The sequence below is a fragment of the Salmo salar genome, chromosome ssa02 (assembly GCF_905237065.1).
Source record: "Salmo salar chromosome ssa02, Ssal_v3.1, whole genome shotgun sequence".
In the NCBI taxonomy this organism is placed as follows: domain Eukaryota; kingdom Metazoa; phylum Chordata; class Actinopteri; order Salmoniformes; family Salmonidae; genus Salmo; species Salmo salar.
Genome location: NC_059443.1, coordinates 5,089,225 through 5,233,403, shown reverse-complemented (window position 1 = coordinate 5,233,403; position 144,179 = coordinate 5,089,225). Strand labels below are relative to the sequence as shown.

The following is a 144,179-nucleotide window of genomic DNA, read 5'->3' as shown; positions in this document are numbered from 1 at the left end:
TGTCCTGTGTGTATTTAAATATGCTCTCTCTAATTCTCTCTTTCTCTCTTTCTGTCTTTCTCTCGGAGGACCTGTGCCCTAGGACCATGCCTCAGGACTACCTGGTATGATGACTCCTTGCTGTCCCCAGTCCACCAGGCCGTGCTGCTGCTCCAGTTTCAACTGTTCTGCCTGCGGCTATGGAACCCTGACCTGTTCACCGGACGTGCTTGTTGCGCCCTCGACAACTACTATGATTACTATTATTTGACCATGCTGGTCATTTATGAACATTTTAACATTTTAACATTTTGACCATGTTCTGTTATAATATCCACCCTGCACAGCCAGAAGAGGACTGGCCACCCCTCATAGCCTGGTTCCTCTCTAGGTTTCTTCCTAGGTTTTTGGCCTTTCTAGGGAGTTTTTCCTAGGAAGTTTTTCCTAGCCACCGTGCTTCTTTCACATGCTTTGCTTGCTGTTTGGGGTTTTAGGCTGGGTTTCTGTACAGCACTTTGAGAATATCAGCTGATGTACAAAGGGCTATATAAAAATAAATTTGATTTGATTTGATTTTGATACAGATTATACAGAATGGAACCAGACTGATACAGCACGGGACCAGACTGATACAGCATGGGACCAGACTGATACAGCATGAGACCAGACTGATACAGCCCATACAGCATGGACCAGACTGATACAGCCCATACAGCATGGAACCAGACTGATACAGCATGGAACCAGACTGATACAGGATGGGACCAGACTGCATGGGACCATTCCGTATGGTCTGTATCAGTCTGGTTCCATGCTGTATCAGTCTGGTTCCATGCTGTATCAGTCTGGTCCCATGCTGTATCAGTCTGGTCCCATACTGTATCAGTCTGGTTCCATCCCACCAAACTGATACAGGATGGGACCAGACTGATACAGCATGGGACCAGACTGATACAGGAGGGGACCAGACTGATACAGGAGGGGACCAGACTGATACAGCCCATAAAGCATGGAACCAGACTGATACAGCCCATACAGCATGGAACCAGACTGATACAGCATGGAACCAGACTGATACAGGATGGGACCAGACTGCATGGGACCATTCCGTATGGTCTGTATCAGTCTGGTTCCATGCTGTATCAGTCTGGTCCCATGCTCTATGGGCTGTATCAGTCTGGTTCCATGCTGTATCAGTCTGGTTCCATGTTGTATCAGTCTGGTCCCATGCTGTATGGGCTGTATCAGTCTGGTTCCATGCTTTATGGGCTGTATCAGTCTGGTCCCCTCTGTATCAGTCTGGTCCTCCTGTATCAGTCTGGTCCCATGCTGTATCAGTCTGGTCCCATCCTGTATCAGTTTGGTGGGATGGAACCAGACTGATACAGTAAATGGGACCAGACTGATACAGCATGGGACCAGACTGATACAGCATGGGACCAGACTGATACAGCCCATACAGCATGGGACCAGACTGATACAGACCATACAGCATGGGACTAGACTGATACAGCATGGGACCAGACTGATACAGCCCATACAGAATGGGACCAGACTGATACAGCCCATACAGCATGGGACCAGACTGATACAGCCCATACAGCATGGGACCAGACTGATACAGCCCATACAGCATGGGACCAGACTGATACAGCATGGGACCAGACTGATACAGCATGGGACCAGACTGATACAGCCCATACAGCATGGGACCAGACTGATACAGACCATACAGCATGGGACCAGACTGATACAGCATGGGACCAGACTGATACAGCCCATACAGCATGGGACCAGACTGATACAGCATGGGACCAGACTGATACAGCATGGGACCAGACTGATACAGCCCATACAGCATGGGACCAGACTGATACAGACCATACAGCATGGAACCAGACTGATACAGCCCATACAGCATGGACCAGACTGATACAGCCCATACAGCATGGAACCAGACTGATACAGCATGGGACCAGACTGATACAGCCCATACAGAATGGGACCAGACTGATACAGCCCATACAGCATGGGACCAGACTGATACAGCCCATACAGCATGGGACCAGACTGATACAGCCCATACAGCATGGGACCAGACTGATACAGCCCATACAGCATGGGACCAGACTGATACAGCATGGGACCAGACTGATACAGCCCATACAGCATGGGACCAGACTGATACAGCATGGGACCAGACTGATACAGCATGGGACCAGACTGATACAGCCCATACAGCATGGGACCAGACTGATACAGACCATACAGCATGGGACCAGACTGATACAGCCCATACAGCATGGGACCAGACTGATACAGCATGGGACCAGACTGATACAGCATGGGACCAGACTGATACAGCCCATACAGCATGGGACCAGACTGATACAGCATGGGACCAGACTGATACAGCCCATACAGCACGGGACCAGACTGATACAGACCATACAGCATGGGACCAGACTGATACAGCATGGGACCAGACTGATACAGCCCATACAGCATGGGACCAGACTGATACAGACCATACAGCATGGGACCAGACTGATACAGCCCATACAGCATGGGACCAGACTGATACAGCCCATACAGCATGGACCAGACTGATACAGACCATACAGCATGGGACCAGACTGATACAGCATGGGACCAGACTGATACAGCCCATACAGCATGGACCAGACTGATACAGCCCATACAGCATGGGACCAGACTGATACAGCATGGGACCAGACTGATACAGAATGGGACCAGACTGATACAGCCCATACAGCACGGGACCAGACTGATTGAGCTTCGACTATTCTGGACTATATACCATAGAATGTGTACATCAACTAAAGGCATAGACAGATTATTAGATATCTTACCCGGCTCACTGTGGTATAAAACTCTATAGCCGTCGACATTCCCTTTCGGCTCTTTCCAAGATACATGTAATTTGCTCGTACCCAGCACTTTAAAACGTAATCTTCTGGGAGCTGGAACTGAAACAGAACAACAATAGACTATCATTAACACTGACTCATTCAGTTACAGTTTGTGTATTGATGATTAATATGTTGAATACAGAATACAGACCAGGGCCTATAGGGTAGTGCACTACTTTTTACCAGGGCCCATAGGACTCTGATTGAAAGTAGTGCACCACAGACGGAATAGGGTGTGATTTGGGAGGCAGATACAATCCCCAGCAGGTGTTAGTGCCACTACAGAACTACACATCAGCCAGGTTAATCACACACAGATACAATCCCCAGCAGGTGTTAGTGCCACTACAGAACTACACATCAGCCAGGTTCATCACACACAGATACAATCCCCAGCAGGTGTTAGTGCCACTACAGAACTACACATCAGCCAGGTTCATCACACACAGATACAATCCCCAGCAGGTGTTAGTGCCACTACAGAACTACACATCAGCCAGGTTAATCACACCCAGACATTGAACAGACATCTACAAAGACAACCCATTCTGGTATAACACAATAACATATTGGAAAACATATTGGATAACATATTGTTGTCCAATAACATATTGTTGTAAAATAACATATTGTTGTAGAATAACATATTGTTGTAAAATAACATATTGTTGTAGAATAACATATTGTTGTAAAATAACATATTGTTGTCCAATAACATATTGTTGTAAAATAACGTATTGTTGTAAAATAACATATTGTTGTAAAATGACATATTGTTGTAAAATAACATATTGTTATAGAATAACATATTGTTGTAAAATAACATATTGTTGTAAAATAACATATTGTTGTCCAATAACATATTGTTGTAAAATAACATATTGTTGTAAAATAACATATTGTTGTAAAATAACATATTGTTGTAAAATAACATATTGTTGTAGAATAACATATTGTTGTAAAATAACATATTGTTGTAAAATAACATATTGTTGTAAAATAACATATTGTTGTAGAATAATATATTGTTGTAAAATAACATATTGTTGTCCAATAACATATTGTTGTAAAAGAACATATTGTTGTAAAATAACATATTGTTATAGAATAACATATTGTTGTAAAATAACATATTGTTGTAGAATAACATATTGTTGTAAAATAACATATTGTTGTAGAATAACATATTGTTGTCCAATAACATATTGCACAACAAACAGTTATAGACAAAGAGGGTTCTTAAATGTCAGTCATATTCTTTTACTTTTTGAGACACAATTTGTTACCTAGTAAGAAGGGAGGGGCATTTTTAGAGCCTGAAATCCCAACTGATAAACTTTGTTTCATGTAAAATAATTGTGAAACAGAGCAAATCAGATGGGATTCCAGGCTAGCATTTCTAAGCCGATGACAGCATCGACATTTCCTTTCAAAAAGACAGGTGCTGCAGACTGTTAAGAGTCAGTAAATGTTTGATCTCTCAGTTGATGGAGAATCAATCAGCTTCACCTGCTGTCCCGATGGAAAGAACAGTCAGTGGAAGACATTCTCTAGGCTATAGCTAGATATTGATGCTATCTGGCGTTTCTATACGCAGGCTGCTATGAGGAAGAGAATGAGACTTTTTTTACATGAAGTTGCTCTTACTTCTTAGTACCATGTAACAGCATGGTGTTTCTTGTAGCCATTAAGAACAACCAAATGTAAAGTGGTAGTCCTTTTTTCCCAACTATGGACAGACATTATTCCAGTAGTACGGTGAAATAATACTACCTGAGACTGACACAGAACTATTCATAAGGTTGGTGCATAGCACTTTCACCATTCACTTGGTCTACATTCTGTTAGTTGAACTACAAACTAGTCACCAGAACCACACTACTACATTCCCACCTTTTGAGTTGAGAAGACAATGAGAAGTTGAGAAAACAATGAGAAGTTGAGAAGACAATGAGAAGTTGGGAAGACAATGAGAAGTTGAGAAAACAATGAGAAGTTGAGAAGACAATGAGAAGTTGAGAAGACAATGAGAAGTTGAGAAAACAATGAGAAGTTGAGAAGACAATGAGAAGTTGGGAAGACAATGAGAAGTTGAGAAAACAATGAGAAGTTGAGAAGACAATGAGAAGTTGAGAAGACAATGAGAAGTTGAGAAGACAATGAGAAGTTGAGAAGACAATGGAAAGTTGAGAAGATGAGAAGACAATGAGAAGTTGAAAGTTGAGAAGACAATGAGAAGTTGAGAAGACAATGAGAAGTTGAGAAGACAATGAGAAGTTGAGAAGACAAGGAGAGGTTGAGAAGACAATGAGAAGTTGAAAAGACAATGGAAAGTTGAGAAGACAATGAGAAGTTGAGAAGACAAGGAGAGGTTGAGAAGACAATGATACGTTGAGAAGACAATGAGAAGATGAGAAGATAAGGAGAAGTTGAGAAGACAATGAGAAGTTGAGAAGACAAGGAGAGGTTGAGAAGACAAGGAGAAGTTGAGTAAACAATGAGATGTTGAGAAGACAATGAGAAGTTGAGAAGACAATGAGAAGTTGAGAAAACAATGAGAAGTTGAGAAGACAATGAGAAGTTGAGAAGACAATGAGAAGTTGAGAAGACACTGAGAAGTTGAAAAGACAAGGCTCTATGCCCAGGCCAACAAACACAGTGGTGTTTGTTTCTCCTTGCAAGGAGTAGAATGGGTACCAATGTAATCTTTACATGCCTATAAATCTATGAATCTACTACAGTATCTAACATATAGGGACTTGAAGCTGTTTATTATGAAGAATATAGGCATGTAAGGTTATATACAATCTGGCACAAGCTATAAATAAACGCTGAAGGATAGAGGGAAACCTTTAGGTCAGAGAAATAGATATGATCACTAACCTGATAGGAATTCATCTGGGGGTTGTTTCTGTGTTCAGTAAATATCTCCTATAAACCTGATAGGAATTCATCTGGGGGTTGTTTCTGTGTTCAGTAAATATCTCCTATAAACCTGATAGGAATTCATCTGGGGGTTGTTTCTGTGTTCAGTAAATATCTCCTATAAACCTGATAGGAATTCATCTGGGGGTTGTTTCTGTGTTCAGTAAATATCTCCTATAAACCTGATAGGAATTCATCTGGGGGTTGTTTCTGTGTTCAGTAAATATCTCCTATAAACCTGATAGGAATTCATCTGGGGGTTGTTTCTGTGTTCAGTAAATATCTCCTATAAACCTGATAGGAATTCATCTGGGGGTTGTTTCTGTGTTCAGTAAATATCTCCTATAAACCTGATAGGAATTCATCTGGGGGTTGTTTCTGTGTTCAGTAAATATCTCCTATAAACCTGATAGGAATTCATCTGGGGGTTGTTTCTGTGTTCAGTAAATATCTCCTATAAACCTGATAGGAATTCATCTGGGGGTTGTTTCTGTGTTCAGTAAATATCTCCTATAAACCTGATAGGAATTCATCTGGGGGTTGTTTCTGTGTTCAGTAAATATCTCCTATAAACCTGATAGGAATTCATCTGGGGGTTGTTTCTGTGTTCAGTAAATATCTCCTATAAACCTGATAGGAATTCATCTGGGGGTTGTTTCTGTGTTCAGTAAATATCTCCTATAAACCTGATAGGAATTCATCTGGGGGTTGTTTCTGTGTTCAGTAAATATCTCCTATAAACCTGATAGGAATTCATCTGGGGGTTGTTTCTGTGTTCAGTAAATATCTCCTATAAACCTGATAGGAATTCATCTGGGGGTTGTTTCTGTGTTCAGTAAATATCTCCTATAAACCTGATAGGAATTCATCTGGGGGTTGTTTCTGTGTTCAGTAAATATCTCCTATAAACCTGATAGGAATTCATCTGGGGGTTGTTTCTGTGTTCAGTAAATATCTCCTATAAACCTGATAGGAATTCATCTGGGGGTTGTTTCTGTGTTCAGTAAATACAGTGCATTCGGAAAGTTTTCAGACCCCTTGACTTTTTTCCACATTTTGTTATGTTACAGCTTTACTCTAAAATGTATTACATATTATTTGTTCCTCATCAATCTACACACAATACCCCATAATCACAAAGCGAAAACAGGTTTTTAGATATTTTTTTCAAATGTATACATAAAAAAAGTATAATAATAACTTAAGTACATAAGTATTCAGACCCTTTGCTATGAGACTTGAAATTGAGCTCAGGTGCATCCTGTTTCCAATGATGATCCTTGAGATGTTTCTACAACTTGATTGGAGTCCACCTGTGGTAAATTCAATTGATTGGACATGATTTGGAAAGGCACACACCTGTCTAAATAAAGGTCCTACAGTTGACAGTGCATGTCAGAGCAAAAACCAAGCCATGAGGTCGAAGGAATTGTCCGTAGAGCTCCGAGACAGGATTGTATCAAGGCACAGATCTGGGGAAGGATACCAAAACATGTCTGCAGCATTGAAGATCCCCAAGAACACAGTGGCCTCCATCATTCTTAAATGGAAGAGATTTGGAACCACCAAGAATCTTCCTAGAGCTGGCCGCCCCTGGCCAAACTGAGCAATCGGGGGAGAAGGTCCTTGGTCAGGGAGGTGACCAAGAACCAGATGGTCACTCTGACAGAGCTCCAGATTTCCTCTGTGGAGATGCGAGAACCTTCCAGAAGGACAAACATCTCTGCAGCACTCCACCAATCAGGCCTTTATGGTAGAGTGGCCAGACGGAAGCCACTCCTCAGTAAAAGGCACATAACAGCCCGCTTGGAGTTTGCCGAAAGGCACCTAAAGGACTCTCAGACCATGAGAAACAAGATTCTCTGGTCTGATGAAACCAAGATTGAACTCTTTGGCCTGAATGCCAAGCATCACGTCTAGAGGAAACCTGGCACCATCCCTACAGGGAAGCATGGTGGTGGCAGCATCATGCTATGGGATGTTTTTCAGCGACAGGGACTGGGAGACTAGACAGGATCGAGGGAAAGATGAACGGAGCAAAGTACAGAGAGATCCTTGGTGAAAACCTGCTCCAAAGCGCTCAGGACCTCAGACTGGGGCAAAGGTTCACCTTCCAACAGGACAACAACCCTAAGCACACAGCCAAGACAATGCAGAAGAGGCTTTGGGACAAGTCTCTGAATCAAATCAAATGTATTTATAAAGCCCTTCTTACATCAGCTGATATCTCAAAGTGCTGTACAGAAACCCAGCCTAAAACCCCAAACAGCAAGCAATGCAGGTGTAGAAGCACGGATGTCCTTGAGTGGCCAAGCCAGAGCCCAGACTTGAACCCGATCGAACATCTCTGGAGAGACCTGAAAATAGCTGTGCAGCGACGCTCCCCATCCAACCTGACAGAGCTTGAGAGGATCTGCAGAGAAGAATTGGAGAAACTCCCCAAATACAGGTGTGCCAAGCTTGTAGCGTCACACTCAAGAAGAGTCGAGGCTGTAGTTGCTGCCAAAGGTGCTTTAGCAAAGTACTGAATAAAGGGTCTGAATACTTATTATGAAAATGTCATATTTCAGTTTTACATTTTTATAAATGTGTGCTGAGTAAATATATCCTGAAATTCCTGTTCAGTCCATAACCTGAACATATGCTGTGATCTCTAGTGTTTTATCTAACCGTGTGTATCAACATAGGTTTGTAATGAATAGAGACATTTGGTGACACCTTAAACAGTTATACAGGTCTAGAACACCCCCTGGGAAACAGAAAAGACAATTAAATCATGACTGGATACTAGATGTGAATATAATGTGAGGTATTTAAAACCTCCTGGGAAACAGAAATGACAATTAAATAATGGCTGGATACTAGATGTGAATATAATGTGAGGTATTTAACACCACCTGGGAAACAGAAATGACAATTAAATAATGACTGGATACTAGATGTGAATTTAATGTGAGGTATTTAACACCACCTGGGAAACAGAAATGACAATTAAATAATGACTGGATACTAGATGTGAATTTAATGTGAGGTATTTAACACCACCTGCCTGGCCAGAAGTAGCTACAAATTCATAAATTCCCATCTTTAAGTACTTTCCATTTGTACTGTCTGAGTCACTGCACATGAATTGAGTTGACGGAGGATAGGATGTTTATTAGTCCAGATAGACATTAGTCTTCTGCTTTTGTCAACGCGCTAATATACACACATAAGGTGGGAGAGGCTGCAGCAGGGGTTACATTCCTGTCAAGGGAACATCGGCAGTATGTGGCACCTGAGATATTGATGGCAGCAACCCTCCGCTCATTCCCTGATAGATCACCCCGGGGTTGGAATGAGATTGAATAATGTATTGGAACATATAGTCCATTTGCTCTGTGTGAGGATGAGGGTGTGGAGGATTCCTAGAGGAACAGTGGAACACTATTGTGAGTCGAGGCTTCCACAGATGAATACAGTAGCTGTGAGAGGGATTCCTTCATGATGTGATGCATTTCATTATTCCACCCTTGTCTATCAGCATGTCATTGTTCCACCCTTGGCTATCAGCATGTCATTATTCCACCCTTGGCTATCAGCATGTCATTGTTCCACCCTTGGCTATCAGCATGTCATTATTCCACCCTTGGCTATCGGCATGTCATTATTCCACCCTTGGCTATCAGCATGTCATTGTTCCACCCTTGGCTATCAGCATGTCATTGTTCCACCCTTGGCTATCAGCATGTCATTGTTCCACCCTTGGCTATCAGCATGTCATTGTTCCACCCTTGTCTATCAGCATGTCATTGTTCCACCCTTGGCTATCAGCATGTCATTGTTCCACCCTTGGCTATCAGCATGTCATTGTTCCACCCTTGGCTATCAGCATGTCATTGTTCCACCCTTGTCTATCAGCATGTCATTATTCCACCCTTGGCTATCAGCATGTCATTATTCCACCCTTGGCTATCAGCATGTCATTGTTCCACCCTTGTCTATCAGCATGTCATTATTCCACCCTTGTCTATCAGCATGTCATTATTCCACCCTTGGCTATCAGCATGTCATTGTTCCACCCTTGGCTATCAGCATGTCATTGTTCCACCCTTGTCTATCAGCATGTCATTGTTCCACCCTTGTCTATCAGCATGTCATTGTTCCACCCTTGTCTATCAGCATGTCATTATTCCACCCCTTGTCTATCAGCATGTCATTGTTCCACCCTTGTCTATCAGCATGTCATTATTCCACCCTTGGCTATCAGCATGTCATTGTTCCACCCTTGTCTATCAGCATGTCATTATTCCACCCTTGTCTATCAGCATGTCATTGTTCCACCCTTGTCTATCAGCATGTCATTATTCCACCCTTGGCTATCAGCATGTCATTGTTCCACCCTTGTCTATCAGCATGTCATTGTTCCACCCTTGTCTATCAGCATGTCATTATTCCACCCTTGTCTATCAGCATGTCATTGTTCCACCCTTGTCTATCAGCATGTCATTATTCCACCCTTGTCTATCAGCATGTCATTTTTCCACCCTTGTCTACCAGCATGTCATTGTTCCACCCTTGTCTATCAGCATGTCATTGTCACTCATCTCATCCCTCATCTCTCTCTCCTCTCATCTCATCCCTCTCCTCTCATCCCTCGCTCATCTCATCCCTCGCTCCTCTCATCCCTCTCATCTCATCCCTCTCATCCCTCTCTCCTCTCATCCCTCTCTCCTCTCATCTCATCCCTCTCATCCCTCTCTCCTCTCATCCCTCTCTCCTCTCATCCCTCTCCTCTCATCTCTCTCCTCTCATCCCTCTCCCTCTCATCCCTCTCTCCTCTCATCCCTCTCCTCTCATCCCTCTCTCCTCTCATCCCTCTCTCCTCTCATCCCTCTCATCCCTCTCTCCCCTCATCCCTCTCTCCTCTCATCCCTCTCTCCTGTCATCCCTCTCCTCTCATCCCTCTCTCCTCTCCTCTCCTCCATGTGAGGAGTCTTCTGTTGTGGCAGATAGCACTTATCCCTGAATCCTCTGAGCCCTTTACCTGTCTGTCTGTCTGTCTGTCTGTCTGTCTGTCTGTCTGTCTGTCTGTCTGTCTGTCTGTCTGTCTGTCTGTCTGTCTGTCTGTCTGTCTGTCTGTCTGTCTGTCTGTCTGTCTGTCTGTCTGTCTGTCTGTCTGTCTGTCTGTCTGTCTGTCTGTCTGTCTGTCTGTCTGTCTTCCCTCTCTCGGCACGCTGCTCACCTACCTGACTAAGGCCTCGCTTCATCTGTTTTGAACATGTATCTGTTACCAGCATGGTGCGTAAATCCCTGCTGAGGGTATTTAAATATTAAGACTGTTCTGCTAGTCCTCGATCACACCACGTGGAGAATGAGGCTGCAGTATACATTCGGTGCCGTTCAGTCAAAGTTGGTTAAGAGTACTGTCATGTTAAATACTACAAATGTGGGGATTAGAGAAGAGATATTGACCAAGAGTTCTTTGGATAATGTGAATTAGGTTTACATAGAATGTCAATATGTTCTTCATTCTACTCATCCAGGCCTAAATGAAACCCCAGACATGGATTTAAAATGAACATTAACACAGTAGCATTAACAACACAGGCCATTATGACCCCTCTACACTCTACACTCTTAGAAAATAAGATGCTATCTAGAACCTTAAAAGGGTTCTTCAGCTGTCCCCATAGGAAAACCCTTTGAGAACTGTCCCCATAGGAAAACCTTTTGAGAACTGTCCCCATAGGAAAACCTTTTGAGAACTGTCCCCATAGGAAAACCCTTTGAGAACTGTCCCCATAGGAAAACCCTTTGAGAACTGTCCCCATAGGAAAACCCTTTGAGAACTGTCCCCATAGGAAAACCCTTTGAGAACTGTCCCCATAGGAAAACCCTTTGAGAACTGTCCCCATAGGAAAACCCTTTGAGAACTGTCCCCATAGGAAAACCCTTTGAGAACTGTCCCCATAGGAAAACCATTTGAGAACTGTCCCCATAGGAAAACCCTTTGAGAACTGTCCCCATAGGAAAACCCTTTGAGAACTGTCCCCATAGGAAAACCCTTTGAGAACTGTCCCCATAGGAAAACCCTTTGAGAACTGTCCCCATAGGAAAACCCTTCGAGAACTGTCCCCATAGGAAAACCCTTTGAGAACTGTCCCCATAGGAAAACCCTTTGAGAACTGTCCCCATAGGAAAACCCTTTAGAGAACCCTTTTGGTTCCAGGTAAACCTTTTGAGAACTGTTCCATGTAGAATCCTTTCCACAGAGGGTTCTACATGGAACCCAAAAGGGTTCTACCTGGAACCAAAAGGGTTCTACCTGGAACCAAAAAGGGTGCTCCTATGGGGACAGCAGAAGAACCCTTTTGGAGCCTCTTATTGTAAGAGGGTACTCTACTGTGTAGGTCATTGAAAACACAACAATCTGTTTGGTTTTATTGAACTGTTTTTCTGACACTCTCATCAGCATCTCTCCCTACACATACAAATTCACCAATCTAGATTTTAACACGTTGAAATGAAACACCTTGTTTTTCTAATTAGGTAACTAAAAGCTAATCTGATGCCATTTGGAGAACAGCACGAAGCTGACCCATACAGTCAGACATGGAATCAATAGAGAATCATTAGTGAAGGACTCTGTCATATGAAACAGCATGCCACTGACCCCAGAGCCTGACCAGACAACACACTGGGGGCCCAAAGACAGGTAGAGGTTGGCTGTTACAGGTTGTAGCAGCTAGTTGTGTCCAGTGTCCACTACAATAGGAGATGAAAGACAGTGGTGACGGGGGGTTCAAATAACCTAAAATCTCTTCTTTTTGCAACAAATGGACCTCCCAGTGTATTATATATACAGGAAATGGTAAGTGGCCTAGCTTGACCCGAGCAGAGAGGTGTGGGGGAGAGACGTGCAGACCAGTTACACATTATATATACACCCTCCACAGACAGGAGTCAGTAGCCGTGGGGGAGAGACGTACAGACCAGATACACATTATATATACACCCTCCACAGACAGGAGTCAGTAGCCGTGGGGGAGAGACGTGCAGACCAGTTACACATTATATATACACCCTCCACAGACAGGAGTCAGTAGCCGTGGGGGAGAGACGTGCAGACCAGTTACACATTATATATACACCCTCCACAGACAGGAGTCAGTAGCCGTGGGGAGAGACGTGCAGACCAGATATACATTATATATACACCCTCCACAGACAGGAGTCAGTAGCCGTGGGGGAGAGACGTGCAGACCAGTTACACATTATATATACACCCTCCACAGACAGGAGTCAGTAGCCGTGGGGGAGAGACGTGCAGACCAGTTACACATTATATATACACCCTCCACAGACAGGAGTCAGTAGCCGTGGGGGAGAGACGTGCAGACCAGTTACACATTATATATACACCCTCCACAGACAGGAGTCAGTAGCCGTGGGGGAGAGACGGCAGACCAGTTACACATTATTACACCCTCCACAGACAGGAGTCAGTAGCCGTGGGGGAGACGTACAGACCAGATATACATTATATATACACCCTCCACAGACAGGAGTCGTAGCCGTGGGGGAGAGACGTGCAGACCAGTTACACATTATATATACACCCTCCACAGACAGGAGTCAGTAGCCGTGGGGGAGAGACGTGCAGACCAGTTACACATTATATATACACCCTCCACAGACAGGAGCCAGTAGCCGTGGGGGAGAGACGTACAGACCAGATATACATTATATATACACCCTCCACAGACAGGAGTCAGTAGCCGTGGGGGAGAGACGTGCAGACCAGATATACATTATATATACACCCTCCACAGACAGGAGTCAGTAGCCGTGGGGGAGAGACGTGCAGACCAGTTACACATTATATATACACCCTCCACAGACAGGAGTCAGTAGCCGTGGGGGAGAGACGTGCAGACCAGTTACACATTATATATACACCCTCCACAGACAGGAGTCAGTAGCCGTGGGGGAGAGACGTGCAGACCAGTTACACATTATATATACACCCTCCACAGACAGGAGTCAGTAGCCGTGGGGGAGAGACGTACAGACCAGATATACATTATATATACACCCTCCACAGACAGGAGTCAGTAGCCGTGTGGGAGAGACGTGCAGACCAGTTACACATTATATATACACCCTCCACAGACAGGAGTCAGTAGCCGTGGGGGAGAGACGTGCAGACCAGATATACATTATGTATACACCCTCCACAGACAGGAGTCAGTAGCCGTGGGGGAGAGACGTGCAGACCAGATATACATTATGTATACACCCTCCACAGACAGGAGTCAGTAGCCGTGGGGGAGAGACGTGCAGACCAGATATACATTATGTATACACCCTCCACAGACAGGAGTCAGTAGCCGTGGGGGAGAGACGTGCAGACCAGATATGCATTATATATACACCCTCCACAGACAGGAGTCAGTAGCCGTGGGGGAGAGACATGCAGACCAGATATACATTATATATACACCCTCCACAGACAGGAGCCAGAAATCCCCCTCTTCACACCAGACCTGGGTTCAAATAGTATTTGTTAATGGTTTGATTGAGCCTGCCTGGACTACCAGATGGACAGGGATGACACTCTTGGGAGTTGGGGCTATCCCATTGGTTCCACTGCGCCAGACAAGCTTAACTGAACTTTCCAAGTATTTGAAAGAAAACAAATACTAATCGAACCCAGGTCAGCTCCACACCAGTCCACAGAGCCTCGACTCCCACACCAGATGAACCCAGGTCTGCTCCACACCAGTCCACAGAGCCTCCACTCCCACACCAGATGAACCCAGGTCTGCTCCACACCAGTCCACAGAGCCTCCACTCCCACACCAGATGAACCCAGGTCTGCTCCACACCAGTCCACAGAGCCTCCACTCCCACACCAGATGAACCCAGGTCTGCTCCACACCAGTCCACAGAGCCTCCACTCCCACACCAGATGAACCCAGGTCTGCTCCACACCAGTCCACAGAGCCTCCACTCCCACACCAGATGAACCCAGGTCTGCTCCACACCAGTCCACAGAGCCTCCACTCCGGCACCAGATGCTTTACTTTGCCTGCATCCCGAATGGCACCTTATTCCCTATATAGTGCACTACTTTTGACCAGAGCCCTATGAGCCCTATGGGCCCTGGTTAAAAGTAGTGTACTACATAGGGAATAGGGTGTCATTTGGGACGCAGACTTTACTTCTGGCCATCGGGATCATTTCACTCCAAGGCCTGGATGGAATGTTTAGCTGAGCTACATCCAAGCAGCACACAGCCAAGACAATTAAATGTTGATGTGTCCCTGGAGGACGTTATCATATGTACCCCCCCTCAGATAGGATCCTGAATATTCTCCCTTTCCGATCCGCTCACAGCAGACCTGGGTTCACATACTATTCAAAATCTTTCAACTATTTGGGGGGTTGACTGAGTCTGCCTAGAGTGCCAGATGGGTTTGAGGGTTTGCCATTTTGAGATTATTCTATTGCCCAATTAAAGCAGGCAGGCTCAATCAAGCACAGATAAAAAAAAAGTATTTGAAATAATTGCGAATAGTATTTAAACCCAGTTTGTCTCCAAGACCAGACCAAACGAGACCAGCTCCACAGGGTTCTTCCATTGACCACAGGTGAAGGTTGTTGCATGATAGATGACTAAAGAATCATCTTGAGGATATCAAGTCGGCAGCCCAGCTAAGCATGATAGCAATCAGATGTGCTTCTGTGACTGGACCTTATATCTCATTATAAGGCTCGGTTTATGCTCCATGTAAAAATGTATATGATTACACCCAAATAATATTCTTTACAACAACAAAAAACATGAAAAAGCATGACAAACACAAAACTAGAATCAAATGGTATTATTTGAATGTAAAACAAAGACATGGTGTGGGGTGAAATGGCATGTCCACATACAGTAAGAGATGGAATGAAATGGGACCAAATCTGCACATCAAAAGAGGAACTGACAGAGGAGACCACCAACGGAAGCATTTGGGTAATCATCCAGTCACAGTGTAGTCCTTACCTTGACCCTGGGCAGGGGCTGGGAAATGTACAGCCAACACCAGGAAGAGCAGAGGACACCATGTCCTTATTGGGAGTCCTACAATCAGCATCCTTACAACTGTGATGCTCCTTCTGCACCTAGCGGGGAGAGGAGGAAAAATACAGACTATTTAACACTGCCTGACTGCCACAGCTGTGGGCTTTGGAGAGCGCTAGAAAGAGGTTTTAGGAATAATGATGAGAGAGAGAGAGGGAGAGAGAGAGAGAGAGAGGGGGGGAGAGAGAGAGGGGGAGAGAGAGAAGGACAGAGAGACAGAGAATGAGAGAGAATGAGAGAGAAAGAAAGAGAATGAGAGAGAGAGAGAGAGAGAGAGCGAGAGGGAGAGAGAGAGAGGGGGGAGAGAGAGAGAATGACAGATAGACAGAGAATGAGAGAGAGAGTGAATGAGAGAGAGAGAGAGAGAGAGAGAGAGCGAGAGAGAGAGAGAGAGAGAGAGAGAGAGAGTGTATGAGAGTGAGAGTGTTTACTTCCCTTGGCAATGTAAACATATGTTTCCCATGCCAATAAAGCCCCTTAAATTGAAAATTGAAATTGAGAGAGAGAGAGAGACCAGCATTGAGTAGTAACAGACGTCCATAGCTATAGGGCTTTTTCAGTGTCGAGGCCCAGCCTGTCTCAAGTGGGGGCAGGCAGAAGGGAGTGAGGGGAAAAAGGGGAAGATCAGAGTCACTTTGAGAATGGGAAGTTGGAAACAGAACAGTAGAGGACTTTGTTACATTTTGACGGACAGGCCCAAGAGAACATTTCTTGAGTGCCATTGTTGACATTGAGAACAAGCAGAGCTCAACTTGTCTGTCACTCATCATTAAGGCTTTGACGAGACAGGCAGATTGTAACAGCAGCACAGGAATGGAGGAAGCTAGTACAATACTGCCACATAGGACTGCTGTAGGGCAGTAGGCTGAAAATGACATATAAGTGAATAATGTGTCAAAATGTATCTTTATATAGAGAGATACTGTACAGCATAATCCTGGCATCTGTGTCCATCAAACTAAGCCTGGACATTGACTTCACGACAGAGATATAATTTAGACATTTAACTATTTTATACAAGCAAAAGCATAAAATGTTTTCTTCAAAACTATTATTTGCTATACTTATGCAATACAATTGAACCAAAACAAGAAAATATGTTGTCATTGGATTTAGGTTAAAAGTTGGGTGAAAAAGGGATATGTTTTTTTTTTTTTACAGTTTGATGACAGTTTCCCACGTTGTTTCAATGTTATCACATTTATTTATCGTTGTTTAAATGACGTGGAAACACCGTTGATTCAACCAGTTTGTTTCCAATGGGAAGTAACTATTTGCTGACAAACACTGGATGTTTTTTCCCCTACTTGTAAACCCTTATGGCCAATTATTCTTCAAATGAAGAAGTATACATGAATCAGCACATTCAGTTTGAAAGCTGAAACTGCTGATGAAACTCGTGAAGTAGTAATCCCTAAACGCTGTCCAATCAAAATACACCTCATCAAGCTGAACTATGTAGCCTACACGTCAATAGAAGATGAGATAGGGACAAAACGCACCTTGTCGCCCTGGAAACAACCGGAAAATAAACATATTTCTTTTTTTTGTATTTACAATGAAATTCCACGAAGACCATAATAATGATAGTTAGTAATACATCAAAATAATTTCTGACTTGATTTATAGACACACAAAAACATTTGAATGGCTTAGATTACCCCAGTTGTGCAACTATCACAGTGCCTAGTTCAGAAGTTCATCGTTAACTTGTGCAACCCGACAGGAAACCGATGAGAAGATTCCCACAAGTTTAGTTCAATTCTACAACTTTCAATTCGTTTACAATTCATTTGGTCATTTATCAGTATACTTGATCAAGTCAACCTATCCACTTGATTGCCTTTGAGAGCGTGGAGTAAAGGACCATAATAAATAAAGGCTAAGCACTCCAAACAAAACAAATTCCATACTGAATTAATGAAATAGCAATCCATAACTCACAAATCATCAAATCCTAAACGCTCCTATTTCCCACGGATCCTCTCAATCCCCAGAGTGTGTGTCTGTCTCCCTGGTTTGTTTCAGCCTCTCTCAGTCAACTATTCCGTCAGTCAGTCCACACTAAAACTGGGGGTGGCTGTTTCTTGCGTCGTTATTCACCCATCCCTTCGGCTATTCATCCCCCTCTACTTCTCTCTCTCCTTCCTTCACCTCATTTCATCCTGTGGACTGACGGGGGAAAAAGAAAAGAAATCGACCAATTGCTGCGGAACAGAAGGACGGAGCAAAACGGGAGGGTGGAATTCGACAAAACCCTCAGGCACTTTCCCTCGACAGGACTTGTCAAGTAAACGACTTGTAACCGAATGTAGGTTTTAACACTCATGAAATGGTAATTCAGCTCTATCGTTAGTTGTCACAGCATTGTTATGTCTGACACCGACTGGATTGGAATGGTGGAAGCTGAGCAGGTGCTTCGACACATTCTGTTGCGCGCTCTCTGGTGCTCTGAGGCTGTGACCGCACCAAGTGACTATACATTTAAACATACATCTACGCTAAGTTGTGCCTTGAATGGCTGTTGCGTAATATCTAATGAACATTTGAAAATTCCCTAGGAATAGGGCCTTATTTTAGTTGACTTGTCTTTTGGGACAGCGTAATTTGAAACGTGGGTAATAGTAAATTGTGCAGCATTGCGGCTCTGGAATAAACTCCACTCCACACCAGCTGTACTGTAGCATCAATGCCCCTCATCCTCTTTCCCTACAAACCTCCCATCCATTGTCCATAGACCATCCCAAATGGCACCCTATTTCCTATATAGTGCACTTCGCTTTGATCAGAACCAAAAGAGCACCCTTTTCCCTATGTAGTGCACTATTCTGGTCTGTCTGTCCTCCTAACACCTCTCCCCTCCCAGCCAGCCCCTCCCAGAGAGAGGGAGACCTACACCCTCCCAGCTGCTCCCAGAGAGAGGGAGACCTACACCCTCCCAGCTGCTCCCAGAGAGAGGGAGACCTACACCCTCCCAGCTGCTCCCAGAGAGAGGGAGACCTACACCCTCCCAGCCAGCCCCTCCCAGAGAGAGGGAGACCTACACCCTCCCAGCTGCTCCCAGAGAGAGAGGGAGACCTACACCCACCCAGCTGCTCCCAGAGAGAGAGGGAGACCCAGACCCTCCCAGCTGCTCCCAGAGAGAGAGGGAGACCTACACCCTCCCAGCTGCTCCTAGAGAGAGAGGGAGACCTACACCCTCCCAGCTGCTCCCAGAGAGAGAGGGAAACCCAGACCCTTGCTCCCAGAGAGACAGGGAGACCCAGACCTCCCAGCTGCTCCCAGAGAGAGAGGGAGACCCAGACCTCCCAGCTGCTCCCAGAGAGAGAGGGAAACCCAGACCCTTGCTCCCAGAGAAAGAGGGAAACCCAGACCCTTGCTCCCAGAGAGAGAGGGAAACCCAGACCCTTGCTCCCAGAGAGAGAGGGAAACCCAGACCCTTGCTCCCAGAGAGAGAGGGTAAACCAGATGGTATGACAGTCCCAATGATGTCATTTCACCTGTCTTTGACTAGGCTGGGAGCATCCAATGGCTGCTGGGTAGGAATCAGTTCCTTTCAACACTATCACACTGCAATGAGATGCTGCTGAATATATGGATTGTCTGTGTGGGGGGTGCTGGGAGAGAGAGAGACAATTAGACCCAAACAAATCATGAGAAAACAAAAAGATAGTTACTTGACACATTGGAAAGAATTTACAAAAAACAGAGCAAACGAGAATGATATTTGGCCCTAAACAGAGAGAACACAGTGGCAGAATACCTGACCACTATGACTGATCCAAACTTAAGGAAAGCTTTGACTATGTACAGACTCGGTGATCATAGCCTTGCTATTGAGAGAGGCTGATGTAGGCAGACCTGGCTCTCAAGAGAAGACAGGCTATGTACACACTGCCCACAAAATGAGGTGGAAACTGAGCTGCACTTCCTAACTTCCTGCCAAATGTATGACCATATTAGAGACACATATTTCCCTCAGATCACACAGACCCACAAAGACTGTACATAGACATAATATGACATTTGAAATGTCTCTATTCCTTTGGAACTGTTGTGAGTGTAATGTCTATTGTTCATTTTTTGTATTGTTTATTTCACTTTTGTTTATAATCTATGTCACATGCTTTGGCAATGTTAACATATGTTTCCCATGCCAATAAAGCCCTTGGAATTGAATTGAGAGAGAGAGAGAGATAAAGAGAGAGAGAGATAAAGAGAGAGAGAGAGAGAGAGAGAGAAAGAGAGAGAGAGATAAAGAGAGAGAGAGAGAGAGAGATAAAGAGAGAGAGCGAGAGAAAGAGAGAGAGCGAGAGAGAGAGAGAGTGAGAGAGAGAGAGAGAGAGAGAGAGAGAGAGAGAGAGAGAGAGAGAGAGAGAGAGAGAGAGAGAGAGAGAGAGAGAGAGAGAGAGAGGGGGCTAACATATCAAGTACGTTTTAGTGGACAGTAACAGATATTTCCCCTAAATCCAGTCAGCCCCCCAAGAACGTTCCCATTTTGTATGTGTGTATTGGATACCAGTTGTGTTGTAACAGCCTTATTTCCTTCAGATAAAAATGACATGTACAATTGCAGGGTCTCATCCAACTTCTACTAAATTGGAAACACAAGCAGTCGACCACCACAGTAGAAAACAGAGCAGTAATCACAGCTAGGTAGCTTCAAACAGAACTGGAGCGTTTGAGCTTTGAAAGAATCTGTGTGAAGTTTGTCCTGGCCTGTTCTACAACAGGTTTCTGTCTGCCGTATCCAAGCCCTGCACTGTCTGACACAGGTCTCAGCCCTGCGAACAACAGGTCTCTGTCTGCCGTATCCAAGCCTGCCACAACCTGCACTGTCTGAACAACAGGTCTCTGTCTGCCAGTATCCAAGCCCTGCACTGTCTGAACAACAGGTCTCTGTCTGCCGTATCCAAGCCCTGCACTGTCTGAACAACAGGTCTCTGTCTGCCGTATCCAAGCCCTGCACTGTCTGAACAACAGGTCTCTCTCTGTCTGCTATATCCAAGCCCTGCACTGTCTGAACAACAGGTCTCTGTCTGCCATATCCAAGCCCTGTACTGTCTGAACAACAGGTCTCTGTCTGCCGTATCCAAGCCCTGCACTGTCTGAACAACAGGTCTCTGTCTGCCGTATCCAAGCCCTGTACTGCCGGATACTAGGCTCTCAATCTCTCCTGGGCCCTCTACACATAATACATTATTCCCTGTTCTGGACTACTGTACATGCAGCACAACATTAGACTCCAACGAGAAAAAGCCTACCAATTGTTAACTTTCTGAATAAATTCTATACGAAAGTGAGATATCTTTCTGCCTTTCTAAGTAATGTTGCATTGAAAAACTTTAACTTTAACCTTTGGCTCAAAGTACCCAACTACATTTCAACAAGCTAAGCATCTCTCTCTCTCTCTCTCTCCTCTCTCCTCTCTATTTCTCTCTCTTCTTTCTCTCTCTCTTTCAGAGCTCAGTGCCTCCTTTCGTTCAGTTCCCAGCGGACCCTGAGTGACAGCTCCTCTCAGAACCCCAGGAATCGAGTCGGACAACAGATCTGCACTCCGCATGAACCCGCCTCCCTGAACAGAATCGAATATAGAATGAATAAATGCATTAGTTCTGAGTCCCAAATGGCACCATATTCCCCTACACATAGTGCACTAGGTTTGACCAGAGCCCTAAAAGTAGTACACTGTGTAGGGAACAAGATGCCATTTGGATTGCAACCTTAGAGTTGATACGGAGTTCATTGAGCCTCGACCATATGGCTCTCTCTCTGCCGTCTGTCTCCGTCATAAACAATTTAAAGGTCATTGGGATTCAACAGTCTGTCTCGATACCGTAGGCTATTCTGATTTCTTATTCAAACTGCTGTTCTGAAGCATCGGAGAGAAACTATACAACTGAATGTGAAGTGTAAGATTGTTTTTGTGGGAAATGTGTGACAAACAATCATTTCAATATTTCACATGAATGCACACACACACAAACACTCACATGCACACACGCACACACACATACACTCTTACATACACAAGCACTCGGAACACACACATGCACACACACACTCGCATGCACACACACACACTCGCACACTCCCTTCTTGTCCTCATTCCCAGATACCTTTCCATTTTACAGTCAGATTATTATGTCACATCCTTGTCACATCGTTGTCATGCTGCTTCCCACTGGGTTACATACAGTATGAGTCCTGGTCAATAGTAATGCCCAATGTCCATCTCCTGTCCTCTTCTTGTCTTCCCCAGGGAAGGACGTAGGACCAGTAACAGTATGTCCCGGGGCCTGTACAGGGAAACACACAATTTAGTTTTTTACAATCTCTGGTATGCACATTTTACCTTTATTTAAAGGGGGGGTCTCTTTTACAAGGGTTAGAATGTACAGGACATATTTTCCGTTGTCTTTTCCACCTAGAGTATTGACCTGACTGTTGTTCATATGCTGTATTGATTATGTAAACAGCTGAGCAGATCCCTGAGTCAGTACATTTCCACAGTATGGATGACAGTCACATCAGTTCAATCAAAGTGACAACTGTTTCCATTGTCAGAGTGTCTACAGTATGTCTGGAATTGCGTACCAAATCGCACCCTATTCTGTAGGGTACTGTAGTTCACTGCTTTTGACCAGAGCCCTATGGGTCCTGGTTAAACATAACGCAGCATAAAGAGAATAGAATACCAGTAGGGACTCAGCCCTGGGGCTCTGGAACGGCCAGCTCTCTACATAAAGGGACTCAGCCCTGGGGCTCTGGAACGGCCAGCTCTCTACATAAAGGGACTCAGCCCCGGGGCTCTGGAACGGCCAGCTCTCTACATAAAGGGACTCAGCCCTGGGGCTCTGGAACGGCCAGCTCTCTACATAAAGGGACTCAGCCCTGGGGCTCTGGAACGGCCAGCTCTCTACATAAAGGGACTCAGCCCTGGGGCTCTGGAACGGCCAGCTCTCTACATAAAGGGACTCAGCCCTGGGGCTCTGGAACGGCCAGCTCTCTACATAAAGGGACTCAGCCCCTGGGGCTCTGGAACGGCCAGCTCTCTACATAAAGGGGACTCAGCCCTGGGGCTCTGGAACGGCCAGCTCTCTACATAAAGGGACTCAGCCCTGGGGCTCTGGAACGGCCAGCTCTCTACATAAAGGGACTCAGCCCTGGGGCTCTGGAACGGCCAGCTCTCTACATAAAGGGACTCAGCCCTGGGGCTCTGGAACGGCCAGCTCTCACATAAAGGGGACTCAGCCCTGGGGCTCTGGAACGGCCAGCTCTCTACATAAAGGGACTCAGCCCTGGGGCTCTGGAACGGCCAGCTCTCTACATAAAGGGACTCAGCCCTGGGGCTCTGGAACGGCCAGCTCTCTACATAAAGGGACTCCAGCCCTGGGGCTCTGGAACAGCCAGCTCTCTACATAAAGGGACTCAGCCCTGGGGCTCTGGAACGGCCAGCTCTCTACATAAAGGGACTCAGCCCTGGGGCTCTGGAACAGCCAGCTCTCTACATAAAGGGACTCAGCCCTGGGGCTCTGGAACGGCCAGCTCTCTACATAAAGGGACTCAGCCCTGGGGCTCTGGAACGGCCAGCTCTCTCACATTCTCAACGTCTTACTTTTAAATAACAAGCCTGGTGAAGACGGGTAATAACGATTAACTGTGGCCTTATCATTAGGTCTGGACACTATAGTCACTTAGCTCCACGACACAACCCTGATATTTGTCCTCCATCTTGTAATTAGCTGGCCGGACCTGGGTTCAAGGGTCGGGGCCTCTGTGTAGCCCTCGGTGTGTGAGTTTGCTGCATGCATGCTGTAACAAAGCAAACAACCATTAAAGTGGGGTTTAGTTTCATGAATACACCTCTTAGATGAAGTGGAGGGTTTGAAGAAACAGAGCTGTCTGTCAGTGTGCTCAGGTTAGTGTAACTAGTTAGTATGTCAGGTGTCAGGTCAGTGTAAGTTCAGTGTGTTCAGGTCAGTGTAACTAGTTAGTCTGTCAGTGTGTTCAGGTTAGTGTAACTAGTTAGTCTGTCAGTGTGTTCAGGTTAGTGTAACTAGTTAGTATGTCAGTGTGTTCAGGTTAGTGTAACTAGTTAGTCTGTCAGTGTGTTCAGGTTAGTGTAAGTAGTTAGTATGTCAGTGTGTTCAGGTCAGTGTAACTAGTGAGTCGGGTCAGTATGTTCAGGTCAGTGTAACTAGTTAGTCTGTCAGTGTGTTCAGGTTAGTGTAACTAGTTAGTCTGTCAGTGTGTTCAGGTTAGTGTAACTAGTTAGTCTGTCAGTGTGTTCAGGTTAGTGTAACTAGTGAGTCGGGTCAGTGTGTTCAGGTTAGTGTAACTAGTGAGTCGGGTCAGTGTGTTCAGGTTAGTGTAACTAGTGAGTCGGGTCAGTGTGTTCAGGTTAGTGTAACTAGTTAGTCTGTCAGTGTGTTCAGGTTAGTGTAACTAGTGAGTCGGGTCAGTGTGTTCAGGTTAGTGTAACTAGTTAGTCTGTCAGTGTGTTCAGGTTAGTGTAACTAGTGAGTCGGGTCAGTGTGTTCAGGTTAGTGTAACTAGTGAGGTATATATACAGGGGGAGGCAGCCAGAACCCACAAAGGAAGCTCTCTGAAGTTTACACTTTACTGACTTCTATTGAAGAGGAGGAGGATGTGTTTCAACAGGAAGACTTGGTGCTGGGGAATGCAGCTGTGTAGACACAGCTCCTGTCCACAAACAACAACAACAAAATGATATACATACTTTTGGTCATGTAATATATATATATATATATATATACATATATTGTAATTTTTGTTTTGTTTTGGGGCAAAAAATATCGTATAATCACCAGGAATTCATTACATTTGTTTAATTAGTTTAATTTCGGAAATCTGTTCCCAAGTATTCCCACAAATAAAAAATAAGCCGTGATGGTGTCTCTATGTCATCAAGGTAGGAAATAATTGTTCTTCTCAAATATAATCTCTTTTTGGTCTTAGTTGTTGTCAATTTACAGTGTATAAATTATTATAATTATAGGGAGGGGGGTGCTGTGGGATTGTTTAAAATACTCTTTGAAGAGGGTGGGTTCAGATGTTTTCAGAAGATGGGCAGGGAGTCTGCTGTCCTAGCTTCAGGAAGAAGCTGGTTCCACCATTGGGGTGCCAGGACAGAGAAGAGCTTGGACTGGGTTGAGAGGGAGCTGCCCTCCCGTATGGCTGGGAGGGCCAAGAGACCCGAGGTGGTTGGAGTGTAGGGACTTCATATAGATATAGAAAGGATAGGAGAGTTATTCGGAATATTGAAGAGACCAAACTGCTGGGTGTGTCACCCTAAATAGCAACTAGCAAGCCACGGTTGTCTAGTGGTTATATGATAGGAGGAGTTGTCTAGTGGCTATATGATAGGAGGAGTTGTGTAGTGGTTATATGATAGGAGGAGTTGTCTAGTGGCTATATGATAGGAGGAGTTGTCTAGTGGCTATATGATAGGAGGAGTTGTCTAGTGGCTATATGATAGGAGGAGTCGTCTAGTGACTATATGATAGGAGTTGTCTAGTGGTTATATGATAGGAGTTGTCTAGTGGTTATATGATAGGAGTTGTCTAGTGGTTATATGATGAGGAGTTGTCTAGTGGTTATATGATAGGAGTTGTCTAGTGGTTATATGATAGGAGGAGTTGTCTAGTGGCTATATGATAGATAGGAGTTGTCTAGTGGTTATATGATAGGAGTTGTCTAGTGGTTATATGATAGGAGGAGTTGTCTAGTGGTTATATGATAGGAGTTGTCTAGTGGTTATATGATAGGAGGAGTTGTCTAGTGGCTATATGATAGGAGTTGTCTAGTGGTTATATGATAGGAGGAGTTGTCTAGTGGTTATATGATAGGAGTTGTCTAGTGGTTATATGATAGGAGTTGTCTAGTGGTTATATGATAGGAGTTGTCTAGTGGTTATATGATAGGAGGAGTTGTCTAGTGGCTATATGATAGGAGTTGTCTAGTGGTTATATGATAGGAGTTGTCTAGTGGTTATATGATAGGAGTTGTCTAGTGGTTATATGATAAGAGTTGTGTAGTGGTTATATGATAGGAGGAGTTGTCTAGTGGCTATATGATAGGAGGAGTTGTCTAGTGGCTATATGATAGGAGTTGTCTAGTGGCTATATGATAGGAGTTGTCTAGTGGCTATATGATAGGAGTTGTCTAGTGGCTATATGATAGGAGTTAGGAGTTGTCTAGTGGCTATATGATAGGAGGAGTTGTCTAGTGGCTATATGATAGGAGGAGTTGTCTAGTGGCTATATGATAGGAGGAGTTGTCTAAATCAAATCAAATCAAATTTATTTACATAGCCCTTCGTACATCAGCTGATATCTCAAAGTGCTGTACAGAAACCCAGCCTAAAACCCCAAACAGCAAGCAATGCATGTGAAAGAAGCACGGTGGCTAGGAAAAACTCCCTAGGAAAAACTCCCTAGAAAGGCCAAAAACCTAGGAAGAAACCTAGAGAGGAACCAGGCTATGAGGGGTGGCCAGTCCTCTTCTGGCTGTGCAGGGTGGATATTATAACAGAACATGGTCAAGATGTTAAAATGTTCATAAATGACCAGCATGGTCAAATAATAATAATCATAGTAGTTGTCGAGGGTGCAACAAGCACGTCCGGTGAACAGGTCAGGGTTCCATAGCCGCAGGCAGAACAGTTGAAACTGGAGCAGCAGCACGGCCAGGTGGACTGGGGACAGCAAGGAGTCATCATACCAGGTAGTCCTGAGGCATGGTCCTAGGGCTCAGGTCCTCCGAGAGAAAGACAGAAAGAGAGAAAGAGAGAATTAGAGAGAGCATATTTAAATTCACACAGGACACCGGATAAGACAAGAGAAATACTCCAGATGTAACAGACTGACCCTAGCCCCCGACACATAAACTACTGCAGCATAAATACTGGAGGCTATATGATAGGAGTTGTCTAGTGGCTATATGATAGGAGGAGTTGTCTAGTGGCTATATGATAGGAGGAGTTGTCTAGTGGTTATATGATAGGAGGAGTTGTCTAGTGGTTATATGATAGGAGTTGTCTAGTGGTTATATGATAGGAGTTGTCTAGTGGTTATATGATAGGAGGAGTTCTCTAGTGGCTATATGATAGGAGGAGTTGTCTAGTGGCTATATGATAGGAGTTGTCTAGTGGCTATATGATAGGAGGAGTTGTCTAGTGGCTATATGATAGGAGTTGTCTAGTGGCAATATGATAGGAGGAGTTGTCTAGTGGCTATATGATAGGAGTTGTCTAGTGGCTCTATGATAGGAGGAGTTGTCTTGTGGCTATATGATAGGAGTTGTCTAGTGGTTATATGATAGGAGTTGTCTAGTGGTTATATGATAGGAGGAGTTGTCTAGTGGTTATATGATAGGAGGAGTTGTCTAGTGGCTATATGATAGGAGTTGTCTAGTGGTTATATGATAGGAGGAGTTGTCTAGTGGTTATATGATAGGAGTTGTCTAGTGGTTATATGATAGGAGGAGTTGTCTAGTGGCTATATGATAGGAATTGTCTAGTGGTTATATGATAGGAGGAGTTGTCTAGTGGTTATATGATAGGAGTTGTCTAGTGGTTATATGATAGGAGGAGTTGTCTAGTGGCTATATGATAGGAGGAGTTGTCTAGTGACTATATGATAGGAGTTGTCTAGTGGTTATATGATAGGAGGAGTTGTCTAGTGGCTATATGATAGGAGGAGTTGTCTAGTGGCTATATGATGGAGGAGTTGTCTAGTGGTTATATGATAGGAGGAGTTGTCTAGTGGTTATATGATAGGAGTTGTCTAGTGGTTATATGATAGGAGGAGTTGTCTAGTGGTTATATGATAGGAGTTGTCTAGTGGTTATATGATAGGAGGAGTTGTCTAGTGGTTATATGATAGGAGTTGTCTAGTGGCTATATGATAGGAGGAGTTGTCTAGTGGTTATATGATAGGAGTTGTCTAGTGGTTATATGATAGGAGTTGTCTAGTGGCTATATGATAGGAGGAGTTGTCTAGTGGCTATATGATAGGAGTTGTCTAGTGGTTATATGATAGGAGGAGTTGTCTAGTGGTTATATGATAGGAGTTGTCTAGTGGTTATATGATAGGAGGAGTTGTCTAGTGGCTATATGATAGGAATTGTCTAGTGGTTATATGATAGGAGTTGTCTAGTGGTTATATGATAGGAGGAGTTGTCTAGTGGTTATATGATAGGAGTTGTCTAGTGGCTATATGATAGGAGGAGTTGTCTAGTGGCTATATGATAGGAGTTGTCTAGTGGTTATATGATAGGAGTTGTCTAGTGGTTATATGATAGGAGTTGTCTAGTGGTTATATGATAGGAGTTGTCTAGTGGTTATATGATAGGAGGAGTTGTCTAGTTGCTATATGATAGGAGTTGTCTAGTGGTTATATGATAGGAGCTGTCTAGGGGCTATATGATAGGAGTTGTTGTAACGGTTATTGTCGGATAAAGCGGACCAAGACGCAGCAGGGAAATGTGCACTCATCTTCTTTATTAATAGGACAAAGAAGGAAAAACCAAAATAAACACGTACACCAAAAAGACACAACGACGAATAACAGTCTGGTAAGGCACAAGGCTATACACAGAACAATCTCCCCCAAAACACAAACAAAACACATAGCTATATATAGGACTCTCAATCAAAGGCAACTACAAACACCTGCCTTCAATTGAGAGTCCAACATCAATTACCTAACATAGAAATACTAAACTAGAGAGAACATAGAAATACAAAAAAACATAGAACATAACCCAAAACCCGGAAATAATAAATCAAACACCCTCCTAAGCAAACCACCACCCCGAACCACATAAAACAAATACCCTCTGCCACGTCCTGACCAAACTACAATCACATATAACCCCTATTACTGGTCAGGACGTGACAGTTGTCTAGGGGCTATATGATAGGAGGAGTTGTCTAGTGGTTATATGATAGGAGTGGTCTAGTGGTTATATGATAGGAGTTGTCTAGTGGTTATATGATAGTCGGAGTTGTCTAGTGGTTATATGATAGGAGGAGTTGTCTAGTGGCTATATGATAGGAGTTGTCTAGTGGTTATATGATAGGAGGAGTTGTCTAGTGGTTATATGATAGGAGGAGTTGTCTAGTGGCTATATGATAGGAGGAGTTGTCTAGTGGCTATATGATAGGAGTTGTCTAGTGGTTATATGAAAGGAGGAGTTGTCTAGTGGCTATATGATAGGAGATAAGAGTTGTCTAGTGGCTATATGATAGGAGTTGTCTAGTGGTTATATGATAGGAGGAGTTGTCTAGTGGCTATATGATAGGAGGAGTTGTCTAGTGACTATATGATAGGAGTTGTCTAGTGGTTATATGATAGGAGGAGTTGTCTAGTGGTTATATGATAGGAGGAGTTGTCTAGTGGTTATATGATAGGAGTTGTCTAGTGGTTATATGATAGGAGGAGTTGTCTAGTGGCTATATGATAGGAGTTGTCTAGTGGTTATATGATAGGAGGAGTTAGGAGTTGTCTAGTGGCTATATGATAGGAGTTGTCTAGTGGTTATATGATAGGAGGAGTTGTCTAGTGGTTATATGATAGGGGTCTAGGAGTTGTCTAGTGGTTATATGATAGGAGGAGTTGTCTAGTGGTTATATGATAGGAGTGGTTAGGAGTTGTCTAGTGGCTATATGATAGGAGTTGTCTAGTGGCTATATGATAGGAGGAGTTGTCTAGTGGCTATATGATTGGAGGAGTTGTCTAGTAGTTATATGATTGGAGGAGTTGTCTAGTGGTTATATGATAGGAGGAGTTGTCTAGTGGTTATATGATTGAGGACTTGTCTAGTGGTTATATGATAGGAGGAGTTGTCTAGTGGTTATATGATAGGAGGAGTTGTCTAGTGGCTATATGATAGGAGTTGTCTAGTGGTTATATGATAGAAAGAGTTGTCTAGTGGCTATATGATAGGAGTTAGGAGTTGTCTAGTGGCTATATGATAGGAGTTGTCTAGTGGTTATATGATAGGAGGAGTTGTCTAGTGGTTATATGATAGGAGGAGTTGTCTAGTGGTTATATGATAGGAGGAGTTGTCTAGTGGTTATATGATAGGAGGAGTTGTCTAGTGGCTATATGATAGGAGTTGTCTAGTGGCTATATGATAGGAGGAGTTGTCTAGTGGCTATATGATAGGAGTTGTCTAGTGGCTATATGATAGGAGTTGTCTAGTTGCTATATGATAGCAGGAGTTGTCTAGTGGCTATATGATTGGAGGAGTTGTCTAGTGGCTATATGATTGGAGTTAGGAGTTGTCTAGGAATTGTTCAGAAGTAGTCCAGGGTCCAAGGATGTTTCTGGATAGGGTCATGTTCGGGATGGTGGTAGCCAGGTCTGACTATGGTCATGGTTATGAGAGGAAATGATTGGGTCATTTCCCCCACAGGCCTAACACACTCACCTCTTACCAATGGTTGCGTGCCACGTCATTGACTATTTCCTCGACTGACAGATTGCTGTAACATATCATTGGGTTAGCTTTATGTGATAAATACCTATCCAGACGTTGTAAAATTATTTTTTTAATTTTATTTTTATTTATTTTACCTTTATTTAACCAGGTAGGCAAGTTGAGAACAAGTTCTCATTTACAATTGCGACCTGGCCAAGTTAAAGCAAAGCAGTTCGACATATACAACAACACAGAGTTACACATGGAGTAAAACAAACATACAGTCAATAATACAGTAGAAAAATAAGTCTATATACAATGTGAGCAAATGAGGTGAGATAAGGGAGGTAAAGGTAAAAAAGGCCATGGTGGCAAAGTAAATACAATATAGCAAGTAAAACACTGGAATGGTAGATTTGTAGTTGAAGAAAGTGCAAAGTAGAAATAGAAATAATGGGGTGCAAAGGAGCAAAATAAATAAATAAATACAGTAGGGGAAGGGGTAGTTGTTTGGGCTAAATTATAGATGGGCTATGTACAGGTGCAGTGATCTGTGAGCTGCTCTGACAGCTGGTACTTAAAGCTAGCGAGGGAGATAAGTGTTTCCAGTTTCAGAGGAATTGGCTTTGGGGGTGACCAGAGAGATATACCTGCTGGAGCGCGTGTTACAGGTTGGTGCTGCTATGGTGACCAGTGAGCTGAGATAAGGGGGGACTTTACCTAGCAGGGTCTTGTAGAAGACCTGGAGCCAGTGGGTTAGGCGACGAGTATGAAGCGAGAGCCAGCCGACGAGAGTGTTCAGGTCGCAATGGTGGGTAGTATATGGGGCTTTGGTGACAAAACGGATGGCACTGTGATAGTGTCACGTTCGTCGTAAGGATGGGACCAAAACGCAGTTGGAATGTGAATACTCATCTTCTTTATTTAGAGGAAAACCAAACTAAACACTTAATCAAAAAACAACAACGAAAAACAGTCCTGTGAGGCACACAGCTACACACGGAACAACTACCCACAAATCCCAATGAAAAAACACCCCTATTAAATAGGACCTTCAATTAGAGGCAACGAGGAACAGCTGCCTCCAATTGAAGGTCAACCCAGTAAACTAAGCATAGAAATAGAATAACTAGACACAGACATAGAAATAGACTAACATAGAACATACCCCCCCAAAAAACGAAACACACTAAACAAACACCCCCTGCCACGCCCTGACCAAACTACAATAACAAACAACCCCTTTTACTGGTCAGGACGTGACAGATAGACTGCATCCAGTTTATTGAGTAGGGTATTGGAGGCTATTTTGTAAATGACATCGCCGAAGTCGAGGATCGGTAAGATAGTCAGTTTTACGAGGGTATGTTTGGCAGCATGCGTGAAGGATGCTTTGTTGCGAAATAGGAAGCCAATTCTAGATTTAACTTTGGATTGGACATGTTTGATGTGAGTCTGGAAGGAGAGCTTACAGTCTAACCAGACACCTAGCTGTCCACATATTCTAAGTAAGGACCGTCCGGAGTAGTGATGCTGGACGGGCGGGCAGGTGCAGGCAGCGATCGGTTGAAGAGCATGCATTTAGTTTTACTTGTATTTAGGAGCAGTTGGAGGCCACGGAAGGAGAGTTGTATGGCATTGAAGCTCGTCTGGAGGGTTAACACAGTGTCCAAAGAAGGGCCAGAAGTATACAGAATGGTGTCGTCTGCGTGGAGGTGGATCAGAGACTCACCAGCAGCAAGAGCGACATCATTGATGTATACAGAGAAAAGAGTTGGCCCAAGAATTGAACCCTGTGGCACCCCCATAGAGACTGCCAGAGGCCCAGACAACAGGCCATCCGATTTGACACATTGAACTCTATCAGAGAAGTAGTTGGTAAACCAGGCGAGGCAATCATTTGAGAAACCATGGCTATTGAGTCTGCCGATGAGGATGTGGTGATTGACAGAGTCGAAAGCCTTGGCCAGGTCGATGAATATGGCAGCACAGTATTGTTTCTTATCTATGGTGGTTACGATATCGTTTTGGACCTTGAGCGTGGCTGAGGTGCACCCATGACCAGCTCGGAAACCAGATTGCATAGCGGAGAAGGTGCGGTGGGATTCGAAATGGTCGGTAATCTGTTTGTTGACTTGGCTTTCGAAGACCTTAGAAAGGCAGGGTAGGATAGATATAGGTATAGATATAGGTATAGATATAGGTCAAATATGGTGTGGAACGCGCCCAATACCTCCAAAAACTGCTTTAAATCACTCTTCAATCAATAATTTCATAATTCAGATCTCTCTTTGTGAATGTATTTGAAAGTAGAATGGTTATTCAGGAGGTGATTGGGGTCATTTCCCCTACAGGCCTAAAAACACACACTCATTCTGACCCTAAAAGATTACAATAAATCACCACTTTGTATCATATTGGATTTGTCTTTGCGACAGACCATAAATATATTATTTTGCTTAATAACTATTTACAAACTTATTTTATTTGTTTTCAAAGTGTTTAAAATGATTTTCATCTACATATAAGGAATAATTGCTTCTTGTACTGAGCCGCTTGCATTTTGTTTTTCAAACAGTCTGTGAATTAGAATGTTATTACTGGTCGTTGTTGGCCAGAGTGGCCAGACTGTATTACACTTGTAAAACAGCCAAACCCCCCAAAAACATCAACAACAATGTTCGCCAAGACCCTCTGTTAATAGATCTGCATGGCAACGATAGAATTTAAGATTTTATAGCACATAACCTCCTGAATAATCAAAGGGGATTTGTTTTCTGAGGTATTTTGACTTTAAGAGCTTGTTTGAGATCCATGATGTATATTTATCAACTGTTACCTTCATATTTTAGGCTGTTAACATGATTATTTCTGTATGTGCTGTAGCCAACTGCTGCCATGACAACGAAGAAACACATGGGAGTCTATCTATCAGTATCTATAGCCTCTTATTACCAGGCTGATTACTGCTGCACTATCTATCAGTATCTATAGCCTCTTATTACCAGGCTGATTACTGCTGCACTATCTATCAGTATCTATAGCCTCTTATTACCAGGCTGATTACTGCTGCACTATCTATCAGTATCTATAGCCTCTTATTACCAGGCTGATTACTGCTGCACTATCTATCAGTATCTATAGCCTCTTATTACCAGGCTGATTACTGCTGCACTACCTATCAGTATCTGTAGCCTCTTATTACCAGGCTGATTACTGCTGCACTATCTATCAGTATCTATAGCCTCTTATTACCAGGCTGATTACTGCTGCACTATCTATCAGTATCTATAGCCTCTTATTACCAGGCTGATTACTGCTGCACTATCTATCAGTATCTGTAGCCTCTTATTACCAGGCTGATTACTGCTGCACTATCTATCAGTATCTGTAGCCTCTTATTACCAGGCTGATTACTGCTGCACAATCTATCAGTATCTGTAGCCTCTTATTACCAGGCTGATTACTGCTGCACTATCTATCAGTATCTGTAGCCTCTTATTACCAGGCTGATTACTGCTGCACTATCTATCAGTATCTGTAGCCTCTTATTACCAGGCTGATTACTGCTGCACTATCTATCAGTATCTATAGCCTCTTATTACCAGGCTGATTACTGCTGCACAATCTATCAGTATCTATAGCCTCTTATTACCAGGCTGATTACTGCTGCACAATCTATCAGTATCTATAGCCTCTTATTACCAGGCTGATTACTGCTGCACTATCTATCAGTATCTATAGCCTCTTATTACCAGGCTGATTACTGCTGCACTATCAGTTTCAGTGTAGAGAGCCATGCATGTCACCTGGTGAGATCAGGCTGGCTGGCAAGGCTACAAGCAGACTGGACCACCAGACTGTTATTTTTGCTATGGGTAGTGGTATTATTTTATCGTTGTCATGGTATTCTACCCACCACACATACCGTCTTGAACAAACCTGCTCTAATTTCCTGGTTTATACAGTAGATCAGCCATCTGGGGGAACAGCACAGTCTGTGGGAGGGTTTACAATCTGATGCTTCTTCCATCTGATAAAGCTCATCCATAGAAATACCAGTATCTCTATGATCTCATCAGTCACCTGTCAGTCCCTCCTCCTCAGCCTGCTGATGTAACAGGGATCACCTGTCAGTCCCTCCTCCTCAGCCTGCTGATGTAACAGGGATCACCTGTCAGTCCCTCCTCCTCAGCCTGCTGATGTAACAGGGATCACCTGTCAGTCCCTCCTCCTCAGCCTGCTGATGTAACAGGGATCACCTGTCAGTCCCTCCTCCTCAGCCTGCTGATGTAACAGGGATCACCTGTCAGTCCCTCCTCCTCAGCCTGCTGATGTAACAGGGATCACCTGTCAGTCCCTCCTCCTCAGCCTGCTGATGTAACAGGGATCACCTGTCAGTCCCTCCTCCTCAGCCTGCTGATGTAACAGGGGTCACCTGTCAGTCCCTCCTCCTCAGCCTGCTGATGTAACAGGGATCACCTGTCAGTCCCTCCTCCTCAGCCTGCTGATGTAACAGGGATCACCTGTCAGTCCCTCCTCCTCAGCCTGCTGATGTAACAGGGATCACCTGTCAGTCCCTCCTCCTCAGCCTGCTGATGTAACAGGGATCACCTGTCAGTCCCTCCTCCTCAGCCTGCTGATGTAACAGGGATCACCTGTCAGTCCCTCCTCCTGTCTGCTGATGTAACAGGGATCACCTGTCAGTCCCTCTTCCTCAGCCTGCTGATGTAACAGGGATCACCTGTCAGTCCCTCCTCCTCAGCCTGCTGATGTAACAGGGATCACCTGTCAGTCCCTCCTCCTCAGCCTGCTGATGTAACAGGGATCACCTGTCAGTCCCTCCTCCTGTCTGCTGATGTAACAGGGATCACCTGTCAGTCCCTCCTCCTGTCTGCTGATGTAACAGGGATCACCTGTCAGTCCCTCCTCCTCAGCCTGCTGATGTAACAGGGATCACCTGTCAGTCCCTCCTCCTCAGCCTGCTGATGTAACAGGGATCACCTGTCAGTCCCTCCTCCTAGTCTGCTGATGTAACAGGGATCACCTGTCAGTCCCTCCTCCTCAGCCTGCTGATGTAACAGGGATCACCTGTCAGTCCCTCCTCCTCAGCCTGCTGATGTAACAGGGATCACCTGTCAGTCCCTCCTCCTCAGCCTGCTGATGTAACAGGGATCACCTGTCAGTCCCTCCTCCTCAGCCTGCTGATGTAACAGGGGTCACCTGTCAGTCCCTCCTCCATGGGGTTGTTGCTTCAGTCTGCTGATGTGGCACGGATGATATGATGGCCTTTGGCTTTGCTCCAGTTCCTCCTCGACTTCAAAATCGTCTGTATAGGTGTTTAACATATCAGTTGAGCTAACCACATCACATGAGATATGGGGCGGCAGGTAGCCTAGTGGTTAGAGCGTTGGATTAGTAACCGGAAGGTTGCAAGATTGAATCCCTGAGCTGACAAGGTAGAAATCTGTTGTTCTGCCCCTGAACAAGGCAGTTAACCCACTGTTACTAGGCCGTCAATGAAAATAAGAATTTGTTCTTAACTGACTTGCCTAGCTAAATAAAATAAAAATATATATACAGTGGCCATTTTAGCATGTAAATCTTGGTGGGGCAAACTCCCCCCAATTTTTTGTTGTTGATGAATGCCAGCAAAGCCACTTCACAACACTAAACAATACATGAATTGCACTATAATGGTGACAAACTGTTAGGGCCTACATAAAGCTGTCCCAACAGCAGAGCTTTCTTTCCAGCACAATGGAGTGAATCCTTACCACTGCTACACCTGGCTATCAGCGGAGCCTTGTCTGGCAGCGAAATAATTCATTCAGCCTCGTTTACAGCCTTTTAAAAAACCTAACTGATATGGCTGACCATATCTCCCTGGCATATTACATCGTTTATGCAGCAGGATATAAGACATTTTTGGACCTCCCTTGTTGTGCGCGGCAGTCCTACATTGGCAAATTTTGTCATCAAAGAAAGAGAAAGATTTACAATTCCGAGTTGGGCTCACATTCTTGAAGTCTACCCTTACTAAAGGCGGGTGACGTAGCGTCCCCATGAGTGACAGAACACTGAGCCAATCACGGTGCAATGCTCCTATTTTCTGCTGGCCTGCCCCACCACCACAGAAAGCACTGAGCAAGGCTGAAACACCTGCATTTTAGAGCTGCCTGTTTGTATGCAGCTTTATTAACTCAATGATACATTTTTTTTTACATTGTTTGCAAACTGATATGTGACACATATTAATGCCAAAATAACATGCAAAACAGGCAAGCCCCCCCCAAATACTGTATACTTAAAAAAAAAAAAAAATAATAAGTTGTCAAACATCTCCAATCCAAAGTTAAATCTAGAATTGGCTTCCTATTTCGCAACAAAGCATCTTTCACTCATGCTGCTAAACACACCCTGGTAAAACTGACCATCCTACCGATCCTCGACGTCGGCGATGTCATTTACAAAATAGCCTCCAATACCCTACTCAATAAACTGGATGGAGTCCATCACAGTGCCATCCGTTTTGTCACCAAAGCCCCATATTCTACCCACCACTGCGACCTGTACGCTCTCGTTGGCTGGCCTTCGCTGCATACTCGTCGCCAAACCCACTGGCTCCAGGTCATCTACAAGACCCTGCTAGGTAAAGTCCCCCCTTATCTCAGCTCACTGGTCACCATAGCAGCACCCACCTGTAGCACGCGCTCCAGCAGGTATATCTCTCTGGTCACCCCAAAAGCCAATTCCTCCTTTGGCCGTCTCTCCTTCCAGTTCTCTGCTGCCAATGACTGGAATGAACTACAAAAATCTCTGAAACTGGAAACACTTATCTCCCTCACTAGCTTTAAGTACCAGCTGTCAGAGCAGCTCACAGATTACTGCACCTGTACATAGCCCATCTATAATTTAGCCCATACAACTACCACTTCCCCTACTGTATTTATTTATTTATTTATTTATTTTGCTCCTTTGCACCCCATTATTTCTATTTCTACTTTGCACTTTCTTCCACTGCAAATCTACCATTCCAGTGTTTTACTTTGCCACCATGGCCTTTTTTGCCTTTACCTCCCTTATCTCACCTCATTTGCTCACATTGTATATAGACTTATTTTTCTACTGTATTATTGACTGTATGTTTGTTTTACTCCATGTGTAACTCTGTGTTGTTGTATGTTGTCGAACTGCTTTGCTTTATCTTGGCCAGGTCGCAGTTGTAAATGAGAACTTGTTCTCAACTTGCCTACCTGGTTAAATAAAGGTGAAATTTAAAATGTAAAATAAAAATGGGGCTCTGTTGCTAGGTGACAATGTTGTCAGGTCTATGGATCTAACAGTGGAGTAAAACAGTGAGAGACAGACGGTATCGTTGAATGAATTCCAAAGTGACCCTTAGCCCCTCCTGTAGATCTGAAGGGGGCTGGACATGTGAAAGCAATATGGCAGCGATACATCCAGTTTATCAGAAGACAAGAACCATGTTGTTTACACCTATCCACTCCCTTCATATCTACACAACTGCCTAGTGGAGAGTAAAGGGGCTCAGGGATGTTAAATCCATCTCTCTCAGGCTTACCTACGGATCTGTGACAGAGGTGGGACAGGGACAGGTCTGGAATTTTAGCCCAACGGTAGGTCCCAAATTATACCCTATTCCCTATAGTGGACTACTGTTGACCAGAGGAACAAGTCTAGAGGGCTAAATAAAGTCTTCTGTTAACCTGTCACCTGTCATCCTGAAGTAATGGAGTTGGTAGGGAGAGGATTCTACAGCTTTAAGGCCTGTAGCCAGGTCTGACTCTGATTGAGAATCAGCGTGTAGAGGAAGGAGGGTACCAATATTAACCAAATATAGTGTAACACTGCCCCCCGTTGATGATACAGTACATTACACATTAAAACCCAGGGGGCATTGCAGGAACATTGAAGATGAGTACAGCAAATATGATTTGACAAAGATGACCGCTAGACCCTACGCACTTGTGGAGATCTGAGAGGATTTGATAAGTGCAACCAATCTGGTAGTAGCTCAACCCTGCCCTCTGATAGGCTAGGTGGAAGTTTCACCATATTGCTTATATTAGGCAAATCCTTTCCGATCTCTAGTGCATAGGGCCCTCAAACTCAACTCTGGACCTCGAAGCCAGTTCCACTGCATTTCTTCATTGTTTCCCAGTCCCAGACCCCAGTCATTGTTCCCCTCTAATCAGAGACTGATTTAGACCTGGGACACCAGTCATTGTTACCCTCTGATCAGGGACTGATTTAGACCTGAGGCACCAGTATTTGTATTTATTATGGATCCCCATTAGCTGCTGCCAAGGCAGCAAAATTAAGGCAGTTTAGACAATTTTAAAAACATTACAATACATTCACAGACTGTGTGCCCTCAGGCCCCTACTCCACCACTACCACATATATACAGTACAAAATCCATGTGTACGTGTGTGTATAGTGAGCATGTTATCATGTGTGTGTATGTATGTATCTGTGCCTATGTTTGTGTTGCTTCACAGTCCCCGCTGTTCCATAAGGTGTTTTTTTAATCTGTTTATAAAATCAAATTTTACTGCTTGCATGAGCTACTTGATGTGGAATAGAGTTCCATGTAGTCATGGCTCTATTTAGTACTGCGCGCCTTCCATAGTCTGTTCTGGACTTGGGGACTGTGAAGAGACCTCTTGTGGCACGTCTTGTGGGGTATGCATGGGTGACCGAGCTGTGTGCCAGTAGTTCAAACAGACAGCTCGGTGCATTCAACATGTCAATACCTCTCATAAATACAAGCAGTGATGAAGTCAATCTCTCCTCCACTGTGAGGCAGGAGAGATTGACATGCATATTATTAATATTAGCTCTCTGTGTACATCCAAGGGCCAGCCGTGCTGCCCTGTTCTGAACCAATTGCAATTTTCCTAAATATTTTTTTGTGGGACCTGACCACACGACTGAACAGTAGTCCAGGTGTGACAAAACTAGAGCCTGTAGGGCCTGTCTTGTTGACAGTGCTGGTAGAGCAGCACCTTATCATGGACATACTTCTCCTCATCTTAGCTACTGTTGTATCAATATGTTTTCACCATGACAGTTTACACTCCAGGGTAACTCCAAGCAGTTCAGTCGCCTCAACTTGCTCAATTTCCACATTATTTATTACAATATTTAGTTGAGGTTTAGGGTTTAGTGAATGATTTGTCCCAAATACAATGCTATTAGTTTTAGAAATATTTAGGACTAACTTATTCCTTGCCACTCATTCTGAAACTAATTGCAACTCTTTGTTAAGTGTTGCAGTCACTTCAGTCACTATAGTAGCTGACATGTATAGTGTTGAGTCATCCGCATACATAGACACTCTGGCTTTCCTCAAAGCCAGTGGCAATTCATTAGTAAAGATTGAAAAAAGTAATGGGCCTAGAAAGCTGCCTTGGGGAATTCCTGATTCTACCTGGATTATGTTGGAGAACACCCTTTGTGTTTTGTTAGACAGCTAACTCTTTATCCACAATATAGCAGGGCTTGTAAACACATAGGTTTCGCCAGCAGCAGACTATGATCGATAATGTCAAAGGCCACACTGAAGTCTAACAAAACAGCCCCCACAATCTTTTTATCATCAATTTCTCTCTGCCAATCATCAGTCATTTGTGTAAGTGCTGTGCTTGTTGAATGTCCTTCTCTATAAGCGTGCTGAAAGTTTGTTGTCAATTTGTTTACTTTAAAATAGCATTGTATCTGGTCAAACACAATTTTTTCCAAAAGTTTACTAAGGGTTGATAACAGGCTGATTGGTCGGCTACTTGAGCCAGTAAAGGGGGCTTTACTATTCTTAGGTAGCGGAATGACTTTTGCTTCCCTCCAAGCCTGAGGGCACACGCTCTCTAGTAGGCTTAAATTAAAGATGTGGTAAATAGGAGTGGCAATATCGTCTGTTATTCCCCTCAGTAATTTTCCATCCAAGTTGTCAGACCCCGGTGGCTTGTCATTGCTGATAGACAACAATAATTGTTTCACCTCTTCCACACTAACTTTATGGAATTTAAAATTACAATGCTTTCATAATTTTGTCAGACATACTTGGATGTACATCCGATGGATCAGGATACTGCTTTCAAGCTAATTTCTGCAGCTTTAGTAAAGATGTGATCAATACATGTTGATGATTTCATTCCTGTGCTGTTTGTAACTTCCCTGGTAGGTTGACTGATAACCTGAACCAGGTTGCAGGCACTGGTTACAGTTTGAAGTTTTTTCTTGAGTGGGCAGCTTGATGAAAGCCAGTCACTATTTAAATCACCCAGAAAATATACTTCTCTGTTGAAATCACAAACACTATCAAGCATTTCACACATGTTATCCAGATACTGACTGTTATCACTTGGTGGTCTATAGCAGCTTCCCACCAGAATGGGCTTTGGGTGAGGCTGATGAACCTGTAGACATATTACTTTAACAGTATTTGACATGAGATCCTCTATAATCTTTACAGTGATTGATTGAATGTATTTGACAATTTGTAAAATCCATACATAAGGGCGCTCCAGCTGGTGACGCCTCCACATACAATTTAAGAAAATCATCAAGGATAACACAATAAAGCTTAACAGGTTATTTCCATTGCGGTCCTTTTGCGGGAAAGGGGGAATACAACAAGGTTAGGCAGCAATTGTAATGACAACAGACAATGACAGACACAATTGTTGTTTGTTTCACAACATCTGATAATGAATACAATTTCCGTTCCTAATAAACAACTATGGACAGATACATCTTTCTTGTCTCACATACCCTTAATATATAAACAATCAATCCCTAATATATATATATTAGTTGAAGTTGGAAGTTTACATACACCTTAGCCAAATACATTTAAACTCAGTTTTTCACAATCCTTGACATTTAATCCTAGTAAAAAATGTCCTGTTTTAGGTCAGTTAGGATCACCACTTTATTTTAAGAATGTGAAATGTCAGAATAATAGTAGAGAGAATGATTTATTTCAGTTTTTATTTCTTTCATCACATTCTCAGTAGGTCAGAAGTTTACATACACTCAATTAGTATTTGGTAGCATTGTCCTCAAATTGTTTAACTTGGGTCAAACGTTTCGGGTAGCCTTCCACAAGCTTCCCACAATAAGTTGGGTGAATTTTGGCCCATTCCTTCTGACAGAGCTGGTGTAACTGAGTCAAGTTTGTAGGCCTCCTTGCTCGCACACGCCTTTTCAGTTCTGCCCACATAAACTTTCTATAGGATTGAGGTCAGAGCTTTGTGATGGCCACTCCAATACCTTGACTTTGTTGTCCTTAAGCCATTTTGCTATAACTTTGGAAATATGCTTGGGGTCATTGTCCATTTGGAAGACACATTTGTGACCAAGCTTTAACTTCCTGACTGATGTCTTGAGATGTATATCCACATAATTTTCCTGCTTCATGATGCCATCTATTTTGTGAAGTGCACCAGTCCCTCCTGCAGCAATGCACCCCCACAACATGATGCTGCCACCCCCGTGCTTCAAGGTTGGGATGGTGTTCTTCGGCTTGCAAGCCTCCCCATTTTCCTCCAAATATAAGTCAAACAGTTCTATTTTTGTTTCATCAGACCAGAGGACATTTCTCCAAAAAGTATGATCTTTGTCCCTATGTGCAGTTGCAAACAGTAGTCTGTTTTTTTTTATGGCGGATTTGGAGCAGTGGCTTCTTCCTTGATGAGCAGCCTTTCAAGTTCTGTTGATATAGGACTTGTTTTACTGTAGATATAGATACTTTTGTACCTGTTTCCTCCAGCATCTTCACAAGGTCCTTTGCTGTTGTTCTGGGATTGATTTGAACTTTTCGCACCAAAGTGCGTTCATCTCTAGAAGACAGAAGACGTCTTCTTCCTGAGCGGTATGACAACTGTGTGGTCCCATGGTGTTTATACTTGTGTACTATAGTTTGTACAGATGAACGTGGTACCTTCAGGCATTTGGAAATTGCTCCCAAGGATGAACCAGACTTGTGGAGGTCTACAATTTTTTTCTGAGGTCTTGACTGATTTATTTTGATTTTCCCATGATGTCAAGCAAAGTGGCACTGAATTTGAAGGTAGGCCTTGAAATACATCCACATGTACACCTCCAATTGACTCAAATGATGTCAATTAGCTTATCAGAAGCTTCTAAAGCCATAACATCATTTTCTGGAATTTTCCAAGCTGTTTAAAGGCACAGCCAACTTAGTGTATGTAAACTTCTGACCCACTGGAATTGTGATACAGTGAATTATAAGTGAAATAATCTGTCCGTAAACAATTGTTGGAAAAATTACTTGTGTCCTGAACAAAGTAGATGTCCTAACCGACTTGCCAAAACTATAGTTTGTTAACAAGAAATTTGTGGAGTGGTTGAAAAACGGGTTTTAATGACTCCAACCTAAGTGTATGTAAACTTCCGACTTCAACTGGTTGTATGTATGTATGTATGTATGTATGTATGTATGTATATATATATATATATATATATACACATATATACACACTGCTCAAAAAAATAAAGGGAACACTTAAACAACACAATGTAACTCCAAGTCAATCACACTTCTGTGAAATCAAACTGTCCACTTAGGAAGCAACACTGATTGACAATACATTTCACATGCTGTTGTGCAAATGGAATAGACAACAGGTGGAAATTATAGGCAATTAGCAAGACACCCCAAATAAAGGAGTGGTTCAGCAGGTGGTGACCACAGACCCCTTCTCAGTTCTTATGCTTCCTGGCTGATGTTTTGGTCACTTTTGAATGCTGGCGGTGCTTTCACTCTAGTGGTAGCATGAGACGGAGTCTACAACCCACACAAGTGGCTCAGGTAGTGCAGCTCATCCAGGATGGCACATCAATGCGAGCTGTGGCAAGAAGGTTTGCTGTGTCTGTCAGCGTATTGTCCAGAGCATGGAGGTGCTACCAGGAGACAGGCCAGTACATCAGGAGATGTGGAGGAGGCCGTAGGAGGGCAACAACCCAGCAGCAGGACCGCTACCTCCGCCTTTGTGCAAGGAGGAGCAGGAGGAGCACTGCCAGAGCCCTGCAAAATGACCTCCAGCAGGCCACAAATGTGCATGTGTCTGCTCAAACGGTCAGAAACAGACTCCATGAGGGTGGTAAGAGGGCCCGACGTCCACAGGTGGGGGTTGTGCTTACAGCCCAACACCGTGCAGGACGTTTGGCATTTGCCAGAGAACACCAAGATTGGCAAATTCTCCACTGGCGCCCTGTGCTCTTCACAGATGAAAGCAGGTTCACACTGAGCACGTGACAGACGTGACAGAGTCTGGAGACGCCGTGCAGAACGTTCTGCTGCATGCAACATCCTCCAGCATGACCGGTTTGGCGGTGGGTCAGTCATGGTGTGGGGTGGCATTTCTTTGGGGGGCCGCACAGCCCTCCATGTGCTCGGCAGAGGTAGCCTGACTGCCATTAGGTACCGAGATGAGATCCTCAGACCCCTTGTGAGACCATATGCTGGTGCGGTTGGCCCTGGGTTCCTCCTAATGCAAGACAATGCTAGACCTCATGTGGCTGGAGTGTGTCAGCAGTTCCTGCAAGAGGAAGGCATTGATGCTATGGACCGTTCCCCAGACCTGAATCCAATTGAGCACATCTGGGACATCATGTCTCGCTCCATCCACCAACGCCACGTTGCACCACAGACTGTCCAGGAGTTGGCGGATGCTTTAGTCCAGGTCTGGGAGGAGATCCCTCAGGAGACCATCCGCCACCTCATCAGGAGCATGCCCAGGTGTTGTAGGGAGGTCATACAGGCACGTGGAGGCCACACACACTACTGAGCCTCATTTTGACTTGTTTTAAGGACATTACATCAAAGTTGGATCAGCCTGTAGTGTGGTTTTCCCCTTTAATTTTGAGTGTGACTCCAAATCCAGACCTCCATGGGTTGATAAATTGGATTTCCATTGATTATTTTTGTGTGATTTTGTTGTCAGCACATTCAATTATGTAAAGAAAAAAGTATTTAATAAGATTATTTCTTTCATTGAGATCTAGGATGTGTTGTGTAAGTGTTCCCTTTATTTTTTTGAGCAGTTATATATATATATATATATATATATATATATATATAAAACACGAGACAATCACAATATTATAAACAACAAGCACCAAAAAGGCAGACCATATGCTATCCCGGGCATTTCCCTCCCCGTCACCTACTTTAATCTCAACACTCACTTTTGAGACATGCTACTATTTAGCCATTTTTTCAGTGAGATCTTGAAACTACATATAGAGGTTATAAGTTTCAAATACTTTGGAAAATTATTCCAAAGAATGGCAGCCGAGTATTAAAGTGTTTCTTTCTCCATACCACTTTTAAATCTAAAAGGAACAGCGTTAGTTTCACTCCTTCTGGTTGAATAGTTGTGGTTATCCCTTACTAAGTTAAAGTAGTTATATAGGTACCTGGGGACCTTACTGTGGACAATCTGATGTACAAGACACAATTTTATCCGAGCAACTCTCTCCTCCACTTTAAGTCGTCTAATGCTTTCAAAGTGGGAATAGTCAAGATGCATAATGCTGGAAGTTCAAGGATAATCCTGACTAATTTGTTCTGAGATGTCTGCAATCGATTTTTTTATATCTCGGGGGCACTATTGTACCAGGAAGAGCATGCATAGTCGAAGTGCCACTGACCAAGAGCCCCTGCCAATGTCCCCATTGTATTCTTATCCAGATATTTGGTGGTTCTAGCCAGGAACCTAATTTGATGGTTCACTTTGGCGATAACGTTTTGTGCCATGCTCTCCCCTGTCAGATGGTTATCTAGCACACATCTAACATACTTAACAGAGTATTTTGCTGCGACTATTATGTCACCGACTACCACCTTAAAATCTGGGGATTTCCTCAGTTTCACTTTGGACCCGAACAAGATGGACTCTGTTTTTCCAAGGTGAAGTAACATCTTGCTGTCATATAGCCATTTACTGACATTCAGAAGTTCAGCACTGAGGGCTTTCTCAACCACATTGTTGTCTTTGTGGGAAACCAACAGTGCATCTGCATATAGGAAAATGTCACATGTAGAGGCAGATTTCAGATAATTTATATACAATACAAATAAAAGTGGACCCAGCACAATCCCTTAGTACCGCGCAGTTCAAGATTTGGGGTTTAGACAGGGTCCCATCCACATCCACCATCTGTTTTCTTCCTTGCAGGTAAGAGCTGACCCATTTTACTGCTGAGTTGTTAAAGCCCGTGACTCTTAGTTTGATTAACAGAATCTCATGATCCACTGTATCCAACGTCTTTTGGAGATCTAACATAACCATTCCACACAATTTCCCTCCGTCTACTTCCTTCCTTATGTGGTCAGTCAGATATAGTAGGCAGATGTCAGTGGAATGGGATTTCCTGAAGCCAGATTGGAACTCATATAATAGGTTATGTAAGGAAATATAACTGTCAATCTGCTTGAACAATCTTTTCCATGACCCTGAATCAGGATTGAGACAGGCCAATAGTTTCCATGATCCAACTTATTCCCTTTTTTTATATAAAGGAATGACCCTTGCAAGTTTTAGTTCACTGGGAAAACACCCAAGTTCAATAGATTCTCAATGTGAGTTACACAGGGGGTGATCATTACCGCAGCATCCTTTAGAAATCTGGCAGGAATGTTGTCAAGGCCAGTCCCTTTGGAATGGTCAAGTTCTTTCAGCCTGTCTAGCACACTCTAGCACCCTCAGCAACACCTCCCCCATTGGCATTTCTATCTTTTCTATAAATGTTCTAACCTTGTATTGCTACCACTGTATCGTCAAATGAGTTTCAGAGGTAGTCAGAATATGAATGTCATCTGTTACTAGCAAATGATTGATTTCATGAACCTTGTTTCTTAAGCTACATATATTACCGTGGGTTATTTTGAGCACTTTTCTTCTGGGAAGCTTACTTGGTTTCATTGCTTTACTGGGAAGCTTAGCAGCAGTAGATGTGTTCATGTTATTTATGCTGGTGAAGGGTGAGCTGCTCACAGTGGACTTCCTCCTAGGGGACATCGGCTCAGTGCTAACAGTATAAATCTGGTTCATAGGCACATGATTACTGCATACAATAGCTGTAGGATCAGTAGAGGCATTCAGGGCAGTTAAAGGGACATAAATTAGGTTACTTATATTGTGTCTACTGACGCCCCTGGTGTAATGTACAATTACTGAAGCATTATGACAACTCTGCGTCACAATGGTAGGGATTAACCAGTCATTGTTTCCCTTTAATAAGGGACTGATTTAGACCGGAGATGAGACGCCAGTAATTGTTCCACTCTAATCAGAGACTGATTTAGATCTGGGACACCAGTCATTGTTCCACTCTAATAAGGGACTGATTTAGATCTGAGACACCAGTCATTGTTCCACTCTAATAAGGGACTGATTTAGATCTGAGACACCAGTCATTGTTCCCCTCTAATCAGAGACTGATTTAGATCTGGGACACCAGGTGGGTGCAGTTAATGTTTAGGTAGAACAGAAAAGCAGCAGGTTCCAGACCTCGTCGGGTCAGAGTTGAATACACCTGATATAAAGACCAAGTGGTCCATCTGAGAGTGGGCCTTAGTTTGGGAATATTTACTAATCATTAATTAATACATGATTAGTTAGGTCATTTCACCAAACTTTAACAGGAAGTATGCTGCCATAAATAAGTAAAGACATATTTTGAACCAAACCAGTATGTTTATTTAAACACATGAACTTTACATTTGAACTTTACATATGAACTGTATGCCTTTAGCTGCATTGCACAACAGACGTGATACCATATGTGAGCTTATTTATTCTCATTGTCCTGACATTCATTTATCCACACAATGTATTTTATCAAATGTATGTACACAACCTGCTATTAAAGCCTTTACACTCTGGGCTCACGCAGTGACTATATCATCTAGATCATTAAATCTACATAGATTATTAATGAACATAAGGATCTGTAGATTAATGAATCCCTTTAAATGAGCTGCTGACTGGTAAAAATAAACTGATTTTTATTTTTATCAAAAAGTCATTGATTCATTACCATGAGTAAAACCTGCTAGGAAGCAGAGAGTACGTGGCAGGTTGTAGCTCTATCCGTTCTGTCGTCAGTCTATGTGCTGTTCAGATCTCGGTTGCGTCTCAAATGGCATTCTATTCCCTATATAGTGATATAACCCCCCACTGGGCCCTGGTCAAAAGTAGTGCACTACCATTTGGAACGCAGACCTTGTGTATCAAGAGAACACTGATTGTCAAGAAATAAAAGATGATCAGTCTGTAAAATAAGCAGCAGAAGGTTAGTATAGTAAGACAGATCAGGAAGAGGATTGCATAGTGAACCCTTTATGGATAACAGAAGATATTCAAATATTAGATGACTAGCAGCAAAATCAAAAGTTATTAAGGCAAATGTTTCAAGATTATAACTTGGCACATTAAAAGTCCAATAATGACTGGATTTCCAGCTCTTTCTGGTCATTGTGTCCGTTTAAAGCACACAGGTGTTAATACATGATGAGCATTTTTATAAGTCTGATAAGACATTATAAAAGGCTCATGCTAATAACAAGTTATCATGCATTTTAACCTGGATGCTTTCAGTAAAGTGTAACCCAAAACAGCTTTAGTATAAAATGACTCATCGTAATGTGCATTTCTCTAAGTTCTTGCTTAACAAACAACACAAGCCTTTCCTTGTATGACAGAACCAATAATTAATTACAGAACAACAGTGAAACTACGTGGAGGAGTAGAAATGGGTAAAAATATATACCAGAAAACCTCATGCAATGCAGCCATTCACCCAATCACTGATGTCTAATGTTCTTAGTGAGAGCAGCCATTCACCCAATCACTGATGTCTAATGTTCTTAGTGAGAGCTAACCAATGATATTGTATCAGTCCTGAAAAACGAACCCTGGATTGTAAGCAAGCATTTCATACACTTACATAGTTTCTTGAATTATGCATTTCGTTGCTTTACACATTTAACCACATTATTAAAAAAGGGACAGAATCCTAGCTTGTCAAAGTGACTGTTGTTTTCCAAATAAAAAAAACCAAACCTATGATTTGAGGCTTGACATTATGGTAAATAACAACACCGCATATTGAAGAAAGGTGAACATGAAGAACATAGAGCTTGTACTGCTATTTTTTTATTATTAAATCTTACAATGAATCTAGGCTACTTTATCTGACCAGGAAGTGATGTCATAAGACAACAGTTGACCTGGTACACTGAACTACAGATGATTCTGTTATCATACAGTTATTAAATACTGCCATAGATTGTTTTTCTCATGCCATCAATAGTTCTTCTACTTTAAATTCACAGCTAGCTACCGAAATAAAACCCTTTTTCCTTCTTAAATACAAGTAGATCGGGTCTGATGGCAAATAAAATGGGTTGCTAATTCTTAATACGTTTATGTTTCAGGATGGTACAGTATTGTGACGTCTTAACACATTAACAATTTGACATTTTAACTAGAAAACAAACTGATGCAAACAGTTATTTTCATATTTAAAGTGCCTTAGTCAGCCTAAATCCATACATAGATCTACATTAAATATATATGTTAACATATCCATATATTATAGAATTTACGGTAGTGCAGAACATGCCACTTTTGAAAGACTAGGGACTATAGTGGATATACGACATTAACATTCGGCTAACGGTAACAGGTGGGTGTCGTCATAGGCCTCAATGCCGGTGCTAGAAAAACGGACTCATCACGGTCATTACACATTATAAATCTTAGAAAACTATGCAAACCACCCCATTTATATCACTACGAGCAGTTTCCCTGGACTAAAAAGCTCTTTCAACAGAGACTCTCCATTCAGCTTGCTTTCTAGTCTAAGACTAGGCAAAAAGCATGTCTGGGAAAGGGGCCTGATGGGTAATGGTTTGTTGTGTCATGACAGAGTGAAGGTAGTTGTTAGTAGCACAAGCTTTTTGTCTACATACTGAGTCATATCCTTTATGTGGTAATTATAACCATGATATTCAGCCCTACAGACAGTAGAACGGAACCATCCAGTCAAGTGTTACCTCATTAACTAGCTAGTAGCTACCTACTTTGTCTTCAAGGGACGGTTTCCCGAACAAAGAATAATCTTGGACTTAAAAAAAAAAAAAACACTTTCAAATGGAGATTATCCATTGATTTAGACTTTTTAGTCCAGGATTTGTTGTCCGGGAAACTCGCCCTAAGTGTACTGGGAAAAGACACATCATTGACAACAATTAGTCCTGCATAAACATGAACATTATTCAACCCTGTTTGCTTGGTTAAACGAAGGCCAACTTCACACAACTACCACAATGTATAGTGAGTGATCTATACACAACTACACAGTGTAACCAGGTTGGTATCTGTGTTACACACCCAAATAGCTGTGGATTAGTTGGACGTGGTTTGCATTATCATGTGGCGCAGCGGATTGAACAGTCACTTGCTAATGCTTCACACTCCTGTCCCGAATGATATGCTGTCTGTCTCCTTCCGGTCTGTCCCGAATGATATGCTGTCTGTCTCCTTCAGGTCTGTCCCGGATGATATGCTGTCTGTCTCCTTCAGGTCTGTCCTGGATGATATGCTGTCTGTCTCCTTCAGGTCTGTCCTGGATGATATGCTGTCTGTCTCCTTCAGGTCTGTCTTGAACTTCACATCTCGTCCTGGGATGGAGAAAGACAGATCTAGACAGGTCCAGAAGTGTCTCTCCCCACACAGCTTCATACATGGGTAGGTAGTACCATCAATACATAAAGAAACCCAGCCCAGCCCACAGGAGACCGTGAGAACCCAGAAGGGGACAGCAGAGCACAGCTCCCTAATCATGGAGCAGGGGGCTGTTATGTTATCAGGGTCCATCTGCCGTCTCAACATCAACTAGACAGATGAGACAGGAGGACAATAACAAGATGTGTGTATCTAACAGAGTAGCTAATGTCCCCTCTCTTCTCCAAGCAGTTCTATTGGAGGCCTACAGAGGGAAGCAGTGTCCAATAGGAAAGAGACAGTGGGTGGTGGCTGGCAGAGCTTGACTGAGTCTTTCCTAGAGTTAGAAGCCCAGAGAGAGAGTTTCCCATAGAGTTAGAAGCCCAGAGAGAGTTTCCCCATAGAGTTAGAAGCCCAGAGAGAGAGTTTCCCATAGAGTTAGAAGCCCAGAGAGAGTTTCCCCATAGAGTTAGAAGCCCAGAGAGAGTTTCCCATAGAGTTAGAAGCCCAGAGAGAGTTTCCCATAGAGTTAGAAGCCCAGAGAGAGTTTCCCCATAGAGTTAGAAGCCCAGAGAGAGTTTCCCCATAGAGTTAGAAGCCCAGAGAGAGTTTCCCCATAGAGTTAGAAGCCCAGAGAGAGTTTCCCCATAGAGTTAGAAGCCCAGAGAGAGTTTCCCCATAGAGTTAGAAGCCCAGAGAGAGTTTCCCATAGAGTTAGAAGCCCAGAGAGAGTTTCCCATAGAGTTAGAAGCCCAGAGAGAGTTTCCCATAGAGTTAGAAGCCCAGAGAGAGTTTCCCATAGAGTTAGAAGCCCAGAGAGAGTTTCCCATAGAGTTAGAAGCCCAGAGAGAGTTTCCCCATAGAGTTAGAAGCCCAGAGAGAGTTTCCCCATAGAGTTAGAAGCCCAGAGAGAGTTTCCCCATAGAGTTAGAAGCCCAGAGAGAGTTTCCCCATAGAGTTAGAAGCCCAGAGAGAGTTTCCCCATAGAGTTAGAAGCCCAGAGAGAGTTTCCCATAGAGTTAGAAGCCCAGAGAGAGTTTCCCATAGAGTTAGAAGCCCAGAGAGAGTTTCCCATAGAGTTAGAAGCCCAGAGAGAGTTTCCCATAGAGTTAGAAGCCCAGAGAGAGAGTTTCCCCATAGAGTTAGAAGCCCAGAGAGAGTTTCCCCATAGAGTTAGAAGCCCAGAGAGAGTTTCCCATAGAGTTAGAAGCCCAGAGAGAGTTTCCCCATAGAGTTAGAAGCCCAGAGAGAGTTTCCCCATAGAGTTAGAAGCTCAGAGAGTTTCCCATAGAGTTCCATAAAGGCACTTCTATCTCTATGGTGCCTTTAGGGTCTGCCTTGGGTCTACTCTGCTCAGCCACGCCCCCTGCCACGTGATAGCCTGCCTCTTCAGTAATCTGCTTCCTCCATGACTTCCATGACAACGGTCCTGGGCCCGGTCAGGATGAGGTTACTGACTGTCCTGTAGTCCAGAGACAGCACGTTTAGCCCGTTGACCGAGATCACAAACTGACACACCTAGAGGGAGAGGAACAGAGGAGTTAGCCATGTCTACACATGCATTTCTCTATGGGAGAAACACAGAGAAAGGGAGAGGAGAGTTAGCTCTCGATGGGAGAAACACAGAGAAAGGGAGAGGAGAGTTAGCTCTCGATGGGAGAAACACAGAGAAAGGGAGAGGAGAGTTAGCTCTCGATGGGAGAAACACAGAGAAAGGGAGAGGAGAGTTAGCTCTCGATGGGAGAAACACAGAGAAAGGGAGAGGAGAGTTAGCTCTCGATGGGAGAAACACAGAGAAAGGGAGAGGAGAGTTAGCTCTCGATGGGAGAAACACAGAGAAAGGGAGAGGAGAGTTAGCTCTCGATGGGAGAAACACAGAGAAAGGGAGAGGAGAGTTAGCTCTCGATGGGAGAAACACAGAGAAAGGGAGAGGAGAGTTAGCTCTCGATGGGAGAAACACAGAGAAAGGGAGAGGAGAGTTAGCTCTCGATGGGAGAAACACAGAGAAAGGGAGAGGAGAGTTAGCTCTCGATGGGAGAAACACAGAGAAAGGGAGAGGAGAGTTAGCTCTCGATGGGAGAAACACAGAGAAAGGGAGAGGAGAGTTAGCTCTCGATGGGAGAAACACAGAGAAAGGGAGAGGAGAGTTAGCTCTCGATGGGAGAAACACAGAGAAAGGGAGAGGAGAGTTAGCTCAGTTATGGACTAAACAGAAACACACCTTTCTAATTTTGATTGCTGACTCACTATTGCAACAGTCAGTGTGTTGGCAAAAACAAACATGTTTTAGGACTGTTTGGCAACATGGTTCTATGGCTGCCACATGACAGGTCATTGAGTCAACTTCGCCCTTATTTCATGTAGTGAAGGAATTCTAGAGCATCCCCTCGCTGCAATTTACATCAAAACACAATCCCTTATTTTTCTTGGCAACGGGTCAACCATTACCCAGAGGGCCCCAGTCACTCAGGAGTTAATACTCCTAGAAAAGGGCACTTGAGGATTTCTAAGAAAAAGCTTTTGTTAACTGTTTCATGGCCAGGCTGTGGCTGAAATGAATGAGATACTGGATCTTAGGCTGCAGAGAATTTGTAGAGAAGGAGCCATGTTAAACTGCAGGGTATAAGTCATTGTTCTGCGTTACCACTGCTGCAGGGTATAAGTCATTGTTCTGCGTTACCACTGCTGCAGGGTATAAGTCATTGTTCTGCGTTACCACTGCTGCAGGGTATAAGTCATTGTTCTGCGTTACCACTGCTGCAGGGTATAAGTCATTGTTCTGCGTTACCACTGCTGCAGGGTATAAGTCATTGTTCTGCGTTACCACTGCTGCAGGGTATAAGTCATTGTTCTGTGTTACCACTGCTGCAGGGTATAAGTCATTGTTCTGTGTTACCACTGCTGCAGGGTATAAGTCATTGTTCTGTGTTACCACTGCTGCAGGGTATAAGTCATTGTTCTGCGTTACCACTGCTGCAGGGTATAAGTCATTGTTCTGTGTTACCACTGCTGCAGGGTATAAGTCATTGTTCTGTGTTACCACTGCTGCAGGGTATAAGTCATTGTTCTGCGTTACCACTGCTGCAGGGTATAAGTCATTGTTCTGCGTTACCACTGCTGCAGGGTATAAGTCATTGTTCTGCGTTACCACTGCTGCAGGGTATAAGTCATTGTTCTGCGTTACCACTGCTACAGGGTATAAGTCATTGTTCTGTGTTACCACTGCTGCAGGGTATAAGTCATTGTTCTGTGTTACCACTGCTGCAGGGTATAAGTCATTGTTCTGCGTTACCACTGCTGCAGGGTATAAGTCATTGTTCTGTGTTATATTTTTCTTTACCAATCACTCCAGATGATTGGAGACGGATAGAAGAACATTTGACAGGTGACTCAAGCAGATTAATTCAGCCGTACTCTAAATGTTACTATACTGGGACTAGGATTAAGATATCCTACATTTGAGATGTTTATCCAGGTGGTTTACAGCATGAAACTTCTGCTTTTAAATGCATGTTCATCTTGTACCTGCTGAATCTGTTTAGCTAAATGTCTCCGAGTCTCAGCAGACCTCTACCGTTGTGGCCCGAGTCTCAGCAGACCTCTACCGTTGTGGCCCGAGTCTCAGCAGACCTCTACCGTTGTGGCCCGAGTCTCAGCAGACCTCTACCGTTGTGGCCCGAGTCTCAGCAGACCTCTACCGTTGTGGCCCGAGTCTCAGCAGACCTCTACCGTTGTGGGCCCGAGTCTCAGCAGACCTCTACGTCTCCTGTTGGGGCCCGAGTCTCAGCAGACCTCTACCGTTGGGGCCCGAGTCTCAGCAGACCTCTACCGTTGGGGCCCGAGTCTCAGCAGACCTCTACCGTTGGGGCCCGAGTCTCAGCAGACCTCTACCGTTGGGGCCCGAGTCTCAGCAGACCTCTACCGCGTTGTGGCCCGAGTCTCAGCAGACCTCTACGCGTTGTGGCCCGAGTCTCAGCAGACCTCTACCGTTGTGGCCCGAGTCTCAGCAGACCTCTACCGTTGTGGCCCGAGTCTCAGCAGACCTCTACCGTTGTGGCCCGAGTCTCAGCAGACCTCTACCGTTGTGGCCCGAGTCTCAGCAGACCTCTACTGTCTCCTGTTGTGGTCCGAGTCTCAGCAGACCTCTACTGTCTCCTGTTGTGGTCCGAGTCTCAGCAGACCTCTACTGTCTCCTGTTGTGGTCCGAGTCTCAGCAGACCTCTACTGTCTCCTGTTGTGGTCCGAGTCTCAGCAGACCTCTACTGTCTCCTGTTGTGGTCTGTGTCTCAGCAGACCTCTACTGTCTCCTGTTGTGGTTCGAGTCTCAGCAGACCTCTACTGTCTCCTGTTGTGGTCCGAGTCTCAGCAGACCTCTACTGTCTCCTGTTGTGGTCCGAGTCTCAGCAGACCTCTACTGTCTCCTGTTGTGGTCCGAGTCTCAGCAGACCTCTACTGTCTCCTGTTGTGGTCCGAGTCTCAGCAGACCTCTACTGTCTCCTGTTGTGGTGTCTGATTATATGCATTACATGGCTGTGGTTGCCATGACGGAGATGTTCTGCCTCAACTCTGGCAACGTTAGACCAACATTATAAAACTGCCGCACTAGCAACGGTAGACGTAACATTTGGAAGCAGTGAGTCAACTGTCATTATCTCCTTCCAAAGGTCCCCATAGAATGAGTGTTTATGGGCCACTTCAAGAGCTGTGACTCGCTTTTAGTGCCATACCGAGTGGATAGCCACTGTTTAAGAGGCAGCAGCATGTGATCAACGTGAGAGTCAGAGCCTGTTTTACCACAGAGGAAAGGCAGGCAGAAAATGCAAGGCTTCAGTCAGAGCCTGTTTTACCACAGAGGAAAGGCAGGCAGTAAACGCAAGGCTTCAGTCAGAGCCTGTTTTACCACAGAGGAAAGGCAGACAGTAAACACAAGGCTTCAGTCAGAGCCTGTTTTACCACAGAGGAAAGGCAGGCAGTAAACGCAAGGCTTCAGTCAGAGCCTGTTTTACCACAGAGGAAAGGCAGGCAGTAAACGCAAGGCTTCAGTCAGAGCCTGTTTTACCACAGAGGAAAGGCAGGCAGTAAACGCAAGGCTTCAGTCAGAGCCTGTTTTACCACAGAGGAAAGGCAGGCAGTAAACGCAAGTCTTCAGACTGTCTGACCAACATGGCTTATATAAGAAGCATCAACAACCATGCAGAGAGAACAGCATTTAGTGTTGCGTAACTGACTTGCCTGTGTCCAGAATATCACAGTATTCCCTATGTAGTGCACTACGTTTGAACAGGGCCCATAGGTCTATGGTCTAAAGTAGTGCACTACATAGGGCGCCATTTGGGACACAACCCTTGGCTGCACAGATCCGTTATTACTGCATCAGCTTGATTTCTATGGGATGGAGCCAGCTCTGCTCTCGACTTAGAGGAGATGAGGGGAAGGGGGAGAGAGGAGAGGAGATGAGGAGAAAGGGAGGGGAAGGGGGCGAGAGGAGAGGAGATGAGGAGAAAGGGGAGCGGAGGGAGAAACATAGCACATGTTTTTTAAGGTGATAAAATGTGACATAAGTGATACTATATCTTCCATATTGATAACAGCTTTTTTTTTTACTAAAGTTATTTTAGCTACGGCTCCTTTGTCTTAGTTCACTTCTCTCCTCCCCCTTCCTTCTGCTCTGCTCTCCTCCCCCTTTCTCCCCCTCTCCCTGTTCCCCTTCTCCCTGTTCCCCTCCCTCACTCACTCCTTCCCCTGGTCTCTCTCCTCACCCTGCCCCTCTCTTCCACATCTCTCCTCTCCTGAACCCTCTCTCACTTCTTCTCCTGCCCCCTCTCCTCACCCTGCCCCCTCTCTCCTCCCTCACTAATTCCCTTGGCCGCTCTCCCTTCCTCCCCCACATCCCGCCTCCCCTCCCCATTGTTTAGGTCAGTGCTCTCTACTCCCAGCTGGCAGTGGAGTATGTGTGTGTGTGCCATGGTGCGTGTGATGGTATGTGTATGAGTGTGTGTGTTACATACCTTCATTCCAGCTGCAGCTGCGGGACCACTGGGGTCGACAGCCTGGATGTGGCAGGGCTTACTGCCCCGCACCACGAAGCCCCAGCCCACTGCATCCCCCACGATCTGAGGAGGCAGTCAAGTTCAAGTCAAAATGTATTTAAAAGAGCATAAAAGCAAAGTAGAGAGCTAGAAACAACAGGGGCTGGCACCGTGCTACAGGGGCTGGCACCGTGCTACAGGGGCTGGCACCGTGCTACAGGGGCTGGCACCGTGCTACAGGGGCATGACATGAGATGCAACAACAGTGTTGTAGGATGATTTTGATGTTTCATCATTCTCTAAAATGTATCTGTCAGGAACTGTAATGTTTGTTATGCAGAAGTAACATGAAGTGTTGTTTTTAACTGTGTTGTGTGTGTGTGTGTTCGGCGCGTGTCTGTTCTGTGTGTGTGTGTGTTCATGTATATTACTATCCTCGTGGATACTGGAATTCCCCAAAAGTAGGGGACATTTCCTGCACCCCCACGAGGACAGAGGCTATTTTAGGGTTAGGGGTTAGGCTTACAGTAAGGATTATGGAAATACATGTTTTTGTTCCCCACAAGGATAGTAAACCACTGTATGCTGTGTGTGTGTGTGTGTGTGTGTGTTTGCGCGTGCTGTAACATAGCCCTTATCAGAGCTCTCTCATGAGGCTTCCAAGAATCTACACAGACAAGCATTCCATTTCAGAACACAAGAGGGTCATCTAAGGCAGAGCCCAGAGCCAATCCAGTCAGTCTGTTAGGAGTGATTATGTCCCACCCAGTCTAATATGAACTGGTATCAGTAGTGTATTCAGCCTGGTTCCCTGGTGAATATCAGACCCAGTAAGGGGGAGAATCCTCTGGATCAGACCATGCAGACCAGAGACTTTTCCACAGTGTGTGTGGGATGTGGCCATGCCATCTTCCGGTGACAGTAGAATGTTTGTGCGTGTGTGTGGTTTTGGGTGGCAAAGGGAGGGTTTAATTACTGGAAACTTTACCAGTAAACTACCATTATGTTGTAACGTAAGGATTTATAAAAAATATCACAGGAGAAAGTAAAAACCTACAGTGCCTTCAGAAAGTATTCACACCTCTTGATTTATTACACATTTTGTTGTGTTACAGCCTGGATTAAAACGGAATTCAATTGAGATTTGGTGTCACTGGCCTACAAACAATACCCCATAACGTCAAAGTGGAATTATGTTTTTAAACATTTTTACAAATTAATAAAAAAATGAAAAGCTGAATGTCTTGCATCAATAAGTATTCAACACCTTTGTTATGGGAAGCTTAAATAAGTTCAGGAGTAAAAATGTGCTTAACAAGTTGCATGGACTCACTCTGTGCAATAAGTGTTTAACATGCGTTTTGAATGACTACCTCATCTCTGTACCCCACACATACAGATAATTGTAAGGTCCCTCAGTTGAGCAGTGAATTTCAAAAACAGATTCAACCACAGGCCAGGGAAAAGCGGAGAAAAAAAATGTCCAGAATACAAAGCGTTATGTTTGGGCCAAATCCAACACCACACGTCACTGAGTACCACTCTTCATATTTTCAAGCATGGTGGTGACTGCATCATGTTATGGGTATGCTGGTTATCGGCAAGGACGAGGGAGTATTGTTTTTTTAGGGTAAAAATAAATGGTATAAAGCTAAGCACAGGCAAAATCTTAGAGGAAAACCTGGTTCAGTCTGCTTTCCAACAGACACTGGGAGATGAATTCACCTTTCAGCAGGACAATAACCTAAAATATAAGGCCAAATATACACTGGAGTTGGTTACCAAGACGACATTGAATGTTCCTGAGTGGCCTAGTTAGTTTTGACTTAAATTGGCATGAAAATCTATGGCAAGACTTGAAAATATCTGTCTAGCAATGATCAACAACCAACCTGACAGAGCTGAAATGGGAAAATATTGTACAATCCAGGTGTGGAAAGCTCTTAGAGACTTACCCAGAAAGACTCACAGCTGTAAATCGCTGTCAAAGGTGAACTCTTATGTAAATTAGATATTGCTGTATTTCATTTTCACTAAATTTGCAAAAATGTCTAAAAACATATTTTCGCTTTGTCATGATGGGGTATTGTGTGTAGATGGGCGAGAAAAACACTACTTAATCTATTTTGAATTCAGGCTGTAACAACATTTGAATAAGGCAATTATTTCTGAAGGCATTGTATATATACAGGGTCAGTTCAGTACCATATTAACAATGTGCAGGGATACTGGAGTGATAGAGGTAGATATGTATATGGGTAAGGTGACTAGGCAACAGAATATATGATAAACAGAGTATTAGCAGTGTAAATGATGATTGTATGTGCCTGTGTGTGTGTGTGTGTGTGTGTGTGTAGAGTCAGTCTGCTGGCTTGGGGATAGAGTCCGGGTTATCAGTCTGCTGGCTTGGGGATAGAGTCCGGGTTATCAGTGTGCTGGCTTGGGGATAGAGTCCGGGTTATCAGTGTGCTGGCTTGGGGATAGAGTCCGGGTTATCAGTGTGCTGGCTTGGGGATAGAGTCCGGGTTATCAGTGTGCTGGCTTGGGGATAGAGTCCGGGTTATCAGTGTGCTGGCTTGGGGATAGAGTCCGGGTTATCAGTGTGCTGGCTTGGGGATAGAGTCCGGGTTATCAGTGTGCTGGCTTGGGGATAGAGTCCGGGTTATCAGTGTGCTGGCTTGGGGATAGAGTCCGGGTTATCAGTGTGCTGGCTTGGGGATAGAGTCCGGGTTATCAGTGTGCTGGCTTGGGGATAGAGTCCGGGTTATCAGTGTGCTGGCTTGGGGATAGAGGCCGGGTTATCAGTGTGCTGGCTTGGGGATAGAGGCCGGGTTATCAGTGTGCTGGCTTGGGGATAGAGGCCGGGTTATCAGTGTGCTGGCTTGGGGATAGAAGCCGGGTTATCAGTGTGCTGGCTTGGGGATAGAAGCCGGGTTATCAGTCTGATGGCTTGGGGATAGAAGCCGGGTTATCAGTCTGATGGCTTGGGGATAGAAGCCGGGTTATCAGTCTGATGGCTTGGGGATAGAAGCCGGGTTATCAGTCTGATGGCTTGGGGATAGAAGCTGGTTATCAGTCTGATGGCTTGGGGATAGAAGCTGGTTATCAGTCTGCTGGCTTGGGGATAGAAGCCGGGTTATCAGTCTGATGGCTTGGGGATAGAAGCTGGTTATCAGTCTGATGGCTTGGGGATAGAAGCCGGGTTATCAGTCTGCTGGCTTGGGGATAGAAGCCGGGTTATCAGTCTGCTGGCTTAGGGATAGAGGCTGGTTATCAGTCTGATGGCTTGGGGATAGAAGCTGGTTATCAGTCTGATGGCTTGGGAATAGAAGCTGGTTATCAGTCTGATGGCTTGGGGATAGAGGCTGGTTATCAGTCTGATGGCTTGGGGATAGAGGCTGGTTATCAGTCTGATGGCTTGGGGATAGAAGCTGGTTATCAGTCTGATGGCTTGGGGATAGAGGCTGGTTATCAGTCTGATGGCTTGGGGATAGAAGCTGGTTATCAGTCTGATGGCTTGGGGATAGAGGCTGGTTTATCAGTCTGATGGCTTGGGGATAGAAGCTGGTTATCAGTCTGATGGCTTGGGGATAGAAGCTGGTTATCAGTCTGATGGCTTGGGGATAGAAGCTGGTTATCAGTCTGATGGCTTGGGGATAGAAGCTGGTTATCAGTCTGATGGCTTGGGGATAGAAGCTGTTCAGGAACCTGCTGGTGTCAGACTTGGCACTGGTAACACTTGCCGTGCGGAAGCAGAGAGAACAGTCTATGGCATGTCATTACATTCATTACCCTCCTCACCTCCTGTGTGTGTGTGTGTGTGTGTGTGTGTGTGTGTGTGTGTGTGTGTGTGTGTGTGTGTCTGACGTACTGTGAATGTCTTCTTTATGTAAGGGCCTCCTGGGGTCTGCAGCTCCTCAGGACTCACTTGTCTCTTCAACACTGCAAGGTAAACACACTGTAAGTACTGAACACACACACACACACACACACACACACACGAGTTGGGGAGGATAATGAATGTAATAAGACACACACACACACGCTGCAGAACATTCCTCCTGCAGCAGTAGCTATAGTCTCATCATGCTGTCCTGTGTGCAGGAGGAGAACAACATGGCTACTGTTGAACATTCCTCCTGCAGCAGTAGCTGTAGTCTCATGTTGTCCTGTGTGCAGGAGGAGGACAACATGGCTACTTTTATTTAAAAGGAACAGAGAAAAGCATGCAGTGACATGACTGTGCCTCGAGGGACACAATTTCCCTGCTTCTTAGAGCTGGTTTTAAGACATTCAGTGTGTGTGTAGTAGTATAGTACTGTTGAGGATGTGAATACAGGTAGCTACTGTATACTTAGTATAGTACTGTTGAGGATGTGAATACAGGTAGCTACTGTACACTTAGTATAGTACTGTTGAGGATGTGAATACAGGTAGCTACTGTATACTTAGTATAGTACTGTTGAGGATGTGAATACAGGTAGCTACTGTATACTTAGTATAGTACTGTTGAGGATGTGAATACAGGTAGCTACTGTATACTTAGTATAGTACTGTTGAGGATGTGAATACAGGTAGCTACTGTATACTTAGTATAGTACTGTTGAGGATGTGAATACAGGTAGCTACTGTATACTTAGTATAGTACTGTTGAGGATGTGAATACAGGTAGCTACTGTATACTTAGTATAGTACTGTTGAGGATGTGAATACAGGTAGCTACTGTATACTTAGTATAGTACTGTTGAGGATGTGAATACAGGTAGCTACTGTATACTTAGTATAGTACTGTTGAGGATATGAATACAGGTAGCTACTGTATACTTAGTATAGTACTGTCAAGGATATGAATGTACAGTGCATTTGGAAAGTATTTAGACCTTCCCTTTTTCCGGATTTTGTTACGTTACAGCCTTATTCTAAATTGTTTGTTTTCCTCATCAATATACACACAATACCCCATAATGACAATGCAAAAACAGGTTTTTAGAAAATTTTACAAATGGATAAAAATATGTAAATATCACATTTCCAGTATTCAGACATTTTAAATCAGTACTTTGTTGAAGCACCTTTGGCAGCGATTACAGCCTCGAGTGTTCTTGGGTATGACGCTACAAGCTTGGCACACCTGTATTTGGGGAGTTTCTCCCATTTTTCTCTGCAGATCCTCAAGCTCTGTCAGGTTGGATGGGGAGTGTCGCTGCACAGTTATTTTCAGTTCTCTCCGGAGATGTTCGATCGGGTTCAAGTCCGGGCTCTGGCTGGGCCACTCAAGGACATTCAGAGACTTGTCCCGAATCCACTCCTGCTTTGTTTTGGCTATGTGCTTAGGGTCGTTGTCCTGTTGGAAGGTGAACCTTCGCCCCAGTCTGAGCGCTTGAGCAGGTTTTCATCAAGGATCTCTCTGTACATCCGTTCATCTTTCCCTTGATCTTGACTGGTCTCCCAGTCCCTGCTGCTGAAAAACATCCCCCCAGCATAATGCTGCCACCACCATGCTTCACCGTAGGGATGGTTCCAGGTTTCCTCCGGACGTGATGCTTGGCGTTCAGGCCAAAGAGTTCAATCTTGGTTTCATCAGACCAGATTAACTGCAAGCGGGCTGTCATGTGCCTTTTACAGACAGAGCTTCTGTCTAGCCACTCTACCATAAAAGGCCTGATTGGTGGAGAGCTGCAGAGATGGTTCTCCCATCTCCACAGAGGAACTCTGGAGCTCTGTCAGAGTTACCATCTGGTTCTTGGTCACCTCCCTGACCAAGGCCCTTCTCCCCTGATTGCTCAGTTTGGCCAGGTGGCCAGCTCTAAGAAGGGTCTTGGTAGTTCCAAACTTCTTTCATTTAAGAATGATGGAGGCCACTGTGTTCTTGGGGACCTTCAATGCTGCAGAAATGTTTTGGTACCCTTCCCCAGATCTGTTCCTTGAAACAATCCTGTCTCGGAGCTATACGGACAATTCCTTCGACCTCATGGCTTGGTTTTTGCTCTGACATGCACTGTCAACTGTAGGACATTTATTTAGACAGGTGTGTGCCTTTCCAAATCATGTCCAATCAATTGAATTTACCACAGGTGGACTCCAATCAAGTTGTAGAAACATCTCAAGGATGATCAATGGAAACAGGATGCACCTGAGCTCAACTGAGTCTCATAGCAAAGGTCTGCAAACTTATGTAAAAAAGTTATGTTGTTTTTAATACATTTGTAAAAAATTAATTAAGGGGTATTGTATGTTGATTGATGAGAGAAAAAAAAACGATGTAATCCATTTTAGAATAAGGCTGCAACGTAACAAAATGTGGAAAAGGTTAAGGGGTCTGAATACTTCCTGAAGTCACTGTAGGTAGCTACTGTTCACTGAGTATAGATGAACTCTTTCAACCCTTATAACCGACGTCCGGCTTTCAAACTCAAACCAGTTCTCTTGCCCACCCACAATTCCTTGTTTTGGTGGTAGCAGCACTGAGTCAGTATGAAAGGGTTACTCTCTTCCTAGAGAGTGACTCACTAACATTGACCTCAGGTAACCCCTGGACACTGCAGTGATGTAGATTCTCTTCCACCCCACAGCTGGAATACAGGAAGAGAAGAGCTGTGTTCAGGGAGGCCATAGCCATAGAAATACAATTACAAGAACGGCCTCCCTACTCAAGTCAATGAGGCCATGATGAGTGATCTGGGACCACTAATGTAATCTACAGGCTTAAGCCTCTCACAACTCTCGCCAAACAGACGTTACGCGATCCCTCTCGCCAAACAGACGGGATCCCTCTCGCCAAACAGACGGGATCCCTCTCGCCAAACAGACGGGATCCCTCTCGCCAAACAGACGGGATCCCTCTCGCCAAACAGACGGGATCCCTCTCGCCAAACAGACGGGATCCCTCTCGCCAAACAGACGGGATCCCTCTCAACACTCATTTACATGACATTGAGTCATTTAGCAGACACTCTTATCCAGATCGACGTACAGTTAGTGCATTCATCTTCAGATAGCTAGGTGAGACAACCACATATCACAGTACGTACATTTCCCCCCCAAAAAGTATGTTTGTTTTGTCAAGTGTTGTCAATCACACTTTAATCACATACATTTCCTCAGCGTCTATTTAAATCACCAAGGCTCATCTATAGCTGTAGAGGAAAAATAGCAGTTCTTGTCAGACTTCTCGGGGCAGGAAGTTGAGAGCAGCTGCCTGCATGGCTCACCCTCACCTTCCAGTGTTTGGGACTTACTTACTGAGAAAACCCACTTCCCATCTTTTCCAAGAATCTGATTCAAAGACTTCCTGTGTATTCCAGAACAATTGTATACAGCCTCTCTCTGGCCTTCCAGCTCCTCTCCTCCATACAGCTGCTGACCGTTTAAAACTCCTTTAAAAATGGACAACAGAGAGAGAGAACACCGGCATCAACCTTTTTCTCTGCATTGTGAAAAGTTAGTAATTCACCAAGAAGGCTGAGGAGTTGAGAGGATCAGAGTTAAACTAAATCACATCTGCTTTAGTTTATGTAATCACTTTAGTAAGCTTTAGTAGCTAGTCTAAATATACATGCCACCCTCCATGTGCCAGTGTGACTTGGTTGTAAAAGAGTAATCAGATATGATTAAAAACGTCCATGTTGTGAATGAACAGTGTGAATAATCAGTGTATTGTTCTGGGTCAAAGCCTGTGTCCCGGTGTAAGGCAGTGACAAGGTCTTTTTATTCCAGCTGTTCCAAACAGTTGGGGCCACGGCAGAGACCCCCCCGCTCAGTTGGGGCCACGGCAGAGACCCCCCCCGCTCCGTTGGGGCCGCGGCAGAGACCCCCCCGCTCCGTTGGGGCCGCGGCAGAGACCCCCCCCGGCTCCGTTGGGGCCGCGACAGAGACCCCCCCCCGCTCCGTTATGGCCGCGGCAGAGACCCCCCGCTCCGTTATGGCCGCGGCAGAGACCCCCCGCTCCGTTGGGGCCGCGGCAGAGACCCCCCGCTCCGTTATGGCCACGGCAGAGACCCCCCGCTCCGTTGTCATGGTGCTGACTGCTGGGATTTGTCATAGTGGGTGGGGGGTTGTGTGTGACAGTATAAACAGTCCATCTCTGTCCCGGTGATGTGCGACGGTATTAATAGTCCATCTCTGTCCCGGTGATGTGCGACGGTATAAACAGTCCCCCTCTGTCCCGGTGCTGTGCGACGGTATAAACAGTCCCCCTCTGTCCCGGTGCTGTGCGACGGTATAAACAGTCCCCCTCTGTCCCGGTGCTGTGCGACGGTATAAACAGTCCCCCTCTGTCCCGGTGCTGTGCGACGGTATAAACAGTCCCCCTCTGTCCCGGTGCTGTGCGACGGTATAAACAGTCTGCTGTGCGGAAAAACCCCTCTGTCCCGGTGCTGTGCGACGGTATAAACAGTCCCCCTCTGTCCCGGTGCTGTGCGACGGTATAAACAGTCCCCCTCTGTCCCGGTGCTGTGCGACGGTATAAACAGTCCCCCTCTGTCTCAGTGGGGAGTGCAGCACCTCAGGCAGGTCTGCTGGTGTAAGTCCCCAGCTGCCCCACAGTGAGTGAGTGTCTCTGTGTGTGTATATTTGTGTGTGTATGTGACTGCCAACTAAGGGCTACTCCCCCTGTTCCAGCTCTTGCTAGAACAACCCTTATTGGGTCATATGGTTCATACTGTAGACACACACTTTCCATTTCTCAGCTCATGTTGTAGGTGAGGTCAGGAGAGAGTTCAACAGGAAGAAATAGCAGGACTCCCCCGTGGCTAACCTGAAATATCCATGCACGCTCGCACACTAGCTAATGAAACGTTTACGGTCACAGACAAAAACACACAACTTTCCCCTGACCTAACCCTGGCCTCAAACCCTGTCACCCACAACTTTCCCCTGACCTAACCCTGGCCTCAAACCCTGTCACCCACAGACTCACAACTTTCAACAGCCGCTTTCAACATCCTTCTCTCTCGTTCAGAGAAATAGGAGAACACAATGTCCCGAAGACAGCATTGACACACAGCTACACACACCTGTTGAGGACAGACGTTCCGCTAGCGGAACCAGCCTAGCCAACATCCAATGGAACTGCAGGGCGCGAAATACAAAACATAAAAAATCTAATAATTTCAATTTCTAAAACATACGACTATTTTACACCATTTTAAAGATACACTTCTCCTTAATGGAACCACATTGTCCAATTTCAAAAAGGCTTTACAGCGAAAGCAAAACATTAGATTATGTTAGGAGAGTACATAGACAAAAATAACCACAGACATTTTCCAAGCAAGGAGATGTGTCACAAAAACCCAAAATACAGCTAAATGAAGCACTAACCTTTGACGATCTTCATCAGATGACACTCCTAGGACTTCATGTTACACAATACATGTATGTTTTGTTCGATAAAGTTCATATTTATATCCAAAAACAGCATTTTACATTGGCGCGTGATGTTCAGAAAATGTATTCCCACCAAAAACTTCCGGTGAATGAGCACATCAATTTACAAAAATACTCATCATAAACGTTGACAAAATACATAACAATTATTTAAAGAATTATAGATACACTACTCCTTTTTGCAACCGCTGTGTCAGAATATTGAAAAATGTGCTTTCTCCGTAAAGCTATTTTAAAATCTGAGTACATAGCCTTCTACACAAGACTAGAGCCTGGATATCTGAAACACAGCCTTCTATACAAGACTAGAGCCTGGATATCTGAAACACAGCCTTCTATACAAGACTAGAGCCTGGATATCTGAAACACAGCCTTCTATACAAGACTAGAGCCTGGATATCTTTAGGCTAAAAGACAGCAGAATGGAGAAGGGTTTAGAAGTCTGACCCACAGGATAGAAAACTAAAGGGTTAAACAGATTGTACACTTCAGATAATACAGCCATGAGATCATCTTACAGATGATGAGATGCTCCACTGCACCGTGGCTGAACCACATGTGGTGTGATTCTTCCAAAACTCAAGATGTCATGTAGCTGTAGGCACTAGTACAGACAGCAGTCCAGAACAGCCTGGTTCTGCCCGTGTGACCACTAGTCACTGGTACAGACAGCAGTCCAGAACAGCCTGGTTCTGTCCGTGTGACCACTAGTCACTGGTACAGACAGCAGTCCAGAACAGCCTGGTTCTGCCCGTGTGACCACTAGTCACTGGTACAGACAGCAGTCCAGAACAGCCTGGTTCTGCCCGTGTGACCACTAGTCACTGGTACAGACAGCAGTCCAGAACAGCCTGGTTCTGCCCGTGTGACCACTAGTCACTGGTACAGACAGCAGTCCAGAACAGCCTGGTTCTGCCCGTGTGACCACTAGTCACTGGTACAGACAGCAGTCCAGAACAGCCTGGTTCTGCCCGTGTGACCACTAGTCACTGGTACAGACAGCAGTCCAGAACAGCCTGGTTCTGCCCGTGTGACCACTAGTCACTGGTACAGACAGCAGTCCAGAACAGCCTGGTTCTGCCCGTGTGACCACTAGTCACTGGTACAGACAGCAGTCCAGAACAGCCTGGTTCTATCTGCATGATACCGTTACCTAAAGTGAGGATCCAAAACCCTCCAAGTGTTTTTCCATGTGTTCTGGATAGTCAGTAGTTCAGACCATCAGTCTTGGGGAGGAGAGGGTACCAGCACATTGAAGACACACTGCTGTGCACAGGGCTCCTATTCACACTCTTACCTGACTGTGGTGTGTGTGTGTGTGTGTGTGTGTAAGGTCACCCTGGGAGAACGGAGAGCCTCTTACCTGACTTTGGGTTACAGAGCACCGGGGGGCTGCTACTGAGGGTGGGACTGCTGCTATAGTAACCACTGCTACCACAGCTGCTGCTCATGCTGCTACGACGGATACCCACTATCAACTTGATCTCTTTAGTGGGACTCACTGAGAGACAGAAAGACAAAGAGACAGCGAGAGGAGACAGAGAGAGGAGACAGAGAGAGGAGACAGAGAGAGGAGACAGAGAGAGGAGACAGAGAGGGAGAGGAGACAGAGAGAGGAGACAGAGAGAGGAGACAGAGAGAGGAGACAGAGAGAGGAGACAGAGAGAGGAGACAGAGAGAGGAGACAGAGAGAGGAGACAGAGAGAGGAGACAGAGAGAGGAGACGTCCTTTATTCATTGGCACATTTTTCCCCCTTGATGTTGTCAAAACAAATGTTGAAGGTCTGAGAGACTTTTTTTCAATTCAACGTTAGTTTCATTTCAGAGCGAACACTAATTATGTCCCAAATGGAACCCTTTTCTCTATACAGTGCACTACTTGGGACCAGACCCTTATGGGTCCTAGTTAATAGTAGTGCACTAAAGGGAAAAGGACAGTGTAAAAGCAGTGTTACTGTCATCAGAGGTTTGTGTTGTTAGTTGTGAAAGGATGTGTAGGTGTATCTAATCAGTCTATAATGAAAGCACTCTTTCTAGGTAAACTCTTTACTGCCTCCATAAAGCAGGACACCTCTAGACTGTGGCAGGCGCTTGGGCAAAGTCGAAAGAATCATGTCACTGTGGAATGTGCATCAGTGCTCTGCAATATCCTGCAGAACGTAGAGAACCCTGCAGAACGTAGAGAACCCTGAATCCTGCTGAACATAGAGAATGAAAGATGGATAAAACATAGTTGCATCTATGTGTAGTGCTTATGAACATGTTATGAAGCCTCTATAAAGCCATAGTTGTTTAACTAGAGAGCCTGTTGTCCATGTATTAGTGTGACACAGTGACGTGCAGCTTTAAAACCCGACCGTGTTAACAGCATCATAGGGACAGGCAGGTAGACTAGTGGTTAGAGTGTAGGGGCGGCAGGTAGCCTAGTGGTTAGAGTGTAGGGGCGGCAGGTAGCCTAGTGGTTAGAGTGTAGGGGCGGCAGGTAGCCTAGTGGTTAGAGTGTAGGGGCGGCAGGTAGCCTAGTGGTTAGAGTGTAGGGACGGCAGGTAGACTAGTGGTTAGAGTGTAGGGGCAGGCAGGTAGACTAGTGGTTAGAGTGTAGGGGCAGGCAGGTAGCCTAGTGGTTAGAGTGTAGGGACGGCAGGTAGCCTAGTGGTTAGAGTGTAGGGACGGCAGGTAGACTAGTGGTTAGAGTGTAGGGACGGCAGGTAGACTAGTGGTTAGAGTGTAGGGACGGCAGGTAGACTAGTGGTTAGAGTGTAGGGACGGCAGGTAGACTAGTGGTTAGAGTGTAGGGGCGGCAGGTAGCCTAGTGGTTAGAGTGTAGGGGCAGGCAGGTAGTCTAGTGGTTAGAGTGTAGGGACAGGCAGGTAGACTAGTGGTTAGAGTATAGGGGCGGCAGGTAGCCTAGTGGTTAGAGTGTAGGGACGGCAGGTAGACTAGTGGTTAGAGTGTAGGGGCAGGTAGACTAGTGGTTAGAGTGTAGGGACGGCAGGTAGCCTAGTGGTTAGAGTGTAGGGACGGCAGGTAGACTAGTGGTTAGAGTGTAGGGGCAGGCAGGTAGTCTAGTGGTTAGAGTGTAGGGACGGCAGGTAGACTAGTGGTTAGAGTGTAGGGGCGGCAGGTAGCCTAGTGGTTAGAGTGTAGGGGCAGGCAGGTAGACTAGTGGTTAGAGTGTAGGGACGGCAGGTAGACTAGTGGTTAGAGTGTAGGGACGGCAGGTAGACTAGTGGTTAGAGTGTAGGGACGGGCAGGTAGCCTAGTGGTTAGAGTGTAGGGGCAGGCAGGTAGACTAGTGGTTAGAGTGTAGGGGCAGGCAGGTAGACTAGTGGTTAGAGTGTAGGGACGGCAGGTAGACTAGTGGTTAGAGTGTAGGGACGGCAGGTAGCCTAGTGGTTAGAGTGTAGGGACGGCAGGTAGCCTAGTGGTTAGAGTGTAGGGACGGCAGGTAGCCTAGTGGTTAGAGTGTAGGGACGGCAGGTAGACTAGTGGTTAGAGTGTAGGGGCGGCAGGTAGCCTAGTGGTTAGAGTGTAGGGACGGCAGGTAGACTAGTGGTTAGAGTGTAGGGGCGGCAGGTAGCCTAGTGGTTAGAGTGTAGGGACGGCAGGTAGCCTAGTGGTTAGAGTGTAGGGGCAGGCAGGTAGCCTAGTGGTTAGAGCGTAGGGACAGGCAGGTAGACTAGTGGTTAGAGTGTAGGGGCGGCAGGTAGCCTAGTGGTTAGAGTGTAGGGACGGCAGGTAGACTAGTGGTTAGAGTATAGGGGCGGCAGGTAGCCTAGTGGTTAGAGTGTAGGGGCGGCAGGTAGACTAGTGGTTAGAGTGTAGGGACGGCAGGTAGACTAGTGGTTAGAGTGTAGGGGCAGGAAGGTAGCCTAGTGGTTAGAGTGTAGGGACGGCAGGTAGACTAGTGGTTAGAGTGTAGGGACGGCAGGTAGACTAGTGGTTAGAGTGTAGGGGCGGCAGGTAGCCTAGTGGTTAGAGTGTAGGGACGGCAGGTAGACTAGTGGTTAGAGTCTAGGGGCAGGCAGGTAGCCTAGTGGTTAGAGTGTAGGGGCAGGCAGGTAGACTAGTGGTTAGAGTGTAGGGGCGGCAGGTAGACTAGTGGTTAGTGTAGGGGCAGGCAGGTAGACTAGTGGTTAGAGTGTAGGGACGGCAGGTAGACTAGTGGTTAGAGTGTAGGGACGGCAGGTAGACTAGTGGTTAGAGTGTAGGGGCAGGCAGGTAGCCTAGTGGTTAGAGTGTAGGGACGGTAGGTAGCCTAGTGGTTAGAGTGTAGGGACGGCAGGTAGCCTAGTGGTTAGAGTGTAGGGACGGTAGGTAGCCTAGTGGTTAGAGTGTAGGGGCGGCAGGTAGACTAGTGGTTAGAGTGTAGGGGCGGCAGGTAGACTAGTGGTTAGAGCGTAGGGACGGCAGGTAGCTGTTAAAGGAATTCCTGCTTGAGTGTAAATGATTAAATAATTCTACCCTGAATTTAGGGATATGGTCTATATAGCCTGTAGCATAAGTAACTAAAGGGTTGAGCATAAATCTCATGAGATTGACTAGAATAGGAGAGGAATGGGTGTCTGTGGGTTTAAGTAAACATAAAGAACTGTTAAACTGTGGTTGACCTGACCTAGCTTGAACCCTCTAGGTTTCCCTAATCTCAGAGATATGAAACTGTCAGCTGGGTAACAATTTACGGTGTTGAGAGTTCTGGGGACGAACAATTAACTCTCCTTCGTGTAGTGTGTAATGTGTGTAAATAAGGAGCCTGGTATTTAATGATGTCTCTGTACAATGAAATGTAGAACGTTGTCCTGAATAAACATTCTGATTCTTGTAAACTGGTCCTCTGTCTGTGTTATTACACCAGAATCTTACACATTCTGGATGGCAGACTGAGTATTTTAATTCAAGTTAACATTGAGAACATAATTCTCTTAACAGTAGCCTAGTGGTTTGAGTGTAGGGGCAGGCAGGTAGCCTAGTGGTTAGAGAGTTGGGTCAGTAACCCGAAAGGTTGCTGGATCGAATCCCCGAGCTGACAAGGTAAAAATCTGTTGTTCTGCCCCTGAACAAGGCAGTTAACCCACTGTTCCCCGGTAGGCCGTCATTGTAAATAAGAATTTGTTCTTAACTGACTTGCCTAGTTAAATAAAAGTTATATAAAAAATATATGTTTAGCAGAAAACCCTCACATAGATGTTTTTGTCAGGAACCAAAGCCAGCAGCAGGTATCATACATCTGTAGGTTGTGGAGGGGCTGTTCCCTCGTTCCTTCCTCATTCCAGAGAATCTCAACGATAAGAGAGACCAGCTAACTGGAGCACAGAGGAACTCACAGTACTGCACTTTCCTCTGTAACCTTGAAGATCCTATTTATTAGGAGTCGGAAAACCGTTTGATATAATTGCATTGTCTGCTAGCTCCGGCTGAAGGGGATGTTAAAGGAATGTAGCGGACGAGGTGGTTCATTTAGCTGACATTAGCTTCTCATTATGTGGCTTAAAACCTACTGACAGCCTTCATCCACATACTGTACACTCTACAGCACTCCCTCAGGTCCACAAACCTACTGACAGCCTTCATCCACATACTGTACACTCTACAGCACTCCCTCAGGTCCACAAACCTACTGACAGCCTTCATCCACATACTGTACACTCTACAGCACTCCCTCAGGTCCACAAACCTACTGACAGCCTTCATCCACATACTGTACACTCTACAGCACTCCCTCAGGTCCACAAACCTACTGACAGCCTTCATCCACATACTGTACACTCTACAGCACTCCCTCAGGTCCACACACCTACTGACAGCCTTCATCCACATACTGTACACTCTACAGCACTCCCTCAGGTCCACAAACCTACTGACAGCCTTCATCCACATACTGTACACTCTACAGCACTCCCTCAGGTCCACAAACCTACTGACAGCCTTCATCCACATACTGTACACTCTACAGCACTCCCTCAGGTCCACAAACCTACTGACAGCCTTCATCCACATACTGTACACTCTACAGCACTCCCTCAGGTCCACAAACCTACTGACAGCCTTCATCCACATACTGTACACTCTACAGCACTCCCTCAGGTCCACAAACCTACTGACAGCCTTCATCCACATACTGTACACTCTACAGCACTCCCTCAGGTCCACAAACCTACTGACAGCCTTCATCCACATACTGTACACTCTACAGCACTCCCTCAGGTCCACACACCTACTGACAGCCTTCATCCACATACTGTACACTCTACAGCACTCCCTCAGGTCCACAAACCTACTGACAGCCTTCATCCACATACTGTACACTCTACAGCACTCCCTCAGGTCCACAAACCTACTGACAGCCTTCATCCACATACTGTACACTCTACAGCACTCCCTCAGGTCCACAAACCTACTGACAGCCTTCATCCACATACTGTACACTCTACAGCACTCCCTCAGGTCCACAAACCTACTGACAGCCTTCATCCATATACTGTACACTCTACAGCACTCCCTCAGGTCCACAAACCTACTGACAGCCTTCATCCACATACTGTACACTCTACAGCACTCCCTCAGGTCCACAAACCTACTGACAGCCTTCATCCACATACTGTACACTCTACAGCACTCCCTCAGGTCCACAAACCTACTGACAGCCTTCATCCACATACTGTACACTCTACAGCACTCCCTCAGGTCCACAAACCTACTGACAGCCTTCATCCACATACTGTACACTCTACAGCACTCCCTCAGGTCCACAAACCTACTGACAGCCTTCATCCACATACTGTACACTCTACAGCACTCCCTCAGGTCCACAAACCTACTGACAGCCTTCATCCACATACTGTACACTCTACAGCACTCCCTCAGGTCCACAAACCTACTGACAGCCTTCATCCACATACTGTACACTCTACAGCACTCCCTCAGGTCCACAAACCTACTGACAGCCTTCATCCACATACTGTACACTCTACAGCACTCCCTCAGGTCCACAAACCTACTGACAGCCTTCATCCACATACTGTACACTCTACAGCACTCCCTCAGGTCCACAAACCTACTGACAGCCTTCATCCACATACTGTACACTCTACAGCACTCCCTCAGGTCCACAAACCTACTGACAGCCTTCATCCACATACTGTACACTCTACAGCACTCCCTCAGGTCCACAAACCTACTGACAGCCTTCATCCACATACTGTACACTCTACAGCACTCCCTCAGGTCCACAAACCTACTGACAGCCTTCATCCACATACTGTACACTCTACAGCACTCCCTCAGGTCCACAAACCTACTGACAGCCTTCATCCACATACTGTACACTCTACAGCACTCCCTCAGGTCCACAAACCTACTGACAGCCTTCATCCACATACTGTACACTCTACAGCACTCCCTCAGGTCCACAAACCTACTGACAGCCTTCATCCACATACTGTACACTCTACAGCACTCCCTCAGGTCCACAAACCTACTGACAGCCTTCATCCACATACTGTACACTCTACAGCACTCCCTCAGGTCCACAAACCTACTGACAGCCTTCATCCACATACTGTACACTCTACAGCACTCCCTCAGGTCCACACACCTACTGACAGCCTTCATCCACATACTGTACACTCTACAGCACTCCCTCAGGTCCACAAACCTACTGACAGCCTTCATCCACATACTGTACACTCTACAGCACTCCCTCAGGTCCACAAACCTACTGACAGCCTTCATCCACATACTGTACACTCTACAGCACTCCCTCAGGTCCACAAACCTACTGACAGCCTTCATCCACATACTGTACACTCTACAGCACTCCCTCAGGTCCACAAACCTACTGACAGCCTTCATCCACATACTGTACACTCTACAGCACTCCCTCAGGTCCACAAACCTACTGACAGCCTTCATCCACATACTGTACACTCTACAGCACTCCCTCAGGTCCACAAACCTACTGACAGCCTTCATCCACATACTGTACACTCTACAGCACTCCCTCAGGTCCACAAACCTACTGACAGCCTTCATCCACATACTGTACACTCTACAGCACTCCCTCAGGTCCACAAACCTACTGACAGCCTTCATCCACATACTGTACACTCTACAGCACTCCCTCAGGTCCACACACCTACTGACAGCCTTCATCCACATACTGTACACTCTACAGCACTCCCTCAGGTCCACAAACCTACTGACAGCCTTCATCCACATACTGTACACTCTACAGCACTCCCTCAGGTCCACAAACCTACTGACAGCCTTCATCCACATACTGTACACTCTACAGCACTCCCTCAGGTCCACAAACCTACTGACAGCCTTCATCCACATACTGTACACTCTACAGCACTCCCTCAGGTCCACAAACCTACTGACAGCCTTCATCCACATACTGTACACTCTACAGCACTCCCTCAGGTCCACAAACCTACTGACAGCCTTCATCCACATACTGTACACTCTACAGCACTCCCTCAGGTCCACAAACCTACTGACAGCCTTCATCCACATACTGTACACTCTACAGCACTCCCTCAGGTCCACAAACCTACTGACAGCCTTCATCCACATACTGTACACTCTACAGCACTCCCTCAGGTCCACAAACCTACTGACAGCCTTCATCCACATACTGTACACTCTACAGCACTCCCTCAGGTCCACAAACCTACTGACAGCCTTCATCCACATACTGTACACTCTACAGCACTCCCTCAGGTCCACAAACCTACTGACAGCCTTCATCCACATACTGTACACTCTACAGCACTCCCTCAGGTCCACAAACCTACTGACAGCCTTCATCCACATACTGTACACTCTACAGCACTCCCTCAGGTCCACAAACCTACTGACAGCCTTCATCCACATACTGTACACTCTACAGCACTCCCTCAGGTCCACAAACCTACTGACAGCCTTCATCCACATACTGTACACTCTACAGCACTCCCTCAGGTCCACAAACCTACTGACAGCCTTCATCCACATACTGTACACTCTACAGCACTCCCTCAGGTCCACAAACCTACTGACAGCCTTCATCCACATACTGTACACGCTACAGCACTCCCTCAGGTCCACAAACCTACTGACAGCCTTCACCCACATACTGTACACTCTACAGCACTCCCTCAGGTCCACACACCTACTGACAGCCTTCATCCACATACTGTACACTCTACAGCACTCCCTCAGGTCCACAAACCTACTGACAGCCTTCATCCACATACTGTACACGCTACAGCACTCCCTCAGGTCCACAAACCTACTGACAGCCTTCATCCACATACTGTACACTCTACAGCACTCCCTCAGGTCCACAAACCTACTGACAGCCTTCATCCACATACTGTACACTCTACAGCACTCCCTCAGGTCCACAAACCTACTGACAGCCTTCATCCACATACTGTACACTCTACAGCACTCCCTCAGGTCCACAATGATTGGATAGGTGTCTGTAAGCAATATGGCCAAACATCCACCAAGGCCTTTAGAAGGCAAGGAGAACCAATCATCACATTGGTTAAACCTTCACGGTCTTCTCAGATATACAGAGGAGCCTAGGGAGTAGGGACTAAGGGTTATAGTGGGATTCAGCCCCAGTCTGACTGTAGATAGTGAGTAGGGAGTAGGGACTAAGGGTTATAGTGGGATTCAGCCCCAGTCTGACAGTAGATAGTGAGTAGGGAGTAGGGACTAAGGGTTATAGTGGGATTCAGCCCCAGTCTGACTGTAGATAGTGAGTAGGGGCTAAGGGTTATAGTGGGATTCAGCCCCAGTGTGACAGTAGATAGTGAGTAGGGAGTAGGGGCTAAGGGTTATAGTGGGATTCAGCCCCAGTGTGACTGTAGATAGTGAGTAGGGAGTAGGGACTAAGGGTTATAGTGGGATTCAGCCCCAGTCTGACAGTAGATAGTGAGTAGGGAGTAGGGACTAAGGGTTATAGTGGGATTCAGCCCCAGTCTGACTGTAGATAGTGAGTAGGGACTAAGGGTTATAGTGGGATTCAGCCCCAGTCTGACAGTAGATAGTGAGTAGGGAGTAGGGGCTAAGGGTTATAGTGGGATTCAGCCCCAGTGTGACAGTAGATAGTGAGTAGGGAGTAGGGGCTAAGGGTTATAGTGGGATTCAGCCCCAGTGTGACCGTAGATAGTGAGTAGGGAGTAGGGGCTAAGGGTTATAGTGGCATTCAGCCCCAGTGTGACAGTAGATAGTGAGTAGGGAGTAGGGGCTAAGGGTTATAGTGGGATTCAGCCCCAGTGTGACTGTAGATAGGGAGTAGGGAGTAGGGGCTAAGGGTTATAGTGGGATTCAGCCCCAGTGTGACTGTAGATAGTGAGTAGGGAGTAGGGGCTAAGGGTTATAGTGGCATTCAGCCCCAGTGTGACAGTAGATAGTGAGTAGGGACTAAGGGTTATAGTGGGATTCAGCCCCAGTGTGACTGTAGATAGGGAGTAGGGAGTAGGGGCTAAGGGTTATAGTGGGATTCAGCCCCAGTGTGACTGTAGATAGTGAGTAGGGAGTAGGAGCTAAGGGTTGTAGTGGGATTCGGCCCCAGTCTGACAGTAGATAGTGAGTAGGGAGTAGGGGCTAAGGGTTATAGTGGGATTCAGCCCCAGTGTGACTGTAGATAGTGAGTAGGGAGTAGGGACTAGGGGTTATAGTGGGATTCAGCCCCAGTCTGACTGTAGATAGTGAGTAGGGAGTAGGGACTAAGGGTTATAGTGGGATTCACTACTACTGTAAGTTTGGAGCGAGTAGTCGTGCTGCACTCCGCTCCGCAGGTAATATTACATCTCATTACATTACAACGGTTTGATTTGTTTGATCTGAGCAATTTTTTAGCTAGCTACTTAGCTGTCTTTGTATCAAAGATAATTGTGTAGTTTAGAGGTTAGCTAGCCAGGTTAGCTAGTGTTAGCTAGCTACATAGTTGCCTCTGTATCATGATAAGGTGTAGCACTGAAACTATCGAGGTTACCTAGCCAGCTACACTTTCAAACAAAGTCAACAACGCAGCCACTGCTAGCTAGCCTACTTTACCAGCCAGCAGTACTGTATCATTTTAGTCAATAAGTTGTCTTTGTCATAGTTTGTCATAGTTTGATAATTGTGTAGTTTAGAGTAATTATCGAGGTTAGCTGGCCAGCTATTTTCGTCCCCCGCGACGTCATTTCCAAACCTAGCCAACTATTACCGACGAGCAGCATTGTAGAAACAAAATACATTACAAAGGAACGTCTTGATTAGTGTTATGTTAGCTAGCTACATAGTTGCCTTTGTATCATGATAAGGTGTAGTACTGAAACGTTCGAGGTTACCTAGCCAGCTACACTTTCAAACAAAGTCAACAACGCAGCCACTGCTAGCTAGCCTACTTCACCAGCCAGCAGTACTGTATCATTTTAATCATTTTAGTCAATAAGATTTTTGCAACGTAAGCTTAACTTTCTGAACATTCGAGACGTGTAGTCCACTTGTCATTCCAATCTCTTTTGCATTAGCGTAGCCTCTTCTGTAGCCTGTCAACTATGTGTCTGTCTATCCCTGTTCTCTCCCCTCTGCACAGGCCACACAAACGCTTCACACCGCGTGGCCGCTGTCACTCTAACCTGGTGGTCCCAGCGCGCACGACCCACGTGGAGTTCCAGGTCTCCGGCAGCCTCTGGAACTGCCGGTCTGCGGCCAACAAGGCAGAGTTCATCTCAGCCTATGCTACCCTCCAGTCCCTCGACTTCTTGGCGCTGACAGAAACATGGATTACCACAGATAACACTGCTACTCCTACTGCTCTCTCCTCGTCTGCCCACGTGTTCTCGCACACACCCCGAGAGCTTCTGGTCAGCGGGGTGGTGGCACTGGGATCCTCATCTCTCCCAAGTGGACATTCCCTCTTTCTCCCCTGACCCATCTGTCTATCGCCTCCTTTGAATTCCATGCTGTCACAGTTACCAGCCCTTTCAAGCATAACATCCTTATCATTTATCGCCCTCCAGGTTCCCTTGGAGAGTTCATCAATGAGCTTGACGCCTTGATAAGTTCCTTTCCTGAGGATGGCTCACCTCTCACAGTTCTGGGTGACTTTAACCTCCCCACGTCTACCTTTGACTCATTCCTCTCTGCCTCCTTCTTTCCACTCCTCTCCTCTTTTGACCTCACCCTCTCACCGTCCCCCCCTACTCACAAGGCAGGCAATACGCTTGACCTCATCTTCACTAGATGCTGTTCTTCTACTAATCTCATTGCAACTCCCCTCCAAGTCTCCGACCACTACCTTGCATCCTTTTCCCTCTCACTCTCATCCAACACTTCTCACTCTTCCCCTACTCGGATGGTATTGCGCCGTCCCAACCTTCACTCTCTCTCCCCCGCTACTCTCTCCTCTTCCATCCTATCATCTCTTCCCTCTGCTCAAACCTTCTCCAACCTATCTCCTGATTCTGCCTCCTCAACCCTCCTCTCCTCCCTTTCTGCATCCTTTGATTCTCTATGTCCCCTATCCTCCAGGCCGGCTCGGTCCTCCCCTCCTGCTCCGTGGCTCGACGACTCATTGCGAGCTCACAGAACAGGGCTCCGGGCAGCCGAGCGGAAATGGAGGAAAACTCGCCTCCCTGCGGACCTGGCATCCTTTCACTCCCTCCTCTCTACATTTTCCTCTTCTGTCTCTGCTGCTAAAGCCACTTTCTACCACTCTAAATTCCAAGCATCTGCCTCTAACCCTAGGAAGCTCTTTGCCACCTTCCCCTCCCTCCTGAATCCTCCCCCCCCTCCTCCCTCTCTGCGGATGACTTCGTCAACCATTTTGAAAAGAAGGTCGACGACATCCGATCCTCATTTGCTAAGTCAAACGACACCGCTGGTCCTGCTCACACTGCCCTACCCTGTGCTTTGACCTCTTTCTCCCCTCTCTCTCCAGATGAAATCTCGCGTCTTGTGACGGCCGGCCGCCCAACAACCTGCCCGCTTGACCCCATCCCCTCCTCTCTTCTCCAGACCATTTCCGGAGACCTTCTCCCTTACCTCACCTCGCTCATCAACTCATCCTTGACCGCTGGCTACGTCCCTTCCGTCTTCAAGAGAGCGAGAGTTGCACCCCTTCTGAAAAAAACCTATACTCGATCCCGCCGATGTCAACAACTACAGACCAGTATCCCTTCTTTCTTTTCTCTCCAAAACTCTTGAACGTGCCGTCCTTGGCCAGCTCTCCTATCTCTCTCAGAATGACCTTCTTGATCCAAATCAGTCAGGTTTCAAGACTGGTCATTCAACTGAGACTGCTCTTCTCTGTGTCACGGAGGCGCTCCGCACTGCTAAAGCTAACTCTCTCTCCTCTGCTCTCATCCTTCTAGACCTATCGGCTGCCTTTGATACTGTGAACCATCAGATCCTCCTCTCCACCCTCTCCGAGTTGGGCATCTCCGGCGCGGCCCACGCTTGGATTGCGTCCTACCTGACAGGTCGCTCCTACCAGGTGGCGTGGCGAGAATCTGTCTCCGCACCACGTGCTCTCACCACTGGTGTCCCCCAGGGCTCTGTTCTAGGCCCTCTCCTATTCTCGCTATACACCAAGTCACTTGGCTCTGTCATATCCTCACATGGTCTCTCCTATCATTGCTATGCAGACGACACACAATTAATCTTCTCCTTTCCCCCTTCTGATAACCAGGTGGCGAATCGCATCTCTGCATGTCTGGCAGACATATCGGTGTGGATGACGGATCACCACCTCAAGCTGAACCTCGGCAAGACGGAGCTGCTCTTCCTCCCGGGGAAGGACTGCCCGTTCCATGATCTCGCCATCACGGTTGACAACTCCATTGTGTCCTCCTCCCAGAGTGCTAAGAACCTTGGCGTGACCCTGGACAACACCCTGTCATTCTCCACTAACATCAAGGCGGTGACCCGATCCTGTAAGTTCATGCTCTACAACATTCGCAGAGTACGACCCTGCCTCACACAGGAAGCGGCGCAGGTCCTAATCCAGGCACTTGTCATCTCCCGTCTGGATTACTGCAACTCGCTGTTGGCTGGGCTCCCTGCCTGTGCCATTAAACCCCTACAACTCATCCAGAACGCCGCAGCCCGTCTGGTGTTCAACCTTCCCAAGTTCTCTCATGTCACCCCGCTCCTCCGCTCTCTCCACTGGCTTCCAGTTGAAGCTCGCATCCGCTACAAGACCATGGTGCTTGCCTACGGAGCTGTGAGGGGAACGGCACCTCCGTACCTTCAGGCTCTGATCAGGCCCTACACCCAAAACAAGGGCACTGCGTTCATCCACCTCTGGCCTGCTCGCCTCCCTACCTCTGAGGAAGCACAGTTCCCGCTCAGCCCAGTCAAAACTGTTCGCTGCTCTGGCACCCCAATGGTGGAACAAGCTCCCTCACGACGCCAGGACAGCGGAGTCAATCACCACCTTCCGGAGACACCTGAAACCCCACCTCTTTAAGGAATACCTGGGATAGGATAAAGTAATCCTTCTAACCCCCCCTTAAAAGATTTAGATGCACTATCGTAAAGTGGTTGTTCCACTGGATATCATAAGGTGAATGCACCAATTTGTAAGTCGCTCTGGATAAGAGCGTCTGCTAAATGACTTAAATGTAAATGTAAAATTCAGCCCCAGTCTGACAGTAGATAGTGAGTAGGGAGTAGGGGCTAAGGGTTATAGTGGGATTCAGCCCCAGTCTGACAGTAGATAGGGAGTAGGGAGTAGGAGCTAAGGGTTATAGTGGGATTCAGCCCCAGTGTGACTGTAGATAGTGAGTAGGGAGTAGGAACTAAGGGTTATAGTGGGATTCAGCCCCAGTCTGACAGTAGATAGGGAGTAGGGACTAAGGGTTATAGTGGGATTTGGGCCCAGTGTGACAGTAGATAGTGAGTAGGGAGTAGGGGCTAAGGGTTATAGTGGGATTCAGCCCCAGTGTGACAGTAGATAGTGTGGGTACAACAACTCCTGATGTAAAAATGGCTTTATAAAGACATTTGATTGCTAGACATTGAGGTTTACCAGATAGGAAGCTGGTGTTGCCTCCGTCTGGGTTCTGTTTGCGGAGACAGAAGGGGCTGTCATGGCTCTCTGGGATGGTACGACAGCGCTCGTTCAGCAGCTCCATCAGACGCCGTCTCCTTCTGAAGTTCAGTCTGAACTGGTACAGCAGCCCTCCATCCACAAAGTGGTGCTTGTTGGTCACTGTCAGGGAGAAACACAGAACAAAACCATTGTTTAGGATCATTCAGTTACTGTTCCATATAACTGACTGTATATCCTGGTAACTATAGTTACTGACTGTAAAGTCCTGGTAACTATAGTTACTGACTGTAAGTCCTGGTAACTATAGTTACTGACTGTAAGTCCTGGTAACTGTAGAATAGGAGGTAGTTCAGTTCCAAATCCTGTAACTCTTCAATTATTCCTCTCAGACAGAACACCTCTGACAGTGCCTCCAATGCCAGTAATCAGCTAAGTCTCTTAGGGTTGGACACACACACTCTCCCTCTCTCAGCTTGGGCCGTCATTGTGCCAACACTCACTTGGCTGACGCTCAGTACGGGGGGGGGCTCTGAATGCCCCTTAAATCTCCAAATCCCTTGAAAGACATGAAACCAACTCTGACTGACTATACGACTAAAGCCATCCAGGAATCAAAATCTGACTGTCACTTGTGTAACTAAGCCATAAAGCCTGCATAACTGTGCCAAGGGGTTAGGACTCAGGATTTAAAGGAACACTCCACCCAAAAACTATATTTTGGTATTTGTTTCATTAGTCCATTGTTGATATAGTCCCAAAATGTTTTGCATGTCAGCAAACAAGTTAAGATATAGAACTTTCAAAATCCAGAAGGTCTGATCTACTTCCTGGTTTGGTTATGGATGCACCTTGTGATGCTATGAAGCTTCTGTTGTGACTGTATGAAGTGTTTTTCATTCTGTGGTTTATAGTGATGGATTGTCCTGTCTGGCGTCATTAAATGAGAAGTAAGGAAATATTCCTCATCCACAGTTTTTGTAATCCCAGGAGGAAGTGTTCTCCTTACATTGGTAGTGACAGTCCAATTACCCGGTCTAAAACATAGTTGCCACACACACATATCAGCAATCCAAAACATTCATAATGATTCAATCATAATCTGGTCCACAACCAAACAGTTTCTGATCATGTTTTGGCACCTTGTGCCCTAAAAGGGGATGATCAGGATTAAAGGGGTTCGATTATGTGTATTCAGAACGCTTGTTGCCATGGTGCTGATTCACAACCATCTAAATATCAGCTCACTGTAATTGAAATATAATCGAACCAAACAACATGTTCAGTGACTCTTGGTTATGTTTATTCAGCCACCCATTGACTCGTTTGCACATGGTGTTGAGCCACAAAGATCAACTCACCAGCCCTCTGTGAGTCTATCAACCAGGAATGCAGTGATTGTGTGGGGCAACTGAACCAAAACAACCCACAATGTGGATCCATCCAGGCAGGGCTGCTATTGCTCTACAGTTCAGCCATTTAAAGTATGCAGTGTGTGTGTGTGTGTGTGTACGCTGTCGTGTGCATGCATGTGTATTGTTATGATGTGGGCGAAGGTTAGTGTTAGGACATTGACAAACACACTACCATGGCACACTTCCACACTCCAACCCCGGGTGGCAGCACCAACCGGGTCACTGCTGGGTTCTGCCAAGCAGCCTTGATAATTCCTCAGGTGCGAGTGATCAAGTTGATTCTGAGAGGCCAGAAGCCTCTCAGTCTTTGTTCATTTCTTTAGACAGGCCCGCCTCTTTAGACAGGCCCGCCTCTTTAGACAGGCCCGCCTCTTAGAAGCCTTTTAGACAGGCCCGTTTTAGACAGCCCGCTCTTCACCCGCCTCTGTAGTTTTTTTTAGTGTATACATTTATTTTGGGTCACCACTTTGAACAAAAGACTAATCTGCTTGGACTGGCCGACCAAGGGGCTGAGCTGGCCCTGGACCGAAGGGCTGGACCGAAGGGCTGGACCGAAGGGCTGGACCGAAGGGGCTGCCGAAGGGGCTGAGCTGGACCGAAGGGGCTGAGCTGGACCGAAGGGCTGGACCGAAGGGGCTGAGCTGGACCGAGGGCTGGACCGAGGGCTGGACCGAAGGGGCTGAGCTGGACCGAAGGGCTGGACCGAAGGGCTGGACCGAAGGGCTGGACCGAAGGGGCTGAGCTGGACCGAAGGGCTGGACCGAAGGGCTGGACCGAAGGGCTGGACCGAAGGGGCTGAGCTGGACCGAAGGGCTGGACCGAAGGGGCTGAGCTGGCCCTGGCCCGAAGGGGCTGAGCTGGCGCTGGCCCGAAGGGGCTGAGCTGGCGCTGGCCCGAAGGGGCTGAGCTGGCGCTGGCCCGAAGGGGCTGAGCTGGACCGAAGGGGCTGAGCTGGCCCTGGACCGAAGGGGCTGAGCTGGACCGAAGGTAAGTTTGCCATCTCCTGGGGACATGTACATACAACACAGTCCTCATATGCTGATTTCTCACAGATGCACATCTTAAAAGTCAGGTTACAGACCACGTAGCTTGGCCTAAGACCCCTAGACATAACGAGTGCCATTTTCTCACGTCAGACAGCGTCACTCCTCCACGATGCTTGTCCCTCAACCGTTCTGTCTTGTAGGACGTGGAACTCAAATTGGAATGTAGAGCAACCACCATTAAAAAAATGAAAACATATATAAAACATTTGAAACTCACTGCGCTCTCATCTGACTCTACATGAAATAGGCAGAAAAACTAAGTAGCTAAATTATAACAAACGTTGACAGTGATTTAATAGTTTAAAACAAACCGGTGGCTATCTCCTGCACACATTGATCAGCTGTGTAGCTAACTGTTATAGCTAGCTAGTCAGCTAGCTCTTCCTTCACTGACATAAAAAGCTTGCTTAGCCTGTTTAAATGACCCTGGCGTTGTAGACAGGGAGCCCCACAACGAAGAGGAACTGACTTATCAAACATCAGTCCATAGATCAGCATGTTTCACCGTGGTGGTCATTTCAGGTCAGCTGAGCACAGCAGATGACTCGGGAGACGACGGCAATGGCTCGTGGTAGAAAAACAGCTACTTTCATGAAAACTCATAATAACGTTAGCATTAGCATTACTTGCTACAGTAGCTTGCTAGCTAGCTTTTGTTGGAAGATTTCAACATTGTGTGTGCAGCACTAAGTAGATAGCTGGTTGGTTAGAAGCATAGTTTCAGTCAAAGATCATTTTAGTGACTAGCTCGACTGTTTTATGCTAGTTTTCGTGCCCATAGTCAAACTTCAGAAATACTGCTCATTTAAGCACAATAATCATTAGCTAGATGTCAAATGTGGCTACTAAGACTTACTCACAACATTTAAAAAAATATATATATATTTACTGTTTTATCTAAGATTCATTCAGACAGTTTTGAGGCAGGAATGGGGTTCAGCAGACGATGTCGCCTAGGTAATATTTTCTAATGTTACGGCAGCCCATCGTAGCCGGACTACTTCTGATCCATCCCATTATCCTTTGCGAGATACGAGACAGATCAGTGGAGGAATCTGATGTAAGACAATGAACGAGTGCAGCAACATCAGTAGGCTACTTATTGGTTTCGTACCAGTATTTTCTGTGCCAGCGGAGGAGAGGAATGCAGACAGAGGCAGGGTGTGGATGGTGAGTGTGAACCCAGCGGTGATGCAGTCTCTCTGGGGTTAGAGCCCTGCCTGCCTGCTCCCTGCTTAGCTCATTGTCCTGCTGTCACACAGACACAGGCCCCGAGAAGAACAGACTGGAAACAGACACTCTGCATTACACAGCTCAGCACACTGGAAACAGACACGCTTCTGCACTACACAGCCCAGCACACTGGAAACAGACACTCTGCTGCACTACACAGCCCAGCACACTGGAAACAGACACTCTGCTGCACTACACAGCCCAGCACACTGGAAACAGACCCGCTCTGCACTACACAGCCCAGCACACTGGAAACAGACCCGCTTCTGCACTACACAGCCCAGCACACTGGAAACAGACACTCTGCTGCACTACACAGCCCAGCACACTGGAAACAGACACGCTTCTGCACTACACAGCCCAGCACACTGGAAACACAGCACGCTTCTGCACTACACAGCCCAGCACACTGGAAACACAGCACGCTTCTGCACTACACAGCCCAGCACACTGGAAACACAGCACGCTTCTGCACTACACAGCCCAGCACACTGGAAACACAGCACGCTTCTGCACTACACAGCCCAGCACACTGGAAACACAGCACGCTTCTGCACTACACAGCCCAGCACACTGGAAACAGACACGCTTCTGCACTACACAGCTCAGCACACTGGAAACAGAGCACGCTTCTGCACTACACAGCTCAGCACACTGGAAACAGACACGCTTCTGCACAACACAGCCCAGCACACTGGAAACAGACCCGCTTCTGCACTACACAGCCCAGCACACTGGAAACACCGCATGCTCTGCACTACACAGCTCAGCACACTGGAAACACCGCATGCTCTGCACTACACAGCTCAGCACACTGGAAACAGACACTCTGCACTACACAGCCCAGCACACTGGAAACAGATAGTATCTCAGAGCCTGTACTGATCCAGCATGCAGCAAGCAGTACCCACACACTAGCATCCTGCTGCAACCCGCTGCTGGCTCTGATGACTGATAAGCAGTGTTGGGCCTGGATGGGAGAACATTCTGATGTGCCACAGTCAAGAGAACCAGAGCTGATTATATTAAAGTGCTGAACACGTAACCACGACGACAAGGTGACCACCACGACGACAAGGTGACCACCACGACGACAAGGTGACCACCACGACGACAAGGTGACCACCACGACGACAAGGTGACCACCACGACAAGGTGACCACCACGACAAGGTGACCACCACGACAAGGTGACCACCACGACAAGGTGAACAGTACATGGGACTTTTCATCCTATTGTAGCAAGTGGAATCACACAGTACATTTGTTTAGTGTGCCGTTCACCAGTTTAATTTCAAATTCCCATTTCAAAGTCCCCGTAATGATATCTTCCTCTCCATGTCAACAATTTAATTACCAGTAATTATCCTCTGAATCAGTGTCAGGTTCACCGTTCAGCTCAAGTCAGGACAAGACACTGAGGCTGTGTCCAAAATGGCACCCTATTCCCTTTATGGGGCACTTATTTTGACCAGGGCCAATGGGGATCTGGTCAAAAGTAGTGCACTATAAAGGGAATGTCTAGGTTGCTACTTGGGACAGATCCTGAGACTGGGTTGGGGAGCCTGGGCTGAAAGGAAGGCAGAGAGGAGAGCTGAGGGCAGAGAGGAGGGCAGAGGGCAGGGCAGAGGGGAGGGCAGAGAGGAGGGCAGAGAGGAGGGCAGAGAGGAGGGCAGAGAGGAGGGCAGAGAGGAGGGCAGAGAGGAGGGCAGAGAGGAGGGCAGAGAGGAGGGCAGAGGGGAGGGCAGAGGGCAGGGCAGAGGGGAGGGCAGAGAGGAGGGCAGAGAGGAGGGCAGAGAGGAGGGCAGAGGGGAGGGCAGAGAGGAGGGCAGAGAGGAGGGCAGAGAGGGAGGGCAGAGAGGAGGGCAGAGAGGAGGGCAGAGAGGAGGGCAGAGAGGGAGGGCAGAGGGGAGGGCAGAGAGGAGGGCAGAGAGGAGGGCAGAGGGCAGAGAGGAGGGCAGAGGGCAGAGAGGAGGGCAGAGAGGAGGGCAGAGAGGAGGGCAGAGGGGAGGGCAGAGGGGAGGGCAGAGAGGAGGGCAGAGAGGAGGGCAGAGGGGAGGGCAGAGAGGAGGGCAGAGAGGAGGGCAGAGAGGAGGGCAGAGAGGAGGGCAGAGGGCAGAGAGGAGGGCAGAGGGGAGGTGGCATTGTTAAATGCTTCCCTCCGACTTCATTTACATTTAAGTCATTTAGCAGACGCTCTTATCCAGAGCGACTTACAAATTGGTGCATTCACCTTATGATATCCAGTGGAACAACCACTTTACAATAGTGCATCTAAATCTTTTAAGGGGGGGTTAGAAGGATTACTTTATCCTATCCTAGGAATTCCTTCAGACTCTTTCACATAGAGTCTGAACGCTCAGATGAAGTTCTGTTGAGCCTCTTCGACTACACGACAGGCTGCAGTCTTTACAGCAATACATCTACAACTCCTTCAGACTGACTAGAGAAAAGCTCTCCAACTAGCCATAGAAAAGCCCTGTGTTTTTACCATACAGTCCACTACAGTGACACGGTGTTGAGGTTGTGGTCAACCAAGGAAGTATGAACCTAACAGCCCTCAAGCTCTCAAAGGCATAAAATATGAAATATCTTAAGAGGGTTGATGCTGGTCTTCCCTACTGCAGTAGTGCGTGGGCAGGATGCAGGACTGAAGTACTGTACACATACCACCCATGTCTCCACTCTGTAGCTCCTGTTACAGATGCCGTCTGTGTAATGAGTCCACGACCCTGTGGGTGGTCAGGGTAGCCTCACGCTGCTTTAATACACTGGATCAGTGCTGTAGAGCAGTGGATGGAGGGATGACAGAGGGGGGAGAGAGGAGGAGAGGAGACCCTGTGGGTGGTCAGGGAAGCCTCACGCTGTTGCTTTAGAGCAGTGGATGGAGGGATGACAGAGGAGAGGGGGAGAGAGGAGAAGAGACCTGTGTGGTCAGGGAAGCCTCATGTTGCTTTAGAGCAGTGGATGGAGGGATGACAGAGGAGACGGGGGGAGAGAGGAGACGGGACGGGGGAGAGAGGAAGGGAGGCAGCAGGCTTTAAATCAGTGCGGCAGATGGCCCTTCTAGCTACCACTGCATTCATTTATTGACACAGAAACACAGAGAGAGATGGAGAGAGAGAGAGATGGAGAGAGCGAGAGGTGATCCTGTAGAAAGAGGAGGTTGACTGGCTCAGTAATAGAGACAGGTGATCCTGTAGAAAGAGGAGGTTGACTGGCTCAGTAATAGAGACAGAGACAGGTGATCCTGTAGAAAGAGGAGGTTGACTGGTTCAGTAATAGAGACAGAGAGACAGGTGATCCTGTAGAAAGAGGAGGTTGACTGGCTCAGTAATAGAGACAGAGAGACAGGTGATCCTGTAGAAAGAGGAGGTTGACTGGCTCAGTAATAGAGACAGAGAGACAGGTGATCCTGTAGAAAGAGGAGGTTGACTGGTTCAGTAATAGAGACAGAGAGACAGGTGATCCTGTAGAAAGAGGAGGTTGACTGGCTCAGTAATAGAGACAGAGAGACAGGTGATCCTGTAGAAAGAGGAGGTTGACTGGTTCAGTAATAGAGACAGAGAGACAGGTGATCCTGTAGAAAGAGGAGGTTGACTGGTTCAGTAATAGAGACAGAGAGACAGGTGATCCTGTAGAAAGAGGAGGTTGACTGGCTCAGTAATAGAGACAGAGAGACAGGTGATCCTGTAGAAAGAGGAGGTTGACTGGCTCAGTAATAGAGACAGAGAGACAGGTGATCCTGTAGAAAGAGGAGGTTGACTGGCTCAGTAATAGAGACAGAGAGACAGGTGATCCTGTAGAAAGAGGAGGTTGACTGGCTCAGTAATAGAGACAGAGAGACAGGTGATCCTGTAGAAAGAGGAGGTTGACTGGCTCAGTAATAGAGACAGAGAGACAGGTGATCCTGTAGAAAGAGGAGGTTGACTGGCTCAGTAATAGAGACAGAGAGACAGGTGATCCTGTAGAAAGAGGAGGTTGACTGGCTCAGTAATAGAGACAGAGAGACAGGTGATCCTGTAGAAAGAGGAGGTTGACTGGCTCAGTAATAGAGACAGAGAGACAGGTGATCCTGTAGAAAGAGGAGGTTGACTGGTTCAGTAATAGAGAGAGAGACAGGTGATCCTGTAGAAAGAGGAGGTTGACTGGCTCAGTAATAGAGACAGGTGATCCTGTAGAAAGAGGAGGTTGACTGGCTCAGTAATAGAGAGAGAGACAGGTGATCCTGTAGAAAGAGGAGGTTGACTGGTTCAGTAATGGAGAGACAGGTGATCCTGTAGAAAGAGGAGGTTGACTGGCTCAGTAATAGAGAGAGAGACAGGTGATCCTGTAGAAAGAGGAGGTTGACTGGCTCAGTAATAGAGACAGAGAGACAGGTGATCCTGTAGAAAGAGGAGGTTGACTGGTTCAGTAATAGAGACAGGTGATCCTGTAGAAAGAGGAGGTTGACTGGCTCAGTAACAGCTCTACACCCTGCTGTATTTTAGTCTGTCTCTGTCACACAGAGGAAGCCCAGTTCCAGCAGCAGCCTGGGTAGAGGACAGAGAGCAGCAGGACAGAGAGGAGGACAGAGAGCGTCTAGTGGGTGTGCACGTGACATTGGTATGCCGCGCATGTGTGCAATACATGCCACCGGTGTGTGTGGGTGTGTATCTGGGTCAATGATTGTGTGGTGGTGTGTGTGTGTGTATCTGGGTCGAGGATTGTGTGCGCTGTATGTGTGATTGGTGTGTGTATGTGTGTATGTATGCTATGCATGCATGCATGTGGGCATGTATGTATGCATGTATCTGGGTCGATGATTGTGTGTGCTGTATGTGTGATTGGTGTGTGTGTGTGTGTGTGTTGTATGTGTGATTGTGTGTGTGTGTGTGTGTGTGTGTGTGTGTGTATCTGGGTCGATGATTGTGTGTGCTGTATGTGTGATTGGTGTATCTGGGTTGATGATTGTGTGTGCTGTATGTGTGATTGGTGTGTGTGTGTGTGCTGTATGTGTGTGTGTGTGTGTGTGTGTATCTGGGTCGAGGATTGTGTGTGCTGTATGTATGAATGTAGGTCAGTTCACACACCGTTGTCCAGAGGTGAGCAGCTGATCTGTCTGGAACCCCCTGGCCAGGGACCAGAGGCATGACGTCCATCTGTCTCTGAGCAGGGATTCACCCCGTAGTGGAACCACCTCTCAGCACAACTCAGCTGGAAAACTCAGCTGGAAAACATCTCCTAAGCTGCAGTAGTACAGTAACATTACTGTCACCAGACTCAGAACATTCACTCTGTAGCCATGCAGGTGGTCATGCCCTGTACATGAGTAACTGCTGGGACTTCCTCCTTTTAACTCCTAGTGGAGTCAAGGGCCTATTGGAGATGGATTCACCTCCTCAGTGTTCTACCGGGCTAATTCCAATGACTGTCCTGTTACTATACAGAGAGGAATTCCACCAGGCCTGATAAGAGAAGCCTTTCACCGTGTTCCTCCCCACTCCTGACCTTGGCAACCAGACCACAGCTGACCTCTGACGAAAGAGAGACTAACATCCTATAATGATCTACTGTGACCAAACAGTCATGTCACCGTGACAACACAAGTCCTTTCAGTCAGTCATGTGAGCCAGACCAGGGCACATCCTAAAATGGCAGCTTATTCCCTATACTAGTTTTGACCAGAGCCCTGTGTCTGTCATTTGAGGATCATGGGGCACGAAGCACGCGTTTCTCGCAGATAAATGTGACGTGTTTTTTTATGAAACTGGTTGTGCGATGAAAACATTTCCAAAGTTAACTCAATCTTCTGTCAATCTGAAATACTGGGAGCCAAGTAAAGTCTCTGCTAAACTTTCAAACGTGTGTGTGTGTGTGTGTGTGTGTGTGTGTGTGTGTTTGGTTTTACCATCCTTGTGGGGACCAGAAATCCTCACAAGGACAGTAAAACAAGGAACATTTGGACAAGTGTGGAAATTTTAGGCCTAGTGGGTTAAGTTTACAATTAGGGTTAAGAATTAAGGTTATCAAAAATACGATTTTGAATGGAAATCAATTGTTTGGTCCCAACAAGGATAGTAAAATAAATGGTGTGTGTGTGTGTGTGTGTGTGTATAAAAACAGGACAGATCCAATCCAAGTGGGGTGATGATGATACCAGTATGCCCTTGATCCCTGTCTGACCAGAGAAGACACCGTGTTCCCTGACTAAAATAGGATCCTTACAGCATGCCCTTTGGAAGAGAGGACCCAATGTGACTGCCCACCATGTGTTAACATCAACACTCCAAGTCTCCTCTTTCACCTAACAAAGTCAACTTAGAAATTACAGAGCCATAGAATTAAAGCAGCAACTGACAACAGTGCAAAATGTTATTACCACGATAGGTAATTATTGTGTAACTACCATTTGACCATATTACCATGTAAATCCTCAGTGAATACCAGGTAGGGATAAATAGTAGACTACACTAGTACAGCATGAGCCAAAGATTCATCTTTCATAACTGCTTCTTCAAAAATGGTCTATAATTACATTCGCTTAGGGAAGTGGTTCCCAAACTGCAGGACTAACCTTACTCAGGACTCAGTGATATGTCATTTCATCAGTGTGACAGGTGGGGTACTGACCGTGACCTTGTTAGTTCGGATGTCTCAACAAAAAAAAATATTATAAAAAATCCAACAGATGAAAACGCTCCTTCCACTCACCATGCTGCATGATCCCGTGTTCTAGAAGCCTCCGTCCAAGATGCTCCGCCTCCTCTCGGGTCGCCATCTCTCCCTCCGCCAGCAGCCAATCAACAAGCTCGGAGGCCACCAGCGTCCGTTCAAACGTCTCACCCTCTTCTTCCCGAGTCGCTAGGATGGACGTCTCTGTGTTCATCATCAGTCTGTTGAGGACAGATTTATATAGACTAGTCGCTAGGATGGACGTCTCTGTGTTCATCATCAGTCTGTTGAGGACAGATTTATATAGACTAGTCGCTAGGATGGACGTCTCTGTGTTCATCATCAGTCTGTTGAGGACAGATTTATATAGACTAGTCGCTAGGATGGACGTCTCTGTGTTCCTCATCAGTCTGTTGAGGACAGATTTATATAGACTAGTCGCTAGGATGGACGTCTCTGTGTTCATCATCAGTCTGTTGGAGGAAAGATTTATATAGACTAGTCACTAGGATGGACGTCTCTGTGTTCATCATCAGTCTGTTGAGGACAGATTTATATAGACTAGTCGCTAGGATGGACGTCTCTGTGTTCATCATCAGTCTGTTGAGGACAGATTTATATAGACTAGTCGCTAGGATGGACGTCTCTGTGTTCCTCATCAGTCTGTTGAGGACAGATTTATATAGACTAGTCGCTAGGATGGACGTCTCTTTCATCATCAGTCTGTTGGAGGACAGATTTATATAGACTAGTCGCTAGGATGGACGTCTCTGTGTTCATCATCAGTCGGTTGAGAAGGACAGATTTATATAGACTAGTCGCTAGGATGGACGTCTCTGTGTTCCTCATCAGTCTGTTGAGGACAGATTTATATAGACTAGTCGCTAGGATGGACGTCTATCATCAGTCTGTTGAAGGACAGATTTATATAGACTAGTCGCTAGGATGGACGTCTCTGTGTTCCTCATCAGTCTGTTGAGGACAGATTTATATAGACTAGTCGCTAGGATGGACGTCTCTGTGTTCCTCATCAGTCTGTTGAGGACAGATTTATATAGACTAGTCGCTAGGATGGACGTCTCTGTGTTCATCATCAGTCTGTTGAGGACAGATTTATATAGACTAGTCACTAGGATGGACGTCTCTGTGTTCCTCATCAGTCTGTTGAGGACAGATTTATATAGACTAGTCGCTAGGATGGACGTCTCTGTGTTCCTCATCAGTCTGTTGAGGACAGATTTATATAGACTAGTCGCTAGGATGGACGTCTCTGTGTTCCTCATCAGTCTGTTGAGGACAGATTTATATAGACTAGTCGCTAGGATGGACGTCTCTGTGTTCCTCATCAGTCTGTTGAGGACAGATTTATATAGACTAGTCACTAGGATGGACGTCTCTGTGTTCCTCATCAGTCTGTTGAGGACAGATTTATATAGACTAGTCGCTAGGATGGACGTCTCTGTGTTCATCATCAGTCTGTTGAGGACAGATTTATATAGACTAGTCGCTAGGATGGACGTCTCTGTGTTCCTCATCAGTCTGTTGAGGACAGATTTATATAGACTAGTCGCTAGGATGGACGTCTCTGTGTTCCTCATCAGTCTGTTGAGGACAGATTTATATAGACTAGTCGCTAGGATGGACGTCTCTGTGTTCATCATCAGTCTGTTGAGGACAGATTTATATAGACTAGTCGCTAGGATGGACGTCTCTGTGTTCATCAGTCTGTTGAGAAGGACAGATTTAGATACAGACTACTATATATGACGTGTAAATCAGTTAGTTGTACGTTGTTTTCCATCCTGATTCAACACAATAAGACTTTTCCCCATCAACCTCTTTCTAAATAGTTATCTGTGCAGGCTTTTGCTCCGACCAAAAACACCTGATTTAGCTAATGAATGACTAAGTAAAATCAGGTGTGTTAGCGTAGGGTTGGAATCAAAACCTTGCTGATGGGTAGTTCCCATGTCCCAAGGAGGAGGGTAGCTTGGCCACCCCTGTACTATTTATAAAGCTGAACTTCCAGGAAGAGCACTAGGACTGAAGGTCAACAAGTTCAGTTAACCACAGCAGTCTCCTACTGAGTGATCCTGGTACAAGATGGATGTCAGTTAACCACAGCAGTCTCCTACTGAGTGATCCTGGTACAAGATAAATATCCCAAGAAGGGTGGAATCCCAACAGACAGAGAATACACGTGCCATGTTTGGCACACACACACTAGGTAAATATCAAACCCGTGTGGGAACAGGTGGAGCTATGATGGGAATATACAGTATGAACTATAACGTACATGTTACTGCTTGCATTGAGACAAAGGCAGACCACGTCATCATGGTGAGGCTACAGTACAGCTTGTTTTCTCCAAGGCAGAGCACTGATTCTTTCTTTACAGCTTAATTCCTCTTTCCATAAGATGCAATGACGTGTGACGTTTCACCACCTTATCACTGAGTCAACTAACCCACCCATTAACCTCACCTTAGTCTGGATGCTTGACATGTGAAAGATTACCAAGTCGACCTCTGACCCACACACCCAGGATACATCCCAAATTGCACCCTATTCCCTATATAGTGCACTACTTTTGACCAAGGTAAGTAATAGTGTGCCTTTCAGAATGCAGCATGAATCCACATCTGATATAAACCACCTAGGCAGGTCTGGCCAGTCATTAAACAGGACAACTCTGCAACTTTATAACCAGTTATTATGTTGTTAGTGTACATCCACTACTGTAAGATTGGCTACACATTGATGTTTTATCGTTTATTAGCCATACTGCACAATTCCTTGTTTTTGTCATTTTGGAAAGATCTGTAATTCTCCTCCCATGATGCAATGCTCTGCTTAGTTAGCTGCATGCAGTAAGCATAGCTGGCTAGCAAGCCAAGACAAAGCTTATTCTAAATATATTGCTTGTGTCATAAGTTATGAGTGCATTGCACATTACTTTTAGGTTGTAATCATATATGCTTGCATGAAAGTCATGCCCGATATATGTTCATGTCATTATCACCAATCAACTGCATTACACAAAAAATGTATTTAAATGCTAACTATGCTAGATAAGTTACTGTATCTAGTTAGCATGCAAGCTAGCCCGACTGCTACATCCAAAATAATTGTATTTGCAACAATAAAGGCAGAGTTTCATCTTAGCGACTGTCTTAAACAACATGTAGGCCTGTTCTAACACAACATTTATGAAATTTACAGGCAAATCACTATGGAATCCTAGTTTCGCAGCCTGCATCTTTGGTGCTAACGTTAGAAATGCTAGCTAACTAAGTAGCTAAACCGGCTGCATCTGAAATAAAGTGTTTTCAACGATAACAGCCAAATACAGCCTCTGTAAATGTCCAAGCAACCATCCAGCCAACAACACTGTGGGCCTATTGGAACTATATAATAAAAAGTATGAAGTTTACAAGCAATTCACTACGAAAACATAGGTTATTTGGAAAGGGCAAAATGGCCGCCGGAGCGGCAACTTCATTGGTGATGGTGGGAGTGGTTTTGCCGAATGGACTCAGAGTTTGAGCCTTGAACAACAGAAGAAAATTGGAGTAAGCTGACTATAAATATCATATACATTCTTTGGAAGAAAAAAAAAATTGCTATCTAGAGCCAATAACAGTTCTTTGCCTGTCCACATAGGAGACGCTTTTGAAGAACCCTTTTTGGTTCCCGGTAGAACTCTTTCCACGGAAGATTCTATATGGAACCCAAAAAGAGTTCTACCTGGAAACAAAAAAGGTTCTCCTATGGGGACACCGAAGAACCCTTTAGGAACCCCTTTTTCTAAGAGTGTAGGTTTTTCAGCATCTATTTAAAATATTTCCATGTGTTAGACAAAGACAACCAGATCAACATATCGTAGGGAGGTCCAATATGATTAACCATGTGTCTGTGACCAATAGAATTTGATTGATGATCAGGAAACTACAGACGGGTGATATAGGTCGCTGAAAATCATTTATTGTATTAGTCATCTCAGGGATCCTACTTGAAAACGTCACAGAGAAACAATCTCCGGTATTGCTCACCACTAAACAGTCGACAGACATGAAATCATAAAATTACACTAAACTGTGTAGGTCATCACCAAATACTTGACAATAACAAGCCACATGTTAAAAGTGGCATAGTTGTCCTTGATTGTACAGTAAATATGCTCTGCTGTTAAGCTACCACAGCCATCACATGGTAATGGATGTCCTGAACTTAACTGGGACACACAACCTGTTCTATCCTACATACAAGCTGCGTCCCAAATGACAACCTACACCAAGTTTACAAAACATTAGGAACACCGTACTAATATTGTGTTGCACCCCCTTTTGCCCGCAGAACAGCCTCAATTGGTTGGGGCATGTGACTCTACAAGGTGTCAAAAGCATTCCATGTTGACTCCAATGCTTCCCACAGTTGTGTCAAGTTGGCTGGATGTCCTTTGGGTGGTGGACCATTCTTGATACACACGGGAAACTGTTGAACATTAAAAACCCAGCAGCATTGAAGTTCTTGACGCGCCTGGCTGCTACTACCACTCCCCGTTCAAAGGCACTTTGAGCTTTTGTCTTGCCCATTCACCCTTAATGACACACACTCCGTGTCTCAATTATCTTAAAAATCCTTCTTTAATGTGTCTCCTCCCCTTCATCTACACTGATTGAAGTGGATTTAACAAGTGACATCAATAAGGGATCATAGCTTTCACCTGGATTCACCTGGTCAGTCTGTCATGGAAAGTTCAGGTGTTCCTAATGTTTTGTCCTCTTGGTGTACTCCTATCTAGGGCCCTTAGAGCTCTGGTCAGAAGTAGTGCACTGTGTAGGGGATAGGGTGCCAACACTGTCTCCTGTGACTGTCAGACTGCCAGCTTTAGTCCTGCCAGCCCAACTAGCAGGATTAAACGTGCCTGAATCACACCAAGGTCTGAGCTCCATCCTTCAAAAACTCCTTCAAAACAATTATTTGTATTTCTTATCAACAGAACAGTAAATAAAAGTTTGCAGAATTTGACCCGGCTGGTACCAAGATATAAAACAAATCAGGCACAGCAGGATTACACTACTGAATGGTCCACAGAAAAGCCTGTCCACATTCCCACTCCAGTCTGTTCCGTTCAATAAACTTTATTCATCCCAAGCGGGCAGTTAGACAGTGACAGCCATGAGTCAACACATAACAGGATACATGGATACTGTACTACCCTGGAACAGGAGCCCTGCTCACTGTAAGCAGATGACCTCTTACACTTCCCAACGTTATATTACCACTGTAGACTTCCCAACGTTATATTACCACTGTAGACTTCCCAACGTTAAATTACCACTGTAGACTTCCCAACGTTAAATTACCACTGTAGACTTCCCAACGTTAAATTACCACTGTAGACTTCCCAACGTTAAATTACCACTGTAGACTTCCCAACGTTTACTAGAACGTTAATTACCACTGTAGACTTCCCAACTCCTTCAAATGAGACAAGTGGAAACATTATGGTTAAACTGCTTGTGAAGGAGGAAGGAGGAAGCAGTCACCACCATTACCACCCCGCCCAGGCTGAGACCACCCTGCTTGTTGTGAGAAGGAAATGTTGATTCTCCAAAGTGTTCGTTCACCACCCTCTAAACACTATAGGCCCATTTACCAGGCAACCAGGAACTAAAGTTTATCTTCACCCTGGTTGTTCAGGCAGGAAGACAATAGTCAGTCAAACAAGGTGGTTAAATATCGCCTTGAGATTGTCCCCGTTGACTTATCCCCGTTGCTTCGAGACTGTGCACAACAACAATACAACAGCTCTTCCTGTACTGGGAACTTGGGCAGGGATTCCAGGACACACACACACACACACACACACACATACTGCACAGGTAGTTTGTTTGTAGCTGTGCTTGTTTGAATCGTGGCCCCAGTCTCTAGTCTGGTGAGTGTGAAGACTGAGGTGTAGCCTGCATACTTCCACTAAACCAGGCTGTGTGTCCCTCTACCATGGTGACTACATAAATACACCCTAACACTGGCCCTGCCTGTCTTCCTGTTACACCACACACAGCTCAGGGGGAGGATGGCTCAACCACCACAGGGGCTGGAGCTGCAGCAGGAGCTGGAGCTGGAGCAGGAGCTGGCACAAAGAAGGCTTCTGTGGAGCTGGCAGATAGCTACAACACAGACAGACAATATTACTGAACTAGAGAGGCACTAGACCTACATTCTGCAGGCATGTAAAACTGCAAGGGAGGCCAGCCTGAAAGGGGCAGGGAGGCCAGCCTGAGGAGAGGGGGCAGGGAGGCCAGCCTGAGGAGAGGGGGCAGGGAGGCCAGCCTGAGGAGAGGGGGGCAGGGAGGCCAGCCTGAGGAGAGGGGGCAGGGAGGCCAGCCTGAGGAGAGGGGGGCAGGGAGGCCAGCCTGAGGAGAGGGGGCAGGGAGGCCAGCCTGAGGAGAGGGGGCAGGGAGGCCAGCCTGAGGAGAGGGGGCAGGGAGGCCAGCCTTAAAGAAAAAACTAAAAGAGAGACACTTGCATTCTTACTGCGTAGTAAGTTAGTTAGTAGCAGCCAATACAAGATGCCTGAGGGTGAATTTCAACATACCGCCTTCCAAACAATGTTCACAACTAATCAACACACTGAACTACAACAGAAACACTTTCTCTGGGCAACAGGGATAACAATAACAACTGTCTCTGTCATGAGTGGAGTGTACTATTTAAGTAGTCAGTTAACGCATTGTAACAAAGCATTTACTTTTTGCACCCCAGTATCTCTACTTGCACATCATCATCTGCACATCCATCACTCCAGTGTTAATTGCTAAATTGTAATTATTTCGCCACTATGGCCTATTTATTGCCTTACCTCCCTAACCTTACTACATTTGCACACACTGTACATAGATTTTTCTATTGTGTTATTGACTGTACGTTTGTTTATTCCATGTGTAACTCTGTTGTTGTTTGTGTCGCACTGCTTTGCTTTATCTTGTCCAGGTCGCAGCTGTAAATGAGAACTTGTTCTCAACTGGCCTACCCCACACTAAGCCAACTCCAGACCACTCATCCCCCTTGGCGACTGGGGTTTGATGTAGTGATATTATTAATGACGAAATATTGTATCGAATTGTTTTGATAATATCACACTATTATTTTCATGCTAGTTGGCTGTACCTGCACCAAAACTCCAGTATGTATCCTTCATAGCTTGTTCTCCATCTTCTTTTTAAACAGGGAGACAATTTGTTTTCAGCACTTTTATGTCCATGACTGATCAAAACTTGTTTTCTCATGAGAGAGAGAGAGAGCGAGAGAAAGAGAGAGATGACTGTAGCTGGCAGAGTGACTGTATGAGATCTATCTGGTTGAGGAGGGGGTTTCTATGGAAACTATTAGGCTCTAACCACTCTCGCCTGCCTGCTGAACAACACCATGTACTAGACTGGTAAAAACAACACAAACAAGATGCCTACCCCCTAAAAATAACTGTTCAGAACATATTTCATTGATTGTATATAACGAGTAAGCTGTAATGAGTAAAAGCTTTTACTTGGTTTTTCCCCTGGATATAATTTCTCTCTCCATCAACAGATCAAAAGACAATCTGGGTTCATTGAATGATAAACTAATATATTATCACTTGAAAGAAAACCTACTTTTCATATATCCGTTGTCCCCTCATGAAGACCTTGGCTTCGTTGTCCAGCGGAAACGTCCCGTCATCTTTCCTGAAGCGATAGAACAGCTTCATGTCTTTGAACTCCTTGTGCTCGTCACAAACTGCAACACAAAAAGAGGAACAATGTTTGTTTACATTTAGTGAACTGACAATTGTGTCATCTTTATCCCCCACACTAACAGCCCAATAAACAGAGCTGAGTTAGCTAACTGAGCATCCTCTTTATCCCCACACTAACAGCCCACTAAACAGAGCTGAGTTAGCTAACTGCTAATGGCATCATCTTTATCCCCACACTAACAACCCACTAAACAGAGCTGAGTTAGCTAACTGCTAATGGACATCTTTATCCCCACACTAACAGCCCACTAAACAGAGCGTAGCTCACTGCTAATGGCATCATCTTTTCCCAGCCCACTAAACAGGGCGTAGCTCACTGCTAATGGCATCATCTTTATCCCACCAGCCCACTAAACAGAGCTGAGTTAGCTAACTGCTAATGGCATCATCTTTTCCAACTAACAGCCCACTAAACAGAGCTGAGTTAGCTAACTGCTAATGGCATCATCTTTTCCCAGCCCACTAAACAGAGCTGAGTTAGCTAACTGCTAATGGCATCATCTTTTCCCAGCCCACTAAACAGAGCTGAGTTAGCTAACTGCTAATGGCATCATCTTTTCCCAGCCCACTAAACAGAGCTGAGTTAGCTAACTGCTAATGGCATCATCTTTTCCCAGCCCACTAAACAGAGCTGAGTTAGCTAACTGCTAATGGCATCATCTTTTCCCAGCCCACTAAACAGAGGCGAGTTTACACGAAAGCTTCGTAGTTAATAATGCCATTACGTTTCTCTCGACAACCCAGTGCCAGTCAATCCTCTGAAGTGAACGAAATTTGCCAAATGAAGCACTTTGCTGATCTTTGAGTGGTGAGGTCTGAATTTAAAGTGTTATGTTAGCTACTCCGCTTTCTGGAAACTCATAGGTCATCAGACAGAAGCTATACACTGTGTATCCTTGACGTATATACATACATACATACATACATACATACATAAACCTCCAACAAGACATTTTGTAGTAGGCTACATCCAAACTGGCTGAGAGAATGACAACCAACAGCACTAGAGAGAGACAGAGGATTTGTCTCTTCACATTAAAATGGAAGAACATTGGGTACTAAACAAAACAACAACAAAACGTTTGAAACAGGCAGGGACAATCTGCATACAGAAAAACTAAAAACCTGATGCAAAACATTTTCTGTTGAGTGTCCTAATGAATGACAACCAGATAGAAGTCATGTCAGAAGGCTGTAGAGAAGCAGGTTTGTTATTGTTATTTTACTGCTGCTCTTTAATTACTTGTTACTTTTATTTCTTATTCTTATCCGTATTTTTTTTTAAACTGCATTGTTGGTTAGGGGCTCGTAAGTAAGCATTTCACTGTAAGGTATACACCTGTTGTATTCGGCGCATGTGATGAATACAATTTTATTTGAAGTCTGTAGAGAAGCAGGATCTGGCTGTTCCCAGAAAACCCCAAGCTCAGAGGAGTATTAATTAGGGCGCACCATAACAAAACGCTTAGCAATGGAAAACGAAAGAGTGTTTCTTATTGGACAGGTCCAGGAAATGTCTCCCCGTTTCCTTCCATTTGGTTCCTAATGAACACAGCCCAGACGTGTCTGGTCATGTCAGAAGGCCCTACCGTGATGGATGATGCTTTGATCCAGGAGTTTCTGCATGATCTTGATGGCTGTGTCTCTGTCTGACGCCTCCTTGTGCTCCAGCAGCCAGTCGATCAGCTCCTTGGCCACAAAGCAGTTGGGATACGTCCTCAGGTGATGCCTGCGGTCCTTAACCACCTTCCCTTCATGGAGACGCAGCCTGTGGTTTGAAAAACACAACGTCAGGCTATTGACAAATTGTAGCTTCTCCCCCTCCGTCATATACTGTAACTATAGTACACTTGTTCAGGAAAAGATTAGGCCTACAGCTAGTAATGTAGGCTATTCTTACATCGTCTGTGGAACACCACAATGTCAGGCTATTGACATACAGTAGTGTAGCTCCTCTCTCTCCGTCATGTGTTGTAACTGTATTTACACTTGTTATTATGTAGCCTAGTGACATACTGCTCTCCCTCTCAATTCAATGGGATTTATTGGCATTGGAAACATGTTAACATTGCCAAAGCAAGTGAAATAGATAATATACAAACGTGAAAAACAATAAAATGAACAGTAAACATTACACACAGAAGTTCCAAAAGAATAAAGACATTACAAATGTCATATTATGTCTACACCCCCCCTGTATGTATGTACAGTCTCTTATAGCTTTAGATGTTCGGTCACTCGTCTGTACTCCATGTTCACTCTCTCAGGAAGGACATGCATGTACATGTATTGTGTATTCGTAGCACATGTTCCAGTTTCTTGGTGGTTGTCACCAAGAGGAAGTGACAACAAACAGTGTGGTGCACATTGGTGGCCTCTGAGCTGTGGTTATGTTAGATAGTCAGTTACACAACAGCATGCTGACTCACAGTATAGGCTGTTTTTTACTTTTAAAGTCAATAAGTTACACTTGTTTTATATCCTTCATTTTAAATTATGTAACGAGGATATTCAGAGCATTCTGCTAATGAGTGCAGTGTGTATGGATTATCAATGTGTTATGAAGCCTCTGTGTAACCTAGTGGGTTTTGTTCCTCAGATAAAGTGTTAGCGGGTAGGACATCTGTCAGTACTGCGTTAGTTAGACAGGTCTGAGGAGGATGTGTATGGATGAATTAGGATTGTGTTATGGTTTCCTTATGTAGGTACAGTGCTAGTCATAAGTTTGGATACACCTGCTCATGTCAGGATTTTTTATTTTTACTATTTTCTACATTTGTAGAATAATAGTGAAGAAATCAAAACTATGAAATAACACATATGGAAGTATATAGTAACCCCCCCAAAAAAGTGTTAAACAAATCAAAATATATTTGATATTCTTCAAATTAGCCACCCTTTGCCTTGATGACAGCATTGCACTGTAGGTATTCTCTCCTGGAATGCATTTCAATTAACAGGTGTGCTTTTTTATGTTAATTTCTGGAATTTCTTTCCTTCTTAGTGCGTTTGAGCCAATCAGATGTGTTGTGACGAAGTAGGGAGTGGTATACAGAAGATAGACCTATTTGGTAAAGGAACAAGTCCATACTATGGCAAGAACAGCTCAAATAAGCAAAGAGAAACAACAGACCATCATTACTTTAAGACATGGAGGTCAGTCAATTCCAAGAACTTTGAAAGCTTTTTCAAGTGCAGTCGCAAAAAACATCAAGCGCTATGATGAACCTGGCTCTCATGAGGACCACCACAGGAAAGGAAGACCCAGAGTTACCTCTGTTGCAGAGGATAAGTTCATTAGAGTTACCAGCCTCAGAAATTGCAGCCCCAAAAAATGCTTCAGAGTTCAAGTAACAGACACATCAACTGTTCAGAGGAGACTGTGTGAATCAAGCCTTCATGGTCGATTTGCTGCAAAGAAACCAATACTAAAAAGGACACCAATAAGGAGGAGACTTGCTTGGACCAAGAAACAAACACTGGACATAAGACCGAGTCCAAAATTGAGATTTCTGGTTCCTACCACTGTCATTATGAGACGCAGAGTAGGTGAACGGATGATCTCTGCATGTGCATTTCCCACCGTGAAGCATGGAGGAGGTTGGATGGTGCTTTGCTGGTGACACTGATTTATTTAGAACTCAAGACACACTTAACCAGCATGGCTACCACAGCATTCTGCAGTGATACACCATCTCATCTGATTTGGGCTTAGTGGGACTATCATTTGTTTTTCGATTGGACAACGACTCAACATACCTCCAGGCTGTGTAAGGGCTATTCGACCAAGGAGGAGAGAGTGATGGAGTGCTGCATCATATGACCTGGCCTCCACAATCAACCGACCTCAACCAAATTGAGATGGTTTGGGATGAGTCGGACCGCATAGTGAAGGAAAAGCAGCCAACAAGTGCTCAGCATTTGTGGGAACTCCTTCAAGACTGTTGGAAAAGCATTCCAGGTGAAGCTGGTTAAGAGAATGCCAAGAGTGTGCAAAGCTGTCATGAAGGCAAAGGGTCGCTACTTTGAAGAATCTACAATATAAAACACTTTTTTCGTTACTAACGATTCCATGTGTGTTATTTCATAGTTTTGATGTCTTGAAAATAGTAAAAATAAAAAACCCTTGAATGAGTAGGTGTTTTCTACTGGTACTGGTTCTGACTGGTACTGTTTGTATGCCCTAAAGTAGACAGGTCTGAGGAGGGTGGACGGAGGGAGGGATAAAGTAGACAGGTCTGAGGAGGGTGGACGGAGGGAGGGATAAAGTAGACAGGTCTGAGGAGGGTGGACGGAGGGAGGGATAAAGTAGACAGGTCTGAGGAGGGTGGACGGAGGGAGGGATAAAGTAGACAGGTCTGAGGAGGGTGGACGGAGGGAGGGATAAAGTAGACAGGTCTGAGGAGGATGGACGGAGGGAGGGATAAAGTAGACAGGTCTGAGGAGGATGGACGGAGGGAGGGATAAAGTAGACAGGTCTGAGGAGGATGGACGGAGGGAGGGATAAAGTAGACAGGTCTGAGGAGGATGGATGAAGAGATTTAGAAGTCCTCATGTAGGTGGTGCACTTCCAATAAAATGACAGGTGGCCTCATTACAAATTAGCTAACTGAAACATTTTAAAAAATGAAGGATTAACCATTTTTGAATCTGATACCTTAGTATGTATAAGGGGCTGTTATGTAGGTGGTGCACTGCCAATAAAATTTGACAGGTGTCCTCATTACAAATTAACTAACTGAAACATTTTAAAAAAAGGATTAACCTTTTCTGATACCTCAGTATGTATAAGGTGGCTGTTATGTAGGTGGTGCATGTCATATAAATGAGTCAGGGCTGAGTGATTTGGAGTGTCTGTCCAGGTCATTCAATGCACAGTTGAATAAATGTCCCAGGCCTCAGCAGACAGACAGGATAGAACAAGAACTCTTTACACACTCTGGGTTCCTTGTGTATTCTGGCTCCTCTTTCAGTACGAAGATGACGAAAGACAGCAGATGTGCAACTAAATCCAGCAGGAGAGGAGGGGTTGAGGCAGACAAGACAAAACTCATTGATTGGCCAACAAAAGCGAAACTAGATGTCGAAATGAATGATCCTTTAACCTTAACAAGGACACTGTCTCAAAGTGTACCTACAGTACACGTTCATAGCGGAGTAATGCAAATGTTATGTAGCCTCTTGGACTGGTCAGTGAGAGTGACCCATGAACAACACTACAACCACTAGACGGCAGATTAGTTAAAGAACAACTAGGAATAAAAGGCATGTTCCTCAAGACGTGTTCTGAATAGCCCTTGTGTTTATCAGGGTGATTCACTATAATGTTAAATGGAGAAAGATAACAAAACAGCCATTGTTCATTACAGCTGCTCCTCTGGCTCTTTTGGGTCTCTCTAGAATCTACTACTGTCTAGCCTCTCCTGGATTAGAGGTCTCTGTAGAATCTACTACTGTCTAGTGTCTCCTGGATTAGAGGTCTCTGTAGAATCTACTACTGCTCCTCTACTACTGTCTAGTGTCTCCTGGATTAGAGGTCTCTGTAGAATCTACTACTGTCTAGTCTCTCCTGGATTAGAGGTCTCTGTAGATAACTGTCTAGTCTGATAAGGTCTGTAGATCTACTACTGTCTAGTCTCTCCTGGATTAGAGGTCTCTAGAATCTACTACTGGCTAGCATCTCCTGGATTAGAGGTCTCTAGAATCTACTACTGGCTAGCATCTCCTGGATTAGAGGTCTCTGTAGAATCTACTACTGGCTAGCGTCTCCTGAATTAGAGGTCTCTGTAGAATCTACTACTGGCTAGCGTCTCCTGAATTAGAGGTCTCTAGAATCTACTACTGTCTAGCGTCTCCTGGATTAGAGGTCTCTGTAGAATCTACTACTGGCTAGCATCTCCTGGATTAGATTTGGCAGCTCAGTCCGAGCCTCGAGGCCCTATAGGGCTCTCGTCAAAGTAGTGCACTATGTAGCGAGTAACCTAAACCCACAGGGCAAACTGCCATGAATCCACATGGCTTGGTTTCCTCACTATAATTATAAAGCCAGGGGTCAAAAATCCCATTCTAACCCTACAGAATTCAAGGAAGCAGGCTTATGTCCTGTTATAATGTTTATTTTATTTAACCTTTATTTAGCTAGGTAAGTCAGTTAAGAACAAATTCTTATTTACAATGACGGCCTAGGAACAGTGGGTTAACTGCCTTGTTCAGGGGCAGAACAAAAGATTTTTACCTTGTCAGCTCGGGGATTCGATCTAGCAACCTTTCTGACCACTAGGCTACCTGCCGATTAGCTACTAGCTAATCTTCAGCACGTCTTGTACTCTTGTTCAACTGGGCCCAAAAGGGGGCAGGTGCACTATGTTCAGCTGTGACCAATTATTCCAGGCAGCGCTACTAGTGCTAGCCAGTAGCCAGCAACATCTGTCTCGGCATGTCTAAGACAGGACACCTTATTCCCATACACTAGAGAGGCAACAGGGGGCCATTTGGGAGGCAGACAGCCTGTCCCCAGATGACCTCTAGTCAATGATATGATTTAGAGACAAGTCTTCCTGTTCGTAGTTACATTAAGCATGAGGTCATTACTTTGTTGGGAGAAAGACATGCCAACTAGACCAGACTAGCAGTGTGGCAGGTTAAAAGACATCAACTAGACCAGACTAGTAGTGGCCGCGGAGTAAAGACATGCCAACTAGACCAGGAGGGCACGGTGGCAGGTTAAAAGACATGCCAACTGACCAGACTAGTACTGTGAAGCCAACTAGACCAGACAGTACTGTGCCACGCTGTGGTAGGTTAAAAGACATGCCAACTAGACCAGACTAGTACTGTGCCATGCTGTGGTAGGTTAAAAGACAGCCAACTAGACCAGACTAGTACTGTGCCATGCTGTGGCAGGTTAAAAGTAGGGCCCGGGAGAATACTTGTTAGTATTGTGGCAAGGAAACATAAAGCGGATTTAACTTCTTTAGGAAAACATTACGTTGTTATTCAGAGACATGTATTTATTTTCAAAGTTACAGCACACAATATTTTACACACAGCAGGTTTTTAAAAGAACCAAAGAGTTTGGCCTGCTTCCTGTTTTCATTTTTGCCATAGAAAAAAATGTGATAGTGATATTATCACAGCCCTAGTTAAATGACAATTTTAGAGAGGGTCAAAGATTAACCGTGATAGGGAACACTGACATTGAGTTTATTGACTGACCTATGTGATTTGACCATGATGAAGCTAAAGATCTGTAAACACACAGCAACTCCCCCAACAGGTGATAAAACGTTTCAATGCCAATTATAATGAGTCATTTCACTGATGTTGACACTCACTGCTATCTCAATCTTGCTTTTTAAGGCACCACTAATATGGGCCAAGGGGTGTGTGTGTGTGTGTGCTCTGTTGTTCCACAAATAGCAAGTGTTACTTCTCTCCACTAAAACAAGCAGCAGTGATCTTCGGATTAACACCACAATGAATAAATGAATTGCTTTCAGTTCACGATGCAAAAAACCTTTGACACTTAAAATGATCATATTGTGTGCACTTGGGCAGTACAACGCAATACACATTGGCATTGCAGAAAATGTATTGTATTTGTGCGTTGGTTTGAATGGGTACAATTCACGCCTTTGTTTGAAAAGCCGCAACACAGTTTGAACAGCATCACACAGAGCTGTCAGCTCGAGCCAGCCACTCCTACCTCAGCTGCTCTCCGGTGACCAGAACCTCGGCCATGCGCTCGAGCTCCGCAGCCTTCTTCTGCATTGTGTTCCCGATACCATCCATCTCTTTACAACTGTTAAAATAACGGAAATATTACTGCCACTGTAAATACTGTACACAAGCCAAAGGCATCATAGCCTGTGAAAACGAGCTACAGTACACCATATATACACCATATATAGCTGCCTATCCTTATGTCATTGACAAGCCGTCTGGATAGCTCCACTGTATTCTGTCCTAATGACTGTTGCTATACTGTATTAGTGTCATAACTGTGACGTAACCAGCCATTTGTATATCCCCAAAAAATTGCAGAATATCAACAGCACAATCTATTGAAATAAACGGGATGGTGTAAATAACGTTGGCTCACAGTGCAATCATATCCTCCATAATGACAGGTAAAACACCGTGCTGTGGGCCATCTGACACACATGTGATGTAGTATTTCACCATTACTTGCACATTTAAATGCATAACATTAAAAAAATGATTTACCTTGCAAACACCATGGATAAAAAAAAGCTGATTTATTGTTCCTCGAGATCACGTTGTCCTAGATTTGCAAACCAGCAGCATAATCTGAGAAATGCATAAAAAAAACAAGTTTCACACAGTGAAAAATAGACAGACGCTATCTATTGCGCAAGAGGGGACACTAGGTTGATGTTGAACTTCTTTTGTATTCTGAAAATTAAACTGGTCCGCTAACCATCTAAATGTATGCATATTATTTTCTAGTCGGTAAAGCTTCATTCAACGAACAGCGATTTCTTGTGAAATGTGCATATAATTCTTCAGTAGTAATGAGCTCCACTCGCACCTCTGCCTGTTTACTACGCGATCCTACCATGAAAAGCACGTTGACACCGTGCAGTATTGCCGACTATTTTTCAGTGATTACTGCTATTGGCTCCTTGATTTGTCGCTAAAAGACGCTGGATTACGTTTTGCCGTTTCCGCGACGACGTCACATCACGAATTTGCCTTGATGCGGCACAACTGCGGACCCCACATCGTGTTTTCGCCCTCTTCCGCCACACGTTATGCTTCTCTGATTGTTGCCACGTTCAAGTGCTAGTCAGAACTAAGAAACTCGGAAATGTCGACTTGCTAATAGGTTGTAGTTATACACGAGTGCAACCAGGAAATGTCCAAGTTTCCTCGTTCCAACTAGCACGTTAACGCAGCATGTGAGTGCGTCGTTGCTGTGACTTCTGTTGCACAGACAGCTTCTCCCGCTGTTGTTTGCGGAAGAATTGAGTGGGAAAAGTCGCAAAATGCTATCAAAAATCATAGAAACCCTCTGTGTCAAAACCCCAAAGGCAGCCTGAAAACTTTTACCAATAAAAAGTCGCAGGGGTCTGAAAACTCGCTTAATATAGTGACAAAGTTGCTAAATTGAAAACGCTCAAGACAAGTGGGCACTGTGGAAGTAGACCAAGAAGGCGCGATATATGCAAATATTACAGAATCGGATAAGTGGACTAGTCTCAAGTCAACAAACTTCACTCGGTGTGCTGGGCGACCTAAATCAAGCGCAGCACCTTTGGCGCTATGGTTAGGTTCAGTGACCGCAGATGAAGGTTGGGTTCCATCTGATCATTTCCAGTGATATCACCGTGCACCCATGTCGAGTGAACTCAGCGTGCTGCGGAGACATACAGCCACTGTACTGGAGGAGGGACAACGTGAAGTCATCGAGACTTTCATTGGCCTATGTCGCTGTCAATCAAATATGCCTTCGTACTTCCGGTATATATTGCGGGAAATTAATCTAGCGAGGATCACATTCGATTGGAGTACACTACAAAATAGATTATTTCTCATTAAATTTATAGTTAGCTCATATATTAGGGCCAAATGTCGAGAACACTAGAAGAGGTGCAGGCTACCATACAAATCGCCAAACTAAAAGAGAATGATTTGCAGAACACAATTCACTGTTTAACTTTTGGAGAAAGCGTCTCGTCCGGAGACTACTTCCTGATGGAACTGGATGACACGCTCTGTAAACACATAGAAGCAGGAAATAGGTAAAGTATCTGCATAGTTACAATGTAGCTAATTCAATATAAATACACAGTTAGGGTAAACAAATTACGTTAATAGACATAGCTAGTTACGTTAGACAAGTGCGGCGTGTTGTCTCCTAAACATTCACAGGTGACTGGTTGGTTTACGCGTGATTTTGTTCTGGGTTCAGAGATTACGCGTATGTAGTGTGGGTTGTCAACCCACCTGAAGTGTTACCGGATGTCTGCAGGTATTTGCTCCAACACACCTGATTCTATGATTGATCTTCCCCATCAGGACCTTGATAAGCTGAATCAGGTGTGTTGGACTGAAACAGGGATGGGTCAAAAGGTTTAAGGAGTCTACCATTACTCCTTAGTCCAAGGACCTTACATGTTCTGTTTAAAGGGCAAATTGGCTCCGGAAGCCAAAAACGGCCAAATACTCAAACTAAACGTGAATCGATTCACAATTGCAGTACAGTTATAAAAACAAATCCCTCTACTTTTCATATCACATAAAACAAAAAAATCCAAAAAACCGTACCGCAAGAGATGTGGGTTAATGTGTCTCTTATTTAAACTCCTCCTTCAGAATAGCCCTTCATCCAATGACTCTGATGTGTGATGTAATGGAACTGAGCGTGATGGTCAAGGGCTACACACCTACTACCTCTATAGGAGGAGGGTTGTTCAGCCCTGGTGAAAACAACTCATCCAGCTGCTGCCACTTTCTCTACACGTCAACTGTTAAACAGTCTATTTAACGTTGACGTGTAGAGAGACTGTTTTAACGTTGAGTCTCTACATGTCAACGATCTGAACATTCTCTCTCCTTTATCCTTGTTCTCTACCTGCAGCCTGGTTATCAGAGGAGACCAGGATGAGAGAGCTGTCCTGTGCAGTGAAGACAAGACTTATGACCTGAAGATAGCCGACACCTCAAACCTCCTGCTGTTAGTGCCTGGCTGCCTGACTCCAGATCAGCTGACTACTGACAACCAGGCCAGCTCTCAGCTGGTCCATGCACAGGTAGGAGTCTATCAACTATCTGAACACAATGAATGTTTCTTGTGTGACAGCCATTTTGAAAATCACTGATCTGGAATTGAATGTCTGTTCAGTAGACATTACGTTAACGTGCTTACACACGCACACTAAATAGCTATAGACATTAGAGGTCGACTGATTATGATTTTTCAACGCCGATGGCGATACTGATTATTGGAGGACCCAAAAACGGATACCGATTAATCAGCCGATTTTATTTATTTGTAATAATGACAATTACAACAATACTGAACACTTATTTTAACTTAATATAATACATCAATAAAATCAATTTAGCCTCAAATAAATAGTGAAACATGTTCAATTTGGTTTAAATAATGCAAAAACAAAGTGTTGGAGAAGAAAGTAAACGTGCAATATGTGCCATGTAAAAAAGCTAACGTTTAAGTTCCTTGCTCAGAACATGAGAACATATGAAAGCTGGTGGTTCCTTTTAACATGAGTCTTCAATATTCCCAGGTAAGAAGTTTTAGGTTGTAGATATTATAGGACTATTTCTCTCTATACGATTTGTATTTCATATACCTTTGACTATTGGATGTTCTTATAGGCACTTTAGTCTTGCCAGTGTAACAGTATAGCTTCCGTCCCTCTCCTCGCTCCTACCTGGGCTTGAACCAGGAACACATCGACAACAGCCACCCTCGAAGCAGCGTTACCCATGCAGAGCAAGGAGAACAACTACTCCAAGTCTCAGAGCGAGTGACGTTTGAAACGCTATTAGCGCGCACCCCGCTAACTAGCCAGCCATTTCACATCGGTGACACCAGCCTAATCTCGGGAGTTGACAGGCTTAAAGTCATAAACAGCGCAATGCTTGAAGCATTGCGAAGAGCTGCTGGCAAAACGCACGAAAGTGCTATTTTGAATGAATGCTTACGAGCCTGCTGCTGCCTACCATCGCTCAGTCAGACTGCTCTATCAAATCATAGACTTAATTATAACATAATAACACACAGAAATATGAGCCTTAGGTCATTAATATGGTCGAATCCGGAAACTATCATCTCGAAAACAAAACGTTATTCCTGTTACATTGCACAATCTTCAATGTTATATCATAATTACGTAAAATTCTGGCAAATTAGTTCGCAACGAGCCAGGCGACCCAAACTGTTGAATATACACTGACTCTGCGTGCAATGAACGCAAAATGACACAATTTCACCTGGTTAATATTGCCTGCTAACCAGGATTTCTTTTAGCTAAATATGCAGGTTTAAAAATATATACTTGTGTATTGATTTTAAGAAAGACATTGATGTTTATGGTTGGAGCAACGTGTACCTAAGCGATTATATGCAACGCAGGACAGGCTAGATAAACTAGTAATATCATCAACCATCAACTAGTGATTATGATTGATTGATTGTTTTTTATAAGATAAGTTTAATGCTAGCTAGCAACTTACCTTAGCTTCTTACTGCATTCGCATAACCTCGTGGAGTGCAATGTAAAGCAGGTGGTTAGAGCGTTGGACTAGTTAACCATAAGGTTGAAAGATTGAATCCCTGAGCTGACAAGGTAAAAATCTGTCGTTCTGCCCCTGAACAAGGCAGTTAACCCACCGTTCCTAGGCCGTCATTGAAAATAAGAATGTGTTCTTAACTGACTTGCCTAGTTAAATAAAGGTCTAAAAAATAAATTAAAAAATGGCCAAATCAGCGTCCAAAAATACCCTATTAATCGGTCAACCTCTAATAGACATTACACAGTGAGTTCACTGTGATGTATTAAATATTTTTCTAATTTACTGTGTTCACCTACATTAGTGGTTGCCAAACTTTTTATAGTCCCGTACCCCTTCAAACGTTCAACCTCCAGCTACGTACCCCCTCTAAGCACCAGGGTCAGCGCACTCTCAAATGTTGTTTTGTGCCATCATTGTAAGCCTGCCACACACACACACACTATACGATACATTCATTAAACATAAGAATGAGTGAGTTTTTGTCACAACCCGGCTCGTGGGAAGTGACAAAGAGCTCTTATAGGACCAGGGCACAAATAATAATATAATAATAATCAATAATTTTGCTCTTTTATTTAGCCATCTTACATATAAAACCTTATTTGTTCATTGAAAATTGTGAATAACTCACCACAGGTTAATGAGAAGGGTGTGCTTGAAAGGATGCACATAACTCTGCGGTGTTGGGTTGTGTTGGAGAGAGTCTGTCTTAAATCATTTTCCACACACGGTCTGTGCTGTATTTAGTTTTCATGCTAGCGAGGGCCAAGAATCCACTCTCACATAGGTATGTGGTTGCAAATGGCATCAGTGTCTTAACAGCGCGATTTGTCAAGGCAGGATACTCTGAGTGCAGCCCAATCCAGAAATCTGGCAGTGGCTTCCAATTAAATACAATTTATTCACAGAACCGCTTGTTGCAATTTCTATGAGGCTCTCTTGTTCAGATATCGGTAAGTGGACTGGAGGCAGGGCATGAAAGGGATAATGAATCCAGTTGTTTGTGTCGTCCGTTTCAGGAAAGTACCTGTGTAATTGCGCAGCCAGCTCGCACATTTGACATTGTCCGTAAACTTGAGTTAATTTGCACACAAAAAAATCATACAATGATGGAAAGACCTGTGTGTTGTCCTTGTTCCAACTTCTTAATCATAGCCTCAATTTTGTCCCGCACATTGAATATAGTTGCGGAGAGTCCCTGTAATCCTACATTCAGATCATTCAGGTGAGGAAAAAACATCACCAGTCGTGTGAGAAACTCGTCATCATGCAAGCGGTCAGACAAGTGAACATTTTGGTCAGTAAAGAACTTTAAGCTCGTCTCTCAAATCAAAGAAACGTGTCAATACTTTGCCCCTTGATAACCAGTGCAGTCTGTATGTTGTAAAAGTGTTACATGGTCGCTGCCCATATCATTGCATAATGCAGAAAATACACAAGAGTTCAGGGGCCTTGCTTTAACAAAGTTAACCATTTTCACTGCAGTGTCCAAAACGTCTTTCAAGCTGTCAGGCATTCCCTTGGCAGCAAGAGCCTCTTGGTGGATGCTGCAGTGTACCCATGTGGTGTCAGGAGCAACTGCTTGCACACACGTTACCACTCCACTATGTCTCCCTGTCATGGCTTTTGTACCATCAGTACAGATACCAACACATCTTGACCACCGAAGTCCATTTGATGTCACAAAGCTGTCCAGTACTTTAAAAATATCCTCTCCTGATGTCCTGGTTTCCAGTGGTTTGCAGAAGAGGATGTCTTCCTTAATTGACCCCCCATAAACGTAACAGACATATACCAGGAGCTGTGCCGGCCCGCCATGTCTGTTGACTCATCCAGCTGTAACGTATAGAATTCACTGGCTTGTATGAGAAGCAGTAATTGATTCAAAACATCTGCCATGTCACTGATTTTCTCATGAAACAGAGTTGTTTGATGAAGGCATTTTCTGTATAGTTATTGGGGCTTTTTCCCCAAGCATTGTCCCAGCCATATCCGCGGCAGCAGGAAGAATTAAGTCCTCCACAATAGTATGGGGCTTGCCTGTCCTAGCCACTCGGTAGCTCACCATATAAGACTCTTCTAGCCCCTTCATATTAATGGTATCTGTTGCTTTTATACATGTCTTACTACTCGAAAATCGTCTTTATTCTCACTCAAAAAACTCCCGTGGCTTATTTTTCAAATTGTCATGTTTCTAAATGTCTGCGCAAGAGTGACGGTTTTGCGCGAGAGAGTACCGGTTAATGTGATTGGAAGTTAATTATTTGACTAGGCTACCTGTGTTTGACATTGTGTTGTTATTTCGCTGAACACTAGATAGTTAGTTATATTTTAGCCAGTGAAACCAGGCTACTCGGGCGAGAAAAAAACCTCACCCAAATGTATAGCCCCGTTTAGAAAATATAAATGTACTGTTTGAAAATGTGAAGGATTTTTCTTTTATTTTGGCGTACCCCCCGACGGCATTGCGCGTTACCCCAGTTTGGGAATACCTGACCTACATCATTCAATGTTCTCAATACTGTACGACTTTCCCCAAATGTTACACACCAATAATGCTCTCCAGTACCTACAGAATGTTGTAGTGTGAAGTAATATGCTGAAATGTATACAGGACTAAGAAATGACCCTTTTCCTAACAGATTTGGGGCTTTTCTAACAGTTACTGGGAGTTGAGGAAACGTCATCCCAAACTAAAGAAGCTGAAGAAACTTCTGATGGAGAATCCGTACGAGGGCCCAGTTATCAGTGGGCAGGAGGACGTCACGGACGGGAAGGTACTTACTAACTGTATTAAATTATATGCCATTTTAGCAGACGCTTTTATCCAGAGAGACTTACAGTTAGTCCATTCATTTTAAGGTAAGACTGTCACATTCATAGTAAGTACAACTTTTTTCCTCGGTAAAGCAACTATCAGTAAAGTTGGTCCCGCTAAGAGAAGACATGTGACAGGCTAGAACACACTAGAACATCGCCTCTATTGTACAGTGACTAAATAAACCTATGGATTCTTGTTCATGTCAAAGTTCTCTGTTTTTAAAACCTTTCCTTTTGGCAGTACACTATGGGAGACCTGCTTGATAAAACCTTTCCTTTTGGCAGTACACTATGGGAGACCTGCTTGATAAAACCTTTCCTTTTGGCAGTACACTATGGGAGACCTGCTTGATAAAACCTTTCCTTTTGGCAGTACACTATGGGAGACCTGCTTGATAAAGCCTTTCCTTTTGGCAGTACACTATGGGAGACCTGCTTGATAAAACGTTTCCTTTTGGCAGTACACTATGGGAGACCTGCTTGATAAAACCTTTCCTTTTGGCAGTACACTATGGGAGACCTGCTTGATAAAGCCTTTCCTTTTGGCAGTACACTATGGGAGACCTGCTTGATAAAACGTTTCCTTTTGGCAGTACACTATGGGAGACCTGCTTGATAAAACCTTTCCTTTTGGCAGTACACTATGGGAGACCTGCTTGATAAAACCTTTCCTTTTGGCAGTACACTATGGGAGACCTGCTTGATAAAACCTTTCCTTTTGGCAGTACACTATGGGAGACCTGCTTGATAAAACCTTTCCTTTTGGCAGTACACTATGGGAGACCTGCTTGATAAAACCTTTCCTTTTGGCAGTACACTATGGGAGACCTGCTTGATAAAGCCTTTCCTTTTGGCAGTACACTATGGGAGACCTGCTTGATAAAACCTTTCCTTTTGGCAGTACACTATGGGAGACCTGCTTGATAAAGCCTTTCCTTTTGGCAGTACACTATGGGAGACCTGCTTGATAAAACCTTTCCTTTTGGCAGTACACTATGGGAGACCTGCTTGATAAAACCTTTCCTTTTGGCAGTACACTATGGGAGACCTGCTTGATAAAGCCTTTCCTTTTGGCAGTACACTATGGGAGACCTGCTTGATAAAACCTTTCCTTTTGGCAGTACACTATGGGAGACCTGCTTGATAAAACGTTTCCTTTTGGCAGTACACTAGGGGAGACCTGCTTGATAAAACCTTTCATTTTGGCAGTACACTATGGGAGACCTGCTTGATAAACCTTTCCTTTTGGCAGTACACTATGGGAGACCTGCTTGATAAAACCTTTCCTTTTGGCAGTACACTATGGGAGACCTGCTTGATAAAACCTTTCCTTTTGGCAGTACACTATGGGAGACCTGCTTGATAAAACGTTTATTTTGGCAGTACACTATGGGAGACCTGCTTGAAAGAATCCAAGCAAGTGTGGAGGAACTGGAGGCCCAACTACAGACTATTCATGCCTGTGAGGTCAACGGTAAGAATGATTCTCAAATCTTCCAAATGTTTATTTTCTCACACTTTCCATTTAGATGTGTGATCTACTGTATGTGGTTTGTGTCTATTTAGGAAATAACATGCTGGCCTTGGTGTATCCACATGTATGAGGATGTGTTTGTTTGTCCTGTGCTATTTTCACATGTTCCCCTCTTGTGTATTCCAGGCTACTGGAGGCTGTTGGATTTTGACTATGAGATGAAGCTACTGGGTCACATCACTCAGCTGGTGGACTCTGAGTCCTGGTCCTTCAGTAAAGTCCCTCTTAGTGTCAGTCTGGAGGAGTTAGGACGTCTGGAGCCACAGTAGGTGCAGTTAGTCAACGTTATGGCTGTCCCATAGGGCGGCGCACAATTGGCCCAGTGTCGTCCGGGTTTGGCCGGTGTAGGCCGTCATTTTAAATAAGAATGTATTGTTAACTGACTTGCCTAGTTAAATAAAATGGTAGAGTGGAGAGTAGTTTGTTGTAATACTTAGCAGGTAGGTAGTCATCATGTTGTAATACTTAGCAAGTAGGTAGGTAGGTTGTCATCATGTTGTAATACTTAGCAGGTAGGTAGTCATCATGTTGTAATACTTAGCAGGTAGGTAGTCATCATGTTGTAATACTTAGCAAGTAGGTAGGTAGTCATCATGGTGTAATACTTAGCAAGTAGGTAGGTAGTCATCATGGTGTAATACTTAGCAAGTAGGTAGGTAGGTAGGTAGTCATGTTGTAATACTTAGCAGGTAGGTAGGTAGGTAGTCATCATGTTGTAATACTTAGCAGGTAGGTAGGTAGTCATCATGTTGTAATACTTAGCAGGTAGGTAGGTAGGTAGTCATCATGTTGTAATACTTAGCAGGTAGGTAGGTAGGTAGTCATCATGTTGTAATACTTAGCAGGTAGGTAGGTAGGTAGTCATCATGTTGTAATACTTAGCAGGTAGGTAGGTAGGTTGTCGTCATGTTGTAATACTTAGCAAGTAGGTAGGTAGTCATCATGTTGTAATACTTAGCAAGTAGGTAGGTAGTCATCATGGTGTAATACTTAGCAAGTAGGTAGGTAGTCATCATGGTGTAATACTTAGCAAGTAGGTAGGTAGTCATCATGGTGTAATACTTAGCAAGTAGGTAGGTAGTCATCATGGTGTAATACTTAGCAGGTAGGTAGGTAGTCATCATGGTGTAATACTTAGCAAGTAGGTAGGTAGTCATCATGGTGTAATACTTAGCAGTTAGGTAGGTAGGTAGGTAGTCATGTTGTAATACTTAGCAGGTAGGTAGGTAGGTAGTCATCATGTTGTAATACTTAGCAGGTAGGTAGGTAGGTAGTCATCATGTTGTAATACTTAGCAGGTAGGTAGGTAGTCATCATGTTGTAATACTTAGCAGGTAGGTAGGTGGTAGTCATCATGTTGTAATACTTAGCAGGTAGGTAGGTAGGTAGTCATCATGTTGTAATCCTTAGCAGGTAGGTAGGTAGGTAGTCATCATGTTGTAATTCTTAGCAGGTAGGTAGGTAGGTAGTCATCATGTTGTAATACTTAGCAGGTAGGTAGGTAGGTAGTCATCATGTTGTAATACTAGCAGGTAGGTAGGTAGGTAGTCACCATGTTGTAATACTTAGCAGGTAGGTAGGTAGGTAGTCATCATGTTGTAATACTTAGCAGGTAGGTAGGTAGTCATCATGTTGTAATACTTAGCAGGTAGGTAGGTAGTCATCATGTTGTAATACTTAGCAGGTAGGTAGGTGGTCATCATGTTGTAATACTTAGCAGGTAGGTAGGTGGTCATCATGTTGTAATACTTAGCAGGTAGGTAGGTAGTCATCATGTTGTAATACTTAGCAGGTAGGTAGGTAGTCATCATGTTGTAATACTTAGCAGGTAGGGGTAGGTAGTCATCATGTTGTAATACTTAGCAGGTAGGTAGGTAGTCATCATGTTGTAATACTTAGCAGGTAGGTGAGTCATCATGTTGTAATACTTAGCAGGTGGAGGTAGGTAGTCATCATGTTGTAATACTTAGCAGGTGGCAGGTAGTCATCATGTTGTAATACTTAGCGGGTAGGTAGGTAGTCATCATGTTGTAATACTTAGCAGGTAGGTAGGTAGTCATCATGTTGTAATACTTAGCAGGTAGGTAGGTAGTCATCATGGTGTAATACTTAGTAGGTAGGTAGGTAGTCATCACGTTGTAATACTTAGCAGGTAGGTAGGTAGTCATCATGTTGTAATACTTAGCAAGTAGGTAGGTAGTCATCATGTTGTAATACTTAGCAGGTAGATAGGTAGTCATCATGTTGTAATACTTAGCAGGTAGATAGGTAGTCATCATGTTGTAATACCTAGCAGGTAGGTAGGTAGGTAGTCATCATGGTGTAATACTTAGCAGGTAGGTAGGTAGGTAGTCATCATGTTGTAATACTTAGCAGGTAGGTAGGTAGGTAGTCATCATGTTGTAATACTTAGCAGGTAGGTAGGTAGGTAGTCATCATGTTGTAATACTTAGCAGGTAGGTAGGTAGGTAGTCATCATGTTGTAATACTTAGCAGGTAGGTAGGTAGGTAGTCATCATGTTGTAATACTTAGCAGGTAGGTAGGTAGGTAGTCATCATGTTGTAATACTTAGCAGGTAGGTAGGTAGGTAGTCATCATGTTGTAATACTTAGCAGGTAGGTAGGTAGGTAGTCATCATGTTGTAATACTTAGCAGGTAGGTAGGTAGTCATCATGTTGTAATACTTAGCAGGTAGGTAGGTAGTCATCATGTTGTAATACTTAGCAGGTAGGTAGGTAGTCATCGTGTTGTAATACTTAGCAGGTAGGTAGTCGGTAAGTTAGCAGGCAGGTAGTCATCATGTTGTAATACTTAGCAGGTAGGTAGGTAGTCATCATGTTGTAATACCTAGCAGGTAGGTGGAGGTAGTCATCATGTTGTAATACTTAGCAGGTAGGTAGGTGTCATCATGTTGTAATACTTAGCAGGTAGGTAGGTAGGTAGTCATCATGTTGTAATACTTAGCAGGTAGGTGGGTAGGGCATCATGTTGTAATACTTAGCAGGTAGGTAGGTAGGAGTCATCATGTTGTAATACTTAGCAGGTAGGTGGGTAGTCATCATGTTGTAATACTTAGCAGGTAGGTAGGTAGGTAGTCATCATGTTGTAATACTTAGCAGGTAGGTAGGTAGTCATCATGTTGTAATACTTAGCAGGTAGGTAGGTGGTCATCACGTTGTAATACTTAGCAGGTAGGCAGGCAGTCACCGTGTTGTAATACTTAGCAGGTAGGTAGGTAGTCATCATGTTGTAATACTTAGCAGGTAGGTAGGTAGTCATCATGTTGTAACACTTTAGCAGGTAGGTAGGAGGAGGTCATCATGTTGTAATACTTAGCAGGTAGGTAGGTAGTCATCATGGTGTAATACTTAGCAGGTAGGTAGGTAGGTGGCATCATGTTGTAATACTTAGCAGGTAGGTGAGGTAGTCATCATGTTGTAATACTTAGCAGGTAGGTAGGCGGAGTCACCATGTTGTAATACCTAGCAGGTAGGTAGGAGGTAGTCATCATGTTGTGAATACTTAGCAGGTAGGTAGGTAGTCATCATGTTGTAATACTTAGCAGGTAGGTAGGCAGTCATCATGTTGTAATACTTAGCAGGTAGGTAGGTAGGTAGTCACCATGTTGTAATACTTAGCAGGTAGGCAGGCAGGTAGTCATCATGTTGTAATACCTAGCAGGTAGGTAGGTAGGTAGTCACCATGTTGTAATACTTAGCAGGTAGGTAGGTAGTCAACATGTTGTAATACCTAGCAGGTAGGTAGGCGAGTCATCATGTTGTAATACTTAGCAGGCAGGTAGGTAGTCATCATGTTGTAATACTTGCAGGCAGGTAGGCAGGCAGTCATCATGTTGTAATACTCTAGCAGGTAGGTAGGTAGTCATCATGTTGTAACACTTAGCAGGTAGGTAGGTAGTCACCGTGTTGTAATACTTAGCGTAGGTAGGTAGGTAGTCATCATGTTGTAATACTTAGCAGGCAGGTAGGTGAGTCATCATGTTGTAATACTTAGCAGGTAGGTAGGTAGGTAGTCATCATGTTGTAATACTTAGCAGGTAGGTAGGCAGGTGTCATCATGTTGTAATACCTAGCAGGTAGGTAGGGGGTCATCATGTTGTAATACTTAGCAGGTAGGTAGGCAGGTCACCATGTTGTAATACTTAGCAGGCAGGTAGGCAGGAGTCATCATGTTGTAATACCAGCAGGTAGGCAGGCAGGTAGTCATCATGTTGTAATACCTTAGCAGGCGGCAGGAGAGTCATCATGTCGTAACATTAGCAGGTAGGCAGGTAGGACATCGCGTTGTAATACTTAGCAGGTAGGTAGGCAGTCACCATGTTGTAATACTAGCAGGCAGGTGAGCAGGTGAGTCATCATGTTGTAATACCTAGCAGGTAGGTAGGCAGGCAGTCATCAGGTTGTAATACCTAGCAGGCAGGTAGGTAGGCAGTCATCGTGTTGTAATACCTAGCAGGCAGGTAGGTAGTCATCATGTTGTAACACCTAGCAGGTAGGTAGGTAGGTCATCACGTTGTAATACTTAGCAGGCAGGTAGGCAGTCATCATGTTGTAATACTTAGCAGGTAGGTAGGCAGTCATCACGTTGTAATACTTAGCAGGTAGGCAGGTAGTCACCATGTTGTAATACCTTAGCAGGTAGGCAGGCAGTCATCATGTTGTAATACCCAGCAGGTAGGCAGGTAGGCAGTCACCACGTTGTAACACCTAGCAGGCAGGCAGGTAGGCAGTCATCATGGTGTAATACCTAGCAGGTAGGCAGGTGGCAGCCATCATGCTGTAATACCCTAGCAGGTAGGTAGGCAGGACATCATGTTGTAATACTTAGCAGGTAGGCAGGCAGTCACCATGTTGTAACACTTAGCAGGTAGGCAGGTAGGCAGTCACCACGTTGTAATACCCAGCAGGTAGGAGGCAGCATCACGTTGTAACACTCAGCAGGTAGGTAGGCAGGCACATGTTGTAACACTTAGCAGGTAGGTAGGCGAGGGTCATCATGTTGTAACACCCAGCAGGTAGGTAGGTAGTCATCGTGGTGTAATACTAGCAGGTAGGTAGGCAGTCACCATGTTGTAACACCTAGCAGGTAGGTAGGTAGTCATCATGCCTGTAATATCCAGCAGGCAGGTAGGTAGTCACCATGTTGTAACACTTAGCAGGCAGGTAGGCAGTCACCGTGGTGTAATACCGAGCAGGCAGGTAGGTAGTCATCACGGGTGTAATACTAGCAGGCAGGCAGGCAGTCACCACGGTGTAATACTTAGCAGGTAGGTAGGTAGGCACCAGTTGTAACACCTAGCAGGTAGGTAGGTAGTCACCATGTTGTAATACTTAGCAGGTAGGCAGGCAGTCACCATGTTGTAACACCTAGCAGGTAGGTAGGCAGTCATCACGTTGTAACACTTCAGCAGGTAGGTAGGTAGGCAGTCACCACGCTGTAATACCCCAGCAGGTAGGTAGGCAGCCATCACGCTGTAACACTTAGCAGGTAGGTAGGTAGGAGACATCACGCTGTAATACTAGCAGGTAGGTAGGTAGTCATCACGTTGTAACACCTAGCAGGTAGGTAGCAGGCAGTCACCATGTTGTAATACCTAGCAGGTAGGTAGGCAGGCAGCATCACGCTGCAACACCTAGCAGGTAGGTAGGTAGGTAGCCACTCATGGTGTAACACGTAGCAGGCAGGCAGGTAGGTAGTCACCATGTTGTAACACCTAGCAGGTAGGCAGGCAGGCAGGCATCGCTGTAATACCTAGCAGGCAGGCAGGCAGGCAGCCACCATGTCGTAACACCTAGCAGGTAGGCAGGAGTCACCAGCGCTGTAACACCCAGCAGGCAGGCAGGCAGGTAGTCACCATGTTGTAACACCCAGCAGGCAGGCAGGTATCACCACGCCTGTAACACCCAGCAGGTAGGCAGGCAGGTAGCCACCATGCTGTAATACCCAGCAGGCAGGTAGGCAGGCAGTCACCATGTTGTAACACTCAGCAGGCAGGCAGGCAGGCGCACCGCGCTGTAACACAGCAGGCAGGCAGGCAGCCACCACGTTGTAACACCTAGCAGGTAGGTAGGCAGCAGTCACCACGTTGTAATACCCAGGCAGGCAGGTAGGAGACACCACGCTGTAACACTTAGCAGGTAGGCAGGCAGGTCACCGCGTTGTAACACCCAGCAGGCAGGTAGGCAGTCACCGCGCTGTAACACCGAGCAGGTAGGTAGGTAGTCACCGCGCTGCAATACGCAGGCAGGTAGGCAGTCACCAGCTGTAACACCTAGCAGGTAGGTAGGTGGTCACCACGGTGTAACACCCAGCAGGTAGGCAGGCAGGCAGTCACCATGCTGCAATACCTAGGGTAGGCAGGTAGGCAGTCACCAGCTGTAATACCCAGCAGGTAGGTAGGCAGTCACGTGTAATACCGAGCAGGCAGGTAGGTGAGACACCACGGTGTAACACCCTAGCAGGCAGGCAGGCAGTCACCATGGTGTAACACCCAGCAGGCAGGTAGGCAGCACATCATGCTGTAACACCCAGCAGGCAGGAGGCAGAACACCATGCTGCAACACCCAGCAGGCAGGCAGGCAGGCAGCCACCAGCTGTAACACCCCAGCAGGCAGGCAGGCAGACACCACGTCGTAACACCCAGCAGGCAGGCAGGCAGGCAGCCACCAGCTGTAACACCTAGCGGAGGCAGGCAGGCAGCACCGCGTGCAACACCCAGCAGGCAGGCAGGCAGACACCATGCGGTAACACCTAGCAGGCAGGCAGGCAGGAATCACCAGCTGCAACACCCAGCAGGCAGGCAGGCAGGACACCGCGCTGCAACACCCAGCAGGCAGGCAGGCAGACACCGCGCGCAACACCCAGCAGGCAGGCAGGAGACACCATGTGTAACACCGAGCAGGCAGGCAGGCAGCCACCAGGTGCAACACCCAGCAGGCAGGCAGGCAGGCACCCAGGTGTAACACCTAGCAGGCAGGCAGGCAGAACACCACGCCGCAACACCGCAGGCAGGTAGGCAGCCACCACGCTGTAACACCCAGCAGGCAGGCAGGCAGACACCATGCTGTAACACCTAGCAGGCAGGCAGGCAGACACCACGCTGCAACACTTAGCAGGCAGGCAGGCAGGCAGTCACCATGCTGTAACACCCAGCAGGCAGGCAGGCAGCACGTTGCAACACCCAGCAGGCAGGCAGGCAGACACCACGTTGTAACACCTAGCAGGCAGGCAGGCAGCACCACGGTGCAACACCTAGCAGGCAGGCAGGCAGGCAGCCACCATGCTGTAACACCTAGCAGGCAGGCAGGCAGACACCGCGTTGTAACACCCTAGCAGGCAGGCAGGCAGACACCGTGTCGTAACACCTAGCAGGCAGGCAGGCAGGCAGACACCATGGTTGTAACACCCAGCAGGCAGGCAGGCAGCCACCATGCGTGTAACACCCAGCAGGCAGGCAGGCAGCACACCAGCTGCAACACTTAGAGGCAGGCAGGTAGTCACCACGCTGTAACACCTAGCAGGCAGGCAGGCAGTCACCACGCTGCAACACCCAGCAGGCAGGCAGGCAGTCACCACGCTGCAACACCCAGCAGGCAGGCAGGCAGACACCGCTGCAACACCCAGCAGGCAGGCAGGCAGACACCAGGTGTAACACCTAGCAGGTAGGCAGGCAGGCAGCCACCATGCTGCAACACCGAGCAGGCAGGCAGGCAGGCAGCCACCACGCCGTAACACCCCAGCAGGCAGGCAGGCAGGCCACCGTGCAACACCGAGCAGGCAGGCAGGCAGCCACCAGCCGTAACACCCAGCAGGCAGGCAGGCAGACACCACGCTGTAACACCTAGCAGGCAGGAGGCAGCACCAGGCTGCAACACCGAGCAGGCAGGCAGGCAGACACCAGCTGTAACACCTAGCAGGTAGGCAGGCAGTCACCATGCTGCAACACCCAGCAGGCAGGCAGGCAGGCAGTCACCATGTTGTAACACCCTAGCAGGCAGGCAGGCAGCCACCACGCTGCAACACCCAGCGGAGGCAGGCAGGCAGTCACACGCTGCAACACAGCAGGCAGGCAGGCAGGAATCACCGCGTTGTAACACCCAGCAGGCAGGCAGGCAGGCAAACACCAGCTGCAACACCCAGCAGGCAGGCAGGCAGGCAGTCACCAGCTGTAACACCTAGCAGGCAGGCAGGTAGGCAGACACCACGTGTAACACCAGCAGGCAGGCAGGCAGGCAGCCACCAGGCAACACCAGAGGCAGGCAGGCAGGCAGTCACCAGCGCAACACCCAGCAGGCAGGCAGGCAGCACACCATGCTGCAACACCAGCAGGTAGGCAGGCAGCACCCGCTGTAACACCCAGCAGGCAGGCAGGCAGGACACCACGTGCAACACCTAGAGGCAGGCAGGGCAGTCACCATGCTGCAACACCTAGCAGGCAGGCAGGCAGACACCAGCGTGCAACACCTAGCAGGTAGGCAGGCAGACACCACGCTGTAACACCTAGCAGGCAGGCAGGTAGGCAGACATCATGTTGTAACACCTAGCAGGCAGGAGGCAGACACCGCTGCAACACCCAGCAGGCAGGCAGGCAGGCAGCCACCACGTGCAACACCCAGCAGGCAGGCAGGCAGGCACCCACCAGCTGTAACACCTAGCAGGCAGGCAGGCAGTCACCACGCAGTAACACCCAGCAGGCAGGCAGGCAGGCAGCCACCAGCTGCAACACCTAGCAGGAGGCAGGCAGGCAGTCACCCGCCGCAACACCTAGCAGGCAGGCAGGCAGCACACCATGCTGCAACACCCTAGCAGGCAGGCAGGCAGACACCAAGTAACACCCAGCAGGCAGGCAGGCAGGCAGCCACCAGCTGTAACACCTAGCAGGCAGGCAGGCAGGCAACACCCGCTGCAACACCCAGCAGGAGGCAGGCAGGCAGCACCATGCTGTAACACCAGCAGGCAGGCAGGCAGGCAGCACACGTGCAACACCTAGCAGGTAGGCAGGCAGACACCATGGGTAACACCCAGCAGGCAGGCAGGCAGACACCGCTGTAACACCTAGCAGGCAGGTAGGCAGGCAGACACCCGTTGTAACACCCAGCAGGCAGGCAGGCAGGCAGCCACCAGCTGTAACACCAGCAGGCAGGCAGGCAGGCAGCCCACCGGTTGTAACACCTAGCAGGCAGGCAGGCAGGCAGACACCAGCTGTAACACTAGCAGGCAGGCAGGCAGGCAGCCACCAGTTGCAACACCAGCAGGCAGGCAGGCAGGCAGTCACCATGCTGCAACACCCAGCAGGCAGGCAGGAGGCAGCACCACGCTGTAACACCTAGCAGGCAGGCAGGCAGCCATCACGCTGCAACACCCAGCGGAGGCAGGCAGGCAGACACCTGTAACACCCAGCAGGCAGGCAGGCAGGCACCCGGCGCAACACAGCAGGCAGGCAGGCAGGCAGACACCAGCTTGTAACACCAGCAGGTAGGCAGGCAGGCAGTCACCATGCTGCAACACCTAGCAGGCAGGCAGGCAGTCACCACGCTGTAACACCTAGCAGGCAGGCAGGCAGGCAGCCACCATGCTGTAACACTTAGCAGGCAGGCAGGCAGACACCAGCCGTAACACCTAGCAGGCAGGCAGGCAGGCACACCAGTTGTAACACCCAGCAGGCAGGCAGGCAGGCTCACCAGTGCAACACCCAGCAGGCAGGCAGGCAGGCAGCACCACGCTGCAACACCCAGCAGGCAGGCAGGCAGACACCAGCTGTAACACTCTAGCAGGCAGGCAGGCAGGCAGACACCATGCTGCAACACCCAGCAGGCAGGCAGGCAGCCACCATGCTGCAACACCCAGCAGGCAGGCAGGCAAGACACCACGTTGCAACACCCAGCAGGCAGGCAGGCAGGCAGCCACCAGGCGCAACACCTAGCAGGAGGCAGGCAGGACACCAGCTGTAACACCTAGCAGGCAGGCAGGCAGACACCACGCTGTAACACTCTAGCAGGCAGGCAGGCAGCCACCATGCTGTAACACCCAGCAGGCAGGCAGGCAGGCAGCCACCATGTTGTAACACCCTAGCAGGCAGGCAGGCAGTCACCGCGCTGCAACACCTAGCAGGTAGGCAGGCAGGACACCACGCCGCAACACCTAGCAGGCAGGCAGGCAGGCACACCACGTTGCAACACCCAGCAGGCAGGCAGGCAGACACCAGGCTGTAACACCAGCAGGCAGGCAGGCAGGCAGCCACCAGCTGCAACACAGAGGAGGCAGGCAGACACCACGCTGCAACACCCAGCAGGAGGTAGGCAGGCAGTCACCATGCTGCAACACCTAGCAGGCAGGCAGGCAGGCAGCACCGCGCTGCAACACCCAGCAGGCAGGCAGGCAGGCAGACACCACGGCGCAACACCCAGCAGGCAGGCAGGCAGACACCAGCTGTAACACCTAGCAGGCAGGCAGGCAGCACCAGCTGTAACACCTAGCAGGCAGGCAGGCAGCCACCATGTTGCAACACCCAGCAGGCAGGCAGGCAGTCACCACGCCGTAACACCCAGCAGGCAGGCAGGCAGGCAGACACCGCGTTGCAACACCCAGCAGGCAGGCAGGCAGACACCGTGCAACACCCAGCAGGCAGGCAGGCAGGAACACCAGCTGCAACACCCAGCAGGCAGGCAGGCAGGCAGTCACCACGCTGCAACACCCAGCAGGCAGGCAGGCAGGCAGACACCAGCGTAACACCTAGCAGGCAGGCAGGCAGGCAGCACCGTGTTGTAACACCTAGCAGGCAGGCAGGCAGTCACCACGCTGTAACACCCAAGCAGGCAGGCAGGCAGCCACCACGCTGCAACACCTAGCAGGCAGGCAGGCAGCACACCGGCGTGCAACACCAGCAGGCAGGCAGGCAGACACCACGCTGTAACACCTAGCAGGCAGGCAGGCAGACACCACGCCGCAACACCCAGCAGGCAGGCAGGCAGACACCAGCGTGCAACACCTAGCAGGCAGGCAGGCAGGCAGCCACCACGGCTGTAACACCCAGCAGGCAGGCAGGCAGGCAGTCACCGGTGCAACACCTAGCAGGCAGGCAGGCAGGCAGACACCATGCGCAACACCCAGCAGGCAGGCAGGCAGCCACCGCGCTGTAACACCCAGCAGGCAGGCAGGCAGACACCATGGCAACACTTAGCAGGCAGGCAGGCAGGCAGACACCAGCGCAACACCCAGCAGGCAGGCAGGCAGGCAGTCACCAGCTGCAACACCTAGCAGGCAGGCAGGCAGGCCACCACGTTGCAACACCTAGCAGGCAGGCAGGCAGGCAGACACCGCTGCAACACCCAGCAGGCAGGCAGGCAGGCAGCCACCAGCTGTAACACCTAGCAGGCAGGCAGGAGGCAGTCACCGGTGTAACACCCTAGCAGGCAGGCAGGCAGGCAGCACCATGCAACACCAGCAGGCAGGCAGGCAGGCAGGACACCAGGCCTGCAACACCAGCAGGCAGGCAGGCAGGCAGTCACCATGCTGTAACACCTAGCAGGCAGGCAGGCAGGACACCACGCTGTAACACCTAGCAGGCAGGCAGGCAGGCAGACACCAGTTGTAACACCCAGCAGGCAGGCAGGCAGGACACCACGCTGTAACACCCAGCAGGCAGGCAGGCAGGCAGTCACCATGCTGCAACACCCAGCAGGCAGGCAGGCAGACACCACGGCAACACCCAGCAGGCAGGCAGGCAGACACCACGTTGCAACACCCAGCAGGCAGGCAGGCAGTCACCATGCTGTAACACCTAGCAGGCAGGCAGGCAGCACACCATGTTGCAACACCTAGCAGGCAGGCAGGCAGGCAGACACCGGGCAACACCTAGCAGGCAGGCAGGCAGGCAGCCCACCATGCTGTAACACCCAGCAGGCAGGCAGGCAGGCAGCCACCGCGCTGCAACACCCCAGCAGGCAGGCAGGCAGACACCGCGTGCAACACCCAGCGGCAGGCAGGCAGGCAGCCACCATGGTGCAACACCTAGCAGGCAGGCAGGCAGTCACCAGCTGCAACACCTAGCAGGCAGGCAGGCAGGCAGTCCCGCTGTAACACCCAGCAGGCAGGCAGGCAGGCAGACACCATGCTGCAACACCCAGCAGGCAGGCAGGCAGGCAGTCACCGCGTTGCAACACCCAGCAGGCAGGCAGGCAGGCGTCACCATGCGTAACACCCAGCCAGGCAGGCAGGCAGCACCGCTGCAACACCCAGCAGGCAGGCAGGCAGGCAGCCACCAGCTGCAACACCCAGCAGGCAGGCAGGCAGACACCATGCTGTAACACCCAGCAGGCAGGCAGGCAGGCAGCCACCAGCTGTAACACCCAGCAGGCAGGCAGGCAGGCAGTCACCAGCTGCAACACCAGCAGGCAGGCAGGCAGGCAGTCACCAGCTGCAACACCCAGCAGGCAGGCAGGCAGGCAGCACCACGCTGCAACACCCAGCAGGCAGGCAGGCAGGCCACCAGCTGTAACACCTAGCAGGCAGGCAGGCAGACACCAGTGCAACACCCAGCAGGCAGGCAGGCAGTCACCATGCTGCAACACCCAGCAGGCAGGCAGGCAGGCAGCCACCAGTGTAACACCCAGCAGGCAGGCAGGCAGGCTCACCGCGCCGTAACACCCAGCAGGCAGGCAGGCAGACACACATGCTGCAACACTTAGCAGGCAGGCAGGCAGACACCACGCGTGCAACACCTAGCAGGCAGGCAGGCAGGCAGTCACCATGTGCAACACTCAGCAGGCAGGCAGGCAGACACCATGTTGTAACACCTAGCAGGCAGGCAGGCAGACACCACGCTGCAACACAGCAGGCAGGCAGGCAGGCAGACACCGCGCTGTAACACCCCAGCAGGCAGGCAGGCAGTCACCGCGCTGTAACACCTAGCAGGCAGGCGGCAGGCAGTCACCACGTGCAACACCGAGCAGGCAGGCAGGCAGACACCCGCTGCAACACCCAGCAGGCAGGCAGGCAGCAATCACCGCTGTAACACCTAGCAGGCAGGCAGGCAGACACCAGCTGCAACACCAGCAGGCAGGCAGGCAGCCACCACGTTGCAACACCCAGCAGGCAGGCAGGCAGGCAGTCACCAGCTGTAACACCCAGCAGGCAGGCAGGCAGGCAACACCGCGTAACACCAGCAGGCAGGCAGGCAGGCAGTCACCTGCTGCAACACCCAGCAGGCAGGCAGGCAGGTCACCAGCTGCAACACCTAGCAGGCAGGCAGGCAGGCTCACCACGCCGTAACACCCAGCAGGCAGGCAGGCAGGCAGCCACCGCGTGTAACACTAGCAGGCAGGCAGGCAGGCAACACCAGCTGTAACACTAGCAGGCAGGCAGGCAGGCAGTCACCACGCTGCAACACCCAGCAGGCAGGCAGGCAGGCAGCCACCGCGCGCAACACCCAGCAGGCAGGCAGGCAGGCAGTCACCCGTGTAACACTCAGCAGGTAGGCAGGCAGGCAGACACCGCGCTGCAACACCCAGCAGGCAGGCAGGCAGGCACCACCATGCTGTAACACCCCAGCAGGCAGGCAGGCAGGCACCGCGCGGCAACACCTAGCAGGCAGGCAGGCAGGCACACCAGGTGCAACACCCAGCAGGCAGGCAGGCAGGACACCGCGCCGCAACACCTAGCAGGCAGGCAGGCAGACACCAGCTGCAACACCGCAGGCAGGCAGGCAGGCAGCACCACGCCGCAACACCTAGCAGGCAGGCAGGCAGGCAGACACCGCGTTGTAACACCCAGCAGGCAGGCAGGCAGGCAGACACCGCGGTGTAACACCCAGCAGGCAGGCAGGCAGAACACCACGGTGCAACACCTAGCAGGCAGGCAGGCAGACACCAGCTGCAACACTAGCAGGCAGGCAGGCAGGCAGCACCGCGCTGCAACACCCAGCAGGCAGGCAGGCAGGCACACCAGCTGCAACACAGCAGGCAGGCAGGCAGGCAGTCACCGGTGCAACACCAGCAGGCAGGCAGGCAGACACCAGCTGTAACACCTAGCAGGCAGGCAGGCAGGAGTCACCAGTTGTAACACCCCAGCAGGCAGGCAGGCAGGCAGTCACCGCGTGTAACACTAGCGGCAGGCAGGCAGGCAGACACCGCGCTGTAACACTCAGCAGGCAGGCAGGCAGCCACCACGCCGTAACACCTAGCAGGCAGGCAGGCAGGCACCACCGCGAACACCCAGCAGGCAGGCAGGCAGGCAGTCACCAGCTGTAACACCTAGCAGGCAGGCAGGCAGGCAGACACCGCGCTGCAACACCCAGCAGGCAGGCAGGCAGGCAGCCACCATGCTGCAACACTTAGCAGGCAGGCAGGCAGGCAGACACCGTGCCGTAACACCCCAGCAGGCAGGCAGGCAGACACCAGCCGCAACACCCAGCAGGCAGGCAGGCAGGCACCACGTTGCAACACCTAGCAGGCAGGCAGGCAGCACCGGCTGTAACACCGAGCAGGCAGGCAGGCAGCACCACGCTGTAACACAGCAGGCAGGCAGGCAGACACCACGCTGCAACACCAGCAGGTAGGCAGGCAGGCAGTCACCAGTGCAACACCTAGGCAGGCAGGCAGGCAGTCACCGCGCTGCAACACCCAGCAGGCAGGCAGGCAGGCACCATGCGTAACACCCAGCAGGCAGGCAGGCAGGCAGCCGTGCAACACCGAGCAGGCAGGCAGGCAGGTCACCACGTTGCAACACTCAGCAGGCAGGCAGGCAGCCACACCGCGCTGTAACACCCAGCAGGCAGGCAGGCAGCCACCGCGCCGTAACACCTAGCAGGCAGGCAGGCAGGCAGCCACCAGCGCAACACCGAGCAGGCAGGCAGGCAGGCAGTCACCAGCGTTGCAACACCTAGCAGGCAGGCAGGCAGACACCGCTGTAACACCCAGCAGGCAGGCAGGCAGGCAGACACCAGTGCAACACCCAGCAGGCAGGCAGGCAGGCAGACACCGCTGCAACACCCAGCAGGCAGGCAGGCAGGACACCACGCGCAACACCTAGCAGGCAGGCAGGCAGACACCAGCCGAACACCAGCAGGCAGGCAGGCAGTCACCATGCTGCAACACCCAGCAGGCAGGCAGGCAGGCAGTCACCGCGGTGCAACACCCAGCAGGCAGGCAGGCAGGCAGACACCGCGTTGCAACACCCAGCAGGCAGGCAGGCAGGCAGACACCATGCTGTAACACCCAGCAGGCAGGCAGGCAGGCAACACCAGCTGTAACACCCAGCAGGCAGGCAGGCAGGCATCACCGCGTTGCAACACCCAGCAGGCAGGCAGGCAGACACCATGTTGTAACACCGAGCAGGCAGGCAGGCAGGCAGTCACCACGGCGTAACACCAGCAGGCAGGCAGGCAGGCAGACACCACGTTGCAACACCCTAGCAGGCAGGCAGGCAGGCAGACACCAGCTGTAACACCTAGCAGGCAGGCAGGCAGCACCAGCCGTAACACCCAGCAGGCAGGCAGGCAGACACCACGTTGTAACACCTAGCAGGCAGGCAGGCAGGCAAACACCACGCTGTAACACCTAGCAGGCAGGCAGGCAGGCAGACACCAAGCTGTAACACTTAGCAGGCAGGCAGGCAGCACCGCTGTAACACCCAGCAGAGGCAGGCAGGCAGCCACCAGCTGCAACACCCAGCAGGCAGGCAGGCAGTCACCAGCTGCAACACCTAGCAGGCAGGCAGGCAGGCAGACACCAGCGCAACACCAGCAGGCAGGCAGGCAGCCACCAGCTGCAACACCCAGCAGGCAGGCAGGCAGACACCAGCTGCAACACCCAGCAGGCAGGCAGGCAGGACACCAGCTGCAACACCGAGCAGGCAGGCAGGCAGGCAGTCACCATTGCAACACCTAGCAGGCAGGCAGGCAGACACCGCGCTGTAACACCCAGCAGGCAGGCAGGCAGGCAGACACCGCGCTGCAACACCCAGCAGGCAGGCAGGCAGGCAGTCACCACGCTGTAACACCCCAGCAGGCAGGCAGGCAGCACCGCGCAACACCCAGCAGGCAGGCAGGCAGCCACCACCCGTAACACCTAGCAGGCAGGCAGGCAGACACCATGCTGTAACACCCCAGCAGGCAGGCAGGCAGGAAGCCACCATGCTGTAACACCCAGCAGGCAGGCAGGCAGCGTCACCGCGGTGTAACACCCAGCAGGCAGGCAGGCAGGCAGCCACCAGCTGCAACACCCAGCAGGCAGGCAGGCAGTCACCATGCTGCAACACCTAGCAGGCAGGCAGGCAGACACCAGGGCAACACCCAGCAGGCAGGCAGGCAGACACCAGGTGCAACACCTAGCAGGCAGGCAGGCAGGCAGCCACCGCTGCAACACCTAGCAGGCAGGCAGGCAGGCAGTCACCGCGCTGCAACACCTAGCAGGCAGGCAGGCAGCCCACCAGCCGTAACACCCCAGCAGGCAGGCAGGCAGACACCACGCTGCAACACCCAGCAGGCAGGCAGGCAGGCGCCCACCATGCTGCAACACCCAGCAGGCAGGCAGGCAGGCAACACCAGCGCAACACCCAGCAGGCAGGCAGGCAGCCACCAGCTGTAACACCCAGCAGGCAGGCAGGCAGCCACCAGTGTAACACCCAGCAGGCAGGCAGGCAGGCAGACACCATGCTGTAACACCCAGCAGGCAGGCAGGCAGGCACACCATGCTGCAACACTCTAGCAGGCAGGCAGGCAGGCAGTCACCACGCTGTAACACCCAGCAGGCAGGCAGGCAGGCAGTCACCGCTGTAACACCTAGCAGGCAGGCAGGCAGGCAGACACCATGCTGTAACACCTAGCAGGCAGGCAGGCAGACACCGCTGCAACACCCAGCAGGCAGGCAGGCAGGCAGCCCACCACGTTGCAACACCTAGCAGGCAGGCAGGCAGGCAGACACCGCGCCGCAACACCCAGCAGGCAGGCAGGCAGGCAGTCACCGCGTTGCAACACCTAGCAGGCAGGCAGGCAGGCAGCACCAGCCGTAACACCCAGCAGGCAGGCAGGCAGGCAGCACACCAGCTGTAACACCCAGCAGGCAGGCAGGCAGGCAGACACCACGCTGTAACACCCAGCAGGCAGGCAGGCAGGCAGTCACCAGCTGCAACACCTAGCAGGCAGGTAGGCAGGCAGCCACCGCGTTGCAACACTAGCAGGCAGGCAGGTAGGCAGACACCACGTCGTAACACCTAGCAGGCAGGCAGGCAGGCAGTCACCATGTTGTAACACCTAGCAGGCAGGTAGGCAGGCAGTCACCACGCTGTAACACCTAGCAGGCAGGCAGGCAGACACCATGCTGTAACACCCAGCAGGCAGGCAGGCAGGCACCAGCTGCAACACCTAGCAGGCAGGCAGGCAGGCACCACGTTGTAACACCTAGCAGGTAGGCAGGCAGTCACCATGTTGTAACACCCAGCAGGTAGGCAGGCAGTCATCACGCTGTAACACCTAGGCAGGCAGGTAGGTAGTCACCATGCTTGCAACACCCAGCAGGCAGGTAGGCAGACACCAGGTTGCAACACCTAGCAGGCAGGCAGGCAGACACCACGCTGCAACACCCAGCAGGCAGGCAGGTAGGACACCAGCTGTAATACCCAGCAGGCAGGCAGGCAGGCGTCACCAGCTGTAACACCTAGCAGGCAGGCAGGCAGACACCACGTTGCAACACCTAGCGGAGGCAGGTAGGCAGTCACCACGTTGTAACACCTAGCAGGCAGGTAGGCAGACACCATGCCGTAATACCTAGCAGGCAGGCAGGTAGACACCATGCTGTAATACCTAGCAGGCAGGCAGGCAGACATCAGTTGTAACACTTAGCAGGTAGGCAGGTAGCCACCATGTTGTAACACCTAGCAGGCAGGTAGGTGGCAGTCACCACGCTGTAACACTCTAGCAGGCAGGTAGGTAGGCAGCCACCATGTTGCAACACTTAGCAGGCAGGCAGGTAGACACCATGCTGTAACACCCAGCAGGTAGGCAGGCAGGCAGACACCAGCGTTGCAACACCCAGCAGGCAGGCAGGCAGGCAACACGCTGTAATACCCAGCAGGTAGGCAGGTGGCACCACGCTGTAACACCCAGAGGTAGGCAGGCAGACACCACGTGTAACACCTGCAGGCAGGCAGGCAGGCAGTCACCACGCTGTAACACCTAGCAGGCAGGCAGGCAGTCACCATGTTGCAACACCTAGCAGGCAGGTAGGCAGTCACCACGTGTTGTAACACCCAGCAGGCAGGCAGGCAGGACACCACGCCGTAACACCTAGCAGGCAGGAGGTGAGCCACCATGCTGTAACACCCAGCAGGTAGGCAGGCAGACAACGCGTTGCAACACCCAGCAGGCAGGCAGGCAGGTAGTCATCACGCTGTAACACCCAGCAGGCAGGCAGGCAGACACCACGTTGTAACACCCAGCAGGCAGGCAGGCAGGAAGTCACCAAGTTGTAACACCTAGCAGGCAGGCAGGCAGGTAGCACCACGTTGTAATACCCAGCAGGTAGGTAGGTAGTCACCATGCTTGTAACACTTAGCAGGTAGGCAGGTAGGCAGCCACCACGTTGCAACACCAGCAGGCAGGCAGGCAGGTAGTCACCATGTTGCAACACCCTAGCAGGTAGGCAGGCAGGCAGTCACCGTGTTTGTAACACCCAGCAGGTAGGCAGGTAGGCAGACACCGCGTTGTAATACCTAGCAGGCAGGCAGGCAGGCGGCATCACGTTGTAACACTTAGCAGGCAGGTAGGCAGGCAGTCACCGCGCTGTAACACTCTAGCAGGTAGGAGGTAGGCAGCCACCGCGTTGTAACACTCAGCAGGCAGGTAGGTAGGTACACCACGCTGTAACACCTAGCAGGAGGTAGGTAGGCAGTCACCATGCTGTAACACCCAGCAGGCAGGCAGGTAGGCAGCCACCACGCTGTAACACCTAGCAGGCAGGCAGGCAGTCACCACGCTGCAACACCCCAGCAGGCAGGCAGGTAGGCAGTCACCATGCTGCAACACTTAGCAGGCAGGCAGGCAGGCAGACACCACGTTGTAACACCCGAGCAGGCAGGTAGGCAGGCAGACACCAGCAGTAACACCCAGCAGGCAGGCAGGCAGGCAGTCACCACGGTTGTAACACCTAGCAGGCAGGCAGGCAGGCAGACACCATGTTGCAATACCTAGCAGGTAGGTAGGTAGGTAGTCATCATGTTGTAATACTTAGCAGGTAGGCAGGCAGGTAGTCATCATGGCTGCAATACCCAGCAGGTAGGAGGTAGTCACCGCGTTGCAATACCCAGCAGGTAGGCAGGTCATCATGTTGTAACACCTAGCAGGTAGGTAGGTAGGTCACCATGTTGTAATACCCAGCAGGTAGGCAGGTAGGTGGTCATCATGTTGTAACACCTAGCAGGCAGGTAGGCAGGTCATCACGTTGTAATACTTAGGTAGGTAGGCAGGTAGTCATCATGTTGTAATACCTAGCAGGTAGGCAGGTGGAGTCACCATGTTGTAATACCAGCAGGCAGGTAGGCAGTCATCATGTTGTAATACTTAGCAGGTAGGCAGGTAGTCATCATGTTGTAATACTTAGCAGGTAGGTAGGCAGGTAGTCATCATGCTTGTAACACGTTAGCAGGCAGGTAGGTAGGTAGTCATCATGTTGTAATACTTAGCAGGCAGGTAGGTAGGTGGTCATCATGTTGTAACACTTAGCAGGCAGGTAGGCAGGTAGTCATCATGTTGTAATACTTAGCAGGTAGGTAGGTAGTCATCATGTTGTAATACTTAGCAGGTAGGTAGGTAGGTAGTCATCATGTTGTAATACTTAGCAGGCAGGTAGGTAGGTAGTCATCATGTTGTAATACTTAGCAGGTAGGTAGGTAGTCATCATGTTGTAATACTTAGCAGGTAGGTAGGTGAGTCATCATGTTGTAATACCTAGCAGGTAGGTAGGTAGGTCATCGTGTTGTAATACTTAGCAGGCAGGCAGGTAGGTAGTCACCATGTTGTAATACCCCAGCAGGTAGGCAGGCAGTCATCATGTTGTAATACTTAGCAGGTAGGTAGGTGGTCATCGCGTTGTAATACTCAGCAGGTAGGTAGGTAGGTCATCATGTTGTAATACTTAGCAGGTAGGTAGGTAGTCATCATGTTGTAACACCTAGCAGGTAGGTAGGTAGTCATCATGTTGTAATACTTAGCAGGCAGGCAGGTAGGCAGTCACTCATGTTGTAATACTTAGCAGGTAGGTAGGTAGGCAGTCACCATGCTTGTAATACTTAGCAGGTAGGTAGGTAGGTAGTCACCATGTTGTAATACCTCAGCAGGTAGGTAGGTAGTCATCATGTTGTAATACTTAGGCAGGTAGGTAGGTAGTCATCGTGTTGTAATACTTAGCAGGTAGGTAGGTAGGTAGTCATCATGTTGTAATACTTAGCAGGTGGGTAGGTAGGTAGTCACCATGTTGTAATACTTGCAGGTAGGTAGGTAGGAGTCACCATGTTGTAACACTTAGCAGGTAGGTAGGCAGGTAGTCACCATGTTGTAACACTTAGCAGGTAGGTAGGTAGTCATCATGTTGTAATACCCAGCAGGTAGGTAGGCAGTCATCATGTTGTAACACTTAGGCAGGTAGGTAGGTAGGTCATCATGTTGTAATACTCTAGCAGGTAGGCAGGTAGTCATCATGTTGTAATACCTAGCAGGTAGGTAGGTAGGTAGTCATCATGTTGTAATACCTAGCAGGTAGGCAGGTAGGTAGTCATCATGTTGTAATACTTAGCAGGTAGGTAGGTGAGTCATCATGTTGTAATACTTAGCAGGTAGGTAGGTAGTCATCATGTTGTAATACCTAGCAGGTAGGTAGGTAGTCATCATGTTGTAACACTTAGCAGGTAGGTAGGCAGGTCATCATGTTGTAATACTTAGCAGGTAGGTAGGTAGGTAGTCATCATGTTGTAATACCTAGCAGGTAGGTAGGTAGGTAGTCATCATGTTGTAACACTTAGCAGGTAGGTAGGTAGTCATCATGTTGTAACACTTAGCAGGCAGGTAGGTAGCTCATCATGTTGTAACACTTAGCAGGCAGGTAGGTAGTCATCATGCTTGTAATACTTAGCAGGCAGGTAGGTAGGCAGTCATCATGTTGTAATACTTAGCAGGTAGGTAGGTAGGTCATCATGTTGTAATACTTAGCAGGTAGGTAGGTAGGTCATCATGTTGTAATACTTAGCAGGTAGGCAGGTAGGTAGTCATCATGTTGTAATACCTCAGCAGGTAGGGTAGGTAGTCATCATGTTGTAATACTTAGCAGGTAGGTAGGTAGTCATCATGTTGTAATACTTAGCAGGTAGGTAGGTAGGTAGTCATCATGTTGTAACACTTAGCTAGGTAGGTAGGTAGTCATCATGTTGTAATACTTAGCAGGTAGGTAGGTAGGTAGTCATCATGTTGTAATACTTAGCAGGTAGGTGGTAGGTAGTCATCATGTTGTAATACTTAAGGCAGGTAGGTAGGTAGTCATCATGTTGCAATACTTAGCAGGTAGGTAGGTAGTCATCATGTTGTAATACTTAGCAGGTAGGTAGGTAGGTAGTCATCATGTTGTAATACCTAGCAGGCAGGTAGGTAGGTAGTCATCATGTTGTAATACTTAGCAGGTAGGTAGGTAGTCATCATGTTGTAATACTTAGCAGGTAGGCAGGTAGTCACCATGTTGTAATACTTAGCAGGTAGGTAGGTAGTCATCATGTTGTAATACTCTAGCAGGTAGGTAGGTAGTCATCATGTTGTAATACTTAGCAGGTAGGTAGGTAGTCATCATGTTGTAATACTTAGCAGGTAGGTAGGTAGTCATCGTGTTGTAATACTTAGCAGGTAGGTAGGTAGGTAGTCATCATGTTGTAATACCTAGCAGGTAGGTAGGTAGTCATCATGTTGTAATACTTAGCGTAGGTAGGTAGGTGGGAGTCATCATGTTGTAATACTTAGCAGGTAGGTAGGTAGTCATCATGTTGTAATACTTAGCAGGTAGGTAGGTAGTCATCATGTTGTAATACTTAGCAGGTAGGTAGGTAGTCATCATGTTGTAATACTTTAGCAGGTAGGTAGGTAGTCATCATGTTGTAATACTTAGCAGGTAGGTAGGTGAGTCATCATGTTGTAATACTTAGCAGGTAGGTAGGCAGGTCATCATGTTGTAATACTTAGGCAGGTAGGTAGGTAGTCATCATGTTGTAACACTTAGGCAGGTAGGTAGGTAGTCATCATGTTGTAATACTTAGCAGGTAGGTAGGTAGTCATCATGTTGTAATACTTAGCAGGTAGGTAGGTAGTCATCATGTTGTAATACTTAGCAGGTAGGTGAGGTAGTCATCATGTTGTAATACTTAGCAGGTAGGTAGGTAGTCATCATGTTGTAATACTTAGCAGGTAGGTGAGGTAGTCATCATGGTTGTAATACTTTAGCAGGCAGGTAGGTAGTCATCATGTTGTAATACTTAGCAGGTAGGTAGGTAGTCATCATGTTGTAATACTTAGCAGGTAGGTAGGTAGGTAGTCATCATGTTGTAATACTTAGCAGGTAGGTAGGTAGGTAGTCATCATGTTGTAATACTTAGCAGGTAGGTGGGTAGGTAGTCATCATGTTGTAATACTTAGCAGGTAGGTAGGTAGGTAGTCACCATGTTGTAATACTTAGGGCAGGTAGGTAGGCAGGTAGTCATCATGTTGTAATACTTAGCAGGTAGGTAGGTAGGTAGTCATCATGTTGTAATACTTAGGGCAGGTAGGTAGGTGAGTCATCATGTTGTAATACTTAGCAGGTAGGTAGGTAGGTAGTCATCATGTTGTAACACTGTAGCAGGTAGGTAGGTAGTCATCATGTTGTAATACTTAGCAGGTAGGTGGGTTGGTCATCATGTTGTAATACTTAGCAGGTAGGTAGGTAGTCATCATGTTGTAATACTTAGCAGGTAGGTAGGTAGGTGGTCATCATGTTGTAATACTTAGCAGGTAGGTAGGTAGGTGGTCACCATGTTGTAATACTTAGCAGGTAGGCAGGTAGGTGGTCATCATGTTGTAATACCAGCAGGTGGTAGGTAGGTAGTCATCATGTTGTAATACTTAGCAGGTAGGCAGGTAGGTAGTCATCATGTTGTAATACTTAGCAGGTAGGTAGGTAGTCATCATGTTGTAACACTTAGCAGGTAGGTAGGTAGTCATCATGTTGTAATACTTAGCAGGTAGGTAGGTAGTCATCATGTTGTAATACTTAGCAGGTAGGTAGGTAGTCATCATGTTGTAATACTTAGCAGGTAGGTAGGTAGGTAGTCACTCATGTTGTAATACCTAGCAGGTAGGTAGGTAGTCATCATGTTGTAATACTTAGCAGGTAGGTAGGTAGGTGGTCATCATGTTGTAATACTTAGCAGGTAGGTAGGTAGTCATCATGTTGTAATACTTAGCAGGTAGGTAGGTAGTCATCATGTTGTAATACTTAGCAGGTAGGTAGGTAGGTAGTCATCATGTTGTAATACTTAGCAGGTAGGTAGGTAGGTAGTCATCATGTTGTAATACTTAGCAGGTAGGTAGGTAGGTAGTCATCATGTTGTAATACTTAGCAGGTAGGTAGGTAGTCATCATGTTGTAATACTTTAGCAGGTAGGTAGGTAGGTAGTCATCATGTTGTAATACTTAGCAGGTAGGTAGGTAGGTAGTCATCATGTTGTAATACTTAGCAGGTAGGTAGGTAGTCATCATGTTGTAATACTTAGCAGGTAGGTAGGTAGGTAGTCATCATGTTGTAATACTTAGCAGGTAGGTAGGTGGAGTCATCATGTTGTAATACTTAGCAGGTAGGTAGGTAGTCATCATGTTGTAATACTTAGCAGGTAGGTAGGTAGGTAGTCATCATGTTGTAATACTTAGCAGGTAGGTAGGTAGGTAGTCATCATGTTGTAATACTTAGCAGGTAGGTAGGTAGGTAGTCATCATGTTGTAATACCTAGCAGGTGAGGAGGTAGGGTAGTCATCATGTTGTAATACTTAGCAGGTAGGTAGGTAGGTGGTAGTCATCATGTTGTAATACTTAGCAGGTAGGTAGGTAGGTAGTCATCATGTTGTAATACTTAGCAGGTAGGTAGGTAGGTAGTCATCATGTTGTAATACTTAGCAGGTAGGTAGGTAGTCATCATGTTGTAATACTTAGCAGGTAGGTAGGTAGTCATCATGTTGTAATACTTAGCAGGTAGGTAGGGTAGGTCATCATGTTGTAATACTAGCAGGTAGGTAGGTAGTCATCATGTTGTAATACTTAGCAGGTAGGTAGGTAGTCATCATGTTGTAATACTCAGCAGGTAGGTAGGTAGTCATCATGTTGTAATACTTAGCAGGTAGGTAGGTAGTCATCATGTTGTAATACTTAGCAGGTAGGTAGGTAGTCATCATGTTGTAATACTTAGCAGGTGGTGGGTAGGTAGTCATCATGTTGTAATACTTAGCAGGTGGGTAGGTAGTAGTCATCATGTTGTAATACTTAGCAGGTAGGTAGGTAGTCATCATGTTGTAATACTTAGCAGGTAGGTAGGTAGTCAACATGTTGTAATACTTAGCAGGTAGGTAGGTAGTCATCATGTTGTAATACTTAGCAGGTAGGTAGGTAGTCATCATGTTGTAATACTTAGCAGGTAGGTAGGTAGGTAGTCATCATGTTGTAATACTTAGCAGGTAGGTAGGTAGGTAGTCATCATGTTGTAATACTTAGCAGGTAGGTAGGTGGCAGGTAGTCATCATGTTGTAATACTTAGCAGGTAGGTAGGTAGGTAGTCATCATGTTGTAATACTTAGCAGGTAGGTAGGTAGGTAGTCATCATGTTGTAATACTTAGCAGGTAGGTAGGTAGTCATCATGTTGTAATACTTAGCAGGTAGGTAGGTAGGTAGTCATCATGTTGTAATACTTAGCAGGTAGGTAGGTAGGTAGTCATCATGTTGTAATACTTAGCAGGTAGGTGGTAGGTAGTCATCATGTTGTAATACTTAGCAGGTAGGTAGGTAGGTAGTCATCATGTTGTAATACTTAGCAGGTAGGTAGGTAGGTAGTCATCATGTTGTAATACTTAGCAGGTAGGTAGGTAGGTAGGTAGTCATCATGTTGTAATACTTAGCAGGTAGGTAGGTAGTCATCATGTTGTAATACTTAGCAGGTAGGTAGGTAGGTAGTCATCATGTTGTAATACTTAGCAGGTAGGTAGGTAGGTAGTCATCATGTTGTAATACTTAGCAGGTAGGTAGGTAGGTAGTCATCATGTTGTAATACTTAGCAGGTAGGTAGGTAGGTAGTCATCATGTTGTAATACTTAGCAGGTAGGTAGGTAGGTAGTCATCATGTTGTAATACTTAGCAGGTAGGTAGGTAGGTAGGTAGTCATCATGTTGTAATACTTAGCAGGTAGGTAGGTAGGTAGGTAGTCATCATGTTGTAATACTTAGCAGGTAGGTAGGTAGGTAGTCATCATGTTGTAATACTTAGCAGGTAGGTAGGTAGGTAGTCATCATGTTGTAATACTTAGCAGGTAGGTAGGTAGGTAGTCATCATGTTGTAATACTTAGCAGGTAGGTAGGTAGGTAGTCATCATGTTGTAATACTTAGCAGGTAGGTAGGTAGGTAGTCATCATGTTGTAATACTTAGCAGGTAGGTAGGTAGGTAGTCATCATGTTGTAATACTTAGCAGGTAGGTAGGTAGGTAGTCATCATGTTGTAAGCTCGTTCAAAGGCCACATTTGACTAAAGGCTCAGGACAACAAATATCTTTAAATGTTCATTGAACCAAAGTGTGCAGAAGCTCTGTTCTGTTGCATGTAATCATCATGACAACATTGAAGTGTGCATGTGTGTGGGGTAGGGAATTCATGTCTTTCTTTAATACTTTCTCCAAACCCCTTCTCCTGCCCAGGGAGATGATAGAGCATAGCTTGAACTGTTATGGAAGGCGCTACACGGACAACGGTAAGTAAGAAAGTACTGTCTATTGTACGTTTTTAATGCTTTGGTGTGCTGTAGAGTGACACACAGCCAACTACCTCATGCAATATTTTGGCTCTTCATAGCTATTTAATTGATATTGAACAGAATAGAAAATGTCCTATTTTTCAGATGAGGTTTTCTTTGCGCTGAACGAGGACATGGTGTGCAGAGCCACAGCCCAGATGCTGCTGCAGAACGCAGTGAAGTTCAACCTGGCAGAGTTCCAGGAGGTGTGGCAGCAAAGTGTCCCAGAGGGCATGGGCACTAGACTGGACCAGCTGAAGGTGAGGAGGGGCCAGACTGGCAGTGCACAGATGGATGGGCCAGTTTTCCAGATTAAACCTGGTCCAGAAAATGTAGGGAAAATGGCGCCGCATTGCTCCCAGAAAACAGTTGCTTTCAAATTAGGGATTTCGTGGCTAATTTGAGGTTAGGATGTTTTTCTGCGCGCAGATTATGCATGTATGAACTACACATTGACACATCCAGTCCAAGTTGGGAGGTTGAAAAATACTGACTAGTCAAAGTTCCAGAGCATGTCTTTACCGACAGTTTTTTTTAACATATGGACAAGACTATTCTCAGATTCTACAGCAAAATATCTCATAATGGATGTTTACGTTTTAGGCTTTATTTTAGCTTTAGAAATATGGTAATTACACATTTTAAAGACGTGATGGTTGTTGGCAGACATGATTACAAGATTATCCAGATGTAATATGACCAGATGGTTATGGGTTTCTATACAGAGTCTAGCCCTTGTGGACCGCAGCTCCAAACCAGAGACCATATCTCTGCTGAGAGTGGAAGATCTTCCCGAGGACACACTGGAGAGATTCACCCATCTCTTCACCATGAGAGAGAAGTGGACCGAGGAGGACATCACCCCTTACATACAGTGAGTAAAACTGAGCATCAGAATGACCGTTGTCTCTGTACTGTACAATAATGACTATTAGAGATTTAGACTTGTGTGCCAGATGTTTGTGGTGTGATACACAGCTAGGTAGTGTTGGTCCAACGTTCTTGCTTAATCTGGAAAGCTTTCTGTGTTAAATTATTGAGGACCAATCGTTGTTATTTTCATGCAGGGACTTGTGTGGAGAAAAGCAAACATCTGGAGCTCTTCTAACCAAATACGCTCGTTTGTCCACGCAAAACGGAATAAAAGTCTTCAATTCAAGAAGGCCAGTGGCAACATGAAGACGCTTGGATATCTTAATTGACGAGCAAAGTTGTTTGGAATCAGTGTATTGTTGTATTTGTTAAAGTGTTGTAATAAAAATCTAATGTTTTTGTAATTATTACCGACTTTGTGTTTTTCCTCCCACCTATACTGTATATCTTCTACTTTATTCATAATACCACAGTCACAATTTGATAATTTAGTGACCTCCAGTGGCAAGAGGCAGAAGGGCAGTGACAAGAAGGCTTTCAAAGAAAATTTGTTTTAATTTCTAAAAGAACACAAAAAATTATCCAACCCAATATTTTACTGTTGGAAACAAGGTTAGGATAAAATATAAATGAAAAGCACCATAAATTATTTTATCCTAAATATTTTTAAAATAATTTTGCGGGAGGGGCCCGGGGTCAAAGGATGGTTAAATAAAATGGCCAAACATTGTTAAAACGGGTTGTCACTACCCCAGCCACAAAGTCCTAATTATGACTTAACACAGCCCATTTCTAGAAGGTATTTTCTTAAAATCTGATCTTACATTAACCACACTGATAATCTTAGGCTTAACATAACTTTTTCTTTTTTTGGTCTAAATATAAAGGACCTATTTATTTTTCCCCCATTTTTAATTTTTACGATCTAGACAATTTTGACTTTGTGGTAACTAGTGACAACTGAAGGTGGAGTCACCATAAAAGAACTGGAGAGGGCATCCAAGATGGCCGTTTACTGGGACTAGTCTGCCTGCTCACTAGCTCTTATTATTATTGTAGGGCTCTTTATTAATCTAAGCCAGTTTGTCAAATATGCAACAACAAATTGTTTCGTTCTCACAATTTCATTGGCTAAATTTATACGGAACAAAAATATAAATTCACCAATTTCAACATTTTTACTGAGTTACAGTTCATAGGAAATCAGTCAATAGAAATACATTATGCCCTAATCGATGGATTTCACATGACTGGGCAGGGGCTCAGCCAATCAGAATAAGTTATTCCCCACAAAAGGGCTTTATTACATACAGAAATACTCATCACCCCCCCCCACCTTTCTCAGACGATCCCACAGGTGAAGAAGCCGGAAGCGGAGGTCATGGGCTGGCGTGGTTATACATGTTCTGAGGTTTTGAGGCCGGTTGGACGTACTGCCAAATTCTCTAAAACACCGTTGGAGGCAGCTTATGGTAGTGAAATTAACATTCAGTTCTCTGGCAACATCTCTGGTGGACATTCCTGCAGTCAGCATGCCAATTGCACGCTACCTCCGCTTGAGACGTCTGTGGCATTGTGTTGTGTGACAAAACTGCACATTTTAGTGGCCTTTATTGTCCCCAGCAAAAGGTGCATCTGTGTAATGATCATGTTGTGTAATCAGCATCTTGATATGCCACACCTGTCAGGTGGATAGGTTATCTTGGCAAAGGAGAAATGCTCACCAATAGGGATGTAAACAAACGTATGCACAATTGAGAGAAGCTTTTTGTGTGTAAGGAACATTTCTGGGATCTTTTATTTCA

General features: G+C 46.5%; 2 protein-coding genes and 1 pseudogene across 7 annotated transcripts; 1 reads left to right on the top strand and 2 right to left on the bottom strand.

Moving 5' to 3' along the window:
- Window positions 1–18,140, bottom strand: part of LOC106573090 (collagen alpha-1(XIV) chain-like) — a 263,151-nt pseudogene extending 245,011 nt beyond the window's left edge.
- A 28,993-nt stretch (window positions 18,141–47,133) lies between these two features.
- Window positions 47,134–108,261, bottom strand: LOC106573152 (DEP domain-containing mTOR-interacting protein). Of its 6 annotated transcripts, none has more exons than XM_045696667.1 (11): window positions 108,066–108,261; window positions 107,017–107,100; window positions 106,496–106,591; window positions 100,380–100,558; window positions 98,648–98,771; window positions 91,029–91,210; window positions 80,622–80,804; window positions 66,966–67,103; window positions 60,087–60,157; window positions 56,195–56,299; window positions 47,134–51,704 (listed from the first exon to the last, which is right to left on the bottom strand). In XM_045696667.1, the coding sequence occupies exons 2-11, from the start codon at window positions 107,028–107,030 to the stop codon at window positions 51,576–51,578; spliced, it is 1,221 nt and encodes a 406-aa protein (XP_045552623.1). In that variant the 5' UTR covers window positions 107,031–107,100; window positions 108,066–108,261; the 3' UTR covers window positions 47,134–51,575. The 6 variants fall into 6 exon arrangements, with proteins under 6 accessions (XP_045552623.1, XP_045552615.1, XP_045552616.1 ...); XM_045696659.1 differs by lacking the exon at window positions 108,066–108,261 and adding an exon at window positions 107,231–107,843; XM_045696660.1 differs by lacking the exon at window positions 108,066–108,261 and adding an exon at window positions 107,342–107,843.
- A 26-nt stretch (window positions 108,262–108,287) lies between these two features.
- On the top strand, window positions 108,288–142,781 carry LOC106595460 (sister chromatid cohesion protein DCC1-like). Its single transcript, XM_045696679.1, has 9 exons — window positions 108,288–108,554; window positions 109,394–109,565; window positions 113,718–113,852; window positions 115,279–115,369; window positions 115,556–115,694; window positions 141,407–141,459; window positions 141,607–141,761; window positions 142,227–142,375; window positions 142,569–142,781. The coding sequence occupies exons 1-9, from the start codon at window positions 108,382–108,384 to the stop codon at window positions 142,678–142,680; spliced, it is 1,179 nt and encodes a 392-aa protein (XP_045552635.1). The 5' UTR covers window positions 108,288–108,381; the 3' UTR covers window positions 142,681–142,781.
- The last annotated feature ends 1,398 nt before the right edge of the window (window positions 142,782–144,179 follow it).

What these genes read in the sequence shown, in the direction of transcription:
- LOC106573152 (XM_045696667.1), bottom strand. An exon ending in ACACGGGATCATGCAGCATG is followed by an intron (nt 80,805 to 91,028) that starts GTGAGTGGAAGG and finishes TCTCCCTGACAG; the next exon opens with TGACCAACAAGCACCACTTT. An exon ending in CAACACCAGCTTCCTATCTG is followed by an intron (nt 67,104 to 80,621) that starts GTAAACCTCAAT and finishes TCTGTCTCTCAG; the next exon opens with TGAGTCCCACTAAAGAGATC.
- LOC106595460 (XM_045696679.1), top strand. Translation starts at nt 108,382, where the DNA reads ATGTCGAGAACACTAGAAGAGGTGCAGGCTACCATACAAATCGCCAAA. An exon ending in CACATAGAAGCAGGAAATAG is followed by an intron (nt 108,555 to 109,393) that starts GTAAAGTATCTG and finishes CTCTACCTGCAG; the next exon opens with CCTGGTTATCAGAGGAGACC. An exon ending in GACATCACCCCTTACATACA is followed by an intron (nt 142,376 to 142,568) that starts GTGAGTAAAACT and finishes ATTTTCATGCAG; the next exon opens with GGACTTGTGTGGAGAAAAGC.